Below are 144,179 nucleotides of genomic sequence, written 5' to 3' on the forward strand. Positions count from 1 at the left end.
AGCTCGTGCGATTGCTAAGAGTACAAGATTCAAGAAGAGGTGATAAAAATAATGGGGACATGACCAAGAATACAAATCACTATCTGGAATAAATGAACGCAGCGGAGGCTAATGGGATCTATGCAGATTAGTTGCAGCCAAACTACTAATAATGAAAACGAGTAATCATGATGGCCTCAGTCCATTAGCTGTACAGTCATCTGGATTTTTTGTCTCGTTATGGATCATTGAAAAAGGCAGGAACCCCACCCGTCATGCAGCACCCCACCTTACCATGTGTTCCTCCTTACGCGTCTCCATCTGTAATCTGACTCCAACCGCAACTCCCTCCTTAAATCTAGTATTCCCTGTGTTAACCTTTCTTAGCTTTGATACTCCCGTCTCCGTTCCGTACCTAATCCTTCTATGGTTGGCGATCTTAAAATAGTTTGGGTTATTTTTGTACAAAAATACCAGGGTTTTCAAGGCCCTCCTTCCCTCCTTCCTTCATCACCGGGACTCCGCCTGGCTCATTATTCGATTCCACATGGTCTTCTGTGGGGCCCTACTGAAGGCGACAATTTGTCCTGTTCCTCCATGTACGTACGTGGGCGTTGTACATTATGCATACTAAGCTTGGATGTTTGAACTTTGGTTTGCTTCCACCCCGCAGTTGACGTCAAACGCTCACGGTACGACCATCGGATTTAAGATCAACTCACTTCCAATTGCAAACTGATATCTCCGCATTTCCATTTCTACTCTACCTGATGATCTATACAGATTACTAGGGAGGACAAGTGGTGAAGTGAGAATATAGTTCGAATTGGATTGGTTTTTATAGATGCAAAAATAAATGAGCTCATATAAATTTCAATGGAGAAATCACAAAGATTTCTTTGAACATTAAGAAATAACATCACTACATGATAGAAAGAATTACATAATTTAAATATTCTGTAGATTCGATATTTGAACACAAATATCCTTAAATCTACATAATATACTCACACTAGCAAAATTGTATCTAACAAATTTAGTCGACTCAATCAAATTTGAGTATGTCAATAACCTAGTAAATCATTAAAGGTAGATCAACAAAATTTAGTAATCAATTGAGCATGGAATTTGGATTTCAATCACCAAGTATGTGAGTAGAGTTGAGTTGACGCCGCACTACATCGATCTAACTCCATCGACTCGACTACGCAATTAGGTGAATTCAGCCGAGGGGCTTTGTAGTTCCATTAGTTGTGATCTCTCTATCTCTGGGCAGTTTGACTCCGACAATATCCACTTTCCTTAATCTCCTCAAATTCAATTCTTTATCGCCTCAAATTGAAATACAAAAAAGCTGACCGACTTCTATATAACGAATGAGCATTTGGGCCGAAACCGGGGCAAAAATGAACGAAAAGTTGGATGTGGTGGGGGAGAATTTGATGCATGGCGGTACAAATGTCAATTCAAATCCAACCTCTCCTAGGAAAAAAAGATCAGAAGTGAACACCGAGAACACGGAACGCAATTCGCAATTTCGCCATGAGAATCTCTTAATTCATTTAGCCTAATTGAAGCGTGCCATAGAAAGATGCCATTCAGTTTAGCAGCCGGCCCTCCAAGCTTGACCCTTAATCTTCCCTGAAATCATAGTTTGGTTCCTCATTTCTTCCGGTTGAGTTTCGTCTTTTGCCTTTTTGTTTGCCTTTTTGTTTAGTACAACACAATACAATACATTAGATTAAGGAAGGTGATTCGATTGCCATAACTTTACTGCAACGATATCGGCGCATTGCGGCTTAAGCTAATCACACATGCGAGGATTAACATATTAATCTTTGTTTATTCCCAATTAACAAACATCGAGGGGATGGTCAAATGATGCAGCAACCGATACCAAAGATATTATCAGCTAATCATAAATCACTAAGGTCAGTCTTGTCATTTCATACGTTCTTAAAAAATAATAATAATTAATAGCATAATTTGGTCAGTTCGTAGGGACGTTGGCCTATATAACAATGGTCCACCCCCGACCACGTTCCGGCCCCCCAGCAGCAACGCATTGTTGGAGAAGACTCGAAGGAAGACGAAGACCCCACCCCAATAACCCATCTCCGATCAGCACGTTCGTTGAGAGAAAGGGAATTATGGGGGAACAGCCTGCGGTTGCTTGGCCTGCGTTCTTCCTGCGGGGCTCTGACTTGATCCGGATCGTCCACCTGAACGGCTACGTCGAGGAAATAACGCGCCACATCACGGCCGGGGAAGTCCTCAAGGCACACCCGAACCACGTCCTGAGCAAGCCGTGCGCGCAAGGCGTGGTTCGCCGCATCCTCATACTCTCTCCCGAGTCCGAGCTCAAGCGGCTCATCTACTTCCTCATCCCCGCTTCCTCTTCCCCAAAATAAAGCTGGTGCCCTCCAAGGCCAAAGCTCACAGCAAGAAATCGCACCCTCAGGGCGGAGACGTCCCTGACTGCGATCGCCACCTTGCCATCTCTAAGAAGAAATCCTCCTCCCGTAGAGATCGCCGGCACAGCCGCACCGACCCAGTACTTGGAGGCCCCACCTCGAGAGCATCTACGAGGACTCGTAACGTATTACACCTGTTATTTTCCCGGTGAGAGGAGTTTTTATTGGTTTTTGCGGATGCAAAGATTTTTCTGTCTTGTTGGTTCCGTCTGCGTGTAGTAATGGCAGATCGGGAGACGTTGGCTCCACGACGAGTTGAAGCATCACACAACGACACAAGTCCAATGACAGAGATTCAACTTTTGTACCGTTGCAACAACTTGTATATACATCCCAAAGTTGTAAGTACAGGTTTTTTTACTGTCTTGTCTTCTTCATGGCCGATGGAGGAAAAAAAAAAAACAAAGAATGGATTTGGGCAGTCTGTTTTATTTCTTTCCGAAATACAAAGGATCATCTCTCTGAGTGACCCTTTTGGTTTCTCTGTATTTGTCAACGCGAAATGTTACTGGATGGGATGTCTCTCAAGAACGAGCATGTGTTCAGCTCTTTTGTGTTCCACAGGTACTGAGTGCAATATACTAATAACTTCTTGAATGGGAAAATCTAGTCTATTGAGCGGTGAACGCGATGCCGCTGGTCAACCCTTCCTCATATATTGGTAGATTCTTTTAACTTGAAAAAGCATACACTAAACGAAAGCATGTCGCGGAAATATGAACCCGAAACTATCCACACGGACTGTGCAGAAACGTGGATTTCCCTCTTGCCCAAGACCTCGCAAATGATCAAAATCCCGTCTCCATCCCGTTAAGTTATTTTGCTTTTGCGAGCCTCTTTCCTTTTCCTATAAACTGAAGATACCACATAAAATTACGGAAACAACTTGTGGTTTGCTGGGTTTCTCCGGGGTAAGATGCAACTCGTTTTCTAGGTCAGATCCTGCTAATCATTGACGCAGACAGCATTAGGTGCAATAATAGCCTATAAGCTCTACTATGCATGTTCCTCCATTATAAATACCTTTGTTAATCGATCAATCCATGCCTCTGCGCCAGCTAATTAAAGAATGTAATATAAGAAAGCCCTTCCACCCGATACATTTAACTACTTTGTAGGGGCTACTATTATCATCACGAACCGTATTATAAGCGGCGGTTGCACCTGTCATGACTATGTGGGTTAACTGACATTACGTAGATCTATAATATAAACAAGGCATCACGCATAATGTAGGTGGCGATCAAGATGAATTCATTAATTTACTTCCACTGGGTAGTTTCGATCGTGTAAACTATATCCAGCTTCAAACAAAAGAATAACCAAAGGAAACAAGACTTAAAGAAATGAACAAACCACGCGCTGGTGTCTCCATTACTTTCTTGTATTGAAATGAAATTTTACAAGGATGGAGACAAGTGCAAGCAAACATAAGTAAATAAATAAGCAAATACAGCCTGGCACATCCTTTTGATACATATATTTCGGGTAACAGACTTCACATAGTTCCTTTCTTAAGCTCTCTCTCTCTCTCTCTCTCTCTCTTCTATATATATATTAAAAATGAGATTAGATTAGACAAACAATTCCACATCCCTCTCGCAATCTCCGCTGCCCATTTTCTTATTTCCAGGACCACATGTCACGTACACCTATATTCGCTGCTCTTTGGCTATTTTACTTTAGTCCAATGTTAAAAACGACGAGGATTTCACTTTAACATGATGATCGATCGAATCGTGATTCATTTACAGGCTTTTATCCGCCCGATGTGTTGTGAACATGTAAAAATGGACACATTTATCTAAGTAGTAAGCGCATCTGACGTAGCAGATCCCCATGCAACTTTTGGCATTGAGCCTTGTGCCCAACTCCTTCTTTATCAACGAAACCAAGCCTATAACAATCAGATCAAACAAAATAAGGAATCAAACAGATTGATCGATCTTCACGCCGGAGGGAGTTAATTTTTAACAGAATGATCGAGGGTTTCATCGAGATAAGGAGATTGAGTATAGTAATGTATGTATTATCTGAACCCAAATTTTAAATTCAAATTGATTTGAATATCATTATCACGTATGGAGATTAAGCTGTACATATAATGTAGAGATCAATCTTGTATATACAAATAAAATTCAGATCACATCCTAACAACTACTAAAGTAACTGGATCCTTAAAAAACGAAAAATCTTTCAACAGTTGTGCGAATACCTTGTTGACCAGGGACGAGAGCTTTAATTAACCTGCTCATCGCTTCGACCACAAACAAAGCTAATGGCACCAAAGCACACACGTGGCGACGGGCTGGGTAAGCTATGGTGCGTGCGCATTTCCGGCCCATCCGGTCGGCCCACAATGACCGGACCGAATCGACGAACCTGTCGACCTCACCAGCTTGGCTGTCTGCGGGCCGTCCTCCGCCATCTCCCTCCCTCTACCCTGCCCGCTACCCCTAACAAGTTATCCTTGAACTCCCCACCGCTTCCGTGTCCATTTGTCTTGTCCTCATTTTGTCATCATGTCGGGGAGTATATCTTCTACTTTTCCCTCCCAGTTCCTGCACGGTGTTGGGACATGGTTGCAGAGACGTAAGATGAAGGAATTCATGTGTCTGTAAGTAGTTTTCGGGCGAATAGCTCCAGCAGTTAACCATTCTAGATTGACCACTTAAAAGCTTCTCTGTTCGAATGCTGTTTTTCAATCCTAGCATAATTATCGGATTGGCATGTCCTTGTCTTCCCCCCACTAGTGACGTTTCACCTACAATTGGCCCTTTTATTTTCTTTGTTAACATGAAGATTTCGAGCTGCAGACGTGATGGAAGACTAATTACAAACCACGCCTGCAGTATGCGAGGGACATACTTAGCGATTGTTCCTAACAAGCATAGCTTATGTTTGCGCAATAATTCTCAACACCTTGTGCTTCTCGATGTTTTTTTGACCGAAATCATTTGGTTTATAATTTCTCTGTCCCACAACTTGTATCTCATAGACGAGTACTTACATATTAGCTATTAACTAAGGTGATGTTCCTGCTCTTTCAGGAAAATTGCTGTTCAAACTCCCATGCGCCACATGACTTATCAATCCTGATTCCATATCAAGCTCACTCAAAGACACCACGTGTAAAACTATTTTCCATCGTTATCGTTGTCTTTCAAACAGGTATCGTCTTTCGGTTCCTAATCTATTGACTATTAAGAATTCGAAACCCATGAGCCACAGGGTTTTTTGGCTCGATAGAATGAAGTTAAAGCAAACAAGGAGATGAGCTTAATAGGTAAAAGCTCCCACGTGATCAAGTCATGTGGCGCAATCTCCACGGTAATTTGAGTTGCCTATATTCGTTTTCCCAGTGATTTCACAATTTGCAAAAAGCATTCTATTAGTAAGGCTCTTTAACTCTTGTGTTCTTCATCTGAACTGGGATATAATGTCTCCAGGATGATCGTGTTCTTAGGCATAGGGAGATTTATTCTAACCTTACAAAAAAAGACAGAATATATTAATGTTATAAGGACTTTCCTTTTCTTTTATAATGTCTACAGTGTGTTTATCATGTTAAAATCTATACAACTTCATCTTAAAAGCAAACTCCTCAAACTGTCGTACAAACCTCACATTACTATATAGACGAAAACAGAGTGAAATGAAGAAACATCATTTTATTGCAGAGGTTTTTCCACAACTGTCACTGAGAATCGGAATCTGAAGTAGCTAGCATGTCTCCAACAATTCCAAGTACAAGACCTCATTACTCCATTCTGTCAAACCTGAGAGCATAGGAACATCTGATTCATGGTGCACTCCCACAAGGATGAATTATCTCTGTTGTTTGCAATCCGTCTTCCACTTTTCTCCTCTTTGTGGATTGCCCCTTCTCTGTCCACTGACCAATAAACTCGACCTGGAGATTCTCCACTCGCTTCCATCTTTGTCATGTCACCCCGGTATGAACTGGTCAACATTAAGACTATGCTTGATGTTGAGCCATGAGTCTGCTATAAGCCAGTTCCCTATGGTCATCAATACTGCCAAAGAAGAGCATGGCAATGCGATACGGAGAGTTAGGATTGAAAGCTGACTGTTTGCCGCTGATGTGGCTTTTCCCTTCAAAATCCTGACTGAGCAAGTTTTGAGTACATTTCTATTCACGATTCTAATGGAAGGAGCAGAGGTTCTTCCTCTTGTGGCCTATTGCTTATGGAAGGGGAGAAGCAATAATCATGCTCCCTTATCAAGCGCGCAAGAGACCATATGTCATTGTGCATAGTCTCGTGAGGTGCGTCGACCATGAAATATTGCAGCCCAAAGGCATTGATTATTGAGAGTCGGGTTTTGTGTTGACATGGCTTCCACGGATAAGGCACAGGCACTGAGTTCTCTATGTAAAATAGCTAAAAGAGAGGAAAGATGAGGCTGAAACTTCTTTCATTCAGAACCTCAAAGTCTTTTACAAAGACAAATACATAGCATAAAAAAAACACCGCTAAATAGGGACCATAACTACCCATGTTATGCATAAAACACTCCTGTCTAATTAACCCTAAAAACTAGGACAACTAATACACAAATTAGCCACACACTCCCCACTAACTCTTAAAGACTAGAATAATTGAATAAACAAATCAGCAAAAATGGGTAGGAAGAAACAACTATTATTTCAACACTCTAAGGTGAAGGACAAACAAAGACATAGGGCTGCTTTTCAAGGGGCTGGAGGCTTCAACAACATTGATAATTAGGTGTGTTATGATTGAAACTATCACCTAGAAGGGGGGATAAGTACACTAATGGTGCCATAAGTTGTGTAACGGCGCCACTTTGGTGCCAAAAGTTTCCGTCGGATCACTTAAGTGCCAAAAGTTAAAGGATATTATCGAACCAATTAACATACAGAATTTCATATAGTATTTTTTGGCTAGGCATGGCCTACAGTATAGTTACTAAAAGCAATTATGTACTTAGAGTCAAAAGTACAAACTTTGAAAGCTATTGGCAAATGATACTGCATATTCAATGTTAAAAACTTAGAGACTCATCCTTCCATGAGCCTAATCAAAATGACAAACGAGGTTGCTATTCTTGTGAGTACATCCTATATCGGCAGCAATCCTCTCTTCATTTTTTGCTTTCTCTCGTAACAAAGCCTCATTTTATGTTTTGCAAGGTAATGTCATGTGATCCCATTGAACCACTCTTGGCTGATGAAAGAACTAAACTCACTTTGACTCGGTGAGGACTGAAATATCTTCTTATGATCCTGGAAATTCCCATAAAGGGACCACCTTGCCTTGAGAAACCACCCGAGCTTGCCACGCTTCCAGACATTGGATGCTCATTGTGACTAACCTGCAAATCAAGGTGAAAAGATGGCTTTTAGCGGTAAAGATGACCTATCATTGGTCAAACTGAAGTATTTTGACAAAAAAAAAAATCAATCTCACCACCATACATCTTCCTTGGAACCAGACCAGACCTTGAATGAACAACTCAACATCATCCAAATCCTGCAGTTTGGGACAGTAAAAAATGCATAATCATACTCATCAATACTTAGACAAGAAACTAGCAATATACAAAGATAACACTTTAGTAGTCATAGGTCATTAAAGTAGATCTTAAAGTCCATATTTATAAACAAAGAAATTTCCACATTAATTATGTGGAAAACCCAATGCTGCCTATAGGATATTGGAACTACTTGGTATTATAGATTCTTGCAATACAAAAACACACGATCATGCTAGCATACATGTTTGATTCCCAATAATTTGCCGGTTGGGCAATTAGATTGGTTGTTCCATTATAAGTTAGATGTAAGATGGCGAGGCTCCCCTGTTGTGATCACTAATTGGTTCCATTGTATTTTCAATGTAAAGACCAGACTCCTATAAGTTCAATTAGTACAAGAGCAATATAACAAGCTAAATGAAAAAGTAAACAAAGTCACAAAATGGAGAAAATGAGTAAAACTTACCAGATTCAGATGGCTCACAAGCAAAAGTATGTGAGGTTTCTCGAAAAATGCAACACTGCTTTTCTAACCACCTATTTATATGGGCAAAGCACCATGTTATATGTGCAATAACATCCAAAAAGCCTCAGAGAAAGTACACAGTGAACTGCAATTTAGATTACAAATTAACTAACCTCTAATAGAGCTTCACAATCTCACACGAAAATTGCTTCAACCAAAAATTTACATATAAAACAGTAGCAGAGAGGGAGGAGATGTACCAGACAAGGTTTGCATTCATTGAAGTGCAAGATTTCCAGTTACACCAAACAAACACAAGTGAGCTCGAAACTTTTGTTCCGGAACTCCCTGCAGGAAGAATGCCACATAAGAAGGTATTTTCAGATAAAATAACATAATGTAAGACAAAATAATATTCCACAGTAAAGTAAACACACAGTGATACTTTAAAAGAACTAAATAGATTTGCCCCGGAGGTCACTTTGGTGACAACACAATCACGAAGTAGGTAGCATATCATTTCAATCTCAACCAAACAAGAATGAGTAAATTGGCTAAAATTTTTTGCAAGCTTTTTCAAGTAATATGTTCCTAACCAACCAGAGATCAAGACCCAAGAGGAAGGTGATTTATGGAATATCAATGCTGTCATGAATTGGTGTGGCATTGAAAGGTTGGAGCCATGAGGTGCCCCAGAAGTTTCTCGCAGATTGACTGGTTAATACTATGAAGGATTGTCACCAACAAAAAGAAGGTTCTTGATGATAAAGGAAACCATTGAAAAAAAAAGGAAGTGCATCCCTTTGCTTTGCAATCATATCACAGCATCCACATAACTAATCACTGTTTTTAGATTTTAGAAAAGATTATTCTTATTTAGATCGTATTCACTAGAAGAAAATTTAGAACATCTCAGTGCACCAAATAAAATTAAATGCTTCTTTTTTCTTTTATTAAATTGCAAAAAGTGACACTTAACATTGACAGCATTAGCCCCACGTAAATAGCATTCGCAAGTGATCCTTCCAAGAGATTTTGCCAATACAGATCACAGTGATATATGCAAAACAACCACAGTGAATGAGCCTAAGGGCACAAGAAAAAAGATGTTGGGAAGAGAACATACAACAAAGGCTGAAAATGCAAAGGAATATGATTGTGGAGAACTCTATGATTCTTGGTGATTCTCACACAAAGCATAGTGCATTTTAATTCACAATTTGTTTGGTGGGTCACTCAAGTGCAAAAATATGCACAGTTTTTGGGTATCAAGAAGAGTTCAAGATATGTCATCAATATAGCAAGATGCAGCTTTGTGAACATTTCGTTCTGCATATGTCAATCTTTCACCTTCAGCAGCTGGTTTTTGATAATTTATGTGAAAAATCTGAACGAGAAAAATCAGTTTGTATCAAGCATCGAATTGAGGAACTGGCTTCCCCTCATTTGGTGGGTGCTCATAACACCTCAAACCTCCAGAGCTGGTGAAGCAGCATCCTGAGTTGGAAAAGAAGGCAATGTTAAAAGGTGAACGATTTGGCGCTCGAAAACCATTGGAAGAGCAACATTGTAGGTGAAAATGCACAAATCAAAACATGCATACAGGTAAAGAGCACCATTTTAACCATAAATTATAAATTTAGGTTCAGAACCAATTTTTCCAATATGATGTTATCCAACAACATAACATTCTCCTCTGAACTCTGCTTAATATCAGCAGAGCTCATCCATCATTACTTTTCACATTGCAATGCATGGACCGAACTCCAGTGGAGCCGCATCAACAAACTGAAAAAATAATTACCTTTAGGGAATGGTGCGAAACATTTCCCAAAGCCCATCTTCACGACTTCCGCATCATCCGAGAGAACAAGATTACCTCCAGAATCACTTCCCCAGAAGAAAGCAACACTTCCATCAACATCCTGCATGATTCAGAGAACAGAAAGGATTAGATATAGATTGCAGGTGGAGGGAGAGATTGGGAGCGATATCCCAGAACAAAACCAATGAACATTATTATTACTCACGGAGGCCTGAAAAGTGGTTTGAGAAGAGCTGTCGAAGAGCACAAAACCAAACTTCCTGCTGATGTCTCTCACAACTTGATCAGCAAGGTAAGGCCTCCGATCCCTCAGAGTTCTATAAGCTTCTATAACGATGATGACCTCATTTTCGGTTTTGTTCGATCCATATTGTTGCTTAAGAAGAACTGCATTCTCTATGTGTGTCCTTGGAACAAGCAGGAGATATCATCGACAACGCAAACAATCTGCCACAGAGGGTAAGACATGTCAAATCTCGATGTGGGATGAGCTGATCGAGAAGAGAAGACAGCAGCGCAATTCCCGTCAATTAACAATCCAATAAATTTCATTTTCTGGCTTTCAAAAGTGAGCCAGGGGCTCGAGTTCCAATATCAGTTTGTATTACGCATCGATTTGAGGGAGTAGAATCAAAATTTATGCCTTGAAAACCAAAAAGTTACCCGAACCCAAGAAAACTTACTGTACATCAAAGAATAAAACCGGGCAGTTAACAAATGAAAGCGAAATATGAAAGAAGTTGGAAGCATTACCGAGGAACAAAAAGAAGTCAACGAAGACAAATCTATCATCATGCTTCGGCATGATCGATTTTATTTCATTGGATCCGAATGCTATCAATGCTGATGAAAGGGATCTCTTGAAGGGAGAGAGAGAGGGCCATCCTCTGGCAAGTACCCCAACTTTGCATCCATATATGAACAAAAATTGTTGGGATTGAGGCCAAGACAGAAACAGAGGAGGCTGAATTAATTGTTCAAAAGAGCATTGCGGTGGCTAAAGAGAAAAGCCGGCCCAAGGCAATAGTGGAGATGCTTTCAGCTGTGGCACACAAGAATATCATCATCATCATCAACAACAACAACTTTCGCAAGCCGGTGCAATCGGAGACTAAAGGAAGCTCTTGCTGGATATTCAAGCTGCTAATTATCAATTTTTCAGCTCTGAATTTCAGTCGTACTACACGAAAAGCAAACGTCTGCGCGCATTGGAAGAAATTACTTCGTAATTAAGCGTCGAACTAAAAAAACAGAAACACGAAATCGATGAATTCAAGACGAAAAGACTTACCCGAACCCGTAGAAATCTGACCGTAGATGGAAGGAATGAATCGCGGCAGTTAGCAAAGGACAGCGAAAGTGGATCAATTTCACTTCATCGGATATGAGAACCCAATCAATGCGGATGTCAGGGATTTCTTAGATTTCCGGAAATTCATGCGGAGCTTCTTCATGGGAAAGTATCGATTTGTATCGAGCATCGAGCTGAGAGAGCAAAATGGGAAATCGATGCCTTCAAAACCATAAACTTACCTGAACCCTAAGAAAACTGATTTGTAGATGGAAGAATCAAATTAATCCGAACCCCATCAATTGATGAAGGGATGTCTTGGATGAGGGGCCAATAGTCGCCGGTGTGTTTTGAGCATCGATCTTTCAGATTCTCGCAATAAGATATAAACAATTGTTGGAGGGAGGGAGGGAGGCCATCCTCTGGCAAGTCCCTCAACTTCGGGCAATCATCAATCCGTAAATCTTGGAGAGAGGAGAGATGGTGGCTAAGACCGCTTGATAGTCTTTCCACGTTCTTCATACTAACCAAGTGAAGAGAGGTAAGAGAGGAAGGAAAGAGAAGACTCCAGGAACCCTCGTCGTCTTCCTCCGAAGGAAAGCACTCCTTGTCTCCCTCCCCTCCCATGCTTCTTCCGTCCATCTCCAGTCTCTCGAGGGATGTGAGCATGGGCAAGCCCCATTTTCTCACTGGCTGCTTCATATTCTTGCACTCCCAAATATAAAACGACCGCAAATTTGGAGGCAAGCCTCCTTCGGGAAGCATTCGATATTTTCACAATCCCTAATTAGTAGCAACTGAAGGGACGTAAGACGATGCCACTCCAATGACTTTATCTTCGGACATTCACAAAGTATAAGATGCAATAGGGTGATTGGAAGGGGAGGAAAGTCCTCCATCTCCAATACTGGACACTCCCTTATTTCCAAAGAAGTGAGATTGTTACAACCATCAATGTTACAACTCGCAATAGACTTTATATTCGGACACCTAGAAAGTGAAAGACTCGACAAGGGGAGGGGAAGGGAAGGGAGGTCCTCCAGTGCTGGACAATGACTTATTTCCAAATAAGTAAGATGGATGAGCGTGCGAAGGCACTGTGGTAGGCTTCCCAAATTCATACAATTGCGAATATGTAGATATTCTAGCGATTCTATTGCGGTGATCTCTGCTGGCGACTCTACTTCTTTGCAATTATCAATAATAAGTCTCTTTAGAGCAATAAGTCTATCCTTAGCAAACGGAAAAGATATCCAAGAATCACAACCGCCAATCCAAGATATTCAAGCTGCGACATCATGTTATTGTTGCTGGGGTCATTTGGAGGAATGGTTAGTCCCATGATTTTTGGACAATTCCAAATAATCAAACGTCTAAGTGTGTGCAGCTTGCTTGGAAGCCTTTCTAAGCTCATGCAACCCTCAATTCCATCCTTTCAAGGTCGCGTAGTAGCTCAATCTCTCCTTCTCCCTCCATAAAAGATGTGAATCGAGGACATGATTCAATGACTAATTCTTGGAGGCAAGAAAGATTTTGCATTTCAATTCCACTTTGCCATAGGTATGTTAGCTTGTCACATCTAATTATATGAAGCTCCTTTAGCTTGACCAAGTAGCTCATAAATCCATTATCAAAGCAAACAAGCTCCACAAGATTCTCAATTTTGAGAATGGTTAAAGAAGTTAGGTTGTCCAACCACTTTAAGATCTCCTTGTTACAATCCTTAATGTATAACTCACAAAGAGATGGAAGATGAACCTCATTGGTTGAGTCATTCAAATGCAAGCATGAATGAATTTCTAGCTTAATGAGATGATCTAATCGATGAGGCAATGTCCCCATCAACTTTGGACATCTTTGGACAACAAGATGCTGAAGACAGGGGAATGGTACTTCTTCTTCTTGACCTCGAGCATAATAAGACCAATCTTTCCATGCCGACATCCCTTCAAACTTCAAAATTGTTAAGGATGGAAAAGGGCTTTTAGTTCCGTAAAATTCAGAGCCTATCATGTGTACTGCACTTAGACCTTCAAGAGATAATTCTTTGAGTGAAGGGAGCTGTCCAAGTGATGGTAGCAAACTAACATGAGGACAGCCAAGCAAGCGCAAATACACTATCTTAGAATAGGATGGACCATTTAACCATGACGGGAATATTCCACCACCATAGTATGAGATAGTGAGATTTTTAATATTAGTGTGAGGTCGCAGAGAGTGAAGAACCCGTGCTTCGCGCTCTATATTCCGGAAATCTCCAAAACCTTCATTCCAATGCAAGAATAAGTCGCTAAGGTCTTGCTTTCTAGACAAATTAGCATCAATTGCATCTTTAACTTCTTCCACATTTTGCAATTCAGATATGAGTAAATCTCCTTGAAGATGTGGCAAGTTCTTTAACTCCTTTAATTGTGACCCTTTCTCTAGTCCTACCACAAACTTGGGCAAGATAATAAGATTCCTCAAATTACTAATACCCAATGGCATCTTTTTGAGACTCCCTGTATCTCTAATGTCAAGAAATTGTAACCTGACCAATTTTGTGATGCTTGGAGGCAACATAGAAAGCATTTGACAACCTCTTAAGATCAAAGCTTGTAATTTGCACAAGGCACCAATTGACTCGGGTAGCCTTTTGATATTGGTGTATGAGAGATTGAGATATCGGAGATGTTTTAAATCACATACACAATTCGGTACCTCTATGATGTTACAATGGCATAATGATAACACCCGCAAGTACTTCAAGTTTGTTAGCAAGTCGTGCAGCACCTTTCCGGAAATAAAACTTCTTTGGTCCTCACGATTAAATCGAACATTCAACAGCATTAAACTTCTTAGTACCTTCATTCCAACATATACTCTCAAGCTTTTTGATGTAAAATATTTGAGACAAATGATGCATAACGAGCTTTCTCTTTAAAAGAGGCATCATCTTCATCACTCACTACTTGAGACTCCTCAAAGGTAAAGCATGTTACATCTGCAATTGACTTTGCTAGATCATTCAAAAGATCGTGCATCAAAAACTTCGATGTGTCAACACTAGATTGTTGAAGAAAGGATCTAGATACTAACTCATCGAAGTATTTCCGTCCTGATCTCAAGATATTCTCTTTTGCTTTTCGTCCATCTAAAAAGCCCTCCGCTATCCATAAGAGCACCAGCTTGTCCCTCTCAAATTCGTAGTCCTTTGGAAATATTGCGCAATAAGTAAAACATCTTTTCAAATAAGAAGGGAGATGGACATAACTCAATTTCAAAGCTGGAAGAACCTCATCATTTTTTTGCCGATGCTACATCCCATATTCTGTTATTTAAGATATCTTCCCATTCATCTAGATTCTCTTTATTACGTAGGAGACCGCCCAATATTTTTGCTGCCAAAGGTAAACCTCTACATTTTTCAGCTATTTTCTTGCCTACTATTTCAGATGTGGGTGCCTCTCGAAATTTCTTGCTTCCAAAGCGTGATAGGCTAATAAGTTGGTACAATTATCAACGGACAACTCCTTCAAAGAATATGGCGAAGCTCCTGTTATGGAAACCACAGAATGGTTGCGCGTCGTGATGATGATCTTGCTTCCCTTAGCCCCCGCTTCAAATGGCTTTAAGAGGGAAGTCCATTCTCCATACTTCTCATTCCAGACATCATCTAAGACCACAAGGAACTTCTTTTCGGATAGATCATCTTTCAACTTAACTTGCAGCCAGTTAAGATCTTTGCCCTCGCAAGACAACCCAGTGATCGATTGTAAAATAGTCTTCGTTATGTTGAGAACATCAAAAACATCTGAAACACAAACCCATGCTTTCCTCTCGAAATAGCTACTCATTTTGGGATCATTGTACAGCCGTTGAGCCATGGCCGTCTTTCCAACACCGCCCATCCCAACTATGGGGACTATGCTTAGCCTAGCATCGGAATTTTCGACCTCATTGATCAATAGTTCCAAGTATCTCTGCTTCTTCCTTCTCCCCTACCCGAAAAATCGAGTCTCCGGCAAAGAAGTGCTGTGGAGCCTTTTGTTGGTGCGGTTGGATATGTCCACGGCATTCTCTCTTAAGCTTAGATGAGCCTTCCTGGTGATAATCTTTTTCAACCTACCATTGATATCTTGTACCTTAGTTTCAAACAGGTTCAAGCACGGGTTCGAGTTTGATCCGGAGGATCCATCTTGGCCAAAGAAAGGGAACAACCTTTTCTTTTGACCTTTGCTTGTGCTGGATTCTGCCCCAGACTTAACCTGAGCGACTTCAATCATGAACTCATCAAGCAAGTCTTCCATGTCATAGGCCAAGTCCCTAACATCGTCCAACCACGACTTCACTAGACGGTTTTCACCTAACTGCTTGTCCTCTGCATCATCCAGCACTATATTGATTGTTTCCAGCATCCCCTTCCACTCATCGAGTGGGGTGATGCTGATTCCTTCTCGTTGGGCATAGTCCAATCCCAAAGAAGCAAACTTGCTGAAGAGGACCTCAAAGAGGGAACTCAAAAAGATCTCTCCAATGGCCGTGGGTGAATCAGTCTCTGAAGAGAAAAACAAGGGCAATGAAGAAGCTAAATGACAGTGAGCTAATGGAGAGAGAAAACTATGAAGTCCAAGAAGACCAAGATTGTTTGCCTACCTAAAAGATCGAACAAAGACAAAGACTTTTAAGGACGATTTCTGTCCACAAGTGCTCATTTCATCTCTTCCATTCGTATTTTGTTTTTTTAGTCAAGCCCAGATATTTGTAGTTTCCACAATCATATTTTCATTCATGTAATTTAACCATAAACTAAGGAATACCAAGGCTTTTGTGGACATCATGTTTTTTTTTTTATTTTTTGTCTAGAAAGTGAAGCAAAAGTCAAAACGAAAGGCAATAAAATTCAGGAAGGCAATAAAATTCAAAAGGAAAAATTTAACCATCTAAGGAATACCAAGGCTTTTGTGGACATCATGATTTTTTTTTTTTTTTTTTTTTTTGTCTAGAAAAAGCAAAAGTCAAAAGAAAGGCAATAAAAGACTTTTTAGGATGCAGATGGCTTTGTTGCTTCACTTTTCACATCCCTCATCTTCCATCCCTATGCAAATACCTTGTTTTCCATTAATTTCTAGGCGTTACTGGTAAAATTTACGATACTATAATTTTCGTCCAACCCTTTTCATGTTCATTCATATTGTGATTTTTCATCATTAATCTCTATTGTACTTGTCCATTAGAATTATGCCTAGATTTTCATATATCTTTTCAAATTTAAGTTCAATAAAAAAAAAAAAAAAAGCAAAGAGAAAAACTAAAAGAAAAGTACAGCAAGAAACTTAAAAAAAAAAAAAAAAAAAATGCAGGAATGGGGCGAGAGAGAGCACCACCAGTCTCGCGATCATTGCCCGGCCGCTGGGCCGTCCACTTCCATCGTACCACCTTATAGTCACATTTGTAAGCAATATTTTTGTTAAATGCTTTTCTTAGAGCGGTTTTGGAGTTAGGGATAATGACATAGTAAGCTCAGCTTTTGCTCAGCTTACAATCAAATACCTAAACTATTTTTAAGCGATATTTGTTCTACAAACTCATCCTTTCGATTCATTGCTTGGTCTCACTTCAATAGTTTTTTTTTTTTTTTATATTTTTCATGATTTGATGTAAAAGAGAATAGGAAATAGTTTCATTAATTTCACGCCATTGCAAAAAGATTTTAGCGGCTAAATGTCAAGCGCACTTGGAGACTATAAAGTGCTCAATGTTAAGTTCTTTAGATTTTCTTCTCATGCATAATTTTGATCATAAAGTTCAAAAAATAACGTAATATTCTTGCCCCCTTTTTTGGCCAATTCCATTGCTTTCCCTTTGATCTCCTCACCTAAATCAACAAGAGTATATGCTTAGATAGCTTGGTACACACGTGCATGTAATTGGAGATTTAAGTTCCATTTGTTTCGAGAAAAATGATGATTGGTAAACCATTTTCCTGAAAATGATTACTTGTATCTTTTATAAAAATGAACAAACCAAAAATATATTTATCGTTCATGAAAATATTTAGATATAGGTTGTTGTAAATAGTAAAAGCATTTTTAATCGACTAATTGTTTTGATCAAAACAAGCGATCATCTATAGGAAAATATTTTCTAAATCATTCATTTTTGTAGAACAAATGGAATCTTAATATATGTGTAAGTCTAAGAATCTTTCTTTTTCTCCCGGTCGAAATATTTTAGTGGATTATCAAACATTTGATTGAATATAGATTCTTTCTATGTATTTGATTTTCTGTCGAATGGACATTATGTTAATCAATAATATTATTATCACAGGTAATCCTTCGGGCACTCATAATTTAAAACTTTACCATGTTTTCTTTTATTCAATTGAAGAAATTGGCACATTTTTATGTTCTTTATTTATCTGTCTGTTCTACAAATTGAAACTAACTTGCCTAAATAGTCTTTTCTGTAGATAATAGTTTGTACATTTTTTTGAGCCAAAAAAATATTCCTTGATTTTCTTCATCATGGATTACTAAAAGTCGATCATTAATGATAGTTGTAAAGTATGGATAATTGTCCAAAAAATTCTAGATCTATTGTATAGCGGTCAATTCAACATTAATTTTTTTTTTTAATTTGGCCAATTTAGTTTTAATATGGCATGATTGCCGATTAAGTGATTTCGAGCCAAATCATCTAAAGGTTTAGAAAAGTTTATGGCTGAATGAATTGCAGTACAATAAATTTATAAATTTTTGGATTATTGTCGCGACCTAATCTCGGGTGCATCACATAGATTTGGCTAATGGACTACTAAGTCTAAACTTAACTCGGGCTCTTTCCAAGCCTATACCAATTCAAGACTTAGGGTCAACTTTTTTAGCATGAATTTTATCTAAGAGTCGCCACTAATCAATTTATGATAGGTCGATTAGACACCTAAATAAAATAATGGGAAAATTATTTTACTCCTATGAACTAGAGAAATAGGGTACATGGACTTGATTACACTAGATTTCTCTAATGCCCTTTCGTTACCATTCTTTTTTATTTTCAAGAATATCTTTGCAAGTAGTTTGGATTAATTTTAATCTAAATCACTATCATGCAATAAAGTGATCACACGGATGCTCAACAATCAAATAAATTGCACTGAAAAATTAAACACACAAAGCAAGCAATTATTTTTTGGGTTTTCTCTTATCTTGGAATTAGAACTTTACTATATAACGTGCATTTTAACTATATGACCTAACTCTATAGACAAGTAAAATCTAATTAAATGAACCTGACATGCAAACTATTTGACCTACACCTAATATTTTTTGTATTTTTTTTATTAAAATTCGTAATAAAAAAACTAATTAAATTATCTAAAATGAATAATTTTCTAATCTATTTTAGGGATTAATTTGACTTAAACCCTATCCTATCTCAGAAAACTTTTTTTTAAATGAGATTATTAAAATATGCAAACATTATCTAAGACCCTATCTATAAAAAAAAATGTAATTTAGATCCTATCCTAATCTATTCCAAAATTATCTAAACATGCAATCCTATTCAAACTAGATAATGTTATCATGAAATCCTATATATCCTGATGTGCAATCTAAAAAATGCAATCCCAATTTAGAAACCATCCTATTCCAATACAAGATTTGATTTTTTTAGTGTTTTCCAAAACAAGCAATTACCAATAGGCATTATATCCAAGATATTCATCAAATGAAGGATTAAAATAATTAAAAAAATAATCCGTTGTCTCACGAATTAAATTAACAATTATTTTAACTCTAAAAATCACAACAGTCAAGAAAAATCAAAATAATTAAAAAATTGATCCGAAGTCTCACGGATCAAATTAATAATTATAATGATTTCAAAGTCAAAATATCATCAAAATCAATATAATTAAAAAAATGATCAAAGTCTTACGGATCAAATTAATAATCATAGTGATTTTTACCGATAATATCCTATCAGGTAATGCCTAAAGCATCTACGGAATCAACATTGGCATCAAATATTCCGATTTAGGCAATGATATCAAAACTTGATTTAAGAAAATTACCTTGACTGGATTTTTATTTCCAAAACGGGACGGGCGCCAAGGATTCGCGAACGACGATTTGCGTCCGGGTCGGCTTAGTGGCAGCGGACTCGCGACCAAAGATCCTGCAAGAAAGCTTGTGGAACCGACTCGGTTCAGACACGAGTGGGAATAGCGGGCGGTAGGAACGCAACAGCAGCTCCTGGTCAAGCTCGTCGCGGCTTTGTGGAGGCAGCTCAGGCGCAGCAACTCGGGAGGGAGAGCTGGTGGACTCGGCGGAACAGCAAGCAGGCCGGTGTCGAGTCAGCGAGCTCAGGACAGCGGGGCTCGCAGCTGAGGGTGCTCGGCGCGGCTCGTCGTGGACCCGGGAGTGGCGATGGGTCGTCGGCGTCGGGTCGTGGCAGGAGGACCAGCAGCAGGTCGGACGGAGGCACGGCAGCAGTGGCGCTCGCGGCTTCGAGCTGGGCGACAGTAGCAGCGGTGGCGTGGAGGTGCGGCGACGGGTAGCTGCGGAGACGGGCGGAGGTGCGGCGACGGGCAGCTACGGAGACGGGCGGAGGTGCGGTGACGAGCGGAGGCGTGGCGATGGGTGGGCAGAGGCGCAGAGGCGCGGGTTGCAGGCGTTGGGCAGAGGCGCGCAGTGGTGCTCGCGGCTTTGAGCTGGGCGACGGCAGCAGCGGTGGCGCGGGTGTCGGCTTGGCTGAGGGCTGCAACGGAGACGGCGTTCGGAGCTCCGGCGATCGCGAAACAACAGCTGTGGTGGTGGAGTTGAAGGCGTCGCTCGAAGCCCCCACCCGAAGAAGACAACCCCTCTTTTATAATTTTTTTTTGTCTCTCACATTCTTTCCCTCTCTCTGTGTACTTTTCAGTGGACCTTATTCCTTCTTGCTGCCCTCTTCTTTCTTTTTCTCTCTGGCTTCTTGAATGGACGAGAGAGAGAGAGAGAGGTTCCTCCTTTTTTATTTTGTTTTCCTCATTTTATTTTGTTTAGGACTTAAAAATTTAACCTCTAAAATTAAAATTTAAGTATCAATAATTATTTTTGTGAAGTCACGTACATATGCCAAAAGTATTGAAGTAGTCTTTCTTGGGACAAGGCTACAGCACTCAATCATTCAATTTTGGGTGCCATTCACATGCGCATCAGTGATTAAAGAAATGAAAATGAAGTACTTTTTGTCCACAAGTGCTTCTTTTGTAATATTCAGAGAACATCCCCAGAGACTTTACTGGACCGTGTGCTTTTTTATCTGGAAAGTAAAACAAAAGTGAATAAGAGTTAACGGGAAAGAAACTTTAATAGATTCCATGAAGACCAAGACTTTCCAGGCGTTGTTCACTTTTCACATCCCTCCTTTATCTATCCCCCATGAGACACGTCTCTTTTTCCATTACTAGAAGAACTTCCATGTGCTATGTCTGAATTAAATTCTAATTTTTTTCTTTTTTCAAATTTGTCTCAATTCTTGGCGTCCATTAAAAAATTGCCATGTTATAATGATTTTATTGACGTGATTTGCTTACCCTACAAATTGGGTGATGTGGAGAGAGTTTTTGTTGGCTTAGACAATCTTAGCATCTCATGTCTCTACTAATGTGGCAACACCTCAAGATGCTATATTGGACACCAATAGGAACATTTAACAACTATTTAACAGCGTTAGCATCATGTTAATATTTTCCTTCCGTAATATGAATAAAGGCCTCACATTGATCCACATGAAAAATTTGAGATAATTGATTGAATGAAAAAAACTTTAGGTACCTATCGCAAAATGGGTAATAATTCAAGTACTTGCGATGTTATCATCCCAAAAAGTTTATTATACAATCATTGGTCTAGGCTCAAATCTCAAACATACTTTTGTTTACACAGTATTTGTTCCACAAACTCATTCTCTCCATTCATTGCTTGGTCCTTTAATAATTTTCTTTTGTGAGATTATTCATTCTTTCGTGTGAAAGAAAACGGGAGATAGTTTGTTAATTTCACACGCCAAAATATTTTAGTGGCTAAATGTCAAGCACATTGAGAGACTACAAAGTTCTCGATGTCAATTTCCTTTGGATTTTCTTCTTGAATCATCTGATCAGATCATCAAATATTTCATTGAAGGTTGATTTTCTTTCGGTTGGACATCATACTAATAAGATTATCATCACATGTTTGACCCGCAAGAGATAAAATTGATACAACAAAGAATATATAGGAGGCCAACGTAAACGGTCAACGGCTACTTAAGCGTTGGTGTCATGTAGACATTTTTTGTTTGCGATCAATGGAGGTCTCCTGTTGACCCACATTCAAAATGTCGAGGTGATTGATTGAATGAAAAAAAAAAAAACTTTAGATAGTTGATTGCCAGCACATGGGTAAGAAATTTTATGGACTTTTTGCTTCATCCACTCGCATGTAAAATTGAGTAAGTGCCTCTCTCTCTTTTCCCTATTCAGCCAGATCCCAAATGCTTGAAATAAGGCAAAATCAAATTATAGCCAAAAATATTCTTTATATATACAACGCAATTGTTAATGATTAGTTTAAACTTGCAAAGTTATACAAATATTTTAACAGTATTGAAATACTCTGTCATCCATTAAATTTTGATGCTCTTCACTGGCATTATGGTCAGTATTTTATATATTTTCTTCTCTTTTAATAGTCAATAACTTCACGAATTCAATAATTTTTTTTTATTTTGTGAAAAAATAAAAATGGAAAATCGATATTACTTTTAGTTGAGGCCTCCATGTACCAAATTAGTGCATTTGTCAATTTTTTTTTTTTTTATGTAGGCACTTATGTTTGGTTCAAGCATGCCAAGTTACGAGGTTTGAGTGACATTTGAAAACAATTAACCATAGAAACAGTTCATTTTATGCTAATTGCTTATTTTTAATTTCATGTGATCTAAAAATATGTGTGCAATACTCATATGTCTAGGTCTGTGCGTAGCACGGATAGGGACAGTAGTAATTTTCATAGTTTTTGAATTTCATAATTAAAGGACCTCACTAATTGGGGTCAAATTCAAATATATTTTAGATTTCATAAACAAGATGTTTTCTCACTTGCTAATAAAAATAATTAATAGGACTCGTTAATGAGTATGCACACATATATATGTATGCATTGATACCCATTTATGCATGGGCATATAATCATCGTGTGTTCACTTGTAAAATTAAATCTTTCATTTTAGGAATTCATGAGCAATAATTGAAATTTTCCAGAACTTAATGAATTTTTTTCTATTTTTCGCTTAGTTCCATCTCATTTAAAGCAAAAGTTAGCTTCATCAACGGCAGGCATTTCACAACGTTCGAGCTCGTCACTGGAAATTTCAGCGAGGGGCTCAACTTTAGCAGCACAAGTGCCGACCGCAAAGTTCAAGCCCTTCTTTTTCACCTTTGACTTCATAGACGCAGTTTTGTCGATCAACCCATCTTGCTTTAGTGTCGCTGGAACAACTTTAAATCATTTAGAAAAAGAAAGGGGCCTCTTGTCTGCCATTATTGGTAGAAGAAGATAAGAAGAAACAAGATAAAGGTGAAGCGTGCAAGCTTGATGGAGATGGTCAGGAAGGGGACCCAAAATTTGGAATAATTTCGCCCTTTTTGCATTAGAATTGCGAAAGGAGTCTTTCCATCTACACACCAAAGGCAACCCAACCAAATAAAAAGGCTAAAGTACCTCGGCGGTAGATGCTTCCGAGCCAGCATACATTACCTTTCCTTTGAGATGAAGCAAGAAACGATGCTGGACCTCTTGGCGAAACATATTTCCTGTACCTTACCTCGGTAGAAAGAAACAACGAATGTCGCATTAATAATGGTACGAGGAAGATAACAGATGCTGTCCTAATTCTGTGAGCTTTTGTTCCAATGGAGGATGATCTTCCTTATGGCGAAGCTATACCGAATATGTTAAGTAATGATGTTGCTTCTGCTTAATTGCTAGAGCAGTTCACGAAACAAATGTGATTTGCCATGACACGGCAACTTTAAGTAAACAATGATCAGTAGATCCCAAGTGCAGTTCATTCAATCTTCTGATGGCCGAATCCAAAGTCATTACCACTTTCTTCGAGTTCTCTCTCAAGAGGTTGGAACATGTCATAACAATGCTGAATATTAACAGATATGTTAGCTATATTTTCTTGAGAAAATAATGCAAATGGTCCTCAAAGTTTAGCCGAATTTGCAGTGTAGTTTCTAAATTTTAACTCGATGTGCAACGTCGTCTTTAAAATTTTAATTTATTCAATTTGGTCCCTAAACTTTTTGCACATGTTTAATTTAGTCATTGCATTGTTCCTAAACTAAAATTAATGGAAGAATGACATTGACCATTTTCATATAAATGGATTAGAAGATAGTTTTATTTAATAAAACTAGCAAAAGTACATACTAGTTGCGTGTAAAGATTAACATCCAAAGATTTTGCAAAATTCAGATTATTAATTCATGTAAAGTTATTTATACAATATGAGGAAATTGTATCAATGTACATTTACGTGGAAAGAGAAACATATCAAGATTTGAATTTTTTGGTAAAATTTTTTATAAGATGGAAAAAATTCAAATATTTAAGATCGAAATGCATGAGAGAATATAACAAAATTATTGATGAACATATTGAGCAAGGTGATGCTGATCCATCACTTTACACATAGTCCAATGCCAAAAAACTCGATTTTGTTGAACAAAAGAAGGAACCGAGAAAGATCTCTCCAATGGCCACGAGCGAATAGTCCATTGTAGAAGTTATGGCAAAGCAAAGTGATGATGAGCTAATGGAGAGAGAGGACCATAAAGTCCAAGAAGATTAGGACTTTCACTTACTAAAAATATCATTTTCAGACAAGACTTCGACCGACTAAAGAAATGATTTTTTTTTTCTTTTTTGGAAGGTGAAGCAAAAGTGAGTGATGGTGGAAAAGAAACTAATAAATTCCAGGACGACCAAGACTTTGTACGTCTATTGATGGTGCACGGCTTTGGATGGGAGGAAACAAATTATAATAGATTTTAAGAAGACCAAGACGTTTTGCACATCTTTTATGATACACGTCTTTTTGTTGGTGGGAAGAAAACTATGATAGACGTCGGGAAGACCAAGACTTTATGTCTTTCTTGCCATTGCTAGTACAATTTCCAAGCATTACAAGTCTTGCTTAAAATTCCTCCAACTCTTTTTGGGTTTAAACATTTTAGGATTTTTTCATTCACTAATCTTTATTGCATTTTTTTCAAATTTGAGTTCAACCAAAAAAAAAAAAAGCAAAGAAAAAGACTAAAAAGAAGAAACGGCAAAAAGTTAAAAAGGAAAATAAAAAAGGAAAGGGGGGAGACAGAGCACCACCGAAGCATGGCCACATCCGTGAGGTTGCCGTTAGCACTGCCACTACGGCGGCTATTTCCAACTTTTGACATTGAAATTATCAAAACATTTTGTTCAGTTTATGATCGAGTACCTAAAATTTTCTTTTTTAATCAAGTACCTCATTTTTTTCAAATTTGACTCAATTTGAGGCATTCATTAAATGAATTGTCATGTCATATAATTTTGCTGATAAGATTCGCTCACCTTATAGATTGGGTGACATAGAAAGAAAAAGTGTTGACTTAGATGATTGTAGTGTCTAATATACCTCAACCAAATATATTTAGAGGCTATATGTTAGAAGGATTGCAATGGCTATATGTTAGGCCCATTTGGAGACTATAAACTTCTCAATGTTGATTTCATTTAGACTTTCTGCATTCACTTGATCATGAAGCATTGCTCTTGCCCCATTTTCTTGGTCAATTCCATTATTTTTCCCTTTGATCTATTCACCCAAAGCTAGAAAAGTATGTGCGGGCAGTTTGGCAAAAATCAGATCGAACTAGTCTGAACACTAGTTCACTCGCGAAACCAGCGAAACATATTAATCTTCAAAATTGGATCCACCCAGGTTTAGAGTCTTGCGGGTACAGAACTGGGCTTTTGGCTGCTGTTGCAAATGGAGGAACTCGAGCACTCAACTCCGCGGATCACTGGCATTTCACCTGGGCCGAATGAATCATGGGTTCAATCAACAACATTACATACCCATAATCATTTGCTCATGACATCACCACAAGTTCACCCCTAGTCCAACCTCTTGGATACCAAACTGGCAACCTAACTAGTTCTCTGACCAGCCCAAGTTTGAAAACATTGATGCAAAGCTCCAATCCCTTCTTAAAACAAGTAGATATGACTATATGAAATGCACGCCATACTTTTTCCACGTGACGGAAGATGATAGCAAAGTGATTATAACCGATAAACATTGATGCTCCTCAATCTAATGAGATATGGAAAACCTTCATGGTGCTTCGAATGGGGTTGATGCTCAACCTCCACGGTACATCACTCTTGTCGGTGCTCTGGTTGAAGTTGACAAATGCTTGACCTTTCCCTTTAAATTTTCGTATTCAATGGTAAGTCTTAAGAAAAGCATGGCATGCTTTCAAGAGGTCTTCGGACTTTGTTAGGCTTAAGTAAGATCTGATCGCTGCAATCAAAACAAATGAAATATATCAACCATTGGATTTTGTTATAAAGCAAAAACCAGAAAATGATGCAGTGCAATATATTTAGCTACACAGTGGCAGTTTGATTTGTCACGTACAATTTTGGATATCATGGTTTTTATGAGCTTGAGAAAAAATCTAGTCGCAACATTTGGAAGCAAATTACTCGACATCATCTCCGTGAGTTTGCTTAGAATTTTCTTTTGATAAGCAAAAGAAATTTATTGCACAATGGCATCAAGCAGATGCTAGCCCACGTAACAAATCATAAATGCAATTCATGCTATGAGGTATAAGAAAGAATGCACATTAGCAATATCATTTTCACGCAACCAAAAGCTGTGGAGAGCCATCTATCATTCAAATTAAAAAAACCAGTCTTGCTATTTTCAAAGGCTATCCTATTTCTTTCTTCAAAATGAAATAGTAAGCTAATGAAATGAATCAACCAAAAAAAAACAAAAAAACAACATAAACAAACAGTAATAAAAACTACTTACTGTTTGATGTTGGGTTCTAAAATCCAACAAAAGGAAGTTCTCCAATTGAACCCAAAAACAGGAGTGTGCCATAGTTTCATGGAGATTTTGAACAGAAATTACAAGACCTATGGAAAGGCAATCAGATAGAAAGCAAATTAAAGTATTTTGCAAAAGGTAATCTTAGATATTGTGGCCCTGAATGTCCATGCACAGTGATGAACAAGGCATTATGCAGGGTGAGCTCGGAGGCTATGTTATCCATGATAGCTACTACCCAATCATCTCTTTGACCCAACAATTGAGATTCAAATGCAAGGTGGCAAGTTCATCTTCAGAGTAGAATATTGGTATGGCAGCACTCATTAAGTCGGAGCAATAACTCAAAATGAACTGGTCACCGTACATGGACTGCTTCTGATGTCCTTGCTGGCACCAAGGCGAGGAGTTGCCAAAAGCATTATCTGCACATTCTTTCTGAATCATTGATTTTAGGAGTTTATGTGGTAATGTTTAGGACTAGCGAGGAATGAGATGGATCAATCCGCTACTAGTTAACTTGGTTTATAGATGTATGTAGAGCTTGTCTAATTAAATCTGTACAAAAACTCGGAACTTTGAACTTGTGAAGAAGATTGGAAAGCAAGTTATCATGACAACTCAAGTAAGAAGGTATGACCTTCAAATGAATCATGAGGCTTGTATTCATTGTCAATGTCATGTATATCCATGAAGGAACTGTCTCGAACTGCAATTTCCTCCAATTCATTGATGGCTTCTATTTGGTCAAGCTGCATAGCGATGCCTTCATCCTCAAAGCTACCCTCTAGAAAATCATTATCTTCCATATCCCATAAGTCGTAAAAGTTTCTTTTTCTTACTCCCTCTATAACAAATAAGGCTTAGGACTTTTCCTTCCAAATAACCAGTGGACATTTCTGAATCAGCTCCGCACCTTCATAAGCTCCTGTCAAGAACACACTAAACCTCTTCCCCCACTCAAAGACATAGAGAATGCCAAAAGCTTCAACGGGAGTCTCATCAGCTTCTGAGGCATCACGAATTTTCATTAGAAGTGGGTGATGTGGTTGGTTACCAACCTCTTTTCCAATGTGAAGCTCAATAACTCATGCATCACCGCAATGGCCCTCTTATTGAATTCTTTTGATCCTACTTGGAGGCCACATGCATCAGCATAAGGAGATAAGTAAGACCTTTTCTGAAAGTGATCAATCTTTCCTCGATATCTATACACCTTGTAACTGGCAGGAAACTTCAAGGGGAAAGATAGGGAAAGCAACCCTGGAGTATGTAAGGCAGATTGTCATACCCCCAATATGGGTTTCTCCAACTCTGTGATAGCCCAAGTAGATACTTCCACTCTCCGAGCTCGAGATAATCAATTTCCTGTGGAGATTTAACCACTTTGAAGTGCTGCGGATACTCATGTACCGACTCCTAAAATCAGCTGGCAAACCAAACTCTCTCCTAAAATGAGCAATTTTATCCATAGGAAGCCATTTATCGACCGATATCATCAACATCCTAGGCATGTATTCAACAGCCGTGCTAAAGTGTCCCCTAATCAATCTCTCCTCTTCCTCAAACAAGTCTTCAACTTCTTCAGTCAATTCCAAACCATGATACCCCTTCTGATCCTTATACAACTCAAACACTTTTGGTGACTTCCGAACAAAATCCATTATACCATTTGGCTTGTTTTTCTTGATTATAGTATCCAGCGACCTCATTGATTGTTCAGATCTTGGATTATCATCTCGGTTTCCTTCTTCAACATTTCCATCAAAACCAACACCTTTGACACCACTATATGCTTCTCAGTGGCAATTTCCGGATCATGGACCCTCTTGTCCTTGCTCCTATCTTGCACTCTCTTGCTGGTGGTCATGAATCTATGCTGCGACCAGTTAAGTAAAATCTCACCAAAACTCCGGTTTCTTCTCAAGGTAGGCGAACACACTAGTGAGGTGACAAAGCAACCAAACCCTCTCACCGCGCTCCATTCATTCGAGGAAGCTACGGTTTTACCAATGATTTGAAGACGGATCATGTCAAGATGGAACACGCAATTTCTACGGTTTTACCAATGATTTGCCGTTTTGGTTTTTGCGTTTCTAGTTGTGAGAGAGATGATATTTTGATTTAAATAATTAAAAGAGCTTGAGGGTCTTATAAATGGCGATATTCTTGTGTTTTTAATTATAAAATTGAGGCGTTTGAGATTACATCAAAAATCCGATTTAAAATCATAATAAAGTTTAATTAAAAAAATGAACCATATCGAAACTAAACATTGTATCTCGTAATCGTGGACAGCTGAACGTCTTTTCTCATTATATATATGTTCAAAAACTTACGTAAAAGAACAATTTTTTAAGAAAAATATGAGGAAAAATATGTCAGATTACTAATGGTTCTATATTTTAAGTCTAATTTGCCTATTTTGTAAATTGGACTCGTAAGGGTTCGATATTAAATAAAAATCAAATTTTAGACATTAAATGTGCTCTGTGTCCAACAAAAGAAAACACATGCTCCATGTTCGTCACCTTTAATGAATCATCAAGTTACAAATTTTAGGATGTGTGTTAACCTAGGTGTAGTACAATCAAATTAGTCACAAACAAGTTCTTAGCAAGCCATTCCAAACAACTCAATTGTTTGTTGATATTTTCATGATTCTATGAGTGATAAGTGTGAAATTTGAACATAACGCAATTAAACCAAGTATTGACCACAATATAAATCGATTCTTTTCCTTTTTTAAGAAGAACTTAATTCAGTCCCATTTAAGAAAATTATAAGCCGAACAAGATTAAGATGAATATAAAACCGAGCTAAATATAAAAAAAAAAAATGAGTTATTTAATGCGAAAAAAAAAATCAAACCAATATTTTCTTTAAAAAGAAAAAAAGAAAAGAAAAATAAGCCGAGAGGCATTCTTCCCCGCTTCCCCTCTCTCTCTCTCTCTCTATATATAAGATTCCCTCCAATTTCCGATCGTTTCCAAAATCCGCAGAAAAATTCGAAAGTCTTTTCTCCTGCGCAGACGCAGCGAACTTCATCGCCGATCGTCAAACTCCGTCGCCGTCGGAGATGCTTTCGTCTCTCAACTGAGTTTCACGATCTCCGCTTGATTCCAGTTCATGTCCTTTCCCGCGGCACGATCACCGACGACGACGATTCTGAGTTTCGTCTCGTGTTCGCTCGTTGATGTTCAGAGCCGAAGAGCAGAAGATCGTGGAAAGAGAGGACGTCGACGACGAAGCAGAAGACCTGCTCGAAACGATCGACAAACGTGAGTTACGGCAAAACAGAGTGTAGGCAACTCCTCTCTGTTCATCTGATCGCTTTCGTAATGAGTTTCGGTGCGTCCTTTGATTCTGAGATTGATTATCGTGATTTTCTGATCCGTGTTCCGAAAGTTAAAATTAAGATGCAAATGGTTCGATGAAGCTATGGCCGTGATTATCATGATTTACATCTCGACCTTTCTCTCGACACCTGTCGTGATTTCCTGCACGTACAATAGTTTTTAGTTTTTGTCTTCTGATCATGCAAGAGCAATGTTACGTGACATTGGAATTGCACCATTGTATTGGTGACATAGCTGGATTAATAAGGTATATCCTAAGCTAAATTCATCAATAATCACTGTTGGAAAGCTAGATTGTCATTGATCATCTAGGAAATGCTTTTGTCCTGACATTCTACATTCACCAGGAAACATAAGAGTTTAACGCGATGCTGAGTTGAGGAACGTATTCTTATTTGGCCAAGTGAATTGCTTTTTCTTTGTTTATTTTTTGTAGCACTTAACTGGAATAAAAGGATTATCTGAGGCAAAAGTTGAAAAGATATGAGATGGTGGCTCCAATCAATTTGAACTTCTATAAGCATCTCGCATTGACTTCTCTTTGTTTTATCAGAATTTTGGCTATATTATTGGAAGTGATGCTCTGCTCAGAGTAAGTTCTTAATTCTGCAAACTTCAAGCTAAAATGGTTCAGAATACCCTTGAAATAAAGCTTGCAAATTAGCAGATCTGTTGCTCGAAGTACTTTCAATGTCTTCGTTTTTTCCAGAGAGAGTCGTCGGTTGTTTGCATCACAACTGGAAGCCCCCTCGATGAGCTTTTAGGCGGTAAAAAACTTTCTTTTGCAGATTCTGTGTCTTTTTTTTTGGTGAAGGTAAGAGGTATATAGAACTAAAACCAAAAGCTTTACAGCTATATGGCAAAGATCCGGCACCATAACTTGCCCTCGAGAAGACAACAAGTCAACTCGAGAGGAAGGGTGCTGAAAAGGAAAACACAGCCAACAAGGCAGAACTAGCCAAACAAGTGGCAAACAAAAGAAGGCCAAACAATAGCCACCCCCAAAGAAGAAGGGAACCACGAAAGGCCACAGCAGTGGCAGCCAAAAACTGACCGCAGAGGCAGCAGCTAGCCCAGGAAGAGAGCAAAAAAGAGAGAAGCCGCAACCATCAGCAAGCATGAACAACCTGCAGAAGACGTACAGCCTCCCGCGAAGGCCCACCGCCAAGCAGCAGCACCAGATCAGCGAAGTACAACACTGCCCCCCGCCAAGTCGCAGCAGCATCCGGGACCACCATACGCAGCAGCCAACGTCCAACACTGCATCCAAAAAGCTAGTCTACCAGCCACCAGCCACCACCCACACCCAATAACAGCAGGTCTGGCTCGGTCACAGCACCTACAGAAACTGACCTTACGAAGCAGGCGCAGGTGCAGGAGATAAAATGGAAGGGTCCAACCCCCAGCAACACTGAAATCTCCGATTTCTATAAGTGTCATCGACGTTGTTATACGTCAAGGCTTTATCCTTAATGGTTTTGATAAGATGATTCTTCAGGGCCGGGACCACCAACATCTCCTCCCTAAAGAGGATGCTGTTCCTCTTTCTCCAAATCAAATGGCATAAGCCTCCAGATTCTGTGTCTTATTCTTCATGCATTTCAACAAATACAAATTTCATTGGTTTGGCAATGTTAACAGGTGGTATTGAAACTCCGGCAATTACAGAAGCATTTGGCGAATCTGGGTGAAAATCACAGTCCAACAACGTTACCTTTGATGAACTTTTAATTGCTTTTGTTAATTAGCTTCCTCAGAAAATGCTGCCGACGTCACTTCAAGTCTGGGAAAACACAGCTGGCATATACCCTATGTGTTACTTCTCAGGTTGGTCTGAATTGGATATTAGGTTTCTGTCTTGAACTTCTGTTGCATTTTTTTTCTCAGATGAACAATGCCAAATAGTAACATAATGATTGAATTTCTATGAAGTATAAAGATGTGGGTGATCTTGGCATCATAATGTGTGTGTTAGGTGATTCTGGAAGTATGGCACTCATTTTCTGTAATCTGCAGTCAGTATACTGGAACGCATATACAGTGGCTCAAACCAAGCAGGAAAAAGGCCAGAAGAGTTCGTACAATGTCACAACCGAGTAAAAGCCTTAATCATAGTCGGACTCGGACTTGGGTTGATCATTAGTTGAATGTGATGCTTGAAGATACTCTACTTTATTTGCAAATCCTACAACAGTATTTACCCCTGTTTTCAATCATTCTTTATTAATGGTTTGTGGATTCCATGATCGTAAAATATTTTCAGCTGCCAACTCACATGAGAGGAGGAAATGGCAAGGTAGCTTATATCGACACGGTAGGAACTTTGTATCCTATTATAATCTGTCTGTATTTTTCTTGACCTCGATAAAGCTACTTGAGTTTCATAATCGTCATCTGTCCATGTAAGCGCATGTGCACTTTCTTAACTTAGTACACGCGCAGTCTTAGATAATGTAAGCAATGCTTTCTATACTGGTGGCAACTCTTACTTTTCTGGCTAGTGTACTTGCTGTAATCTAGTCTTTCCATGAATTCGAAGATCATTTATGCCCGTGCCTCTACTTCTGAGCATCAGTACAACTTGCTTCTTAGTTTGGCTGCCAAAATGTCTGAAGAACCATTCAAATAACTGGTAAGACACTGCCCGAGAATCAAACCCTACAGGTTTTCTGAGGTGTGGATGGTTGACCTACGGTGAGTGCCTTTTTCAGATTGTGGATTCGGTGATTGCTCTCTTCCGAGTGAATTTTACTGCAATAGAACTTGCAGAGCCCCAGGTTGATCCTGAAACCATCAAATCATGCAAGTTGTTATTCTGCAGCTTATCTGGTTTGACACTAATGAATTCTGAATTGCGGCAAAAATTGGCACAAATCTCTCACGTTTAATTAAGATAGCTGAGGAATCTAACGAGGCAGTGTATGTGGCCAATCAAGGTACTGCATCACATCTCATTTCTCCCACGTAGTCCTGCATCCATTCAAAGTTGTTATTCAATTTAGCCCTTTGATGGTTGCACACTGACAAATAGCATTTTAGGGACTGCACTAAGCTCATACTGATTCTTGTAAATCTCAAGAACCAGCTATTTGGTGTAAACTGGTGATGCATACAGTAGCTGCAGTCCATGACATAGGAAAAGGATTTTATTATTTTTAAGACTCTGTCTTTGATTTATTTGTTGCGGTCGTAGCTGATCCAGGCAGAGGTGTGTTATCAGACCCAATTAAACCTGCAGACGGGCATGTTCTGGCTCTTGCAGCCACAACTAGGTTAATGTTTTGGAAAGTCAGAGGGAATCAGCGTGTCTGCAAGGTGTTTTATGCCCCAAACCTACCCGAAGCTGAAGCTAAGTCGATAGTGAGGCTACATCTAGATAGGTGGAGACCTGATTTAAGCATGGTGATTACAGTATACTTGATGTTGTATGGAGATCCATGAACACGTTGAATAAGAATTTTGTGCGGAGTTATTAAACAAAAAGAAGTGGATATGGAGAATTTTTTTAAGCAGGACTAGTAGGTTAGTTGTGCAGCCTGTGCTATGTAGACGGCACATCTATCAAAACCATCACTTACTTATGTAAGAAATTTCAGCGTGAGCTCATATGTCAATAGGATGAGACAGATTTATATTATCGATGTTGAACTTGACAAACACACGTTTTTCAGATAACAACAGGGGCCATAACCGATGCGAAGGACTAAAGAGGTCTCTCTTACCAAGATGGCTAGGCAAAGTGCTTTTTTGTTTTTGGTTAATCTGCATTATGGATAGCTATCTCTATCTTCCTTCATGTTAAGTTTGTATCGACATGCGTCAAGGTCCTTTTGACTGCTTTTAAAATTGCTTCTCTAGTTTACTGCTTTAGCCTTTAATATCTAACATGCCATAAGGTATCGTGTAAACTCGATTTGCATATGAGGACCAGCATGCTCCAAGTTTTTATAGTTCACATTTGTCCTCATATAACAATGTTGTCCTGGCCTAATTTACAAATGGAGAGAACAATTTCACAATAGACATCTAAGTAAAAAAAAAAAAAAACATGACAGTGAATAGACTCTGCATGATGGCTAAATGAAATGCCAGAAAGATATTACTTCACAAAGCATGATCAGGTTCTGTAAAGGCTTGGTTTTATAAGCAACATATACAGCTGCATAATACAATGTCATCTCAAACTCTCAACATAGAGTAACCAACCATTAGAGCTGAAAAGTTTTCAATGTATGAGAAAGCGTGACTGGGTTATTGGCAACAGAAGGCCCTCCAATAGCTAAAGGCCTGTCCAAAAAAGGGCCATAAACCATACCACTCAGTAGAATGAGGACCGGTTCGCAGCATTCCCAACTCTAGGCATGCTGCAGTTCTTAGTCTCCGCATCCACTTTGAATGTGGCGCCGCACACATGGCCAGAGCTGTCCACCCTAGGAACCGGCTTCACCTCATGCGGTGGGTGCTCATAACTCCTCAAACCTCCAGAGCTGGTGAAGTAGCATCCTGAGTTGGAAAATAATGCAACGTTAAAAGGTGAACGATTTGGCACTCGAAAACCATCGGAAGAGCAACATTGTAGGTGACAATGCACAAATCAAAACATGCATACAGGTAAAGAACGTCATTTTAACCATAAATTATAAATTTAGGTTCGGAACCAATTTTTCCAATATGATGTCACCCAACAAGATAACGTTCTCCTCTGAACTATGCTTAATATCAGCAGAGCTCATTCATCCTTACTTTTCACATTGCAATGCATGGACCGAACTCCAGTGAAGCTGCATCAACAATCCGAAAAAATAATTACCTTTAGGGAATGGTGCGAAAGATTTCCCACAGCCCATCTTCACGACTTCTGCATCATCTAAGAGAACAAGATTGCCCCCAGAATCACTTCCCCAGAAGAAAGCAACACTTCCATCAACATCCTGCATGATTCAGAGAACAGAAAGGATTAGATATGGATTGCAGGTGGAAGGAACGATTGAGAGTGATATCCCAGAACGAAACCAATGAACATTATTGTTGCTCACAGAGGCCAGAAAAGCGGTTTTAGAAGAGCCATTGAAGAGCACAAAACCAAACTTCCTGCTGATATCTCTCACAACTTGATCAGCAGGGTAAGGCCTCCAATCCAATAAATTTCATTTTCTGGCTTTCAAAATGAGCTGGAGACTCAAGTTCCAATATCAGCATGTATAACGCATTGAATTGAGGGAGCAAAATCAAAATTGATGCCTTAAAAACCAAAAACTTACCTGAACCCAAGAAAACTTACATTACATCAAAGAATGAATCCCGGCAGTTAACAAATGAAAGTGAAATATGAAAGAAGTTGGAAGAGGAACAAAAAGAAGTCAACAAAGACAAATCTATCGTCATGGCTCGGGCATGATCTATTTTACTTCATTGGATCCGAATGCTATCAATGTTGATGAAAGGGATCTCTTGAAGGGCGAGAGAGAGGGCCATCCTCAGGCAAGTAACCCAACTTCGCATCCATATATGAACAGAAATTGTTGGGATTGAGGCCAAAACAGAAACAGAGGAGGCTGAATAAATTGTTGTTCGAAAGAGCATTGCAGTGGCTAAAGAGAAAAGCCGGCCCAAGACAGTAGTGGACATGGATGCAGCTGTGGCATACAAGAATGTCATCATCATCATCATCAACTTTCGCAAGCCAGTGCAATTGGAGACTAAACGAAGCTCTTGCTGGATATTCAAGCAGCTAATTATCAATTTTTCAGCTCTGAATTTCAGTCGTACTTCACGAAAAGCAATCGTCTGCGGGCATTGGAAGAAATTACTTCGTATTTCGCATCGAACTGAAGGGACAGAAACATGGAATCGATGCATTCAAGACGAAAGAACTTACCCGAACCCCAGGAATCGGACTTTAGATGGAAGGAACGAATCGCGGCAGCCAGCAAATGAAAGCGAAAGTGGATCGGTTTCACTTCATCGGATATGAGAACCCAACCAATGCGGATGTCAGGGATTTCTTGGATTTTTGGAAACCCATGCGGAGCTTCTCCATGGGAAAGTATCGATTTGTATTGAGCGTCGAGTTGAGGAAGCAAGATGGAGATTGATGCCTTCAATGGCAAAAACTTACCTGAACCCCAGAAAACTCACTGTACATGGACAAATCAATTCATTGGATCCGTTCGCTATTAATGATGACGTGAGGGATCTCTTGGATGAGGTGCCAATAGTCGCCGGTGAGTCGATCTTTCAGAATGCTGGATCCACTCATCATACACAATTTATGGAGGTAGGGAAGGTTGGATCCACTCATCATACACAATTTATGGAGGGAGGGAGGGAAGCCATCCTCTGGTAAGTCCCTCAACATCGGGCAAGAGTGAATATACAACCCTCGAAGAGAGGAGAGATGATGGCGAAGACCGTTCGATAGTCTTTCCACCTTCCTCATATCGTCAATGTAAAGATCGGTTAGAGAGGGAGGAAAGAGAAGACTCCAGGCATTTGCCTCCTCATCCTCCACCCAAGGAAACAACTCCTTGTCTCCCTCCCCTCCCATGCTTCTTCCCCCAATTGACACTCGCTCGAGGGATGTGAGAAAGGGTAAGCCCCACTCTCTCGTTGGCTGTTCCATATTATCGCACCCCCAAATATCAAACGATTGCAAATTGGGAGGCAAACCTCCTTCGGGGAAGCATTTGATACCTTCGCAACGCCTAATTTCTAGGCACTGGAGGGACCTAAGACGATGCCACTCATTTGGTAGAGACTTTAACTTCGGACAGCGATGAAGTTCAAGATGCGACAGGGTGATGGGAAGGGGAGGGAACTCCTCTATCTCTAATCCTTTTATTTTCAAAGAAGTGAGATTGTTACAGTTGACAATGTTACAGCTGGTAATAGACTTTATCTTTGGACAATACTCAAGTGTAAGACTCGACAAGGTGGGGGGAAGGGAAGGGAAGTCCTCTATCTCCAGTGCAAAACATCCACTTATACTCAAACAAGTGAGATGGGCAAGTGTGTGAAGACCTTGTGATAGCCTTCCCAGATTGTCACAGTCATAAATACTCAAAGATTCTAGCATTTCTACTACGGTGATATCTTCTAGCGACTCCATTCCTTTACAATCATAAATAATAAGTGTCTTCAAAGCAACAAGTCTATCCTTGGCAAACGGAGAGAATATCCAAGAATCACAACTAGTAATTTGCAGATATTCAAGTGGTGACGACGTGTTATTGCAGCCGGCGTCATTTGGAGGAATGATTAGCCCCATGATTTTTGGACAACATCGAATGTACAAATGTCTAAGTGTGTGCATCTTGCTCGGAAGCCTTTCTAAACTCCGGCAATTATTCAATTCCATCCTTTCAAGGTTGCACGGCAGCTCAATCTCTCCTCCTCCCACCGCGAAAGATGTGAGTTGATAACATGATCTGATGACTAATTCTTGGAGGCAAGTAAGATTCCGTGTTTCATCTCCATCTCGCCATAGGTATGTTAGCTTGTCACAACTTGTTATATGAAGCTCCTTTAGCTTGACCAAGTACCTCATAAATCCATTATCAAAGCAAACAAACTCTGCAAGATTCTCAATTTTAAGAATGGTTAAAGAAGTTAGGTTGCCCAACCACTTTAAGATCTCCTTGTTACAATCCCCAATATCTAACTCACAGAGAGATGGAAAATGAACCTTATTGATTGAGTCATTCAAACAAATATCTAGCTTTATTTGATGATCTAATCGACAAGGCAATGTCCTTGTCAACTCTGGACATCTTTGAACAACAAGATGCCGAAGACAAGAGAATGATACTTCTTCTTCTCGGTCATCGACATAAAGAGACCAATTTTTCCATGCCAACATCTCTTTAAACTTCAAAGTTGTTAAGGATGGAAAAGGCCTTCTAGTTTCGTAAAATTCAGAGCCTATCATGTTTACTGCACTTAGACCTTCAAGAGATAATTCTCTTAGTGAAGGGAGCTGTCCAAGTGATGGCAATGATGTAACTTTAGGACAGCCATGCAAGCACAAAGACACTATGTTAGAGTAGGATGGATCACCTAACCATGACGGGAATATTCCACCACAATAGTACGAGACAGTGAGATTTTCAAGATCAATGTGAGGTTGTAGAGAGTGAAGCACCTGTGCTTCGCGCTCATAGTTCCGGTGATTTCCAAAATCTTTATCCCAAAGCAAGATTAAGTTGCTAAGGCTCTGCTTTCTAATTGCACCAATTGCATCTCTAACTTCTTCCACCTTCTGCAATTTAGAAATGAGTAACTCTCCTTGAAGATGTGGCAAGTTCTTAAACTCATTTAATTGTGACCCTCTCTCTGGTCCTACCACAAATTTGGACAAGATAATAAGATTCCTTAAATTACCAATATTCAATGGCATCTCTTTCAGACTCTCTGTATCTCTAATGTCAAGAAATTGTAAGCTGACCAAATTTGCTATATCTAAAGGCAACATAGAAAGGTGCCGACAATTTCTTAAGATCAAAACTTGTAATTTGCACAAGGTGCCAATTGACTCGGGTAGCCTTTCGATATCGGTGTATGAGAGATTGAGATATCGGAGATATTTTAAATCACCGACACAATTTGGTACCTCTATGATGTGACAATGACATAATGATAACACCCACAAGTGCTTCAAGTTTGTTAGCAAGTTGTGTAGCACCTTTCCGGAAATAAAAATTTTTTTTTCAAAGAAATAAGATTGAGTAGTCAACAACATTAAACTTCTCAGTACCTTCATTCCAGCATATGCTCTCAAGCTTTCTGATGTAACATATTGTGAGACCAATGATGCATGCCGAGCTTTCTCTTTATCATTCACTACCTGAGACTCCCCAGAGATAAAGTATGTCGCATCTGCGATTGACTTTGCTAGGTCATTCAAAAGATCGTGCATAAAAAATTTTGATGTGTTAACGCTAGATTGCTGAAAAAAGGACCGAGATACTAACTCATCAAAGCATTCCTGTCCCAACATCAAGATATCTTTTGCTTTTTGTCCATCTAAAAAGCCATTTGCTATCCATAAGAGTGCCAGCTCATCCCTCTCAAATTCGTAGCCTTTTGGAAATATGGCGCAATAAGCAAAACATTTCTTCAAAATAAAAGGAAGATGCACATAGCTCAATTTCAAAGCTGGAAGAACCTCATCTTTTTCTCTTCTCACTACATCCCATACTTTGTTATTTAAGATAGCTTTCCATTCGTTGGGATTCTCTTTATTCTGTAGGAGACCACCCAATATCTTCACTGCCAAAGGTAAGCCTCCACATTTTTTAGCTATTTCCTTGCCTAATATTTCCAAATGTGGGTGCCTCTCAAAATTTTTTGCTCCGAGAGCATGATAGGCTAATAAGCTAGTACAATCACCATCAGACAACTCCTCCAAAAAATATCGCAAAGTTGCTTTTATGGAACAAACATTCCGATTGCGTGTCGTGATGATGAACTTGCTTCCCTTAGCCCCCTCTACAAATGGCTTTAAGAGGGAAGTCCAATGTTCGTACTTCTCAATCCATACATCATCTAAGACCACAAGAAACTTCTTTCTAGATAGACTGTCCTTCAACTTTATTTGAAGCCTGTCAAGATCTTTGTCCTCACAAGGCTTTTCGGTGATTGACTGCAAAACAGTCCTTGTTATGTCAAGAAGATCAAAAATATCTGAAACATAGACCCATGCTCTCCTCTCGAAACAATTACTCACTTTGGCATCACTATACAACCGTTGAGCCAATGCCGTCTTTCCAATACCGCCCATCCCAATTATGGAGATTGTGCTCAGCCCGCTATCGGCATTTTCGGCTTCATCTGTCAGTAGTTTGAGTATCTCTGCTTCTTCCTTCTCCCTACCCAAAAACTGAGGCTCCGGCAAAGAAGTGCTGGGGAGCCTTTTGTTGGTGTAGTGAGATCTGTCCACAACATTCTCTCTCAAGCTTAAGAGAGCCTTCCTGTTGACAATATCTTCAAACTTGCCTTTGATCTCTTGTAACTTGGTTTCACACACGAGTGACTGCGATCGGCTACAGTCAAAGAACTTCCTTTTCACCTGACCTATGCTTGTGCTAGATTCTGTGTTCGACTTAGCTTGAGTGACTTCGATCTCAAGCTCAACGAGCAAGTCTTCCATCTCATAGGCCAAGTCCTTAACATCGTCCAGCCACTGTTTCGCTAGAGGTTCACCGTTGAGTTGCTTGTCCTCTGCATCATCAAGCACTGCAGTGATTGTCCCTAGCATCCCCTTACACTGATGAAGCAAGGCGCCCGTTCCTTCTCGTTGTGCAAAGTTCAATCCCATGGAAAACAACTTGTCGAGCAGGACCTGAAAGAAGGAACCCAAAAAGATCTTTATGATGTCCATGGTGAATCGATCACTATAGTTTGTGGAGAACAACAAGGGTATGAGGAAGCAAAGTGATAGTGAGCTAATGGAGAGAGAAAACTTTGAAGTCTAGGAAGACCAAGACTTTTAAGGATGCACATAAGAGGTTGGACAAATCAAAGTAAAATGCTTTTTGTCCACAAGTGCTTGTTTCATAATATTTAGAGAATATCCTAGTGACTTTTCTTTGTGGACAGCATTTTTCTTGAGATGTTTTTCTTAGAGTGGTTTAGAAGTTGAGGATAATGACGTTGAAATTATCAAAACTTTTGCTTGTTTTACAATACAGTACCTAAACTTTTCTTTTTTCAATCAAGTATCTCACTTTTTCAAATTTGATATAATTTGAGGCATTCGCTAAATGAATCGTCATGTCATATGATTTTGGTTACATTATTCGCTCACTCGCATATTGAGTGATGTGGAAAGAAAAAATATTGACTTAGATAATCGTAGTGTGACATCCCGAAATTTGGCCCTATTTCGAAATATGTAAAATGGTTATTTCATTGACGCACTTATGGTTATTTTACTCTGAACTGATCACTCATGAGTTAACTAATCCATTGAGTGAGGCCATAAAGGGTTAAAACACGAAAAACTAGAGAATTCGATCAGAAATCAATCGCTCGACCATAAGGATTGACAAGGGTCAATACTACACTGTATAAATCAATTAGCAAACGGATACAAATCGATTCGACTAAAGTACGTAGTTGGTTCGCAGGTGATTCCGCACAATTACGATATTCGCATCAAATGACAATAAACCGATTTTCTATTGATATTGTATTCAAAGTATGTAACTGAACCCTCGCGATTACATGACAATCGAGGGTCGTTCACGATTTGAAGATGCACAAACATGGATCGAAAATTATCGACCACGGGTCAACCGCACGAGAACCCCTAAAAGCCACCCGATATATTATGTTGTACTAAAGTCGTGTTTGATCGATTTTAACCATGAAATTTAATTCGATTTCGAGTATCGAATTTTCAAGAGTTTCCATATTTAATTATTGGACGTTGTCTCATCGTCCGTCAAATTGTCAGCGAGCCCGAAATTTCGGAAAAAGAAATTATTGGATGAAAAATTGGAGGTTGGAAGAAAAAGAAAAATAATAACGATATTATTACTATTATTATTATTTTTCTTCTCTCTCTCTCTCCTCTTTCTCCTCTCGTTCACGCTTCCTCCTCCTTCGGACGAGATTCCTCTTCCTCCTTTTCTTTTCTCTTTCTTCTCTCTCTCACGTTTTCTTCCCCCCTCCTTTGCACGCAATTTCCTCCTCCTCTCTTTTCTTCTCTCTTTCTTCTTTTTCTCCCTCTCTCTCCCACTTTTCCACCCCCTCACTTACGCCAACCCTTATGCTGCAATTTCCCCCAACTTCCCCTCCATTACTTTATTTTTTTTTCTCTTTCCTCTTCCCCCTTTCTCCTCTCGACAACCCCCTTCCTTCTTCTTTTCTTTTTCTCTCCCTTCTCTCTTTCTCTTCTCCCCCTCACGCATTCTCCCTTCTACCATAGCACCCCCATCTTTTTCCCCTCCATTTATTTTCTTTCACTTTCTCTAACTTCATCATCTACTTGTCTCACCATTGTTCTCACCGTTGCACACCGTCCGCTCAAGCCGAGCGCCCTTGCCCTTGAGCTCAACTTCAACGAACCGTTGCCGTTCGAGTTGCGAGCCTCGTGATTTCGTCGCTATTGCGCTGCCGCTGCCAGGAGTTCTTCAATCCACAAATTATGTGAGTTAGTTTTCCCTAATTTTTTATTTGGGGCTAATTACATTCGCTTAGGAGGTTGATTAGGTTTAAGGATGGTTTAGACTAACTTAAGTATGGATTAGTTTTAAGTTAGAATGATTAGATTAGCATTAGAATGGATTAATGTTAGTCTAATTCGAGATATTAACATGTTTGAGGATGATTTAGTTGAAAACAGTGGCTGTTCTTCAGAACTGGTTCCTGGACGTTTGCTGTTTGCCATTTTTGTAGACTGATATTGGTTATGAATTTGAGGTTGATGTCTTTTGGAAAAATATTTTAGACATCCTCAGCTACAACATATATTTTTCTCAAGATTTTTGGGGATTCAAAAGAAGGAGATATCAGCTCCATCATTTTCAAACAGAACTGCAGTTTTTGCTGGAATTGGTGACCCTTCAGGATTTTAGGAGTTTTTATCAACTCTTGGGGTCCGAATTTCTAAATGTTTTCTTCAAAAAATTTGTTTCTCACCTCTTCTAGTTTAACATACTCAAATTTCAAATCAAACGGACATGTTTAAGACCTCAAACAAAACTGATTTCGGAAAACAGACTTTTTGGGAAGGAACCTAGCTTTGGTGCTGAATTGAACGATTTACTGGGCCGAATCTAGAAGGATCTGAGATTCAGTGTCTTCATGAAAAATGTTCTTTTATGAGTTCTTTATAATATATTCAAATTTGAGAATTTTCTGAATTTAGTTGATTAGGTTTCTGGAGTTAAAACCGAGATGTGTAAGTGAACAGTTTCTGCCTGTTAGAGCCGGTAATAGTTTGTGACTGTTTTTAATGTTTGCTTATTAGAAATGGCATATTTGATGACGTGATTGAATTATGCAATTGATTGATGAATTATGAAATTGGATGAATGCATAAATGACATGAGAATCCATCACGAGCCTTTGGGGCTGGACGATGCTCATTCGGGAATGCCCCAAGTCAACGAATGTCGATCGCAGTGAATGCTGGGCCAATGCTTCTAATCGGAACGCCGTCTAGATGTAGACGTTGCCGTACTCGATGGTGCAAGACGATGCCCAATTAGGTCGGAAGACCGCTAATTGTTGAGTTGGACGTGACCAGTTAGTCGAAGTCTATTAAGACTAATGAACGATGGAAATTGAGGAACCTAATTAGGAGACGGAATTGTGTGGTGCGGTATGGGATGTTTCATAACAATTTAGTCTGGTAATTGGGGGCCCGTATGATTGTGATGATATGTACACCCATGCATACATATACACATATTGAAATGTTTCTATGATATGTGATCTCGATATAGTTATGTACGTTTTGATTGATACTGACATGCAGGAAAGTTCTGGTGTTACTGGAATTATGGGAAATATGGTTAGGATGCATGTGGGTGTACTTTTCTCCTAATCGAGATTTAGGGGATGGATTTGCTGAGACGTTGTCTCACCCCGTTGTTGGCTAAATTTTTCAGGCCCTAGATGGAAGACTGTCAAGCCAGATGCAGAGGGTTGCAGGAGGTGGGGTATGAGTTTTTCTGTAGCCTTTTCCAGATGTTGATGGATCTTCCGTCTGATCTAGATAATGGGTGACAGCTCACCCAGGACTATCGAAAAGTCTAGCAAAGTCGTAGGGAGGGACTTGATCTCATGGATGAGGAGCTTGGAGCGTAGATAGCCTAGAAGCTCTTCTTTTTGATATAGATCCCTGTTATGTTAGACTTTTATGTACATAAATACTACTGTAAAAAAGTGTGTGTTTTATGAAAATATAATCATATGTTTGCTATCCCATTTTTGTGTTGTTTGGATGTTATTATTACGTTTCCGCTTGCGTAATAAAATGAACGGATCAGCAACAATTCCTGAGATATTGCAAATTTTTAATCGACCATTGAGGGATGGGCATGTGCTCGAGGTTCGGGTCGTGACACGTAGTGTCTTATATATCTCGGTTGATGTGGCAGCATATCAAGATATCGTAGCAAACACTAATGTGGGCAATTAATGACTATTTAGCAACATTAGTATAATATCAACATTTTTTGTTGGTGATTTTTTTTTTTTGATAACCAAGGGACCATTGAAGATCACCCTTAGGGGATCACACGACTCTCCGGTGCTCGGTAGCACCGGTGGGGCCTCACTGCGGGCCTCAACGCAAGCCACTATTAAGACGTAAACCCTCGAGGGACTGGCCCAATAAACAACCCCTGGGACCTCCAGTTAAGTGGCGACCATCCGTAGATTCGAACCCGTTCCCTCTGCGATGAGGTAGTAAAGCCCAACCATCATGGCTACCTCCGGGTGGGTTTTTTGTTATTTATTTAATAGATGACTTATCCTATATTCAGAAAATTGAGGTAATTGACTGAATGAAGTAAAATTTTGGTATGATTACAAAAAGGGTAATAATTTGGATACTTGTGCGTCATTATCCAATAATTTATCTTTTTTTTATGTGATATTCATGTGAAAGAGAATATTAAATAGTTTTGTCAATTTCAAGCCATTGCAAAAAGATTTTAGTGGCTATATGTCAAGCCCATTCGGAGATTATAACATTCTCAATGTTGATTTCCTTTATATTTTCTGCAATCATTCGATCATAAACCATTCCTACCCCTTTTTCCTGGCCAATTCCACTGCTTTCCCTTTCATCTATTAACCCAAAACTCAAAAAGTATGTGTAGGTGGTTTGACCTAAATCAGTTTGAACCAGTTTGAAAATGTATCGATTTTCAAAATTGGATTTGCCCAGTTTTAGAATTCCACAGGTATAGAATTGGGCTTTTGGCTACTGTTGCACATGAAGGGACTCAAGCGCTCAATTCCATGGATCACTGGCATTTTACTTTACCACCAAGGTTGAACGATTCATGTGTTCATGGGCAATTGACAACATTACATAACTATAATCATTTGCTCCGGACACAATCACCGATTCACCCCTAGTCCAATCGCTAGGACCGCAAACTAACAACCTAACTGGTTCTTCGACTGGCCTAAGTTTGAAAGCAATGGTGCCAAGTTTCTATCCCTTCTTAAAACAAGTAGATAATGACCATCTTATATGAATTGAGTTGTAATTGACGCAATACTTTTGCCACATAACAAAAGACGATAGCTAAGTGATTATAACTAATAATCATTGATGCTCCTCTTTCTCCTTGATTATTTTAGATCTGGAAATTCTTGGTATTGCTCCAAATGAGGTTGATGCTCAACTTCCATGGTACATTACTCCTGTCGTTGCTCTAGTTGGAGCTATGACTGATGCTTGACCTTTCCCTTAAAAATTTCGTATTCAACAGTAAGTCTTTGCTTTGGCATCGCATAGACTTCAATTTAAGATGCTAATAAATCTTAGTCAAGAGGGAAAAAAAGTTAACATCTACCACTCTTAGGAACCTTATATGCTATTAGGAACTTCGTCGAGCATGGCATGCTATCGAGAGGTCGTAGGACTTTGTTAGGCTTAAGAAGAGATCTAATCGCCCCAATCAAAAGAAATGAAATCTATCAATCATTGGATTTTGTTATAAAACAAAAAACCAGAAAATGATGCAGTGCAATATATTTAGCTACACAGTGGCAGTTTGATTTGTCACATGCAGTTTTTGGATATCATGGTTTTTGTGAGCACGAGAAGAAAACTAGTCACAACATTTGGAAGCAAATTACTCAGTATCATCTCTAGTGAGTTTGCTAAGAATTTTCTTTTGATAAGCAAAAGAAATTTACTGCACAGTGGCGTCAAGCAGATGCTAGCCCACGTAACAAATCATAAACGCAGTTCATGCTATGAGGTATAAGAGAGAATGCACATTAGTAAGCTCGTTGTCACACAACCAAAAGCCGTGGAAAGCCATCTATCATTCAAATAAATAAATAAAACCAGTCTTGCTATTTCAAAAGCTCACGTATTTCTTTCTTCAGGACAAAACAATAAGCTATTGAAGTGAATCAACCATGAACATAGCCCAACATAAACAAGGAGTAATAAAAACTACTTATTGTTTGATGTTGGGTTCTAAAATCCAACAAAAGGAAGTTCTCTAGTAGAACCCAAAAACAGGAGTGTGCCATAGATTCATGGAGAATTTAAACAGAAATTACAAGACCTATGAAACAAGCAATCGGATAGAAAGCAAATGAAGGTGTGTCGCAGAAGGCAGTCATAGACATTGTGGACCTGAATATCCATGCACAGTGATGAATGAGGCATTACTGCAGGGTGAGCTCGGCATTTAATTTGTAACAACAAGAGAGAGAATGTCAATCATCATAGCAGTTGAGGCTGTGTTCTCCATGATAGCTACTACCGAATCATCTCTTTGACCCAACAATTGAGATTCAAATGCAGGGTGGCAAGTTCATCTTCAAAATAGCAGATTAGTACAGCCACACTCATTAAGTCAGACCAATAACTGAGAATGAACCAGTCATTGTAAATAGACTGCTTCTGATGTCCTTGCTGGCATCAAGGCGAGCTAAGAGTTGCCAAAAGCAATATTTGCACATTCTTTCTGAATCATTGATTTCAGGAGTTCCAGTGGCAATTTTTAGGACTAACAAGGAATGAGATGGATCAGTCCACTATTAATTAACTTGGTTTATAGATGTAAGCAGAGTTTGTCTAATTTAATCTGTACAAAAACTCAAAACTTTGAACTCGTGAAGAAGAAGACTGGAAAGCAAATTATCTTGAAAACTCAAATAAGAAAATATGACCTTAAAATGAATCACGAGGCTTGTATTTATTGTCAATTTCATGTATATCCATTAAGGAGCTGTCTCCAACTGCAATATCCTCCAATTCACTGATGGCTTCTATTTGGTTAAGCTGCATAGCAATGCCTCCATCCTCAAAGCTACCCTCTAGAAAATCATTATCTTCCATATCTGATGAGTCCATAAAAGTTTCTATCTTTTTCTTCCTGCCCGTATAACCAATAAGGCTTAGGAATTTTTCCTTCCAAATAACGAGCGGACATTTCTAAATCAGCTTTGCACCTTCATAAGCTCCTTTGAAGAACACACTAAACCTCTTTCCCCTCTCAGAGACATAGAAAATGCCATAATGCTTCAACGGAAGTCTCATCAGCTTCTGAGGCATCACAAATTATTGTCGAAAGTGCACGAGGTGATTGGTTACCAACCTCTTTTCCATTGTGAAGCTAAGTAACTCGTGCATTGCTGCAATGGATCTCTTATTGAATTCTTTCAATCCAGCTTGAAGGCCACATGCATCAGCATAAGGAGTCAAGTAAGACCTTTTTTCTGAAAGTGCTCAACCTTCCCTCCATATCTACACACCTTCTTGTAACTGGCAGGAAACTTCAAGGGGAAAGATAGGGAAAGCAATCCTGGAGTATGAAAAGGCAAATTCTGATACCCCCATATGGGCTTGTCCAACTCTGTGATAGCCTAAGCGGGCTTCCACTCTATGAGCTCGAGGTAATCAACTTCATCTGGAGATTTAACCACTTTGAAGTGCTGCGGATACTTGTGTACCCACTTGCTCCTAAAATCAGCTGGCAAACCAAACTCTCTCCTGAAATGAGCAATTTTGTCCAGAGGAAGCCATTTATCGACCGACATCGTCAACATCCTAGTCACGTATTCAACAGCCGTGCCAGAATGTCCCCTAATCAATCTCTCCTCTTCCTCTAACAAGTCTTCAGCTTCTTTAGTTAATTCCAAACCACAATACCCCCTTCTGATCCTTATACAACTCAAAACAGTTTTGGTGACTTCCGAATAAAATCCACTATACCGTTTGCTTGGCTATAGATCCAGCGATCTCACAAGGATTATCATCTCGGGTTCCTTTTTCAACATTTCCATCAAAACCAACACCTTTGACACCACTTTTGCTTCTCAGTGGCAATTTCGAGATCATGGACCCTCTTGTCCTTGTTCCTATCTTGCACTCTCTTGCTGGTGGTCATGAATCTACGCCATGACCAGTTAAATAAAATCTCGCCAAAACTCAAGTTTCCTCTCAGGGTAGGCGAATGCACTGGTGAGGTGACAAAGCAACCAAAATCTCTTGCCGCACTTCATTCATTCGAGAAAGCCACTGTTTTACCAATGATTTGAAGACGGGTCATCTCAAGATGGTAATGCGTCGCTCCAAATTCAAGAAACAAGCCCAACAAAAGCAAATGCCTCTCACTCAGGGCAAACATCAAACAGCTTACGTGCAATGGAACAAGGAACAACAAGAGCCCAAGACAAAACATTCGAGAAGATCGCCGTAAATGCGCGATTACCAACTCTCTCGGATCACTCGATGAGCATCAGTCTCGACTTCGACGGAAGCTGGTTGGGATTTCAGGCGGGGTTTGTGCGGAGAACGAAGAAGAAGAAGAAGAAGAAGAAGAAGAAGAAGAAGAAGAAGAAGAAGAGGGAATGGGCGGTAGAAACGGAACGGATTGTCGTTTTGGTTTTTGCCTTTCTCATCGTGGGAGAGATGATATTTTGATTTAAATAATTAAAAGAGCTTGAGGGTCTTATAAATGGCGATATTCTTGTGCTTTTTTTTTAAAAAAAAAATCATAAAATTGAGGCATTTGAGATTACATCATAAATCCGATTTAAAAACATAATACATTTTAGTAAAAAAAATCGAACCATATCAAAACCAAACATTATATCTCGTATTTTTGTAGACAGTCGAACGTCTTCTCTCGTTATACATACATTCAAATACTTACGTAAAAGAACAAATTTTTTAGGAAAAATATAGGAAAAATATGTTGAAGATTAGTGATGTTCTATATTTTAAGTATGATTTGCCTATTTTGTAAGTTGGAGTCGAACCACAAATCAACTTGTAGACATTAAATGTGCTCCGTGTTCAACAAAAGAAAACACATGCTCCATGTTCATCACCTTTTATTGAATCACTGAGTTACAAATTTTAGGACGTGTGCTCAAACCAATCACGAGCAAGTTCTTAGCAAGTCATTCCGCATAACTCAATTGTTCATTGATATTTTCCTAATTCAGTGAGCAATAAGCGTGGAATTTAAACATAATGCCACTAAACCAAGTATTGACCACAATATGGATCGATTCTTTTCCTTTTCTAAGAAGAGCTTACTTTAGTCCAATTTAAGAAAATTATAAGCCGAACAGGATTAAGATAAATATAAAACCAAGCTAAATAAATAAAAAAAACTGAGTTATTTAATGCAAAAAAAAAAAAAAAAAAAAATCAAACCAATATTTTCCTCTCCCTCTTTAGGAGTGTATCTGATAAATTCTTAAAACAGATCCATTAAACCTCAGTCAAACCTCAGAATAACGAAACTCAGTCAAACCTCTTTTTCTTAAAAAAAAAAAAAAAAAGAAAGGAAAAATAAGCCGAGAGCCATTCCCCCGCTTCCCGCCTCTCTGTATATATAATAAGATTCCCTCCAATTTCCGATCGTTTCCAAAATCTGCAAAAGAAAATTCGAGAGTTTCTCCTCCTGCGCAGAGCGAAATTCCATCGTCGTCGAAGATGCTTTTGTCTCTCAACTGAGTTTCACGAAGCTCCGCTTGATTTCACCTCATGTCCTTTTCCGCGGCACGATCGCCGGCAATGATGATTCTGAGTTTCGTCTCGTGTTCGCTCGTTGATGTTCAGAGCCGAAGAGCAGAAGATCGTGGAAAGAGAGGACGTCGACGACGGAGCAGAAGACCTGCTCGAAACGATCGACAAACAAACGTGAGTTACGGCAGAACAGAGTGTAGGCAACTCCTCTCTGTTCATCTGATCGCTTTCGTCATGAGTTTCGGTGCGTCCTTTGATTCTGAGATGATTATCGTGATTTTCTGATCCGTGTTCTGAAAGTTAAAATTAAGATGCAAATGGTTTGATGAAGCTATGGCTGTGATTATCGTGATTTACATCTCGAGCTTTCTCTCGAACTTGCTGTGATTTCCTGCGCGTGCAGTAGTTTTCACTTTTCAGTTTTTGTCTTCTGATCATCCAAGAGCAATTCCAGCCTTCCTTATGTTACGTGACTTTGGAATTGCGCCATCGTACATCTTATTTTCCATGTATTCGTGACGTAGCTGGATTAATAACGAATGTCCCAAGCTAAATTCATCAATAAAGACTGTTGGAACGCTAGATTGTCATTGATCATTTAGGAAATGCTTTTGTCCTGACATTCTACATTCACCAGAAAACATAGAGTTTAACACGATGGTTGAGCTCGAGTCTTTGTTGAAGGACGATTCTGATTCGCTCAAATCCAGCAAAGTGAAGAATAATGTGGAGAGAATTGACTATTGGAAGCCAAGCCCTCGATGAGCTTTTAGGCGGTAAGAGACTTTCTTTTGCAGACTGCAAGTCTTATTCTTCATGCATTTCAACAAAAACAAATTTCACCGGTTTGGCAATGTTAACAGGTGGTATTGAAACTCTAGCAATTACGGAAGCCTTTGGCGAATCTGGGTGAAAATTACAGTCCAACAACGTTACCTTTGATGAACTTTTAGTTGCTTTTGTTAATTAGCTTTCTCAGAAAATGCTGCTGACGTCACTTCAGGTCTGGGAAAACACAGCTTGCATATACCCTATGTGTTACTTCTCAGGTTGGTCTGAATTGGATATTAGGTTTCTGTCTTGAACTTCTGTTGCATTTTTTCTTTTCAGATGAACAATGCCAAATAGTAACATAATGATTGAATTTCTATGGAAGTATAAAGATGTGGGTGATCTTGGCATCATAATGTGTGTATTAGGTGATTCTGGAAGTATGGCACTCATTTTCTGTAATCTGCAGTCAGTATACTGGAATGCATATACAGTGGCTCAAACCAAGCAGGAAAAAGGCCAGAAGAGTTTGTACTATGTCATAACCGAGTAAAAGCCTTAATCATAGTCGGACTCGGACTTGGGTTGATCATTAGTCGAATGTGATGCTTGAAGATACTTTGCTTTATTTGCAAATCCTACAACAGTATTTACCTTTGTTTTCAATCATTCTTTATTAATGGTTTGTGGATTCCATGGCCATAAAATATTTTAAGCTGCCAACTAACATGAGAGGAGGAAATGGCAAGGTAGTTTATATTGACGCGGTAGGAACTTTGTATCCTATTATGATCTGTCTGTATTTTTCTTGACCTCGACAAAGATACTTGTGTTTCATAATTGTCGTCTGTCCATGTAAGCGCATGTGCACTTTCTTAACTTAGTACACCTGCAGTCTTAGATAATGTAAGCAATGCTTCCTATACTGGTGGCAACTCTTACTTTTCTGGCTAGTGTACTTGCTGTAATCTAGTCTTTCCATGAATTTGAAGATCATTTATGCCCGTGCCTCTACTTCTGAGCATCAGTACAACTTGCTTCTTGGTTTGGCTGCCAAAATGTCTGAAGAACCATTCAAATTACTGGTAAGACACTGCTCGAGAATCAAACCCTACAGATTTTCTGAGGTGTGGATGGTTGACCTATGGTGAGTGCCTTTTTCAGATTGTGGATTCAGTGATTGCTCTCTTCCGAGTGGATTTTACTGCAAGAGAACTTGCAGAGCCCCAGGTTGATCCCGAAACCATCAAATCATACAAGTTGTTATTCTGCAGCTTATCTGGTTTGACACTAATGATTTCCGAATTGCGGCAAAAATTGGCACAAATGTCTCACGTTTAATTAAGATAGCTGAGGAATCTAACGTGGCAGTGTACGTGGCCAATCAAGGTACTGCATCACATCTCATTTCTCCCACGTAGTTCTGCATCCATTCAAAGTTGTTATTCAATTTAGCCCTTTAATGGTTGCACACTGACAAATAGCATTTTAGGGACTCCACTAAGCTCATACTGATTCTTGTAAATCTCAAGAACCAGCTATTTGGTGTAAACTGGTGATGCATACAGTAGCTGCAGTCCATGACATAGGAAAAGGATTTTATTATTTTTAAGACTCTGTCTTTGATTTATCTGTTTTAGTCGTAGCTGATCCAGGCGGAGGTGTGTTATCAGACCCAATGAAACCTGCAGGCGGGCATGTTCTGGCTCATGCAGCCACAACTAGGTTAATGTTTGGGAAAGTCAGAGGGAATCAGCGTGTCTGCAAGGTGTTTGATGCCCCAAACCTACCCGAAGCTGAAGCTAAGTCGATACTGAGGCTACATATAGATAGGTGGAGACCTGATTTAAGCATGGTGCTTACAGTATACTTGATGTTGTATGGAGATCCATGAACACGTTGAATACGAATTTTGTGCAGAGTTATTAAACAAAAAGAAGTGGATATGGAGAATTTTTTTAAACAGGACTAGTAGGTTAGTTGTGCAGCCTGTGCTATGTAGACAGCACATCTATCAAAACCATCACTTCCTTATGTAAGAAAGTTCAGCGAGAGCTCATATGTCAATATGATGAGACTGATATTTATTTTATCGATGTTGAACTTGACAAACACACGTTTTTCAGATAACAACAGGGGGCGTAACCGATGCGAAGGACTAAAGAGGTCTCTCCTACCGAGATGGCTAGGCGAAGTGTTTTTTTTTAGGTTAGTCTGCATTATGGATAGCTATCTCTATCTTCCTTCATGTTAAGTTTGTACCAACATGCATCAAGGTCCTTTTGACTGCTTTTAAAATTGCACGAGAGTTTACTTTTAGCCTTTAATATCTAACATGCCACAAGGTATCGTGTAAACTCGATTTCCATATGAGGACCAGCATGCTCCAAGTTTTTATAGTTCACATTTGTCCTCATATAACAATGTCGTCCCAGCCTAATTTACAAATGGAGAGAACAATTTCGCAAGACATCTAAAAAAAAAAAAAAAAAAAAAAAAAAGACAGTCAATAGACTCTGCATAATGGCTAAATGAAATGCCAGAAAGATATTACTTTACAAAGCATGAGCAGGTTCTGTAAAGGCTTGGTTTTATAAGCAACATATACAGCTGCATAATACAATGTCATCTCAAACTCTCGACATGGAGTAAACAACCATTAGAGCTGAAAAATTTGCAATGTATGAGAAAGCATGACTGGGTTATTGGCAACAGAAGGCCCTCCAATAGCTAAAGGCCTGTCCAAAAAAGGACCATAAACCATACGACTCAGTAGAATGAGGACCAGTTCACAGCACTCCCAACTCTAGGCATGCTGGAGTCCTTAGTCTCTGCATCCACTTTGAATGTGGCGCCGCACACATGGCCAGAGCTGTCCACCCTAGGAACCAGCTTCACCTCATTCGGTGGGTGCTCATAACTCCTCAAAACTCCGGAGCTGGTGAAGTCGTGAGTTGGAAAAGAAGGCAACACTAAAAGGTGAATGATTTGGCACTCGAAAACCATTGGAAGAACAACATTGTAGGTGAAAATGCACAAATCAAAACATGCATATAGGTAAAGAACACCATTTTAATCATAAATTATAAATTTAGGTTCGAAACCAATTTTTCCAATAAGATGTCACCCAACAACTTAACATTCTCCTCTGAACTCTGCTTAATATCAGCAGAGCTCGTCCATCCTCACTTTTCACATTGCAATGCATGGACGGAACTCCAGTGGAGCTGCATCAACAATCCGAAAAAATAATTACCTTTAGGGAATGGTGCGAAAGATTTTCCACAGCCTATCTTCACGACTTCTGCACCATCTGAGAGAACAAGATTGCCTCCAGAATCACTTCCCCAGAAGAAGGCAACACTTCATCAATATACTGCATGATTCAGAGAACATAAAGGATTAGATATAGATCGCAGGTGGAGGGAGAGATTGAGAGAGATATCCCAGAACGAAACCAATGAACATTATTATTACTCACTGAGGCCTGAAAAGCGGTTTTAGAAGAGCTGTCGAAGAGCACAAAAACAAACTTCCTGGTGATGTCTCTCACAACTTGATCAGCAGGGTAAGGCCTCCAATCCCTCAGAGTTCTATAAGCTTCTATGACGATGATGACCTCATTTTCGGTTTTGTTCCATCCATATTGCTGCTTAAGAAGAACTACATTCTCAATGTGTCCTTGGAACAAGCAGGAGATATCAACTGCAAACAATCTGCCACAGACGGTAAGACATGTCAAATCTGGATGTGGGATGAGCTGATCGAGAAGAGAAGACAGCAGCGCAATTCCCATCAATTAACAATCCAGTAAATTTCATTTTCTGGCTTTCAAAGTGAGCTAGAGACTCGAGTTCCAATATCAGTTTGTATTACAAATCGAATTGAGGGAGCAGAATCAAAATTTATGCCTTGAAAACCAAAAACTTACCCGAACCCAAGAAAACTTACTGTACATCAAAGAATGAATCCTGGCGGTTAACAAATGAAAGTGGAAAGAATGAAAGAAGTTGGAAGCATTACCTGAGGAACAAAAAGAAGTCAACGGAGACAAATCTATTATCATGGCCCGGGCATGATTGATTTTACTCCATTGGATCCGAATGCTATCAACGCTGATGAAAGGGATCTCCTGGAGGGAGAGAGGGAGGGCCATCCTCTGGCAAGTACCCCAACTTCGCATCCATCTATGAACATAAATTGTTGGGATTGAGGCCAAAACAGAAACAGAGGAGGCTGAAAGAGCATTGCAGTGGCTAAAGAGAAAAGCAAGCCCAAGGCAGTAGTTGACATGGATGCAGTTGTGGCATACAAGAATATCATCATCATCATCATCAACTTTCGCAAGCCAGTGCAATTGGAGACTAAACCAAGCTCTAAATTTCAGTCGTACTCCACGAAAAGCAAACGTCTGCGCGCAGTGGAAGAAATTACTTGGATGTCGAGGATTTCTTGGATTTCCGGAAATTCATGCGGAGCATCTACACGGGAAAGTATCGACTTGTATTGAGCATCGAGTTGAGGAAGCAGAATGGGAAATTGATACCTTCGAAACCATAAACTTACCCGAACCCTAGAAAACCTGACCGTACCAGGACGAATCAATTCATTGGATCTATTCACCATAAATGTAGATGAGAGGGATCTCTTGGATGAGGGGCCAATAGTCGCCGATGTGTTTTGAGCATCGATCTTTCAGAATCTCGCATCCAAGAATGTGCAATTGTTGGAGGGAGGGAGGGAGGCCATCCTCTGGCAAGTCCCTCAACTTTGGACAACACTCAATCGATAACTCTTGGAGAGAGGAGAGATGGTTGCGAAGGCCATTTGATAGTCTTTCCACGTTCCTCATATGGCCAATCTGAAGAGAGGTAAGAGAGGAAGGAAAGAGAAGACACCAGGAATCCTCCGAAGGAAAGCACTCCTTGTCTCCCTCCCCTCCCATGCTGCTTCCGTCCATTCCCAGTCTCTCGAGGGAAGTGAGCATGGGCAAGCCCCATTTTCTCACTGGCTGCTTCATATTCTTGCACCCCCTAATATAAAACGACCGCAAATTTGGAGGCAAACCTCCTTCGGGGAAGCATTGGATATTTTCACAACGAATAATTTCTAGCCATTGAAGGGACGTAAGACGATGCCACTCTAATGACTTTATCTTCGGACATAAGTAAAGTGCAAGATGCAATAGGGTGATTGGAAGGGGAGGGAAGTCTTCCATCTCCAGTGCTGGACACTCCCATATTTCCAAATAAGTGAGATTGTTACAACTATCAATGTTACCGCTGGCAATAGACTTTATCTTCATACACCTAAAAAGTGAAAGACTCGACAAGGTGAGGGGAAGGGGAGGGAGGTCCTCCATCTCCAGTGCTGCACAATCACTTATTTCCAAATGAGTGAGATGGACGAGCATGCGAAGGCACTGTGGTAGACTTCTCAAATTCATACAATTGCCAATATCTAGAGATTCTAGTGATTCTAGTGCGGTGATCTCTGCTAGCGACTCTACTCCCTTGCAACTCTTAATATCAAGTGTCTTCAAAGCAGCAAGTCTATCCTTAGCAAACGGAAAAGATACCCAAGAATCACAATGATCAATCTGTAGATATTCAAGCTGTGACATCTTGTTATTGCTGCTCGGGTCATTTGGAGGAATGGTTAGTCCCATGATTTTTGGACAATCCCAAATGCTCAAACGTCTAAGTGTGTGCATCTTGCTTGGAAGCCTTTCTAAACTCACGCAATGCTCCAATTGTATTGTTTCAAGGTTGTGCGGCAGCTCAATCTCTCCTTGTACCCTCATAAAAGATGTGAATTGAGGACAATATTCAATGACTACACTCTGGAGGCAAATAAGATTTCGCATTCCATCTCCATCTTGCCATAGGTATGTAAGCTTTTCACAACTTCTTATACGAAGCTCCTTAAGGTTGATCAAGTGGCTAATAAATCCATTATCAAAGCAAACAAGCTCAGCAAGATCCTCAATTTTGAGAATGGTTAAAGAAGTTAGGTGGTCCAACCTCTTTAAGATCTCTTTGTTACATTCCTCAATGTGTAACTCATAGAGAGATGGAAGACAAACCACATTGGTTGAGTCATTCAAATGCAAGCATGAACAAATTTCTAGCTTTATGAGATTATCTAATTGACGAGGTAATTCCCCTGTCAACTCTCGACATCTTCGAACAACAAGATGCTGAAGACAGGAGAATGGTACTTTTTCTTCTCGGCCTCCAGCATAATAAGACCAATCTTTCCATGCTGACAACCCTTCAAACTTCAAAATTGTTAAGGATGGAAAAGGGCTTTTAGTTCCGTAAAATTCAGAGCCTATCATGCGTACTGCACTTAGACCTTCAAGAGATAATTCTCTGAGTGAAGGGAGCTGTCCAAGTGATGGCAATGATGTGACTTTCAGACAAGCATGCAAGCACAAATACACTATGTTAGAATAGGATGGATCACCAAACCATGACGGGAATATTCCACCACCATAGTACGAAATAGTGAGATTTTCAAGATTAGTGTGAGGTCGCAGAGAGTTAAGAACCCGTGCTTCACATTTTGTATTCCGGAAATTTCCAAAACCTTCATTCCAACGCAAGAATAAGTTGCTAAGGTCTTGCTTTCCAAACAAATTAGCATTAGCTGCATCTCCAAATTCTTCCACCATCTGCAATTTAGATATGAGTAACTCTCCTTGAAGATGTGGCAAGTTCTGTAACTCATTTAATTGTGACCCTCTCTCTGGTCCTACCACAAACTTGGACAAGATAATAAGATTCCTCAAATTACCAATATTCAATGGCATCTCTTTCAGATTCTTTGTATCTCTAATGTCAAGAAACTGTAAGTTGACCAAATTTGCTATATGTGGAGGCAACATAAAAAGGTACCAACAACCTCTTAAGATCAAAACTTGTAATTTCCACAAGGCGCCAATTGACTCAGGTAGCCTTTTGATTCCGGTGTATGAGAGATTGAGATGTCGGAGATATTTTAAATCACAGACACAATTCGGTACCTCTGTGATGCCACAATGAGATAATGATAGCACCCGCAAGTACTTCAAGTTTGTTAGCAAGTCATGCAGCACCTTTCCGGAAATGAAAATTCGTTGACTAAATTGAACATTCAGCAGCATTAAACTTCTTAGTACCTTCGTTTTAGCATATGCTCTCGAGCTTTCTGATGTAACAAACCATGAGACAAATGATGCATAATGAGCTTTCTCTTTAGTACTCATTGCTTGAGAGTCCCCAGAGGTAAAGCATGTCGTATTCGCAATTGATTTTGCTAGATCATTCAAAAGATCATGCATCAAAAACTTTGATGTGTTAACATTGGATTGCTGAAAAAATGATCTAGATACTAACTCATCAAAGCAATCACGTCCTAATCTCAAGATAATCTCTTTTTCTTTTTCTTCACCTAAAAAGCCCTCTGCTATCCACAAGAGTGCCAGCTCGTCCCTCTCAAATTCGTAGTCCTTTGGAAATATAGCGCAATACGCAAAACATCTCTTCAAACAAGAAGGAAGATGCAAATAACTCAATTTCAAAGCTGGAAGAACCTCACCATCTTTTCCTATCGCTTTATCCCATGTTCTGTTATTTAAGATAGCTTCCCATTCTTTGGGATTCTCTCTATTATGTAGGAGACCGCCCAACATCTTTGCTGCCAAAGGTAAACCTTTGCATTTTTCAGCTATTCTCTTGCCTGCTTTTTCGAAATTTGGGTGCCCCTCAAAATTTCTTGCTCTCAGAGCATGATAGGCTAACATGCTGGTACAATTATCTTCAGACAACACATTCAAAGAATATGACGAAACTCTTTTTATGCAAACAATAGAATTGTTACGCGTTGTGATGATGATCTTGCTTCCCTTGGCCCCGACTTCAAATGGCTTTAGGAGGGAAGTCCATTCTTCGTACTTCACATTCCAAACATCATCTAAGACCACAAGAAACTTCTTTCTAGATAGATTGTCCTTCAACTTTGATTGAAGCCTATCAAGATCTTTGTCCTTGCAAGGCTCTTTGGTGATTGACCCCAAAATAGTCTTTGTTATGTCAAGAACATCAAAAACATCTGAAACACAGACCCATGCTCTCCTCTCAAAACAATTACTCACTTTGTCATTGTTATACAACCGTTGAGCCAAGGCCATCTTTCCAACACCGCCCATCCCAATTATGGAGACTATGCTTAGTGTGCTATCAACATTTTTGGCTTCGCCTATCAGTAATTTGAGTATATCCGCTTCTTCCTTCTCCCTACCGAAAAATTGAGGCTCTGGCAAAGAAGTGCTGGGGAGCCTTTTGTTGGTGTAGTGAGATCTGTCCACAACATTCTCTCTTAAGCTTAAAGGAGCCTTCTTGTTGACAATATCTTCAAACCTATCTTTGATATCTTGTAACTTGGTTTCAAACGTGGGTGAGTGCAATTGGCTAAAGGAAAGGAACTTCCTTTTCACCCCACCTTTGCTTGTGCTGGATTCTACCCCCAACTTGACTTGAGCAGCTTCGATCTCGAACTCATCGAGCAAGTCTTCCGCGTCATAGGCCAAGTCCCTAACGTTGTCCAGCCACTGCTTCACTCGATGGTCACCGTCGAGTTGCTTGTCCTCTGCATCATCAAGCACTGCATTGATTGTTTTTAGCATCTCCTCACACTTATGGAGCAAGGTGCTGGTTCCTTCCCGTTGCGCATAGTTCGATACCATAGAAGCCAACTTTTCGAGCAGGAACTGAAAGAAGGAACCTAAAAAGATCTCTCCAATGGCCATGGTGAATCAATCACTATAGTTTGTGGAGAACAACAAGGGTTATGAGGAAGCAAAGTGATAGTGAGCTAATGGAGAGAGAAAACTGTGAAGACCAGGAAGATCAAGACTTTTAAGGATGCACATTAGAGGTTAGAGAAATCAAAGTAAACTGTTTTTTGTCCACAAATGGTTGATTTGTAATATTTAGAGAATATCCCCGGTGACTGTATTGAGTATCATGCGCCTTCTTTGTCTAGAAAGTGAAGCAAAAGTAAAAAAGAGCAAATGGGAACAAAACTTTAATAGATTCCAAGAAGAATAAGACTTTGCAAGGCACAAATTGACTGTGTTGCTTCACTTTTCACATCCCTTGTCTTCCGTCCCAATGTGAATGTCTCTTTTATCTTTATTAGTAGAACTTCCTCGCTTGACATGTCTTGCTTAAAATTGACAATGCAATAATTTTTGTCCAACTCTTTTCCAGTTCATTCATATAGTGATTTTTCATTCATAAATCTAGAATTATCTCTAAACTTTCGTGTATCTTTTCAAATTTAATTTCAATAAAAAAAAAAAAAAAAAAAAAGCAAAGAGGAAAATTAAAGTTAAAGAAAAGCAAAAAACTATAAATAAAAGAAGAAGAAGAAGAAGAAGAAGAAGAAGAAGAAGAAGAAGAAGAAGAAGAAGAAGAAGAAGAAGAAGAAGAAGAAGAAAAGGATGGGCAAGAGAGAACCCCACCGTTCCACGGTCTCTGCAGCGCTGTTGCCGTAGGAACCCCCGCCAGGTTGACATTTCCAACGTCGCCACCTTATAGTCGCCTTCAGAGACAATATTTTTCTTGAGATGTTTTTCTTAGAGTGGTTTAAGAGTTAGGGTGTGATACTGTAGATACCTAAACTTCTGTTCATATTATAAACTTCTTTTTTTAAATGAAGCATCTCTTTTTTTTTTTTTTTTCAATTTTAGCTCACTTTAAGGCATCCATTAAATAAATTATTTTTTTATGTTATGTGATTTTGTTGACATGACTTGCTCACTCAGTAGAAATTAAGCATAACAATTAACGTGGCTCGTTTAACCTATGGATTGGGTGATGAAGAGATAATGGATGTGTGTTGGTTTAAATGATCTTAGCGTCCAATATGTCTATACTAATGTGCAACATCTCAAGATATCATATCGAATGTCAGTGTGGACAGTTAATGGCTATCCAATAGCATTATTGTCATATCTACGTTTTCAATTTGTGGTTTTAATTAAGGCCTTGACCCATTGAACAAGAAAACCTTTAGGCACTTGATTACAAAAACAGGGTAACAATTCGGAGTCTTGTGTGTCAATATCCAAGAATATATCATACTGATTATTGGTCTAGATTCAGATCTTAACCATACTTTTGTTTACGTGATATTTGTCCTACAAACTTAATCTCTTGATTCACTGCTTGGTCTCACTTTAATAATTTCTATATTGAGATTTGTCATTCTTTCATGTAAAAGAGAATAGGAAAAAGTTTAGTTAATTTCATGCCATTACAAAAAGATTTTAGTGGCTAAATGTCAAGCACACTTAGAGACTATAAAGGTCTCGATGTTGATTTCTTTCTCGAGTAATTTCAATCACAAAAAGTCAAAAAGTTAGGTATTGGTCTTGCGCCCCTTTTTGGCCAATTCCATTGCTTTCCCTTTGACCTCCTCACCCAAACCAACAAAAGTATATGCTCAAGCGTCGGCTTATAATTAGTGTGTACATATTTTTTAAAGTTGAATCTTTCAATTTAGGAACTCATGAGCAACAGTTGAAATTGTCCGCAACTTATTGAATTTTTCATATCTTTTTGCTTAGTTCTCTCTTATGTAAAGCAGAAGTAAGCTAATGGAGAGAAAAAAAAAACTATTTAGTTCTAGAAGACAAAGACATTCACCTACCAAAAACATTAAACAAAGACGAAGATCAAGGCATTTTTTTTTCTTAATTCATACATTCTCTGCAACCTTAAAATTTCAATGTCTTCATTTGATGTGTCATTGGTGAATATGCAATCAATGCAGGCTTTTATGTGGCACTCACAGTGCTAAAGATTCGCAGCAAAACGGGCAACGATGATCTATTGAAGGGTGCTGAGGTAGTAGTTGATGATCGAGAACCACTTGATAGGAGAATCGTGGTCCTTTGCATGATTTTCTTGTTGATAAGTGTGATGCCTAGAGTATATCTAGTACATTGTACATTGTTAGTTGGCGATGTTTGACCCTTTTTTTTGCCTAGCAGTGAATGAAGCAACCACAATTAATATGATTGACAAATAAATATCTTTGTGGAACTTGCACCGACTGAAATAAATGTTGACAATCCACCTAACATTGACATCTTCTTTCTATTATACATTTGCAAGTCATTAAAGACAACTAACTTTGACCGTTCAATAAGGGGAACCAAAACACGTGCTTTGGGAAGAGTCAAGTACACCAACAAATCCATGAAGCAAGTTGCTTAATTTTACTCTAGAAATATTAAACAATTCAAAAATCACCAACTCATCCATCAAGCAAGTTGCTTTTGGGCTATCTTTTTCAATTTCAAGGACCACAATTCTCCTATTAAGCGATTAACGGTCATCAGCAACTACTTCAGCACCCTTTAGTAGATCAATACTGCTTATTTTGTTGCAAATTTTTAGCACTATAGCTGCCATATAAGAACCTATACTTAATAGCATTGATACCACAAAGAATATATTGGAGGCCAATATAAGCAGTTAACGACTACTTAATAACGTTGATGTCATATAGACATTTTTCGTTCACGATTCAATGGAGGTCTCACATTGACCCACATCTGAAATGTCGAGGTAATTGATTGAATGAAAAAAACTCTAGATACTTGATTGCCAATTCATAAGTAAGAAATTTCATGCACCTCACAATCTGGTTTTATTTCAATCAATTCGAATATTGTTGGAAGCCATAGATATAGAATGAAATTGATGATGTTTCTTTTATGAAGGTTTTGCTTCAACCCACACGTATGTAAAATCGAATAAGCGCCTCCTCTGATTGTCTCTCTGTTTTCCTTATTCAGCCATATCCCAAATGCTTGAAACAAGGCACCATTATATATATATATATATATATATATATATATATATAAGAGATATTCTTATATATACAAGGCGATTGTTAATGATAGTCATAAAGTTGTACACATATTTCAACAATAGTGAAATACTTCCTCATCCATTTAATTTTGGTGCTCTTCACTGCTTTATGGTTAGTATCGTATATGTTTTTTTCTCTTTTAATAGTCAATAACTTCGCAGATTCATTAATTTTTTATTTTGTGAAAAAAGAAAAATGGAAAATCAATATTGCTTGCAGTTGAGGCCGCCATGTACCAAATTAGATTAGTGCATTTGTCAATTTTAATTTTAATTTAATTTAATTTAATTTAATTTATTTATTTTTTTTTTTTTTTGTGTAGGCACTCATATTTGGTTCAAGTATACCAACTTATGAGGTTGGAGTTGAAAACAATCAACCATGTTAGCTATATTTTCTTGGGAAAATGATGCAAATGGTCCCTGACGTTTAACTCAACGTATAATGTAGTCCCTAAACCTTAACTCAATGTGCAATGTCGTCCTTAAATTTTTAATTTGTTCAATTTGATCCCTAAACTTTTTGCATATGTTCAATTTAGTCCTTGGAGTCCCTAAACTTGAATTAATGGAAGAATGATATTGACCATTTTCATATAAATGGATTAGAAGATAGTTTTATTTTATAAAACTAGCAAAAGTGCATACTAGTTGCATTTAAAGATTAACATCCAAAAGATTTTGCAAAATTCAAATTATTAATTCATAAAAGTTATTTATACAATATCAGGAAATTGTACCCATGTACATTTACGTGGAAAGAGAGAAACATATCAAGATTTGAATTTTTTGGCAAAAATTTTTATAAGAAAGAAAAAATTCAAATATTTAAGATCAAATTACATGAGAGAATATATAAAAAAAAAAGTATTGATGTACATATTGAGCAAGGTGATGCTGATTCCATCACTTTACACATAGTCCAACACCAGAGAACTCAACTTTGTTGAACAGATTCTGAAAGAAGGAACCAAGAAAGATGTCTCCAATGGCCATGAGCAGATCAGTCCACTGTAGAAGTTATGGCGAAACAAAGTGATGAGGAGCAAATGAAAAGAAAACCATAAAGTCCAAGAAGATCACGACTGATATCATTTTCAGACGAGGACTTTCACCTACTAAAAATATCATTTTCAGACGAGGACTTTCACCTACTAAGGATGTCATTTTCGTTTTTTGTGGAAAGTGAAGCAAAAGTGAAACAATGATGGTGGGAAAGAAACAAATATATTTTAGGAAGATCAAGACTTTGCATGTCATTTGATTGTGCACGTCTTTTGACAATGGGAAAGAAACTTTAATAGATTGCACGAAGACCAAGACTTTTGCATGATTTTATGTTAGTGGGAAAGAAACCTCAATGGATGCCAAGAAGACAAAGGGTGCGTTTGGTTCGGGATTCTCAATGAGCTTTAAGCCTTTAAGCCCCCTGGGGAAATGCTGGACTGTTCGGCAACCATTTTGAACTAACTTTCAAGTGAAAATCAGCATTGGGAAGGCTGAAAGCCCAACACTAGTAGAAACTAGCTTTGAGCTTTCAATACTTGGCCAAATGCTGAAACTTTTTTTTTCCAAAACTATCATCACTTATTCTTCAAATTTCTAATTTTACCCTCGTTATTATTATTTTTAAATGCCAAATAATGCTAAAAAAATCAAAATTATATAAATACTAAAAAATAAATGTATTTTGGTCTTTTTAAAAAAATATTTATATATTTGATTTTTTTAGCATTATTGTCAAAAATTATATTTAAAAAGTTACATACATTATTTTTTTCAATTTTAACAAATAAAAATTAAAAAATTCCAATGAAGAGTTTGGTCTTTTTTTTTTTTTAAAAAAAAATTATATATATGTATTTGATTTTTTTGCATTATTTTCAAATTTATATTTAAAAAGTTGCATACATTATTTTTTCAATTTTAAACAAATAAAGATTAAAAAATTTTGATGAAGGATTTGGTCTTTTATATATATATGTTTTTTGATTTTTTTAGCATTATTTTCAAAATTTATACTTAAAAAGTTGCATACATTATTTTTTTTTTCAATTTTAAACAATTAAAAATTAAAAATTCCGATGAAGGGTTTGGTCTTTTTTTAAAAAAAAATTATATATGTATTTGATTTTTTTAGTATTATTGTCAAAATTTATATTTAAAAAGTTGTATAATTTTTTTTTTCAATTTTAAACAAATGAAATTAAAAAAAAAAAACTAATATTAATCATGCAAAGGGCTTTTCAAATGTTTTTTCTACCGAACAGCATTTCTCTTAAAGTTGCTTCTCAAAGCATAGTTTACCAAATGGCATTTGCATTTGCATAAAATTCTTTAGGCTAAACTGTTTTGCATTTTCCCCATGGGCTTTCAAAATGCCGAACCAAATGCACCCAAAGACTTCGTATGTCTTTCTTGCCATTACCAATATAATTTCCGGGCGGTACAAGTCTTGCTTAAAATTAACAATGCCATAATTTTCCTCCAATTCTTTTCGGGTTTAATCATTTTGGGATTTTTTCATTCATTAATCTCTATTGTATCTTTTCAAATTTGAGTTTAACAAATTTAAAGAAAAAAGCAAAGAGAAAAACGGACAAGAAGAAAGAGCAAAAAAGTTCAAAAAGGAAATAAAGAAGGAAAGGGCCAAGATAGAGCACCATTGAAGCATGGCCACGGCGTTGTTGTTGCCGTTAGCACCACCACTATGGTTACTATTTCCAACTTTGCCACCTTATAAATTACAATGACCTTTGTAGACAACATTTTTCTTGAGACATTTTTCTTAGAGCAGCTTAGAAGTTGAGGATAATGACATCGAAGTTATCAAAACTTTTGCTTGTTTTACAATAGAGTACCTAAACTTTTTTTTTTTTTTTTTCAATCAAGTATCTCACTTTTTCAAATTTGATTCAATTTGAGGTATTCGCTAAATGAATCGTCATGTCATGTGATTTTGATTACATGATTCGCTTACCTTGCATATTGAGTGATGTGGAAAGAAAAAATATTGACTTAGATAATCGTAGTGTCTTATATATCTCAGCCCATGTGGCAGCATATCAAGATATCATAGCAAACGCTAATGTGAGCAATTAATGACTATTTAACAACATTAGTATGATATCAACATTTTTTGTTAGTGATTTAATTGAGGACTTAACCTATATTCGAAAAATTGAGGTAATTGACTGAATGAAATAAAATTTTGGATACTTGTGCGTCATTATCCAATAATTTATCTTCTTCTTTTTTTTTACGCAATATTCATGTGAAAGAGAATATTAAATAGTTTTGTCAATTTCGGGCTGTTGCAAAAAGATTTTAGTGGCTATATGTTAAGCCCATCCGGAGACTATAACGTTGTCAATGTTGATTTCCTTTAGATTTTATGCAATCATTCGATCATAAATCATTCCTATCCCTTTTTCTTAGCCAATTCCACTGCTTTCTCCTTCATCTATTCACCCAAAACTAAAAAAGTATGTGTAGGTGATTTGGCCTAAATCAGTTTGAACTAGTTTGAAAATGTACCGATTTTCAAAATTGGATCTGCCTAGTTTTAGAATCCCACAGGTATAGATTGGGCTTTTGGCTATTGTTGCACATGAAGGGACTCGAGCACTCAATTCCACGGATCACCGGCATTTTACTTTACCATTAAGGCCCAATGATTCATGTGTTCATTGACAGCATTACATATCTATAATCGTTTGCTCTTGACACAATCACTGATTCACCCCTAGTCCAATCGCTAGGACCGAAAACTGGCAACCTAACTGGTTCTTTGACTAGCCTAAGTTTGAAAACATTGGTGCCAAGTTCCTATCCCTTCTTAAAACAAGTAGATAATGACCATCTTATATGAATTGAGTTGTAATTGACGCAATACTTTTGCCACGTAACGAAAGATGATAGCTAAGTGATTATAACTAATAAACATTGATGCTCCTCTTTCTCCTTGATTATATTAGATCTGGAAATTCTTCATATTGCTCCAAATGAGGTTGATGCTCAACTTCCATGGTACATTACTCCTGTCGTTGCTCTAGTTGGAGCTATGACCGATGCTTGACCTTTCCCTTAAAAATTTTGTATTCAACGGTAAGTCTTTGCTTTGGCATCGCACATACTTCAATTTAAGATGCTAATAAATCTTAGTCAAGAGGGAAAAAGAGTTAACATCAACCACTCTTAGGAACCTTATATGCTACTAGGAACTTGGTCGAGCATGGCATGCTATCGAGAGGTCGTAGGACTTGTTAAGGCTTAAGAAGAGATCTAATCGCCCCAATCAAAAGAAATGAAATCTATCAACCATTGGATTTTGTTATAAAGCAAAAAACCAGAAAATGATGCAGTGCAATATATTTATCTACACAGTAGTAGTTTGATTTGTCACATGTAGTTTTTGGATATCATGGTTTTTGGGAGCACGAGAAGAAAACTAGTCACAACATTTGGAAGCAAATCACTTAGTATCATCTCTAGTGAGTTTGCTAAGAATTTTCTTTTGATAAGCAAAAGAAATTTACTGCACAATGGCATCAAGCAGATGCTAGCCCATGTAACACAAATCATAAACGCAGTTCATGCAGATTAGTAATGTCGTTGTCACACAACCAAAAGCCGTGGAAAGCCATTTATCATTCAAATGAAAAAAAAAAAACCAGTCTTGCTATTTTCAAAAGCTCTCGTATTTCTTTCTTCACAACGAAACAGTAAGCTATTGAAGTGAATCAACCATGAACATAGCCCAACATAAAAGAGGAGTAATAAAAACTACTTACTGTTTGATGTTGGGTTCTAAAATCCAACAAAAGGAAGTTCTCTAGTAGAACCCAAAAACAGGAGTGTGCCATAGATTCATGGAGAATTTAAACAGAAATTACAAGATCTATGAAACAGGCAATCGGATAGAAAGCAAATGAAGGTATGTTGCATAAGGCAGTCATAGACATTGTGGACCTGAATATCCATGCACAGTGATGCACGAGGCATTACAGCAAGGTGAGCTCGGCATCTAATTTGTAACAACAAGAGAGAGAATGCTAATCATCATAGCAGCTGAGGCTGTGTTCTCCATGATAGCTACTAACCAATCATCTCTTTGACCCAACAATTGAGATTCAAATGCAGGGTGGCAAGTTCATCTTTAGAATAGCAGATTAGTATAGTCACACTCATTAAGTTAGACCAATATCTGAGAATGAACCAGTCATTGTAAATAGACTGCTTCCGTTGTCCTTGCTGGCATCAAGGCGAGCTGAGAGTTGCCAAAAGCATTATCTGCACATTCTTTCTGAATAATTGATTTCAGGAGTTCCAGTGGCAATTTTTTGGACTAACAAGGAATGAGATGGGTCAGTCCACTATTAATTAACTTGATTTATAGATGTAAGCAGAGTTTGTCTAATTAAATCAATACAAAAACTTGAAACTTTGAACTCGTGAAGAAGAAGACTGAAAAGCAAGTTATCTTGACAACTCGAATAAGAACATATGACCTTAAAATGAATCATGAGGCTTGTATTTATTGTGAATTTCATGTATATCCATTAAGGAGCTGTCTCCAACTGCAATATCCTCCAATTCACTGATGGCTTCTATTTGGTTAAGCTGCATAGCAATGCCTCCATCCTCAGAGCTACCCTCTAGAAAATCATTATCTTCCATATCTGATGAGTCCATAAAAGTTTCTATCTTTTTCTTCCTCCCCATATAACCAATAAGGCTTAGGACTTTTTCCTTCCAAATAACGAGCGGACATTTCTGAATTAGCTCTGCACCTTCATAAACTCCTCTGAAGAACACACTAAACCTCTTTCCCCTCTTAGAGACATAGAAAACGCCATAATGCTTCGACAGGAGTCTCATCAGCTTCTGAGGCATCACAAATTCTTGTCGAAAGTGTGCAAGGTGATTGGTTACCAACCTCTTTTTCATTGTGAAGCTAAGTAACGCGTGCATTGCTGCAATGGATCTCTTATTGAATTCTTTCAATCCAACTTGAAGGCCACATGCATCAGCATAAGGAGTCAAGTAAGACCCTTTCTAAAAGTGCTCAATTTCCCTCCATATCTACACACCTTCTTGTAACTGGCAGGAAACTTCAAGGGGAAAGATAGGGAAAGCAACCCTGGAGTATGCAAAGGCAAATTCTAATACCCCCAATATGGGCTTGTCCAACTCTGTGATAGCCCAAGCAGGTTTCCACTCTATGAGCTTGAGATAATCAACTTCATCTGGAGATTTAACCACTTTGAAGTGCTACGGATACTCGTGTATCCACTTGCTCCTAAAATTAGCTGGCAAACCAAACTCTTTCTTGAAATGAGCAATTTTGTCCAAAGGAAGCCATTTATCGACCGACATCGTCAACATCCTGGTCACGTATTCAACAGCCGTGCCAGAATGTCCCCTAATCAATCTCTCCTCTTCCTCTAACAAGTCTTCAGCTTCTTTAGTCAATTCCAAACCGCAATACCCCCTTCTGATTATACAACTCAAAACAGTTTTGTTGACTTCCGAATAAAATCCACTATACCGTTTGCTTGGCTATAGATCCAGCGATCTCACAAGGATTATCATCTCGGGTTCCTTTTTCAACATTTCCATCAAAACCAACACCTTTGACACCACTTTTGCTTCCCAGTGGCAATTTCAAGATCATGGACCCTCTTGTCCTTGTTCCTATCTTGCACTCTCTTGCTGGTGGTCATGAATCTACGCCGTGACGAGTTAAGTAAAATCTCGCCAAAACTCAAGTTTCCTCTCAGGGTAGGCGAATGCACTGGTGAGGCAACAAAGCAACCAAACTCTCTTGCCGTGCTCCATTCATTCGAGAAAGCCACTGTTTTACCAATGATTTGAAGACGGGTCATCTCAAGATGGTAATGCCTCGCTCCAAATTCAAGAAACAAGCCCAAGAAAAGCAAATGCCTCTCACTCAGGGCAAACATCAAACGGCTTACGTGCAATGGAACGAGGAACAACAAGAACCCAAGACAAAAACATTCGAGAAGATCGCCGTAAATGCGCGATTACCAACTCTCTCGGATCACTCAATCAGCATCAGTCTCGACTTCGACGGAAGCTGGTTGGGATTTCAGGTCAGGAAGAAGAAGAAGAAGAAGAAGAAGAAGAAGAAGAAGAAGAATGCAATGGACACTTTGTCGCCCTTGTCATAGCTTGTCCCTCTGTTTCATGTGCTTGACAACAAACCATTCATGAATAACATGAAAAACTTTCTCTAACTGTGATAGTGATGCAAATAATACAGCCTTATATGCTCTTAGGAGCTTGATCGAGCATGGCATGCTATTCAAAGATCATAGGACTTCATCAAGCTTGAGAAGAGACGCAACTAAAAGCAAGTTATTCAATATCATTTCAAATAACTTCAAATAAAATGAAATTTATCAACCATGGTAATTTGTCATAAAGTAAAAAACATAAAATTATTTAGTGCAATATGTTTTTAACTACACATAATAGTAGTTCGGTTTAAGGCTAACGGTTTGTGGATATCATGGTTTTATGAGCCCAATAAGAAATCTAGTCACAATATTTGAAAGCTAATTACCCAACATCATCTCCATTTAATTCGCAATAATTTTCTTTTGATAAGTAAAAGAACTTTCTAGCAAAATGGCGTCCAGCAAATGCTAGCCCATGTAACAAATCCTGAACACAATTTATATTATCAATGAGGTATAAGAAAGAACCGAAAAAACCTGTGGAAAGCCATCTATCATTCAAACTAAAGAACGAGTCTTCCTATTTTCAAAGGCGATATCAGGACAAATGAGGAATAAGCTGGATCAGCCTGCTATTGGTTTAGTGTTTACAGATGTAAATGCAAGTTTGTCTAATTAAATCTATACAACAGAAGCTCAAAACTTTGAACTTGTGAAGAAAAATACTGAAAAGCAAGTTATCTTGACAGCTTGAACAAGAACATTTGACCTTAAATTGAATCATGAGGCTTGTATGCATGGTCAATTTTACTAATATCCATGAAGGAGCTGTCTTCACCTGCGATATCCTCCAATTCACTGATGGCTTCATCTTGGTCAAGCTGCATTGGAATGCCTTCATCCTCAGGGCCACCCTCAAGCACATCATTTTCTGCCATATCCAATAAGTCCGTAAAAGTTTCTATCTTTTTCTTCCTTTCTCTATGACCAATAAGGCTTAGGACCTTTTCCTTCCAAATAACCAGCGGACATTTTTGAATCAGTTCTGCACCTTCATAAGCTTTTGTCAAGAACACAATAAACCTCTTCCCCCTCTCAAAGACATAGAAGATGCCAAAATGCTTCAACAGGAGTCTCATAAGCTTCTGAGGCATCACAAATTCTCATCAAAAGTGCGCGAGATGATTGGTTACCAACCTCTGTTCCATTGTGAAGCTGAGTAGCTCATGCATCACCACGATGGCCCTCTTATCGAATTCTTTCGATCCAGCTTGGAGGCCACGTGCATCAGCATAAGGAGATAACTAACACCTTTTTTGAAAGTGTTCAATCTTCTCTCCATATCTATACACCTTCTTGTAACTGGCAGGAAACTTCAAGGGGAAAGATAGGGAAAGCAACCCCGGAGTATGAGAGGCAGATTCTCATACAACCAATACGGCTTTTTCCAACTCTGTGGTAGCCCAAGCAGGACTCCACTCTTCGAGCTCGAGATAATCAACTTCATCCATAGATTTAACCACTTTGAAGTGCGCAACAGAAGGCCATTCAATAGCTAATGGCCTGGTCAAAAAAGGGCCATAAACTATAAGACTCAGTAATGCGAGGACCAGTTCGCAGCACTCCCAACTCTAGGCATGCTGGACTCCTTTGTCTCCGCATCCACTTTGTGAATGTAGCACCGCACACTTGGCCAGAGCTGTCCACCCTAGGAACCGACTTCACCTCATTAATTGGGTGGTCATAACTCCTCAAACCTCTGCAGCCAGTAAAGAAGCATCCTGAGTTGGAAAAGAAGGCAACGTTAAAAGGTGAACGATTTGGCACTAGAAAACCATTGGAAGAGCAACATTGTAGGTGAAAATGCACATCAAAACATGCATACAGATGAAGAAAACCATTTTAACACCTTCCAACTCTTGCCAAACCTTATACATCTTTACTTCCTATAAGTCTTCCCTATGTCGTTAACCAATAATATAACATTCTCCTATGGACGCTGCTTAATATCAGCAGAATTCATTCATCCTTATTTTCAAATTTCGATGCATGGAGGAAACTGCGGTGAAGCCACATCAGCAATCCGTAAAAATAACTACCTTTAGGGAATGGTGCAAAAGATTTCCCACAGTCCTTCTTCACTACATCTGCACCGTCCAAGAAAACAAGATTGCCTTCAGCATCACTTACCCAGAAGAAAGGAACACTTCCATCAACATCTTGCTGACTAAGAGATCAGAAGGATTAGATAGATCAGAGGGGAGGAAGAAATAGAGAGCAACACCCCAGATTGAAACGATGCAACGTACTTAGGGCAGCCAGAAAAGTGGTTTTCGAAGAGCTGTCAAAGAGCACAAATGCAAACTTCCCATTGGTGTCTCTCACAACTTGCTCGGAAGGGTGAGGCCCGATCTCTCAGAATTCTATGCATTTCATTGACAATGATCATCTCATTAGCCATCTTGTTCAATCCAAATTGCTGCTTAAGAAGAGTAACATTCTCTATGTGTCCTTGAAACAAGCAGAAGATGTCATCCACAACAGCAAACAATCTGCCACAGAGGGTAAGACAAGTCAAAATCTAAGTGCGAGGAGGCATTTGAGGAACAAAGACAGTAGCACAATTTCTGTGAATTGACACTCCAATAAATTTCTTTTTCTGGCTCTCAGAATGAACAGAAGACTCGAGTGTCTCTTTCTCCTTTAGGCTGAGACTTGGGAACTGCTCATTAACATCACAATGAAGTCCAACCAAAATCAGTTTTGATCTACCATTGGTATTAAAATACCCAACCCCCTCCAGAATCCTTTGATTAGGGAAACCAAATAGAAATTTATCAAGAAAAAGCATATAACTTCGAGTGAGGAAATGAGCCAGCATTTCTCCAGATTTTTTGATAATATGTTAATAAAAAGGTTGCTTTTTCGATGCACCAAATAAAATCGAAAGCTTGTTTTTTCGTGTTTTGTTAATTTGGGACAAATGACTCATATAATTGACTATGGTAGCCCTACCTCACCAGCGTTCGCTTATGATCCTCACAATGTATCTGCAAAACAACCACAGGATATGAGCCGAGGGCACAAAAAAAATGATGTTGGGAAGAGAACATACAACAAACGCTGAAAATGTAGAGGAGTAGATTGTGGAACACTATGATACTTGGAGATTCTCTTGCAAAGCATAGTGCATCATTCACAATTTGTTTGGTGGGTCACTCAAGTGCAAAAATAGGCACTCTTTTTGGGCAGCAAGCGGAGTTCAAGATAATTCATCAACATAGCAAGAGGCAGCACTGCAAACGTTTCGTCCTTCGGATGTCAATGGATGGTTTTCAGAAACTTATGCGAAAAAACTTCATGAGCTAAATCAGTTTGTGTTAAGCATCGAACTGTGGAATTAGAATAGAAATTGATGCCTCCAAAACCAAAAACTTACCCGAACGCTAGAAAACTCACTATAGATGGAGGAATGAATCAGGCAGCTACAAATGAAGCGAAAGCGGATCAATTTTACTTCATTGGACCCGAACGTTCTCAATGTAGATGATAGGGACTTCTTGGATGAGGGGCCAATAGTAGCCGCTTAGTTTCGAGCACCGGTCTTTCAGGATCTCGCATCTAACTATGTGCAATTCTTGCAGGGAGGGAGAGAGGCCATCCTCCGTCAAGTACCTCAACTTCGGGCAATCTACAATCCATAAATATTGGAGAGAGGAGAGATCGTTGCAAAGACCACTTGATAGTCTTTTCACATTCCTCATATGAAATATCTGAAGATTGGTTAGCGAGGAAGGAAAGAGAAGACTCCAAGCATCCTCGTCCTCCGAAGGAAACCACACATTCTCTCCCTTGTCTCCCATGCTTCTTCCATCAATTGACAGTTCCTCAAGGGATGTAAGCAGGTTCAAGCCCCATTCTCTCACTGGCTGCTTCAGATTCTCGCACCCTCTAATTATGAGCCACAACAAGTTGGGAGGCAAACCTCCTTGAGGGAAGCATTTGATATTTTGGCAACTCCCAATTCTTAGCGTACATAGGGATTTAAGATGGTGCCACTGATTTGGTAGTGACTTTATCTTCGGACAATTCCAAAGTGTAAGCCACGACAAGGTGATGGGAAGGGAAGGGAATTCCTCTATCTCCAATGTTGGACAATTCCAAATCTTTAAATGAGTTAGATTGGAGAGCCTTTGAAGGCACTGTGGTAGACTTCCAAGATTCTCACAGCCGCCAATAGTCAAAGATTCTAGCGGTTTTACAATGACCTCTTCCAACGACTCCACTCCCTCGCACCCCTCAATATGAAGCATCTTTAGAACAATAAGTCTACCTTTGGTAAACGGAAAGAATGTTAGAAAATAACAATGACTAAGCCGCAAAAATTCAAGTTGAGATATCGGGTTATTGTTGTTGGGGTCACCTCGAGGAACGGTTTGTCCAGTGATTTTTGGACAATTATCAATGCGCAAGTATCTGAGGGTATGCATATTGCTTGGAAGCTTTTCTAAACTTATGCAATTCCTCAATTCCATTCTTTCAAGGTTGCAAGGTAGCTCTGTCTCTTTATCTCCAGCCAAAAAGTTGTGAAATGAGAACAGCTTTCAATGATCACTCCCTTAAGGCAAGTAAGATTTCGCATATCATTTCCATCTTGCCACAAGTATGCTAGCTTGTCACACCGTCTTATATGAAGCTCCTTTAGCTTGACCAAACAGCTCATAAACCCATGATCAAAGCAAACAAGCTCTATAAGATTCACAATTTTGGGAATGGTTAAAGAAGTTAGCTTGACCAAGCTCTTTAAGATCTCTTTGTTACAATTCTCAAGATATAACTCATTGAGAGATAGAAGACAAACTACATTGGTTGAGTTTTTCATATGCGGGCATGAATGAATTTCAAGCTTTATGAGGTGATCAAGTTGACAAGGTAATGTCCCAACCAACGAAGGATTGTTTCGGACAACAAGATGTTGAAGATAGGAGAATGGGACTTCTTTTTCTTGGCCCTCGGCATAATGAGACCAATCCTTCCATGCCAACATCTCTTCAAACTTCAAAGTTGTTAAGGATGGAAAAGGCTTTTTAGCTGCGCAAAATTCAGAGCCTATCATGCTTACTGCATGTAGACCTTGAAGATATAATTCCTTGAGTAAAGGGAGCTGTCCAAGCGAGGGCAATGATGTAACATTAGGACAATCCCGCAAGCACAAAGACACTATCTTAGAATAAGATGGATTGCCTAACCATGATGGGAATATTCCACCACTATAGTACGAGATAGTGAGATTTTCAAGATTAGTGTGAGGTTGTAGAGAATGAAGCACCCGTGCTTCTTGCTCATCATTTCAAAGTTTTCCAAAATTTTCATTCCAATGCAAGAATAAGTTGCTAAGGCCTTCTTTTCTGAACAAATTAGCATCAATTGCATCTCTAACTTTTTCCACCTTCTGCAGTTCGGATATGAATAATTCTCCTTGAAGACGCGACAAGTTTTTTAACTCCTTTACTTGTGAGCCTTTCTTTGGACCTACCACAAACTTGGATAAGATAGTAAGATTCTTCAAAATACCTATACTCAACGGCATCTCTTTTAGACTCTTTGTATCTCTAATATCAAGAAATTGTAAGCTAACTAATTTTGTAATACCTGGAGGCAACATAGAAAGCTTTTGACAACTTCTTAAGATCAAAGATTGTAATTTGCATAAGGTGCCAATTGACTTAAGTAGCCTTTTGATATGAGTATAAGAGAAATTGAGATATCGAAGATGTTTTAAGGCACCAACACATTCCGGTACCTCTATGATGGAACAATGGCATAAGGAGAATGCCCTTAAGTACTTCAATTTTGATAGCAAGTCGTGTAGCACCTTGTTGAAAATAGAGAATTGTCTTAAGCTCCCACCAACACGCAATACCGTTAAACTTCTTAGCACCTTCATACCTTCATATGCTCTCAAGCATCTTGATGTAAGATGTAGTGATGACATGACTGATGCATAACGAGCTTTCTTGAAAGAGGCATCATCTTCATCATTCACTTCCCAAGACTCCCCAAAGGTAAAGCACGTTGCACCTGCAATTGACTTTGCTAGGTCATTCAAAAGATCGTGCATTAAAAACTTCGATGTGTGAACACTGGATTGTTGGAAAAATGATCTGGATACTAACTCATCAAAGTAATTCCGTCCTAATCTCAAGATATTCTCTTTTGCTTTTTGTCCATCTAAAAAGCCCTCTGCTATCCATAAGAGTGCTAGCTCATCCCTATCAATTTCATAGGCCTTTGGAAATACTGTGCAATAAACAAAACATCTCTTCAAATATGAAGGAAGATTGACATAGCTCAATTTCAAATCTGGAAGAACCTCATCATTTTTTTCCATCATTGCATCCCATATTTTGTTATTTAAGATGGCTTCCCATTCATCGGGATTCTCTTTATTACGTAGGAGACCACCCAACATCTTTGCTGCCAAAGGTAAACCCCTACATTTTTCAGCTATTTTATTGCCTATTATTTCAAGATTTGGGTGCCTCTCAAAATTTCTTGCTCCCAAAGCATGAAAGGTTAATAAGCCGATACAGTTATCGATTGATAACTCTTTCAATGGATATGGCAAAGCTCCTGTTATGGAAACAACAGGAAGGTTGCGTGTCGTAATGATGATCTTACTTCCCTTAACCCCCACTTCAAATGGCTTTAAGAGGGATGTCCATTCTCCATACTTCTCATTCCAGACGTCGTCTAAAACTACAAGAAACTTCTTTCTGGATAGACTGTCCTTCAACTTTACTTGAAGCCCATTAAGATCTTTGTCCTCAGAGGGTAGTTCGGTGACCGACCACAAAATAGTCTTTGTTATGTCGAGAATATCAAAAACATCTGAAACACAAACCCATGCTTTCCTCTCGAAATAGCTACTCACTCTTGCATCATTATATATTCGTTGAGCCAAGGCTGTCTTTCCAATACCAGCCATCCCAACTATGGGGATTATGCTCAGAGTGGCATCGGAATTTTGGACGTCACTGATTAATAATTCAAGTACTTGTGCTTCTTCCTTCTCCCTACCGAAAAATTGAAATTCCGGTAGAGAAGTACTGGGTAGCCTTTTGTTGGTGTAGTGGGATCTGTCCACAACATTCTTCATCAAGCTTAGGGGAGCCTTTGCGGTGACAATCTCTTCAAACCTGCCACTAATCTCTTGTAACTTGGTTTTAGACACAAGTAAGCGTGGTCGGCTAAAGAAAGAAAACTTTCTTTTCAACTGACCTCTACTTGTTGTAGATTCTGTCTCCAACTTGGCCTGAGCAGCCTTGATCTCAAAATCATCGAGCAAGTCTTCCATGTCATAGGCCAAGTCCCTAACATCGTCCAACCATAGCTTCACTAGATTGTCACCGCTCAATTGCTTATCCTCTGCATCACCCAACACAGCATAGATTGTTTCTAGCATCCCCTTCCACTTATGGAGGAGGGTGGTGCTACTTCCTTCCTGTTGAGCATAGTCCAATCCCAGAGAAGCCAACTTGTCAAGCAGAATTTGAAAGAAGGAACCCAAAAAGATATCTCCAATGGCCATGGGTGAATCAGCTGTTGTAGAAAATGACAAGCGATGGTGAAGGAAAGTGATAGTGAGCTAATGGAAAGAGAAAACTATGAAGTTTAGGAAGACCAAGACCATCACCTGCCAAAAAGATGCAAGACAGATCAAAACTTTCAAGGATACATATATGAGATCAAACAAATCAAAGTAAAATACTACTCATCCACAAGTACTTGTTTCATAATATTTAGAGAATATCCCTAGAAACTTCGCTAGATATCATGTACCTTCTTTGTTGAGAGAGTGAAGCAAACGTGAAAAAGAGCTAATGAGGAAGAAACTTCAATTAAATCAAAGAATATAAAGACACACTAGTACAGTACCCACTATATGCATCGGTTTATAATCAATGTGTATGTATTTTTTAAAATTGAATCTTTTGGAACTGATGAGCAAAAATTGAAATTGTCCAGAACTTATTGAATTCTTCTTGTCCTTTTGCTCAGTTCTATCTTATTTAAAGCAGAAGTGAGAACTTTTTAGTCCGAGAAAGACTTGCACCTGCGAAAAACATTAAACAAAGACCAAGACCTGGCAAGGGATGCACATCGAAGACATCAACATAAAATACTTTTTGTCCAAGTGCTTGTTTTGTAACATTTAGAGATTATATTCTTGGAATATGGGAAAAGCACATGGACACTCCTCGTGGGGTTAAATGATAAATGGCTCGGCCGCCTTATGTATTTGGGTTGGATTCGATTTTTTTTAAATGGAAAAGTTCAAAAAGAAGGACAAATAGAGTATTTTTGTAATTGTAGTATAGTCTGTACTAGTGAAATGAAATTTTACATTTTAATTGATAGCAGCATATTACTTACTTTTCCGTTTTTTTCTTGATAATCATCATTTAAACGCTAAAATGAGTGCCGTACTAAAAAGGATTTGCATAGATGACTAATTTAATGAGATATCTAATGCTTATTTTGCGCTTTTTAAGAAAAGCCAAGGGTTGCCTTGAAATGTTTATTGCTGGGAAGGGGTTCTCTTGTTATTGCACCTAAAACAAAATACCCCAGAAGGATAATACCTTCCTTTCTTACGTGTAATTATCCTCTTTAGAATTAACCTTAGCTATACAGATTGTATAACTTTCATTTGCATTTCTTACATCGCCCACCGTTGGTATGAATAGGTGCGCAATTTCCGGATGGATAAGGTATTACTCTACCCTGAAATCTACCATGGAGGCACCAATTCAAAGTTCTTGAACCAGTAACTTATCTTTTAGAGACTTGAAACCACTATAGAATCTGTCGGTTCCACACGTTCCACTATATTTTTTTTTCCCAATTTTTATTAAGTGAAAAAAAAGTCATTATTGGAATTATTAATGCATTCAACATAAGTACAAGTAAAGTTAAAATTTGATCTCAAATATATATAGGGGTGACAATATTCAACAAGATATGATAGCGTACCTCAAACACAATTATATGGGTTACGCAAGGTCTGTTCAAGTTGAGCTTTTATGACATGATAAGGAAAGGGTCGTACTCTGATTGACCTAATTATTAGTATAACCTTAAATTGACACGACTCATGAACATGTATTGACACCTATATATTTATTGAAATATTGTACACGATATCCTGCATCTTTCTATAGGTATGTTGTACAGGGCATGGGGTATCGAGTACAAGATGGGTACATGGTGGAAATGAACCCGAGCTCGGCATTACGCTGTACTCAACCTCCCGAACTTCTGGGACTTGGAACCTTGTTGCGACCTATAATAACTTTCCGCCGTGCTGGTTTACGGGTTCCGCAAGTCTACAGCTTTTTTTTTTTTTTTTTTGCACACATCTATATATGAAATGTTAGTTATTTGCAGCTACTCATATGTTATAGATATGGATAAGTAGAATTTTGGTCACATATTTTGTGTAACTAATCATTAATTATTATTTTTTACGTATATGTATTTATCAACTAATATGTCACTGCAGGAAATAGAACCTTACATATGTTCTTGGATGGTAAATTGGATTTTCAATTGAAATAAGAGTAGCCAAGACATCTAACAGAAAACAGAAAGTTATGTTTCAGTCTATATAATTCACCTCGGGAATTCAGCATCTGGAAAGAAGAGAAAGATTAAAATATAGGGTGAGGAAGCCTAGGGTATTCTTTTTAGATTAGCGGGCAAGTGAGACACATAATTAAAACTAGGATCAGTCAAAGATAAATTATACATTCTTTTTTATGCTTATGACTAGGCTTGCATGGATTATAGCATGAATCGTAGGAGTCCTAACCATGTGCTCCCATGAGAGTTTATTCTCTTGCCATTTGAGAGCCAATGCAAAGCTTAAACTAATTGATAACCATTACAACCCTTAATGACCTATTTGCTTTGTGCAACATGGGACGTATTTTGGCATTATTTGTAATCAGATTGCATAATTTCCTAATCATTTTTTTTTTTTACTTATAAGTGTTTTGTTGGATTTTTTGGCTTTGTACGCATCCGTAAATTCTCACTATCCTAATGATTTGGGAGGTGCGGACCCCTCAAGTGCCTTAACTTTGCCCAAAGGGACACTTAAGTGCCATAACTTACGAAAGGTACACTTAAGTGCCAAAATCGGAGTAAAGAGATCACTTGAGTGCCAATCCGGCCAAAATCGGCCAAACGCCAACGTGGCGTTTTCCGCGAAGCGCGCCCAAAACGACGCCGTTTTGTACGCCGACATGGCCAAACGGTGTCGTTTTTTGACGTGGCAAAAAGAAAATTAAAAAATTAATTAAATTAATTTTAAAATTAAATTTAGTTAAAATATTTAAAAATAATAATTTTAAAATTAAATTTATTTAAAATATTTTAAAAAATAATAATTTAAAAAACTTTAAAAACCTTTAAAAATATTTTTAAAAAATTTAAAAAAAAAAAAAAGGGAATGGGGAGGCGGGCGAGGATCGCCCTCGGCCGCCGCCGCCGCCCCCCGCCGCCACCGGGAAGGGCCGGCGACGGCGGGGGAGGGTCGGCCGGGTCGCCGGGCCCTGGCCGAGGGCCGGCGACCCGGCCGACCGGCGGCGAGGGCTCGCGAGCGCGGGCGAGGGCCGCCAACCCTCGCCGGACCGGGGGCGAGGGCCGCGCGCCCCCTAGATCGAGCGGCGAGGGCTCGCGGCCTCGCCCGCATCAGCGGCGAGGGCTCGCGGCCCTCGCCCAGATCCAGCGGCGAGGGCTCGCGAGCCCCGCCGCCGGTCGGCGGGGTCGCCGGCCCCGGCCGTGGCCCGCCGACCCTCCCCCCGCCGTCGCCGGCCCTTCCGGCGGCGGCGGGCGGCGGCGGCGGCGGCCGAGGGCGATCCCTCGGCCCGCCTCCCCCATTCCTTTTTTTTTTTTTTTTTTGAATTTTTTAAATATTTTTAAAGGTTTTTAAAGTTTTTTAAATTATTATTTTTAAAATATTTTAAATAAATTTAATTTTAAACTTATTATTTTAAAATATTTTAACTAAATTTAATTTTAAAATTAATTTAATTAATTTTTTAATTTTTTTTGCCACATCACTCAAACGACGCCGTTTTGGCCACGTCGCCGTGCAAAACGGCGTCGTTTTGGGCGCTGCCGGAAAAACGCCACGTTGGCGTTTTGGCCGGACTTTGGCCGGAGTGGCACTCAAGTGATCCGCTTTTTTTTTCGAATTTGGCACTTAAGTGTTCCTTTCGTAAGTTATGGCACTTAAGTGTCCCTTTGGCCAAAGTTATGGCACTTGAAGCGTTCTTTTGCCAATGATTTGGGCATATTGTTGAATATGCGATCCAAGTAGGCTTTTTTGTGGTAGTTACAATGCTAAAACTGCCCAAATGTTTAAGAAAATGAATACCTTGAGTATATTATGGATGCTTATAAAGGTGCTCGATTCTCCTCCAATGCGGACGAGCATGTGAAGTTCTTGCCAACAAATGATCTCATATTTTAGTGATGCATCATGCTGACCACTTCTGACCAAAAAAAGAAAGAAAGAAAAGAAAGAAAGTTGACCATAATTATTGGGACTGGCGAATAAGATAAACGTTTTGAAAGATACACCCAGCAATGACAGCTTAGTACTTGTTATACATCTACCATCGAGAACCACTAACTTTGTCTGTTCCACAGGGAAAACAGAAACAAGTGCTTCAGTCTAAACAACAAAAAGAGGGTCGCACACCGACTAATCTATTAAGCAACTTGCTTTATTTTACTCTGGAGATACAGGAAATTACACTCTATGCATCACACTAGTGAACAGCAAGATCATGTTTAGAGGATCACAATGCTCCGATCAAGTGATTCCCGATCATCATCTCCTACCTCATCACCCTTCAACAAATCATTACTGCCCATCTTGTTGCGGTATTTTTGTCTGCAAAGCTTGTTGAGTAATATTTAGAGCTTATCCCCATTCATTTGTATATTTGTGCAGTTATATTAACCCAGGAAGACCAAGACGTCACTGGAAGTGCAAGAGCTAATAGGAAAGAAACCTCAACTAATGCCTGGATTACTAGGGCGCGAAAGATAACCATTCTGGCCAGAAATTGATTTATGGAAAAGAAATAGATTTTTTTTTATTTCTATTTCCAGATGAGTTTCTAAGCAAAAATACTTGTTTAATAATGACACAAAATCTACTCCCAAAATAGAAATTCGTTTGATAACGACATAAAATTTTCTCTCTTTCGGATGGTAGTGACCGACGGTGGTCGTCGGCGATCGGCGCCCGTGGACGGCGATTGGCGGTCGACGATTAGGGTGGCGATGACCAGGCAGCGGTGACTAGCGGACGACGGCCGGCCACCAATGACTAGCAACCGGTAGTGGTCGGCAGCAATCGATAGCTGGCGGCGGAGGACCGGCGGATGGCAGCCGGCCATCGGCGATCAGCGAATGGTGGTCGGCAACCGAGGTGGCGGCAATCGGCAACCGGTGGCTGGCGACTAGTGACCGACGACGACCGTCGGTGGCCAACGTCCCCAGCGAGGCGGCGGCGAACGGCAAACGGTGGTCGACGACGACGGATGGACGACCGATTCGTAGCAATGACGAATAATGAGAATAATTTTTATTTCTCATTTTTGTTCCAGAAATAGAAAATTAAAAAAAAAAATTACTTCTGATTTCTGTTCCAAACCTATATCTGGAACAAAAATATATTTCAGAAATAGAAAAATGAAATAATTTTATCAAACAGATTGTTTCTAAAACAGAAATTTTGATTTGTCATGCACCCCCTCACTCAATAACTCATGCAATGTTTGGTCCACAATTCCTTAAGAAATAAGCTCTTAATCTCACGAATGAATTAACAAATCTTACCATAAGATTTAACAAACACTAGTCTTCCTTGAATATAATTTCGCAAACAATACCATGAAAATAACCCACGTCGTTCTGAGTGACCAACTCAGCAACGCACGGTTACGGGTACATATTTAATTGTACATGCACCCTGCGCTGAGAACCCTGACCAACTTCCACACGGAATAATTCCATATCTTTCTCTAACCGATTGTTGACCGAGTCAAACTCTTCAAGTCCTCGTTGGACTTTCAAATTTGCTGATTTCTTACCGACTTCCATACCGAAATCTATTTTCGTTTATATATTTGAACGAAGTCCACAATGACTTTTCTTTTCTGTTTTTTTCTGCTTGGCCGACAATCTGGAGCACCGGTCTTAATATCAAAGCAAACTAAGAAATATCTAATTCGGAATATTCAAGCATCCACGAATAACAATTAATCTCCGATCAGGTTCATCCATCGGACTCAAACTGGAGACATATTTCACCAGTTTTATTTATTTGGAATTACTTTCCAATAATCCACCCAAGTGAACAACATGAGTTTGATTTCTTTTCCAGAAAAAGCAGCAAAAATAAATAAATTAGTTCCGTGATCATTTGCGTAGAAATCAAATATTTTTAAAATAAAGACCAAGGCTTTCACCTACCAAAAAGATTAAACAAAGAGACTTTTGAGGATGCACATAAGAGGTTAGACAAATCATAATAAAATATTTTCTGTTCACAGGTGCTTGTTTCGTGGTTTGTTCTCCTTTTTCTTCATATGAAGACTTTTCCTTTGGGGCATCCAGAAACAGAGGAGTGTTTTGGTGGCATTTTGGCTTTGTGTGCATCCGTAAATTTCCAGTATTCTAATGATTTCTACATGTTGTTGAATATGCGATCAACGTATGCTTTTTCGTGGCAGTTACGGTACTAAAAGTTTCTAAATATTTAAGAAAATAAATATTAAAAATACTTAAGAAGATGCTGGATTCCTCATTCAATGTGGACAAACATGTAAAGTTCTTGCCAACAGATTAGCACATTTTTTTATTGATGAATGAAGCTGACCACCATTATTGGGACTGGGAAATAAGCATCTTTACGCGACTTCCGACTGAATTTTAAGATATTCGTCTTGAAAAATATGCCAGCAATGGCAGCTTAGTTTTTGTTATGCATCTACAAGTCATCAAGGATACCTTAGCTTCGTCAGTTTGACGAGGAAAACAAAAACAATTACTTAGGGCTAAACAACAAAAGGGATCAGGCACACGAACTAATCAATTAAACAACTTGCTTTATTTTACTCTGGCAATACTGAATGAGTCCAAATCACCAACTAACACTACATAAAGCACAAGAAATTACTCTCTATGCATCGAACTAATGAACAACTAAGTCGTTTTCAGAGGACCAAAATGCTCCTATCAAGCCTTTCAACAGATCATTGTCGTCCATCTTGCTGCAGAATTTTGTCTGCAAGTGATTGTTTCGTAATATTTAAAGATCATCCCTAGACATTTGTATATTTGCGCACGTAAATTAACCCAGGAAGACCAAGACTTCACTGGATGTCCAAGAGCTATCGGGAAACAAACATCAACTGATGCTAGGATGACCAAGACTTGTGAGGACGGAAACTGGCTTTGTTGCTTCACTTTTCACATATCTCCTCCTTCATCCCTATGCGAACGACTTCCTTATTTTTTTGCCCCATTACCAATAGGTTATGTCAAGATTTTCTTGTGTCTTTTCAAATTTAAGTTTAATAATATAAAAACAGAAAAGGAGAAAAACTAAAAAGGAAAATCACCAGAAAAACATGAAGAAGAGAAGAAATAAAGGAGGAATGGGGCGAGAGAGCACCATCGTACCACAGCCACCGCCGCTACTGGGACGACTATTGCCGACGTAGCCACCTTCTAGTCACCTTCATTTTTCTTGAGATGTTTTGCTTATTGCTGTTTTGGAAAGAATAATGACATATAAGTATCTAAACTTTTGTTCATTTTACAATTAAGTACATTTTTTTTTTTGGTTCAATCCTCAATTTTCCAAATTTGGCTCCATTTGAGTATTCCATTAAGTAAATTGCCACATGATGTGATTTTACTTACACAATTCACTTACTTAGTAAAAGTTAAGCATAATAACTAAAGTGGCTTACTTATTTTCCAAATTGGATGATGAGGAAAGAGCATATATGTTGACTTAGATGATCATAGCATCCAATATGTCTTTGCTATCATGGTAACATCTCAAGATATCACGTGGGATGTCAATGTTAACAGTTAACTGCTATGATTTGTATCATATCAACATATTACTATTGCCACGATATACCTAAGTAACCAATGTCTTACCTATTCCGTTAGATGTGCAGATGCCTTCTTAAAATTTCTTTGATAACGGATAAGTACAACGAGATTTAACAACCCAAAATCATTTCTATGTGGCAAACTTCCCTAGTGGAGTCATCAAGTTATCGCGACATTCACTTTTTCAACAAGGGAAAAAGCGATTACACGATAGAGGTAATGCTCAAAAGGTGGGCCTACAGCCAACGATTAGGTGTGGGCTTTTCCAAACCCTTACTTCATGTGACGTTTGATTCATTTTAAGTTCAGATTAATTCCTAAGGATTCTAAGTGAAATAGGAGTCACTACTAGTTTTTGGAGTTGGTTAAAAATTATGCGAGATATGAGAGTTTGTCTTGCTTCTTATGCAACCAAAAGTTAACTAGGTTCAATGACTTGATTACGTTAATAGTCTAATTAGTGATAAAGTATAACAACTAGGTGAACACCGATCTCTAAACTATTTTCTGAATTTTACATTTTTTTTCCGAAATTATTTTAATATATTTTTAAAAAATAATTTTTATTTCGAAAATGGGAACCCGAGCTGGGCCCTTAGGCCTGCTCCAAATAGTAACAAAAACAAAACCTTGAGGGCCTGGGCCTTAGGCTCTATTTCTCAACCCTTTTCAAAACAAGACCAAATGAAGCCCAATTTGTCAAAATGGGATTAAACCCAAAACTCATCTAAGTCAATGTCAGCCCAGATCCAAACAAGCCTAAATTCTCTAAAGCCGAAGCTAACCTATATTTACTAGAAAAAGACTCAGCCCAACCCTATTAGACCCATTTTGAACATATTAACACTCAGGCCCATTTTTCTCTTTAACCTCACTAATTAAGCACAATTTCCCTTGCCTAACTTTCTGGTTTTGTAACTATCCTCCTGCGCTTCCTTCAGTTATTATTATTTTTCTTTTTCTTTTTCCATGGACGCCTGCACTTCTCCTCTCTTTCCCATATCCCTCTTTCAACCAGACTCAAGAAATGAAAAACTAAAAAAAAATCGACAACACATCTGCATCTATATCAAAACATCCAAGACACGAACAAAGCCTCCCCGGGCATTTACCCAGCTACCGACGTTAACCATCATCAGAACACCACGGGCCACCGATCCGACCCTCACACCCATCGCTTCATAGAAGTGCCTAGAACATGGATATGGAGAAGGGAGCATAACAAGAACTCGACATCAACATCATCTGAGATCTGTGCACGCGTAAGAGATTCCAATCTATTTTCTCACCGATCACCATATCAACATCTCCGCTCATTAGCCTCCCAACGACAGAGCATCAACAATGCGGAATGCACACGGAGTGCAAAGCACTACCAAGGCAAATTTAGGCACTTTACATTACCTGAGATTTGATAATATGCATAATAATGACCGTCACTTGTTCTCCTTGCCAATATTCTCATATCTACATCAAAGAACAAAAAATTTCAAACTTTATTTACCGTGATATATTTATCCCAAGCTTTTTTTATGAAACAAAAAATCCAAAGTTATATCAATGTGACACATTTACCTCAAACTTACTTTTTATGACATCAAAAATCCCAATCTTCCTTTAGTAACACCAAAAAACCGCAAACTTGCATCAGTGTGACACATTTACCTCCAAATTTTGGTGTCACAGAAAAAAAGTTTGGGATAAATGTGCTATATAGATAAAAGTTTGAGATTTTGGCGTCACAGTAAAAAGAAAAAAGTTTGAGATAAATATATAACAGTAGGGAAAGTTTGGGATTTTTTTATGTCATAAAAATTAGTTTACGATAAATATCTCACTTTGGGGAAAGTTTAAGGTTTTTTCTTCTTCTTTCTCGTGGCTTTTTCCCTAATAATAAGCTACCAAAACATAGCAAACTCAATCCATTTCATATAATCATAGCCAGATTGACCTGAACTATATTAAATCCACTCTCAGAGGCATTCCTTCGGTGGAACATACGGTGAGCATCCTGGGTGAGGGTCCTATATACAAAACCAAAGCAGTGTTTCGATTCCATGGCATCACATCAGTAGAAATCCAGATGGAATCGTCAACAACTACTCTTACATTATTCAGTTGTCACACCAGCGTCCCTGCGAAACTAGTTTTTATTTTTAATCACAGATGAACCGAGGTGAACATTTTCGAATCCTACCTTAACGAGGAGGAAATTCAATCGTGATTACTGGCCAACCTTGCACGAGGAAGCTCTGATTAGCATCGCCCGTGAGCATGAACACCAGCGATGGAGTCTTGCAGCGAGAGATGAACCAATTCGCACTATCTCAGTCAAAAACAGGGGCAAACAGGTTTTTCAACTGGGCGGTGTAGCGATGAGGAACGGCCGCGGCACGAACCAAAACCAGGTCGTGTTTTTCGACTGAGCTCCCTTGTCGGTAATCAAAGGGAACTCTCGTGGCCGGATATGGGGAAGGACAGGTAGCGAATGGCGGACGGCCGGCGAGGGAGAGGCAACCAATTTCTAGAGGGATCTCCCTTGATCGTTCTCTCTCGTCTCTATTCCTTCTCTCCCCTCTCTGTTTCTCGAACGCTCTCTGCTCCTTTATGGCCGATTTTCCCTTTGTGCGCATTCTCTCAATTTACAGTTTCTCCTCTGTCTGTGAATGCCCTCACCCTCTTCTTTTCCCACGGGCCTCTGTCGATCTCTCCCTCAACGAACGGATCTTCTACTTTTGCAATCGCGCCCACGTCACCGAAAAAGACAAATTTGGTTACATTCCTTCCATGAATCAGCAATTTTGCATCTTTTAGAAAACTTTCTGCTACAAGAGATCGTCCTTTCATCGTCTGGAGTGGATTCATATACTTCCATTTCAGCCAAAGAATAGGCATAATCATCATTAGACAACTACTTCCCGTCTACATCCCAGGATATCCAAGAAGGTATTTGAAAACTGAGGAGCTTATTCATATTGCGCTTGAATAATAACAAAAATCTAGAGAAAATATCCATGTTTATTTCTCTAGCTGAACATTCATCTACAAAAGTATCAATGAGACCAACAAAAAGTACAGATGTCTATTATACCACAGCCTAGCGTTAAAAAAAAGGGTCTGGGTGCAATTCTAATATAGAAACAGAGCATCTTCGAACAGTTTCTCCATGAACATGCACAAAATAAATCATCAGAAGACTGGCTATGCATGGAGGCCAGTTCAAGAGGGCCTACTGATGTCAACCTGTTATTGGATCTTGAATCGGGTTCATAAATTTATTACATTATATGTTCGCCATGAGCTTCCTTGACTTGGCTCATTTTTACCCTCTTCCGTGTCATCTTCAACATGAAAGCGTTTGACTGTATTATCAAATTAAAATTGTTAAATTTTCTTCCTCTAAATAAATACAAAGGTCTAGTTTATTTCCTGCCTGTCAGTTATTGCACAAACAAAGTGTGTGTGTGTGTGAGTTTTTTTTTTCCCTAGTTTTAAACAGATTAAAATACTTCTAGCTAAAACAGTTGTTTTATATCAAATCTGTACTGAAATTTACAAGTAAATAAAAAATAATTATTTATGTGGGCCCGGGCCTAGTATATTAAAATACTAGGTCCGGACCTGAGCCTAGTCGATCTCCGGCGTTGATTTATGTGGGCCCCATATGAAACGCCCCATCTAATGCTTGAAATTCATCGCGATCTTGTGCAACCGATTCATGCAAGTGCAACTTGGATCCGCTCTAAAACCTCCGGGCCGAATGCCTGGTGACCAACAGGTAGAGCCATTAAATGGGTGGGTCGGGTCGGATTTGGGTCGGGTCATTAATGGGTCGACTCAAATTGACCCATTAACCCATTTATGACCAATTTAAGCTTAATGTAAATTTTTCGACCCATACCCGACCCGACCCGACCCATACCCAACCCATACCCGACCCGACCCAACTCATATTAATAAAATATTTTCATATTTAACAAATTTAGAAAAACTCATTCCTATGTTTTTTTTTAAAGATTATATTATTAAAATACTTCCAAGCTTTTATATATATATTATTTTTTTAAAATTGTATTGCTAAAATAGTTTTATACAATATAAATTTAATGGACAATTTTTATAAATTTTAAAATAATTATTTAAAAAATATCGAAATTTAATTATTTTTAAAATATAATTTTTCTTTTTCTTTTTCTCTTTTCTTTTTTCTTTTTTTCTTTTTTCTTCTCATTCTTCTTCTTCTTTGGCTGGCCGCCGGCTGATGATGACGGCCGGCGGCCGGCCACGGGCGAGCCTCGAGCTCCCGACGCCGGCGAGCTCGAGGCTCGCCAGATCGGCGAGGCTTGAGCCTCGCCGATGCCGGCGAGCTCAAGTCTCGCCGAGATCCGGCGAGCCTTGAGCTTGCCGACGCCGGCAAGCTCGAGTCTCCCGGATCTAGCGAGCCTTGAGCTCGCCAACGTCGGCGAGGCCTCCGCCTCGCCGGATCGGCGAGCTCGAGGCTCCTCGCCGGAACCGGCGAGGCTCCGGCGGGTTCGAGTCTCGCCAGATCGGCGAGGCTCGAGCTCGCCGGGCGTTGGCGAGGCCTTCGCCTCGCCCAGATCCGGCGAGCTCGATCTTGCCGACGTTGGCGAGCTCGAGGCTCGCCTGGCCGGTCGCCGGCCGTCGCCGTGCCGGCGACCGGAAGGAGGAAGGAGAAAGAAAAAAAAAAGAAAGAAAAAAAGAGAAGAAAGATAAAAAAGGAAGAAAAGAAAAGAGAAAATAAAAATAAAAAAATTATAATTTCGATTTTTATAAAGTTAAAGAGAGAAGGGAGGGATTATAATGTTTTTGTTAAAGATGAGTTTTCAACCCAACCCATTTAAAAACCCACTTAATACCCACCTATCTTAAACCTTTAATTGTGAAACCCATTTAATTATCTTTTGTTATAAACAAGGGACCCATTTATGACCCATTTAAGATTTAAATGGGTCATAAATGGGTTTATGACCCATTTTAACACCTCTACCAACAGGGGAGACTCAGTGCATGAAGACTTCAAGTAGTCTCGAAGTCTTTCGGATGACAAGACAACTTGCTAGAGAAAAAATTATACAAAAGAGATGAGACGTTGTGGGGTTCAATGTGATCTTTCTCAATGACGAAAAGCGTCTTATGCGAATTGAGGACGTCACCCGGGATATTCACAGCGACGAAAGGTGTATCACGCGAGTTGGTCGTCGCTCGGTCCATTGTCTATAGCCATGGAGGAGCAGCAGGAGTACCCCAGGGGTTCCCCAAAGCGTTTCTCGTTCTCGTTGCATATGAATTCGAAAAGGCAAGGAAACGCCACATTAAAAATAGAGAAAATGACAACAGTTCAATGCGCGTTTCATCAACCTGTTGAATCTCATTTGATCCAAAAATTGCACACATCAAAGATTGTACCATGATGAACAAAATTCAAGAAGACCTTGACCTCTAATTTTCAACACATGAATTTATAAAAATCAATGGACATACCATAGTCATTCAGCAACATCAAACTTGCAGACAGGACATTGCGCAATGCAAGTACGCTCATGTCTATCTAATGATATGAGTTTTTCATGAAATTTTTTTATGGCATACAGAACATGCAAACATCTACAGTTTTCATGAATTCTCCAACTTAATATTCCAAATGCATGACTTAATAATAGCCAAAGAACCGAGACACCCTTATCGCTAACACAAACTTTACAAAACAGGATGGGGATAGTTTAAGGACAATCGACCTAACCAAATCAATTGCAAAAATTTTGAAATTTTTACATGTTGCAGATCTGTATGTTATGCACAACTTTCAAGGAGAAATATACTCTGATTCTGATCCTGTGATTTTATAAAAAATGCAGAACAAGTGCAGGTCGGTCTGAAACATGATTTTACAGATCGGTGCATGAACGATTTATTGATAATTGACCTATCTAAATGAACTTCAATCCACGAAATTTTTATATGTCATATATCCATTTGTTCCAAGCATTTTTTTTATGAAGGTACCGACTTAAAACTATGCTAACAAAAAATTCTAAAAATTGACAAACAACAATCATCAGTCGGAACAGACTACTGAAGCAGAGCACACACCATTTCCTGATCTGACTTTGATTTTGCAAAAATTATTAGACATAGCAAACGGTGGCCAAATCGAACAAACAAAGTGTCTATGGAAATCTCATTGGGTTCTTTACAAATCATTAGAAGGCATTGAAGATAATCAAAGTCATCTATAAGCTCATTCGAAGACACGAAACAGATTAGTCAAAACAGTTATCCGTATTTCCAGGATCAAACGCTGATCTTATGACAATCATTTGGCAGGGCAAACGGCGACTAAATTAGGCACTAATATGTCGTTAGAAAGCTTGTGAGGTCTATTTCGAATCATATGAAGGCATCGAAGCTAAATAACGTCATCTACCAGCTCGTTTCAAGACATCTATCAGGTCAATCAGAACTGGACTATGATTTTACAAAACAAACATCAATGCATCATTAAGCTATAAACTCATTATTAACCATCACAATGTCACCAAAACTCAGCCTCAATCATCCATATCATTGATCTAAACATGAGATATCAACCTAAAGTTCGAATCCTAGCCCTAATCACTTATGGTGATCTCGCCTCATTGGATTCACGTTCAAGAGTGTTTACCTTGTTTATCTTCGAACTTGAGCTCAATCAAGCTAGCCGGCCACTTCTAAACTTCAAGAAATGGCTGATTATAGCTCCTCACAAAATCTAAATAAAGATTACAAGAAATATGAAGTAAGTAGTCGATCGATCGATCAAGCTCAATAGGGCGAAGGAACGATCAAGTAGAGTTTAGAGAATCAAGTGAAGTTCTGCTAAGGTATAACTGAACTTCGACAAAGACAGCTTGCGCATGAGTTGTAGATTGCCGTCGCAAGGCTCAAACAGTCGAGGAGCATCACTTGATCGCAGAATAGGCGACTGAAGCCGCCAAGGGATGACTGGCATTAAAGATGTCTTCTCAGCCTGAGGAAAAGAGACCGTCAATCGTCGTGCTCTCACGTGGGATAGGGGCGGTGGCTCTAACGATTGGATAGGAAGCACCGAGGGGAAGATTGGAGCATTGGTTGATCGCCGGAGGGGCACCGGCATGCGGCGGTAGGGCACTGAAGAAGTTGAGTTGAGAGAGAACTAGGGGGGAGAGAGAGATCTTAAAAATGGCAGTCCCCTTTGAAAAATGGAGGGAAAATCCTTACAGTCTACCCTAGATTGAATCGTAACCATTGATTTGATTGATGGTTGGGATTCAATCTTAAGGGATAAGATCGAAAATGCCTAGGGATTAAGTAAGTATGATTGGCTGAAATTTTAATCACATGGATTAGTGACATGGCACATCTAGTGGCCTAGATGAATCCTCAAATGAACGGCCGAGATTGAATCCTCTTTTAATTTTTTTTTTTTTTTTAAAACAAGGTCAATGGCATTTTGGTCATTTTACCTCGAAAAGGGCAATTTCATAATTTTAGTTAACCAAGGCCATGGGTAGGTCAACCGTGAGCTGGGCCAATTGGGGATGGCTGTTAATCGCCAGAAAGCCGCTGGAAAATGGCGGAATCTGCCAAGGCCGGTCGGATCAGTTAGACTAGTCTAAACTGATTTCAACCCTTTCAGTTGGCTTTGGCCGGTTTTGTCCGAAATTGGCTGAAATTTTATGCAATTAGGTCCCTAGAGGACCTAATTGTAAAGATTTCTGTCCAATTAAAGAGAAAAAAGGGCTAATTTGAAAGGAAACGGTCGAAATTTGCCCAAATTAAACCCTTTCAACAACATCTTGATGGATTAAATTAGTCCAATCATCTCACAACTACCAAAAATTATGCACAGATTTAACGGGTACACGAATTTGGACCTTCCAAATAATTAATACAATTTCCAAAATTCGAATGCTTAATTGTCAAATTGATTGAAATTGAATGTAATTAATATTACGTAATATCAATTGATTCAATTAATTACACTCAATGTGGCCTAACGCACTCAAATCGACATTGACATGAAGACACAAACTAGATGTCAAAATGAAATTGAAGTTGTTGACACCTAAATTTTGGCGACCCATTTAGACATTTATCATATTAAAAATTAGGGGTTAATTTTACCCCTAAACAAAAATATTAAATCGCAGCATATAGTTTTAAGGGTGTTTTTATTTATTTATTTTATCGCATTTGCATGGACCGGTGACAGATAAGCTATAATTTGACAAGTTGGGAGATGGGTACATTTCGGAAAAGATTTGTATCATTATTCCAATATTCAACGATATCACGGTGGACTGCGAGCTCATCTTTACAAGACTCAGAATTTGAGAGGATTCTATTACAATAGCCTAATGTTCGACCAATTTTGCGGGCAATTATTTGGTCGGAGAATATTCAATCTGCGTAAGGACAGAAAATAATATCTTCCAAGAAAAAAGATGAAAGCGTGCGGACAAAGATTTGGCCACAAGAGAGACCATCTTGAGCACCCATGAAATTGAGTCAATATTCTCAAAATCCTTAGACAATTCTGTTGACCGTAATGCAAGGAGGAGGATCAGCTTCGTACAAAGGAAATCAACAAAAAAGGGAAAGTGGGGTGTAGTCTTCACGTATCCATCGATGTGGGCAGAAAGAAAAGTTGCAAGAATAAGAAAGAAATCTTCACGGATGTTGATTTGAAAAGGAAATTGAAACCCTAATCCTTGGCCTATAAAAGCGTTGTTCGCGTAGGGTTTTTGAGGGAGGCCACATATATTGATACACACGGCCGTATGTAGGGGGAGGCTTCGCGCACACACTGAGAAAAAAGAGAAAGACGAGAAGTCACGGCCAAGTCCCTTCCGCGGCTGTGACCTTGTTATCTCTGCAATCCTCACGTAGCCTCACCACTACGCCTACCCTCACGTCGCTATTGTTGATCCATCAAGAGTCCTGCCACCAGCGACGCACCTCAGGTCGAGGTCCCAGGAGTGTCCAGCGGTCTCGGCAAGCTCCTCTCCAACACAACTCAGGATCGTCTCGAGTCACTTTCATCATATTTTAGAGCCACCGAGACTCCTGTGGAGTTCCATCTATGCCCGATGGATTCGCCGATGTCCAGCAAGGCCAATATCTCTCCACATACGTGAAAGTCACGCCAGATATTTGTGACCACCACTCGCGAGCCTGAAGTCCGAGCTGCATCTCTCGTTGCCCCGAAGTCCTTAGGCAAAACAAGTACCAAGATTTTGGTGAAATAAGCCTAAGTGGTGGATTTGTCTTCTTCGGGTGTTGTCCAGAGAAAATAAATAGTCAATGCTTCCCTGTCGAGAAGCCTTCACCACCGAGAATCCATGACGATTTGCTGTCCAGCCGAGGTGCGACCTTCGACGATGATCACACGCCAAGGAGCCTCCGATGACGAAGGTCGAAAGCTCACGACGTTCAGATTTTGGCGGCTCTAACAAAGCTCCACTTGGCGATGCTTGGAGATCAACATGGAATGAGAGAAAATTTTCCAAGCGTCCTCGACGTGCCCGAAACCTCCACCGATCCACTTATTTTGCTCGTTTGAATTTTTATTATTGCAGGTCTTCCTTGACTGAATCCAATCACCTCCCCTGCAGCACCATGACCCACGAACAGCACCAAGAAACCTAGCCAAGCATCGCTGTGTTCTGTTTCGCAGGTCCTCAGAAGCTTGTCCTCGATCACTAATCCAAGCTGAAGCCAACGTGGATTTGCGAGCCTCGCCGAGGGGCACCCAGGTCAAGCCAAATTCTTCCACCGCCCCACGTTTGGTTGTGACAATCGCGAAGGTCCGAGTTCGAGCCACCGCTGAACCTATTTCAACGCTCTAAGTCCCAACGATTCCAAGCGAGATCTCGGCCCAGCGTGTCTTCTGCAAGTCTTTCCAGCGAGTTTCCCACGATGAGTTACCTTGGTTGGGCCACATCAAGCTGCAGCAACATGTCTGGTTCCATACAATCGAGATCGATCCTGCAAAGTTCTATTCTTTATTTTTACTGCAGATTTTTTTTGGCACGGTTTCATACCCATTACACGTATAAGATGCCACTTTCTTATTTCTTTTAATGAGTATAAGTGGCCTGAGAGGGTTGCTCGGTCAAACTCTTCAGTGGAGGCATTCGGCAAGCATCCGAGTCACTAACATTTGCACAAGAGAAGGGCACAAGTCCTTTGAGTAAAGGAGGGCGTATGCATTGAAAGGAGAGAGGATTTCGTACACTTATTTTATAGAAATTTGGAGCATCTCCCAATTGTGGTTCTCTAGGTTTCTCGGGAGCTGCACGCAAAGCCCCTGGCGGGTATCCATCCCGCGAGCCTTGCTGAGCACCACCACGTTGCGTCGCGAGTAGCCGTTTGAGGATTGGAATTCGGAAGCCGATATTCGAATCAGGTGAAAATCTTATCTATTTTGATTTGCGAAAATTCTGTTTCCTTATTTGAAAATATTCGTCGATGCTCATGATTGGAATTCTCGATATGTTATCATGTCCGTAATCTTGAGTAGCCTTATAAATTGGGAAATTTTCATAATTTCGCAAAGTACATATGATTGACTGTCCGATTTTGCGCTCGAAATACGACCCGCAATCGTACAGAAAATCTCCAATCCGATTTCACGCTCGAGATATGATTCGTGATTTTATTTAAAAATTGGCCAATCCGATCTCATGCACGAGATACGATACGTCAATTTATTTCTCAAAATTAAATGGACATGGATGATATCTTGCTTGATTTGGTGCCGTGCTGTTTTTGATGCCTTTATTTGTTTGCTCCTGTAAAAGGAAAAAAATTTGAGTTAGATTAGGTTCATGTTAGAATTACTTATTTCAGGATTATTTCGCATGTTTAGAATAGGAAATTTATTTATTTCGAATTCCTTAAATAAAAATCCAAAAAGATGCATTCACTTAAGATGTTAGTTTTATATTATGATAGATTGCATGCTTATTAGGAAAATAAAAATCATGTGCGCGTCATATAGAATTAGTTTCATACAATGCACGTCATTTAGTGATTTTTGTTAGATGCATTTAATTAGAAATTGCCCGTCATTAGAATTATGTCATTAGATTAATTTAGATTGTATATTTAAGTGTTGTATTTCTTTAATTTCGAATCTCATGGAAAATACAAAAATTATTTTTTTGAATAAATCAATTTCATTCTTTAGGATAGATTGCATGCTTATATTTTATTTATGTCATATGGTTTAAGTCATATTCTCATGTCATATCATTTCATTAGTAGCATGCATTGCATAAAGCATGATTCACATTAAATAAAGTGAAAACCAAAAAAAGAAATTGCATGTTAATTAGAAATCATATCTAGGGTTGATGATGTGAATTCTGATCTAACAACGCAGATGCTTTCGTTGCTATGAGGTAAGTCCTGCAATTTATTCATTGCTTTTCTTGGGTGTTAAATTGGTGGTTTGTGCACGCATGATCACATCACATGTTAGGAAAATAGATTTAAAATCAATTCAAGCTGCTTGCCAAACATTTTTTTCAAAAATAAAAGAAAAGGTACCGAAAGGGCGTTAGAGAAATCTAGTGTAACCAAGTCCCCGAACTCATAAATCTCTGGTTCGTAGGAGTAAAGTAAATCTCCCGTTACTTTACTTGGGTTTCTAATCGACTCACCAAAAATAGATTAGTGGCGACTCCTAATTGAAAATCTATTGCATGTTAAGAACTTGAATCTAAGTTGCGAATTGGTATGGGCTTGGGAGAGCCCGAGTTAAGTCTAGGCTTAACAATCCATTAGCCAAACTCTAGGTGGTTCACACCGGAAAAAAATTGGTCGCGACAGCTTGGGACTCCATCGGGGACTTGAGTTAAAACTCTTAGTGGACTTAGGCCAATTTTTCTTTTCTTTTGAAAAATATTTTTGTTTGGCAAAAGCGAGGATTCCAGGTACGTCCCTAACATTTAAGGTGTTAAATGTTCTTGCAGGATGGGAGGTATAAGGGGAAGTGTTTGCTGACCTTTTTTTTGCAGGGAGGTGTAGGAATGTATGGTTTATTTTCATACACGAAGTGTTGCTTGATATAAACTGTTGTGCATGTCTTGCATTTGCACTACACTATTGCACACACAACCTGCCGCCGGACCTGGGCCGCATAGGATCATTTAGGATGGTATTGAGATGGACACCACTCCGACCGCATGCTCGCGGTACGAGTCGCCCATCTCAATCCCGAAATTTCTTTCATGGTGTCAAGAGTACCCACCTCGGTCCGCATGCTCGCGACCCAGTCGGCTCTTTGACTAAGCCGGAGTCATGAGGACCCGACATAGTCCACAAGCTCGTGGCTAGTCCGACCATCCTTGTGGCTCCACTTTGATAAGCATTATAGAGTAGAAATCAAGCCACTTACCATGCGCATGTCTATGTGATTGCCATTAATTTTCCTTGGCGAAGTAAGTCTTCTATCCTTATACTATGCAATTTACTTTTGGTCCATCCATGACAATCTAGGTTAGTCGTTTGATCTAATTCATTTGTCAATTAGAAATGAAATGAGGAAATTGCCATGCAATGAATCATTTGCAAAAAAGAAAAAAAAAGAAAAACACTTTGGAGAATTTGTTTTCAATTCATGTTTAGGAAATTTGGTCTTGTTAGGGTGTCTATCTTTATTTTCCTAGTCCATTTTTAGGAAATGCCCTTCTTGTAAGACTTTTCATGAATAAATGAAAAAAAAAATGGAAAAATCGATTAGATCATTGTCATGGATCGACTTTCTATTTACCCTCATGCTTACATGTTCCCGTTCATTTGAATTAGGTGATTATGGAACGATCCCGCTCACCCATCCGTTCACGATCGAGAGTTAAAATGACTGATAAAAAGAGCTTTCTCTTATCAAGCAAAAATGTTGCAATCTATCTTTAGTGAGAAATTGCGACTCCAAGAAGACCTTTGAATCTTCTCATTTTCCTGAGGTAGTCGAGTTTGATGCCATCATGAAGAGATAGCGACATATCTAGATGGAAGAATATCTGACTGAAGGGTTTGCCTCACAAGATCAAGGAGGGTGAAGAATTCAAGTACACATGATTCATGGTCCTAAGTTGTTCCATTTCCTCATTTAATTAGGGGCATGCACCTTCCCTTGCGTGGGAATTTTTATCTCTTTTTAGGGATTGATTTCAATTTCTTATGTGCTTGAACAATACATTCCAATAAATGTAATTTGATTGATGAATATCAATAGAATTACAAGTTTTGTTTTGAGGACATGATGGGGTACACCAAACTAGCCCGGTGACGATATCCAACAATGAAAAGAAAATATCATCCAAGGAGAATTCTGAGGACTAGGCTTCTTCATGCTTCCTCATCCAAAAAAAATTCCAAAAGAACAAAAAAAAAAAAAATCATTTTTGAAGCCATTTTCAAAAGCATGCATTAGGTTACCCTTGTTTGTTTTTCTAACTCATTTACTTCATGTCTCGAACATAACAGAGAGGCGTTTGAAAATAACACGTCAATTTCAAAGTGATAGTGGGCTGTTGATTTGGGAACATACATCTGAGGGAAAAATAGACATGGGTGCGAAGGATCATTTCCTAGCTGATTGTGATGACATCTCCCAAGAGTGAAGAGGACTTTAAACACTACTTATCATTTTACTTGTCCTGAGCAATTTCCTTGCACATAAATAAGAAACGAGGACAAATGAAGAATTGGGACACTATGGATTCTAGTAGTGACATGACTGAGACAAAATCTCGATCCAAGCCAAAATGGTTGTGCAATTTGAATTTACTTTGAGTTGCATAGTATCCTATTCATGCATGTTCTCTTGTGCAGGGGCAAAAGCAAGAACGGAGTATTCATCAAATCACAAAGCAAATTTTCACTTTTGATTGATAAAGACAATCCAAGGACATCCATTGTTGAGACAATCCCTTTGTGGAGCAATCCCCTGAATGAATGCTTAAAACCATGTTTTGAGTGCAATAAATTGTTTGTTTTGAAGTCACAAACACTTTTCATGCTTAAAGTTGCTGGACTCTTTTGAAAAGAGAATTTTCATATTGCTTTAGCTCACCAATTTCATGTGGAGATTTATCAAGATAGACAACTCAATGGAGTGACATCAATGTTTAAGAATGCTGAATGAGACGTATCGGGATGATGAAAGGCAAGCCCTATCCTATATACAGTCCCTTATTTATACACTTGATACACTTGTGAGATGAATGTAGAAAGTTCCATATCTGTGAGGTAAAGAGTTCTCTCGCAAAAGGTACGATGACCGAAATGATGAGAGGCAATTCATTTCTCTATCCCAAACACAACAGGTGATCCATTGCTTAACCACTTTGAGCCTTATACACTTGTGAAGATTTTTTTAAAGTTATCCCTGTCAAGAACCACCCCACATAGGGGCAAATTGGAGGGTAAGATAGCACCATAAAGTGAAGAAAATGGATTGAAATTTTCTTGCTTTCATTTGCATCAACTTTCAAGTCGTGCTATTACATTGAATTCATATGATAATTTAAGTGCCTTAGGATGACGAAGAGCATTTCTTTCTCTATCCTACATACTTATATCCTTTGCATAGCTCACTTGAGCCTGCAATTTCATTTCTTTTAAACCCAGTTGGTGATCATCCCCCACACTGGGGCAAGGCAAGAGACAGATGAAGACCTTTGAAAGTTTGAATGTCATTCAAAGTGTAATTGCTTGACACATGCATAGAAATCAAAATAGAACTAAAGGGCATGAAAAAGCAGTGTGCTGGTAAAAGCAAGGTCAATGCCCATGAAAAAAAGTGAAAAAAAAATGAATGAATAAGAATTAGGGCATGAAAAAGTGGTGTGCCTGGTAAAAGCAAGGCCAATGCCCATAGATGAAAAAAGAGAGTCAAGATAGGTGACTGTCAATTGCAAAAATTGAATCCTGATGGAGCAATACTCAAAGAACTCAAAAGTTGAGTTTTTACAATCAATGGGGCACTTCATGAAGACAATCCCTGATGGTGAAAAAGAAAACTGGTGGCAACGCCAAAATGATCACCAACTCTCACCATTTACACACATTTTGAGCCTACTAATCCTTTCGTTTCTCAACCCATGAACCTAACCTATGTTACGTCCCTTACAAAGTCTCTTCAGATTAGGGCACTTAAATTAACATAGGAGTTCATATGTTTATAAGCATCGCTCGAAGAAGTGCGAGCAAGCTCATTTCTTTCTCATTTTGCAGGGTTCTTGACTTGTAAACCCGAAGATGATTGCGAAGCTACTTTTTCAATAGCCTTGACTCAAAGAGTCGCTTTGTTAAGCCATTAACCAAGCCCACATTACGGTCCCTATTAAAGACCTCTCACATTGGTAAGGTCGTACCGCTTGAGAAAACCCGGACCCTTATTGGTATGATGATAGTGAGACGGAGTGATTCTTATAAAATAGCCTCTAAGAGAGTGAGTGAAAGTCCTTTCTAACCGAAGGTCCCTCATTCGGTATTCTTAGGAAGTCCATGTCATTAGTAAAGATTGTCTTGAATGATAATTCTCTCCAAAGTGGAAATTTGAGTAATGCAAAGGTCATTGTGCATGAACCCCAATTGAGTTGAAGAAAACCTCACTAAATTTTGAAATGTGCATTCTAGAGTAACTCAGATTGTCTATCTCTTCGATGAATGCGTATAAGTTTTGCTCTAAATCATGTCGACGGGTAATTCAAGTTGCTTTCAGAATGTTTCATGATATTAGGAGATGAGAAACCTCCACCATGAGGTGAAAGACCTCCACATGATATCTAAATTCCGAAGACATATCCCCAAGAATCGAGATATCGTCAGGTAAGTGTATCTCTAACTATACTCTAAATACTTGTCATTGTGCAGGTATTCTCTCTCGAGTGCATCAACGCTTGACTCGGTCAAGCAGTCCTCTTTATTGACCTGGCGTGCTTTCGTAGCCCAGAGTCCATTTTATCGAACCGGCGTGCTTCCGTAGCCCGGATTTCTTTTATCGACCTGGCGTGCTTTCGTAGCCCAGAGTCCTTTACACCGACACTCAATGGAGTTGTCCCCCAAAGATTTTTCCTCCAGATTCAATCGATTAAGGCGACCGAAGAATGGTTTGGGTCCTGGTCGGATGATTCTGTCGCAAGGCTGGGCGACCGAAGAATGGTTCGGGTCCTAGCTAAGCAAAACCTCAATCTAGGCGACCGTAGAATGGTACGGGTCCTAGATAACATTTATTGCTCTAACAAAGTGACCGTAGAATGGTACGGGTCTGGAAAAGCAATTTCCTTATTCAGCGACCGTAGAATGGTACGGGTCCTTGACAACACCTATTCCTTATTCGGGCGACCGTAGAATGGTACGGGTCCTGGAAAATGAATCCCCGTTTAGGCAACCGTAGAATGGTACGAGTCCTAGACAAAACCTTTATGCCATACTGGGCGACCGTAGAATGGTACGGGTCCTGGGAAAGCAGTTCCTTACAAAACATTTCTGCCGTATTGGGCGACCGTAGAATGGTACGGGTCCTGAGAAAGCAGCTCCTTTCTGCCATACTGGGCAACCATAGAATGGTACGGGTCCTGGGAAAGTAGTTCCTTCACAAAGTCATGTTACTATTCTAGGTGACCGTAAAATGGTACGGGTCCTGGGACAGTAACACCCACTACCTCGAATTACTCTGTCATCCTCGAAGGTAAGTTATTCCAGGTAGGTTCATCTATCATTTGCATTAGTATTTCCATGCATCATATAAATTGCATTAAAATTTGGAATTCATGTTCCAACAAAAAAATCATTCATTGCATGAGCATTACCAAAATTTAGGTCTCAATTTATCTTTGAAGGCAACCTCTCGCGAGCTCACCTTCAAAGAGGGGCAGCTGTTGACACCTAAATTTTGGCGACCCATTTAGACATTTATCATATTAAAAATTAGGGTTAATTTTACCCCTAAACAAAAATATTAAATCGCAGCATATAGTTTTAAGGGTGTTTTTATTTATTTATTTTATCGCATTTGCATGGACCGGTGACGAGATAAGCTATAATTTGACAAGTTGGGAGATGGGTACATTTCGGAAAAGATTTGTATCATTATTCCAATATTCAACGATATCACGGTGGACTGCGAGCTCATCTTTACAAGACTCAGAATTTGAGAGGATTCTATTACAATAGCCTAATGTTCGACCAATTTTGCGGGCAATTATTTGGTCGGAGAATATTCAATCTGCGTAAGGACAGAAAATAATATCTTCCAAGAAAAAAGATGAAAGCGTGCGGACAAAGATTTGGCCACAAGAGAGACCATCTTGAGCACCCATGAAATTGAGTCAACATTCTCAAAATCCTTAGACAATTCTGTTGACCGTAATGCAAGGAGGAGGATCAGCTTCGTACAAAGGAAATCAACAAAAAAGGGAAAGTGGGGTGTAGTCTTCACGTATCCATCGATGTGGGCAGAAAGAAAAGTTGCAAGAATAAGAAAGAAATCTTCACGGATGTTGATTTGAAAAGGAAATTGAAACCCTAATCCTTGGCCTATAAAAGCGTTGTTCGCGTAGGGTTTTGAGGGAGGCCACATATATTGATACACACGGCCGTATGTAGGGGAGGCTTCGCGCACACACTGAGAAAAAGAGAAAGACGAGAAGTCACGGCCAAGTCCCTTCCGCGGCTGTGACCTTGTTATCTCTGCAATCCTCACGTAGCCTCACCACTACGCCTACCCTCACGTCGCTATTGTTGATCCATCAAGAGTCCTGCCACCAGCGACGCACCTCGGGTCGAGGTCCCGGGAGTGTCCAGCGGTCTCGGCAAGCTCCTCTCCAACACAACTCGGGATCGTCCGAGTCACTTTCATCATATTTTAGAGCCACCGAGACTCCTGTGGAGTTCCATCTATGCCCGATGGATTCGCCGATGTCCAGCAAGGCCAATATCTCTCCACATACGTGAAAGTCACGCCAGATATTTGTGACCACCACTCGCGAGCCTGAAGTCCGAGCTGCATCTCTCGTTGCCCCGAAGTCCTTAGGCAAAACAAGTACCAAGATTTTGGTGAAATAAGCCTAAGTGGTGGATTTGTCTTCTTTCGGGTGTTGTCCAGAGAAAATAAATAGTCAATGCTTCCCCGTCGAGAAGCCTTCACCACCGAGAATCCATGACGATTTGCTGTCCAGCCGAGGTGCGACCTTCGACGATGATCACACGCCAAGGAGCCTCCGATGACGAAGGTCGAAAGCTCACGATGTTCAGATTTTGGCGGCTCTAACAAAGCTCCACTTGGCGATGCTTGGAGATCAACATGGAATGAGAGAAAATTTTCCAAGCGTCCTCGACGTGCCCGAAACCTCCACCGATCCACTTATTTTGCTCTCGTTTGAATTTTATTATTGCAGGTCTTCCTTGACTGAATCCAATCACCTCCCCGCAGCACCATGACCCACGAACAGCACCAAGAAACCTAGCCAAGCATCGCTGTGTTCTGTTTCGCAGGTCCTCAGAAGCTTGTCCTCGATCACTAATCCAAGCTGAAGCCAACGTGGATTTGCGAGCCTCGCCGAGGGGCACCCCAGGTCAAGCCAAATTCTTCCACCGCCCCACGTTTGGTTGTGACAATCGCGAAGGTCCGAGTTCGAGCCACCGCTGAACCTATTTCAACGCTCTAAGTCCCAACGATTCCAAGCGAGATCTCGGCCCAGCGTGTCTTCTGCAAGTCTTTCCAGCGAGTTTCCCACGATGAGTTACCTTGGTTGGGCCACATCAAGCTGCAGCAACATGTCTGGTTCCATACAATCGAGATCGATCCTGCAAAGTTCTATTCTTTATTTTTACTGCAGATTTTTTTTTTGGCACGGTTTCATACCCATTACACGTATAAGATGCCACTTTCTTATTTCTTTTAATGAGTATAAGTGGCCTGAGAGGGTTGCTCGGTCAAACTCTTCAGTGGAGGCATTCGGCAAGCATCCGAGTCACTAACATTTGCACAAGAGAAGGGCACAAGTCCTTTGAGTAAAGGAGGGCGTATGCATTGAAAGGAGAGAGGATTTCGTACACTTATTTTATAGAAATTTGGAGCATCTCCCAATTGTGGTTCTCTAGGTTTCTCGGGAGCTGCACGCAAAGCCCCCGGGGCGGGTATCCATCCCGCGAGCCTTGCTGAGCACCACCACGTTGCGTCGCGAGTAGCCGTTTGAGGATTGGAATTCGGAAGCCGATATTCGAATCAGGTGAAAATCTTATCTATTTTGATTTGCGAAAATTCTGTTTCCTTATTTGAAAATATTCGTCGATGCTCATGATTGGAATTCTCGATATGTTATCATGTCCGTAATCTTGAGTAGCCTTATAAATTGGGAAATTTTCATAATTTCGCAAAGTACATATGATTGACTGTCCGATTTTGCGCTCGAAATACGACCCGCAATCGTACAGAAAAATCTCCAATCCGATTTCACGCTCGAGATATGATTCGTGATTTTATTTAAAAATTGGCCAATCCGATCTCATGCACGAGATACGATACGTCAATTTATTTCTCAAAATTAAATGGACATGGATGATATCTTGCTTGATTTGGTGCCGTGCTGTTTTTGATGCCTTTATTTGTTTGCTCCTGTAAAAGGAAAAAAAAATTTGAGTTAGATTAGGTTCATGTTAGAATTACTTATTTCAGGATTATTTCGCATGTTTAGAATAGGAAATTTATTTATTTCGAATTCCTTAAATAAAAATCCAAAAAAGATGCATTCACTTAAGATGTTAGTTTTATATTATGATAGATTGCATGCCTATTAGGAAAATAAAAATCATGTGCGCGTCATATAGAATTAGTTTCATACAATGCACGTCATTTAGTGATTTTTGTTAGATGCATTTAATTAGAAATTGCCCGTCATTAGAATTATGTCATTAGATTAATTTAGATTGTATATTTAAGTGTTGTATTTCTTTAATTTCGAATCTCATGGAAAATACAAAAATTATTTTTTTGAATAAATCAATTTCATTCTTTAGGATAGATTGCATGCTTATATTTTATTTATGTCATATGGTTTAAGTCATATTCTCATGTCATATCATTTCATTAGTAGCATGCATTGCATAAAGCATGATTCACATTAAATAAAGTGAAAACCAAAAAAGAAATTGCATGTTAATTAGAAATCATATCTAGGGTTGATGATGTGAATTCTCGATCTAACAACGCAGATGCTTTCGTTGCTATGAGGTAAGTCCTGCAATTTATTCATTGCTTTTCTTGGGTGTTAAATTGGTGGTTTGTGCACGCATGATCACATCACATGTTAGGAAAATAGATTTAAAATCAATTCAAGCTGCTTGCCAAACATTTTTTTCAAAAATAAAAGAAAAGGTACCGAAAGGGCGTTAGAGAAATCTAGTGTAACCAAGTCCCCGAACTCATAAATCTCTGGTTCGTAGGAGTAAAGTAAATCTCCCGTTACTTTACTTGGGTTTCTAATCGACTCACCAAAAAATAGATTAGTGGCGACTCCTAATTGAAAATCTATTGCATGTTAAGAACTTGAATCTAAGTTGCGAATTGGTATGGGCTTGGGAGAGCCCGAGTTAAGTCTAGGCTTAACAATCCATTAGCCAAACTCTAGGTGGTTCACACCGGAAAAAAATTGGTCGCGACAGCTTGGGACTCCACTGGGGACTTGAGTTAAAACTCTTAGTGGACTTAGGCCAATTTTTCTTTTCTTTTGAAAAATATTTTTGTTTGGCAGCGAGGATTCCAGGTACGTCCCTAACATTTAAGGTGTTAAATGTTCTTGCAGGATGGGAGGTATAAGGGGAAGTGTTTGCTGACCTTTTTTTTGCAGGGAGGTGTAGGAATGTATGGTTTATTTTCATACACGAAGTGTTGCTTGATATAAACTGTTGTGCATGTCTTGCATTTGCACTACACTATTGCACACACAACCGCCGCCGGACTCCGGGCCGCATAGGATCATTTAGGATGGTATTGAGATGGACACCACTCCGACCGCATGCTCGCGGTACGAGTCGCCCATCTCAATCCCGAAATTTCTTTCATGGTGTCAAGAGTACCCACCTCGGTCCGCATGCTCGCGACCCAGGTCGGCTCTTTGACTAAGCTGGAGTCATGAGGACCCGACATAGTCCACAAGCTCGTGGCTAGTCTGACCATCCTTGTGGCTCCACTTTGATAAGCCTTATAGAGTAGAAATTGAGCCACTTACCATGCGCATGTCTATGTGATTGCCATTAATTTTCCTTGGCGAAGTAAGTCTTCTATCCTTATACTATGCAATTTACTTTTGGTCCATCCATGACAATCTAGGTTAGTCGTTTGATCTAATTCATTTGTCAATTAGAAATGAAATGAGGAAATTGCCATGCAATGAATCATTTGCAAAAAAGAAAAAAAGAAAAACACTTTGGAGAATTTGTTTTCAATTCATGTTTAGGAAATTTGGTCTTGTTAGGGTGTCTATCTTTATTTTCCTAGTCCATTTTTAGGAAATGCCCTTCTTGTAAGACTTTTCATGAATAAATGAAAAAAAAAATGGAAAAATCGATTAGATCATTGTCATGGATCGACTTTCTATTTACCCTCATGCTTACATGTTCCCGTTCATTTGAATTAGGTGATTATGGAACGATCCCGCTCACCCATCCGTTCACGATCGAGAGTTAAAATGACTGATAAAAAAGAGCTTTCTCTTATCAAGCAAAAATGTTGCAATCTATCTTTAGTGAGAAATTGCGACTCCAAGAAGACCTTTGAATCTTCTCATTTTCCTGAGGTAGTCGAGTTTGATGCCATCATGAAGAGATAGCGACATATCTAGATGGAAGAATATCTCGACCTGAAGGGTTTGCCTCACAAGATCAAGGAGGGTGAAGAATTCAAGTACACATGATTCATGGTCCTAAGTTGTTCCATTTCCTCATTTAATTAGGGGCATGCACCTTCCCTTGCGTGGGAATTTTTATCTCTTTTTAGGGATTGATTTCAATTTCTTATGTGCTTGAACAATACATTCCAATAAATGTAATTTGATTGATGAATATCAATAGAATTACAAGTTTTGTTTTGAGGACATGATGGGGTACACCAAACTAGCCCGGTGACGATATCCAACAATGAAAAGAAAATATCATCCAAGGAGAATTCTGAGGACTGGGCTTCTTCATGCTTCCTCATCCAAAAAAAAAATCCAAAAGAACAAAAAAAAAAAAAAATCATTTTTGAAGCCATTTTCAAAAGCATGCATTAGGTTACCCTTGTTTGTTTTTCTAACTCATTTACTTCATGTCTCGAACATAACAGAGAGGCGTTTGAAAATAACACGTCAATTTCCAGTGATAGTGGGCCTGTTGATTTGGGAACATACATCTGAGGGAAAAATAGACATGGGTGCGAAGGATCATTTCCTAGCTGATTGTGATGACATCTCCCAAGAGTGAAGAGGACTTTAAACACTACTTATCATTTTACTTGTCCCGAGCAATTTCCTTGCACATAAATAAGAAACCGAGGACAAATGAAGAATTGGGACACTATGGATTCTAGTAGTGACATGACTGAGACAAAATCTCGATCCAAGCCAAAATGGTTGTGCAATTTGAATTTACTTTGAGTTGCATAGTATCCTATTCATGCATGTTCTCTTGTGCAGGGGCAAAAGCAAGAACGGAGTATTCATCAAATCACAAAGCAAATTTTCACTTTTGATTGATAAAGACAATCCAAGGACATCCATTGTTGAGACAATCCCTTTGTGGAGCAATCCCCTGAATGAATGCTTAAAACCATGTTTTGAGTGCAATAAATTGTTTGTTTTGAAGTCACAAACACTTTTCATGCTTAAAGTTGCTGGACTCTTTTGAAAAGAGAATTTTCATATTGCTTTAGCTCACCAATTTCATGTGGAGATTTATCAAGATAGACAACTCAATGGAGTGACATCAATGTTTAAGAATGCTGAATGAGACGTATCAGGATGATGAAAGGCAAGCCCTATCCTATATACAGTCCCTTATTTATACACTTGATACACTTGTGAGATGAATGTAGAAAGTTCCATATCTGTGAGGTAAAGAGTTCTCTCGCAAAAGGTACGATGACCGAAATGATGAGAGGCAATTCATTTCTCTATCCCAAACACAACAGGTGATCCATTGCTTAACCACTTTGAGCCTTATACACTTGTGAAGATTTTTTAAAGTTATCCCTGTCAAGAACCACCCACATAGGGGCAAATTGGAGGGTAAGATAGCACCATAAAGTGAAGAAAATGGATTGAAATTTTCTTGCTTTCATTTGCATCAACTTTCAAGTCGTGCTATTACATTGAATTCATATGATAATTTAAGTGCCTTAGGATGACGAAGAGCATTTCTTTCTCTATCCTACATACTTATATCCTTTGCATAGCTCACTTGAGCCTGCAATTTCATTTCTTTTAAACCCAGTTGGTGATCATCCCCACACCGGGGCAAGGCAAGAGACAGATGAAGACCTTTGAAAGTTTGAATGTCATTCAAAGTGTAATTGCTTGACACATGCATAGAAATCAAAATAGAACTAAAGGGCATGAAAAAGCAGTGTCTGGTAAAAGCAAGGTCAATGCCCATGAAAAAAAAGTGAAAAAAAAAATGAATGAATAAGAATTAGGGGCATGAAAAAGTGGTGTGCCTGGTAAAAGCAAGGCCAATGCCCATAGATGAAAAAAGAGAGTCAAGATAGGTGACTGTCAATTGCAAAAATTGAATCTGATGGAGCAATACTCAAAGAACTCAAAAGTTGAGTTTTTACAATCAATGGGGCACTTCATGAAGACAATCCCGATGGTGAAAAAGAAAACTGGTGGCAACGCCAAAATGATCACCAACTCTCACCATTTACACACATTTTGAGCCTACTAATCCTTTCGTTTCTCAACCCATGAACCTAACCTATGTTACGTCCCTTACAAAGTCTCTTCAGATTAGGGCACTTAAATTAACATAGGAGTTCATATGTTTATAAGCATCGCTCGAAGAAGTGCGAGCAAGCTCATTTCTTTCTCATTTTGCAGGGTTCTTGACTTGTAAACCCGAAGATGATTGCGAAGCTACTTTTTCAATAGCCTTGACTCAAAGAGTCGCTTTGTTAAGCCATTAACCAAGCCCACATTACGGTCCCTATTAAAGACCTCTCACATTGGTAAGGTCGTACCGCTTGAGAAAACCCGGACCCTTATTGGTATGATGATAGTGAGACGGAGTGATTCTTATAAAATAGCCTCTAACTGAGAGTGAGTGAAAGTCCTTTCTAACTGAAGGTCCCTCATTCGGTATTCTTAGGAAGTCCATGTCATTAGTAAAGATTGTCTTGAATGATAATTCTCTCCAGTGGAAATTTGAGTAATGCAAAGGTCATTGTGCATGAACCCCAATTGAGTTGAAGAAAACCTCACTAAATTTTGAAATGTGCATTCTAGAGTAACTCAGATTGTCTATCTCTTCGATGAATGCGTATAAGTTTTTGCTCTAAATCATGTCTGACGGGTAATTCAAGTTGCTTTCAGAATGTTTCATGATATTAGGAGATGAGAAACCTCCACCATGAGGTGAAAGACCTCCACATGATATCTAAATTCCAGAAGACATATCCCCAAGAATCGAGATATCGGGTAAGTGTATCTCTAACTATACTCTAAATACTTGTCATTGTGCAGGTATTCTCTCTCGAGTGCATCAACGCTTGACTCGGTCAAGCAGTCCTCTTTATTGACCCGGGCGTGCTTTCGTAGCCCGCAGTCCATTTTATCGAACCGGCGTGCTTCCGTAGCCCGGATTTCTTTTATCGACCTGGCGTGCTTTCGTAGCCCGAGTCCTTTACACCGACACTCAATGGAGTTGTCCCCAAAGATTTTTCCTCCGATTCAATCGATTAAGGCGACCGAAGAATGGTTTGGGTCCTGGTCGGATGATTCCCGCCGCAAGGTGGGCGACCGAAGAATGGTTCGGGTCCTAGCTAAGCAAAACCTCAATCTAGGCGACCGTAGAATGGTACGGGTCCTAGATAACATTTATTGCTCTAACAGCGACCGTAGAATGGTACGGGTCCGGAAAAGCAATTTCCTTATTCAGCGACCGTAGAATGGTACGGGTCCTTGACAACACCTATTCCTTATTCAGGCGACCGTAGAATGGTACGGGTCCTGGAAAATGAATCCCCGTTTAGGCAACCGTAGAATGGTACGAGTCCTAGACAAAACCTTTATGCCATACTGGGCGACCGTAGAATGGTACGGGTCCGGGAAAGCAGTTCCTTACAAAACATTTCTGCCGTATTTGGGCGACCGTAGAATGGTACGGGTCCCGAGAAAGCAGCTCCTTTCGCCATACTTGGGCAACCATAGAATGGTACGGGTCCTGGGAAAGTAGTTCCTTCACAAAGTCATGTTACTATTCTAGGTGACCGTAAAATGGTACGGGTCCCGGGACAGGTAACACCCACTACCTCGAATTACTCGTCATCCTCGAAGGTAAGTTATTCCAGGTAGGTTCATCTATCATTTGCATTAGTATTTCCATGCATCATATAAATTGCATTAAAATTTGGAATTCATGTTCCAACAAAAAAATCATTCATTGCATGAGCATTACCAAAATTTAGGTCTCAATTTATCTTTGAAGGCAACCTCTGCGAGCTCACCTTCAAAGAGGGGCTGTTGACACCTAAATTTTGGCGACCCATTTAGACATTTATCATATTAAAAATTAGGGTTAATTTTACCCCTAAACAAAAATATTAAATCGCAGCATATAGTTTTAAGGGTGTTTTTATTTATTTATTTTATCGCATTTGCATGGACCGGTGACAGATAAGCTATAATTTGACAAGTTGGGAGATGGGTACATTTCGGAAAAGATTTGTATCATTATTCCAATATTCAACGATATCACGGTGGACTGCGAGCTCATCTTTACAAGACTCAGAATTTGAGAGGATTCTATTACAATAGCCTAATGTTCGACCAATTTTGCGGGCAATTATTTGGTCGGAGAATATTCAATCTGCGTAAGGACAGAAAATAATATCTTCCAAGAAAAAAAAAAGATGAAAGCGTGCGGACAAAGATTTGGCCACAAGAGAGACCATCTTGAGCACCCATGAAATTGAGTCAACATTCTCAAAATCCTTAGACAATTCTGTTGACCGTAATGCAAGGAGGAGGATCAGCTTCGTACAAAGGAAATCAACAAAAAAGGGAAAGTGGGGTGTAGTCTTCACGTATCCATCGATGTGGGCAGAAAGAAAAGTTGCAAGAATAAGAAAGAAATCTTCACGGATGTTGATTTGAAAAGGAAATTGAAACCCTAATCCTTGGCCTATAAAAGCGTTGTTCGCGTAGGGTTTTTGAGGGAGGCCACATATATTGATACACACGGCCGTATGTAGGGGAGGCTTCGCGCACACACCGAGAAAAAGAGAAAGACGAGAAGTCACGGCCAAGTCCCTTCCGCGGCTGTGACCTTGTTATCTCTGCAATCCTCACGTAGCCTCACCACTACGCCTACCCTCACGTCGCTATTGCTGATCCATCAAGAGTCCCGCCACCAGCGACGCACCTCGGGTCGAGGTCCTGTGAGTGTCCAGCGGTCTCGGCAAGCTCCTCTCCAACACAACTCAGGATCGTCTCGAGTCACTTTCATCATATTTTAGAGCCACCGAGACTCTGTGGAGTTCCATCTATGCCCGATGGATTCGCCGATGTCCAGCAAGGCCAATATCTCTCCACATACGTGAAAGTCACGCCAGATATTTGTGACCACCACTCGCGAGCCTGAAGTCCGAGCTGCATCTCTCGTTGCCCGAAGTCCTTAGGCAAAACAAGTACCAAGATTTTGGTGAAATAAGCCTAAGTGGTGGATTTGTCTTCTTCGGGTGTTGTCCAGAGAAAATAAATAGTCAATGCTTCCCCGTCGAGAAGCCTTCACCACCGAGAATCCATGACGATTTGCTGTCCAGCCGAGGTGCGACCTTCGACGATGATCACACGCCAAGGAGCCTCCGATGACGAAGGTCGAAAGCTCACGACGTTCAGATTTTGGCGGCTCTAACAAAGCTCCACTTGGCGATGCTTGGAGATCAACATGGAATGAGAGAAAATTTTCCAAGCGTCCTCGACGTGCCCGAAACCTCCACCGATCCACTTATTTTGCTCTCGTTTGAATTTTTATTATTGCAGGTCTTCCTTGACTGAATCCAATCACCTCCCCGCAGCACCATGACCCACGAACAGCACCAAGAAACCTAGCCAAGCATCGCTGTGTTCTGTTTCGCAGGTCCTCTAAGCTTGTCCTCGATCACTAATCCAAGCTGAAGCCAACGTGGATTTGCGAGCCTCGCCGAGGGGCACCCAGGTCAAGCCAAATTCTTCCACCGCCCCACGTTTGGTTGTGACAATCGCGAAGGTCCGAGTTCGAGCCACCGCTGAACCTATTTCAACGCTCTAAGTCCCAACGATTCCAAGCGAGATCTCGGCCCAGCGTGTCTTCTGCAAGTCTTTCCAGCGAGTTTCCCACGATGAGTAACCTTGGTTGGGCCACATCAAGCTGCAGCAACATGTCTGGTTCCATACAATCGAGATCGATCCTGCAAAGTTCTATTCTTTATTTTTACTGCAGATTTTTTTGGCACGGTTTCATACCCATTACACGTATAAGATGCCACTTTCTTATTTCTTTTAATGAGTATAAGTGGCCTGAGAGGGTTGCTCGGTCAAACTCTTCAGTGGAGGCATTCGGCAAGCATCCGAGTCACTAACATTTGCACAAGAGAAGGGCACAAGTCCTTTGAGTAAAGGAGGGCGTATGCATTGAAAGGAGAGAGGATTTCGTACACTTATTTTATAGAAATTTGGAGCATCTCCCAATTGTGGTTCTCTAGGTTTCTCGGGAGCTGCACGCAAAGCCCCCGCGGGTATCCATCCCGCGAGCCTTGCTGAGCACCACCACGTTGCGTCGCGAGTAGCCGTTTGAGGATTGGAATTCGGAAGCCGATATTCGAATCAGGTGAAAATCTTATCTATTTTGATTTGCGAAAATTCTATTTCCTTATTTGAAAATATTCGTCGATGCTCATGATTGGAATTCTCGATATGTTATCATGTCCGTAATCTTGAGTAGCCTTATAAATTGGGAAATTTTCATAATTTCGCAAAGTACATATGATTGACTGTCCGATTTTGCGCTCGAAATACGACCCGCAATCGTACGGAAAAATCTCCAATCCGATTTCACGCTCGAGATATGATTCGTGATTTTATTTAAAAATTGGCCAATCCGATCTCATGCACGAGATACGATACGTCAATTTATTTCTCAAAATTAAATGGACATGGATGATATCTTGCTTGATTTGGTGCCGTGCTGTTTTTGATGCCTTTATTTGTTTGCTCCTGTAAAAGGAAAAAAAATTTGAGTTAGATTAGGTTCATGTTAGAATTACTTATTTCAGGATTATTTCGCATGTTTAGAATAGGAAATTTATTTATTTCGAATTCCTTAAATAAAAATCCAAAAAAGATGCATTCACTTAAGATGTTAGTTTTATATTATGATAGATTGCATGCTTATTAGGAAAATAAAAATCATGTGCGCGTCATATAGAATTAGTTTCATACAATGCACGTCATTTAGTGATTTTTGTTAGATGCATTTAATTAGAAATTGCCCGTCATTAGAATTATGTCATTAGATTAATTTAGATTGTATATTTAAGTGTTGTATTTCTTTAATTTCGAATCTCATGGAAAATACAAAAAATTATTTTTTTGAATAAATCAATTTCATTCTTTAGGATAGATTGCATGCTTATATTTTATTTATGTCATATGGTTTAAGTCATATTCTCATGTCATATCATTTCATTAGTAGCATGCATTGCATAAAGCATGATTCACATTAAATAAAGTGAAAACCAAAAAAAGAAATTGCATGTTAATTAGAAATCATATCTAGGGTTGATGATGTGAATTCTGATCTAACAACGCAGATGCTTTCGTTGCTATGAGGTAAGTCCTGCAATTTATTCATTGCTTTTCTTGGGTGTTAAATTGGTGGTTTGTGCACGCATGATCACATCACATGTTAGGAAAATAGATTTAAAATCAATTCAAGCTGCTTGCCAAACATTTTTTCAAAAATAAAAGAAAAGGTACCGAAAGGGCGTTAGAGAAATCTAGTGTAACCAAGTCCCCGAACTCATAAATCTCTGGTTCGTAGGAGTAAAGTAAATCTCCCGTTACTTTACTTGGGTTTCTAATCGACTCACCAAAAAATAGATTAGTGGCGACTCCTAATTGAAAATCTATTGCATGTTAAGAACTTGAATCTAAGTTGCGAATTGGTATGGGCTTGGGAGAGCCCGAGTTAAGTCTAGGCTTAACAATCCATTAGCCAAACTCTAGGTGGTTCACACCGGAAAAAAATTGGTCGCGACAGCTTGGGACTCCACTGGGGACTTGAGTTAAAACTCTTAGTGGACTTAGGCCAAATTTTCTTTTCTTTTGAAGAATGTCTTTGTTTGGTAGCAAGGATTTTTGGTACATCCCTAACATTTAAGGTGTTAAATGTTCTTATAGGATGGGAGGTATAAGAGGAAGTGTTTGCTAACCTCTGTTTTGTAGGGAGGTGTAGGAATGTATGGTTTATTTTTATGTTGAAGTGTTGCTTGATATAAACTGTTGTGCATGTCTACATTTGTACTACACTCTTGTACACACAACCCGCCGTCGGACCTGGGCCGCATATGATGGTATCCATATGGATACCACTCCGACCGCATGCTCGCGGTACGAGTCGCCCATCTCAATCCTGAAATTTCTTTCATGGTGTCAAGAGTACCCACCTCGGTCTGCATGCTCGCGACCCGGGTTGGCTCTTTGACTAAGCTGGAGTCATGAGGACTCGACATAGTCCACAAGCTCGTGGCTAGTCCGACCATCCTTGTGGCTCCACTTTGATAAGCATTATAGAGTAGAAATTGAGCCACTTACCATGCGCATGTCTATGTGATTGCCATTAATTTTCCTTGGCGAAGTAAGTCTTCTATCCTTATACTATGCAATTTACTTTTGGTCCATTCATGACAATCTGGATTAGTCGTTTGATCTAATTCATTTGTCAATTAGAAATGAAATGAGGAAATTACCATGCAATGAATCATTTGCAAAAAAAAAAAAAAAAAGAAAAACACTTTGGAGAATTTGTTTTCAATTCATGTTTAGGAAATTTGGTCTTGTTAGGGTGTCTATCTTTATTTTCCTAGTCCATTTTTAGGAAATGCCCTTCTTGTAAGAACTTTTCATGAATAAATGAAAAAAAAAAATGGAAAAATCGATTAGATCATTGTCATGGATCGACTTTCTATTTACCCTCATGCTTACATGTTCCCGTTCATTTGAATTAGGTGATTATGGAACGATCCCGCTCACCCATCCGTTCACGATCGAGAGTTAAAATGACTGATAAAAAGAGCTTTCTCTTATCAAGCAAAAATGTTGCAATCTATCTTTAGTGAGAAATTGCGACTCCAAGAAGACCTTTGAATCTTCTCATTTTCCTGAGGTAGTCGAGTTTGATGCCATCATGAAGAGATAGCGACATATCTAGATGGAAGAATATCTGACCTGAAGGGTTTGCCTCACAAGATCAAGGAGGGTGAAGAATTCAAGTACACATGATTCATGGTCCTAAGTTGTTCCATTTCCTCATTTAATTAGGGGCATGCACCTTCCCTTGCGTGGGAATTTTTATCTCTTTTTAGGGATTGATTTCAATTTCTTATGTGCTTGAACAATACATTCCAATAAATGTAATTTGATTGATGAATATCAATAGAATTACAAGTTTTGTTTTGAGGACATGATGGGGTACACCAAACTAGCCCGGTGACGATATCCAACAATGAAAAGAAAATATCATCCAAGGAGAATTTGAGGACTAGGCTTCTTCATGCTTCCTCATCCAAAAAAATTCCAAAAGAACAAAAAAAAAAATCATTTTTGAAGCCATTTTCAAAAGCATGCATTAGGTTACCCTTGTTTGTTTTTCTAACTCATTTACTTCATGTCTCGAACATAACAGAGGCGTTTGAAAATAACACGTCAATTTCCAAAGTGATAGTGGGCCTGTTGATTTGGGAACATACATCCGAGGGAAAAATAGACATGGGTGCGAAGGATCATTTCCTAGCTGATTGTGATGACATCTCCCAAGAGTGAAGAGGACTTTAAACACTACTTATCATTTTACTTGTCCTGAGCAATTTCCTTGCACATAAATAAGAAACTGAGGACAAATGAAGAATTGGGACACTATGGATTCTAGTAGTGACATGACTGAGACAAAATCTCGATCCAAGCCAAAATGGTTGTGCAATTTGAATTTACTTTGAGTTGCATAGTATCCTATTCATGCATGTTCTCTTGTGCAGGGGCAAAAGCAAGAACGGAGTATTCATCAAATCACAAAGCAAATTTTCACTTTTGATTGATAAAGACAATCCAAGGACATCCATTGTTGAGACAATCCCTTTGTGGAGCAATCCCCTGAATGAATGCTTAAAACCATGTTTTGAGTGCAATAAATTGTTTGTTTTGAAGTCACAAACACTTTTCATGCTTAAAGTTGCTGGACTCTTTTGAAAAGAGAATTTTCATATTGCTTTAGCTCACCAATTTCATGTGGAGATTTATCAAGATAGACAACTCAATGGAGTGACATCAATGTTTAAGAATGCTGAATGAGACGTATCAGATGATGAAAGGCAAGCCCTATCCTATATACAGTCCCTTATTTATACACTTGATACACTTGTGAGATGAATGTAGAAAGTTCCATATCTGTGAGGTAAAGAGTTCTCTCGCAAAGGTACGATGACCGAAATGATGAGAGGCAATTCATTTCTCTATCCCAAACACAACAGTGATCCATTGCTTAACCACTTTGAGCCTTATACACTTGTGAAGATTTTTTAAAGTTATCCCTGTCAAGAACCACCCCACATAGGGGCAAATTGGAGGGTAAGATAGCACCATAAAGTGAAGAAAATGGATTGAAATTTTCTTGCTTTCATTTGCATCAACTTTCAAGTCGTGCTATTACATTGAATTCATATGATAATTTAAGTGCCTTAGGATGACGAAGAGCATTTCTTTCTCTATCCTACATACTTATATCCTTTGCATAGCTCACTTGAGCCTGCAATTTCATTTCTTTTAAACCCAGTTGGTGATCATCCCCCACACTGGGGCAAGGCAAGAGACAGATGAAGACCTTTGAAAGTTTGAATGTCATTCAAAGTGTAATTGCTTGACACATGCATAGAAATCAAAATAGAACTAAAGGGCATGAAAAAAAGCAGTGTGCCGGTAAAAGCAAGGTCAATGCCCATGAAAAAAAAAAAAGTGAAAAAAAAATGAATGAATAAGAATTAGGGGCATGAAAAAGTGGTGTGCCTGGTAAAAGCAAGGCCAATGCCCATAGATGAAAAAAGAGAGTCAAGATAGGTGACTTGTCAATTGCAAAAATTGAATCCCGATGGAGCAATACTCAAAGAACTCAAAAGTTGAGTTTTTACAATCAATGGGGCACTTCATGAAGACAATCCCTGATGGTGAAAAAGAAAACTGGTGGCAACGCCAAAATGATCACCAACTCTCACCATTTACACACATTTTGAGCCTACTAATCCTTTCGTTTCTCAACCCATGAACCTAACCTATGTTACGTCCCTTACAAAGTCTCTTCAGATTAGGGCACTTAAATTAACATAGGAGTTCATATGTTTATAAGCATCGCTCGAAGAAGTGCGAGCAAGCTCATTTCTTTCTCATTTTGCAGGGTTCTTGACTTGTAAACCCGAAGATGATTGCGAAGCTACTTTTTCAATAGCCTTGACTCAAAGAGTCGCTTTGTTAAGCCATTAACCAAGCCCACATTACGGTCCCTATTAAAGACCTCTCACATTGGTAAGGTCGTACCGCTTGCGAGAAAACCCGGACCCTTATTGGTATGATGATAGTGAGACGGAGTGATTCTTATAAAATAGCCTCTAACTGAGAGTGAGTGAAAGTCCTTTCTAACTGAAGGTCCCTCATTCGGTATTCTTAGGAAGTCCATGTCATTAGTAAAGATTGTCTTGAATGATAATTCTCTCCAGTGGAAATTTGAGTAATGCAAAGGTCATTGTGCATGAACCCCAATTGAGTTGAAGAAAACCTCACTAAATTTTGAAATGTGCATTCTAGAGTAACTCAGATTGTCTATCTCTTCGATGAATGCGTATAAGTTTTTGCTCTAAATCATGTCGACGGGTAATTCAAGTTGCTTTCAGAATGTTTCATGATATTAGGAGATGAGAAACCTCCACCATGAGGTGAAAGACCTCCACATGATATCTAAATTCCGAAGACATATCCCCAAGAATCGTAGATATCGTCAGTAAGTGTATCTCTAACTATACTCTAAATACTTGTCATTGTGCAGGTATTCTCTCTCGAGTGCATCAACGCTTGACTCGGTCAAGCAGTCCTCTTTATTGACCCGGGCGTGCTTTCGTAGCCCGGAGTCCATTTTATCGAACCGGCGTGCTTCCGTAGCCCGGATTTCTTTTATCGACTGGCGTGCTTTCGTAGCCAGAGTCCTTTACACCGACACTCAATGGAGTTGTCCCCCAAAGATTTTTCCTCCAGATTCAATCTGATTAAGGCGACCGAAGAATGGTTTGGGTCCTGGTCGGATGATTCCTGTCGCAAGGCTGGGCGACCGAAGAATGGTTCGGGTCCTAGCTAAGCAAAACCTCAATCTAGGCGACCGTAGAATGGTACGGGTCCTAGATAACATTTATTGCTCTAACAGGCGACCGTAGAATGGTACGGGTCCTGGAAAAGCAATTTCCTTATTCAGGCGACCGTAGAATGGTACGGGTCCTTGACAACACCTATTCCTTATTCAGGCGACCGTAGAATGGTACGGGTCCTGGAAAATGAATCCCCGTTTAGGCAACCGTAGAATGGTACGAGTCCTAGACAAAACCTTTATGCCATACTTTGGGCGACCGTAGAATGGTACGGGTCCCGGGAAAGCGAGTTCCTTACAAAACATTTCTGCCGTATTGGGCGACCGTAGAATGGTACGGGTCCCGAGAAAGCAGCTCCTTTCTGCCATACTGGGCAACCATAGAATGGTACGGGTCCTGGGAAAGTAGTTCCTTCACAAAGTCATGTTACTATTCTAGGTGACCGTAAAATGGTACGGGTCCTGGACAGGTAACACCCACTACCTCGAATTACTCTGTCATCCTCGAAGGTAAGTTATTCCAGGTAGGTTCATCTATCATTTGCATTAGTATTTCCATGCATCATATAAATTGCATTAAAATTTGGAATTCATGTTCCAACAAAAAAATCATTCATTGCATGAGCATTACCAAAATTTAGGTCTCAATTTATCTTTGAAGGCAACCTCTGCGAGCTCACCTTCAAAGAGGGGCAGCTGTTGACACCTAAATTTTGGCGACCCATTTAGACATTTATCATATTAAAAATTAGGGGTTAATTTTACCCCTAAACAAAAATATTAAATCGCAGCATATAGTTTTAAGGGTGTTTTTATTTATTTATTTTATCGCATTTGCATGGACCGGTGACAGATAAGCTATAATTTGACAAGTTGGGAGATGGGTACATTTCGGAAAAGATTTGTATCATTATTCCAATATTCAACGATATCACGGTGGACTGCGAGCTCATCTTTACAAGACTCAGAATTTGAGAGGATTCTATTACAATAGCCTAATGTTCGACCAATTTTGCGGGCAATTATTTGGTCGGAGAATATTCAATCTGCGTAAGGACAGAAAATAATATCTTCCAAGAAAAAAAGATGAAAGCGTGCGGACAAAGATTTGGCCACAAGAGAGACCATCTTGAGCACCCATGAAATTGAGTCAATATTCTCAAAATCCTTAGACAATTCTGTTGACCGTAATGCAAGGAGGAGGATCAGCTTCGTACAAAGGAAATCAACAAAAAGGGAAAGTGGGGTGTAGTCTTCACGTATCCATCGATGTGGGCAGAAAGAAAAGTTGCAAGAATAAGAAAGAAATCTTCACGGATGTTGATTTGAAAAGGAAATTGAAACCCTAATCCTTGGCCTATAAAAGCGTTGTTCGCGTAGGGTTTTGAGGAGGCCACATATATTGATACACACGGCCGTATGTAGGGAGGCTTCGCGCACACACTGAGAAAAAAGAGAAAGACGAGAAGTCACGGCCAAGTCCCTTCCGCGGCTGTGACCTTGTTATCTCTGCAATCCTCACGTAGCCTCACCACTACGCCTACCCTCACGTCGCTATTGCTGATCCATCAAGAGTCCCGCCACCAGCGACGCACCTCGGGTCGAGGTCCTGTGGAGTGTCCAGCGGTCTCGGCAAGCTCCTCTCCAACACAACTCAGGATCGTCTCCGAGTCACTTTCATCATATTTTAGAGCCACCGAGACTCTGTGGAGTTCCATCTATGCCCGATGGATTCGCCGATGTCCAGCAAGGCCAATATCTCTCCACATACGTGAAAGTCACGCCAGATATTTGTGACCACCACTCGCGAGCCTGAAGTCCGAGCTGCATCTCTCGTTGCCCCGAAGTCCTTAGGCAAAACAAGTACCAAGATTTTGGTGAAATAAGCCTAAGTGGTGGATTTGTCTTCTTCGGGTGTTGTCCAGAGAAAATAAATAGTCAATGCTTCCCCGTCGAGAAGCCTTCACCACCGAGAATCCATGACGATTTGCTGTCCAGCCGAGGTGCGACCTTCGACGATGATCACACGCCAAGGAGCCTCCGATGACGAAGGTCGAAAGCTCACGACGTTCAGATTTTGGCGGCTCTAACAAAGCTCCACTTGGCGATGCTTGGAGATCAACATGGAATGAGAGAAAATTTTCCAAGCGTCCTCGACGTGCCCGAAACCTCCACCGATCCACTTATTTTGCTCTCGTTTGAATTTTTATTATTGCAGGTCTTCCTTGACTGAATCCAATCACCTCCCCGCAGCACCATGACCCACGAACAGCACCAAGAAACCTAGCCAAGCATCGCTGTGTTCTGTTTCGCAGGTCCTCGAAGCTTGTCCTCGATCACTAATCCAAGCTGAAGCCAACGTGGATTTGCGAGCCTCGCCGAGGGGCACCCTGTGTCAAGCCAAATTCTTCCACCGCCCCACGTTTGGTTGTGACATCGCGAAGGTCCGAGTTCGAGCCACCGCTGAACCTATTTCAACGCTCTAAGTCCCAACGATTCCAAGCGAGATCTCGGCCGGCGTGTCTTCTGCAAGTCTTTCCAGCGAGTTTCCCACGATGAGTAACCTTGGTTGGGCCACATCAAGCTGCAGCAACATGTCTGGTTCCATACAATCGAGATCGATCCCGCAAAGTTCTATTCTTTATTTTTACTGCAGATTTTTTTGGCACGGTTTCATACCCATTACACGTATAAGATGCCACTTTCTTATTTCTTTTAATGAGTATAAGTGGCCTGAGAGGGTTGCTCGGTCAAACTCTTCAGTGGAGGCATTCGGCAAGCATCCGAGTCACTAACATTTGCACAAGAGAAGGGCACAAGTCCTTTGAGTAAAGGAGGGCGTATGCATTGAAAGGAGAGAGGATTTCGTACACTTATTTTATAGAAATTTGGAGCATCTCCCAATTGTGGTTCTCTAGGTTTCTCGGGAGCTGCACGCAAAGCCCCGGCGGGTATCCATCCCGCGAGCCTTGCTGAGCACCACCACGTTGCGTCGCAGTAGCCGTTTGAGGATTGGAATTCGGAAGCCGATATTCGAATCAGGTGAAAATCTTATCTATTTTGATTTGCGAAAATTCTATTTCCTTATTTGAAAATATTCGTCGATGCTCATGATTGGAATTCTCGATATGTTATCATGTCCGTAATCTTGAGTAGCCTTATAAATTGGGAAATTTTCATAATTTCGCAAAGTACATATGATTGACTGTCCGATTTTGCGCTCGAAATACGACCCGCAATCGTACGGAAAATCTCCAATCCGATTTCACGCTCGAGATATGATTCGTGATTTTATTTAAAAATTGGCCAATCCGATCTCATGCACGAGATACGATACGTCAATTTATTTCTCAAAATTAAATGGACATGGATGATATCTTGCTTGATTTGGTGCCGTGCTGTTTTTGATGCCTTTATTTGTTTGCTCCTGTAAAAGGAAAAAAAATTTGAGTTAGATTAGGTTCATGTTAGAATTACTTATTTCAGGATTATTTCGCATGTTTAGAATAGGAAATTTATTTATTTCGAATTCCTTAAATAAAAATCCAAAAAAAGATGCATTCACTTAAGATGTTAGTTTTATATTATGATAGATTGCATGCTTATTAGGAAAATAAAAATCATGTGCGCGTCATATAGAATTAGTTTCATACAATGCACGTCATTTAGTGATTTTTGTTAGATGCATTTAATTAGAAATTGCCCGTCATTAGAATTATGTCATTAGATTAATTTAGATTGTATATTTAAGTGTTGTATTTCTTTAATTTCGAATCTCATGGAAAATACAAAAATTATTTTTTTGAATAAATCAATTTCATTCTTTAGGATAGATTGCATGCTTATATTTTATTTATGTCATATGGTTTAAGTCATATTCTCATGTCATATCATTTCATTAGTAGCATGCATTGCATAAAGCATGATTCACATTAAATAAAGTGAAAACCAAAAAAAGAAATTGCATGTTAATTAGAAATCATATCTAGGGTTGATGATGTGAATTTCGATCTAACAACGCAGATGCTTTCGTTGCTATGAGGTAAGTCCTGCAATTTATTCATTGCTTTTCTTGGGTGTTAAATTGGTGGTTTGTGCACGCATGATCACATCACATGTTAGGAAAATAGATTTAAAATCAATTCAAGCTGCTTGCCAAACATTTTTTTCAAAAATAAAAGAAAAGGTACCGAAAGGGCGTTAGAGAAATCTAGTGTAACCAAGTCCCCGAACTCATAAATCTCTGGTTCGTAGGAGTAAAGTAAATCTCCCGTTACTTTACTTGGGTTTCTAATCGACCCACCAAAAATAGATTAGTGGCGACTCCTAATTGAAAATCAATTGCATGTTAAGAACTTGAATCTAAGTTGCGAATTGGTATGGGCTTGGGAGAGCCCGAGTTAAGTCTAGGCTTAGCAATCCATTAGCCAAACTCTAGGTGGTTCATCACCCGAAAAATTGGTCGCGACAGCTTGGCGACTCCACTGGACTTAGTGGACTTAGGCCAATTTTTCTTTTCTTTTGAAAAATATTTTTGTTTGGCAGCGAGGATTCCAGGTACGTCCCTAACATTTAAGGTGTTAAATGTTCTTGCAGGATGGGAGGTATAAGGGGAAGTGTTTGCTGACCTTTTTTGCAGGGAGGTGTAGGAATGTATGGTTTATTTTCATACACGAAGTGTTGCTTGATATAAACTGTTGTGCATGTCTTGCATTTGCACTACACTATTGCACACACAACCCGCCGCCGGACTCCGGGCCGCATAGGATCATTTAGGATGGTATTGAGATGGACACCACTCCGACCGCATGCTCGCGGTGAGTCGCCCATCTCAATCCCGAAATTTCTTTCATGGTGTCAAGAGTACCCACCTCGGTCCGCATGCTCGCGACCCAGGTCGGCTCTTTGACTAAGCCGGAGTCATGAGGACCCGACATAGTCCACAAGCTCGTGGCTAGTCGACCATCCTTGTGGCTCCACTTTGATAAGCCTTATAGAGTAGAAATTGAGCCACTTACCATGCGCATGTCTATGTGATTGCCATTAATTTTCCTTGGCGAAGTAAGTCTTCTATCCTTATACTATGCAATTTACTTTTGGTCCATCCATGACAATCTAGGTTAGTCGTTTGATCTAATTCATTTGTCAATTAGAAATGAAATGAGGAAATTGCCATGCAATGAATCATTTGCAAAAAAGAAAAAAAAGAAAAACACTTTGGAGAATTTGTTTTCAATTCATGTTTAGGAAATTTGGTCTTGTTAGGTGTCTATCTTTATTTTCCTAGTCCATTTTTAGGAAATGCCCTTCTTGTAAGAACTTTTCATGAATAAATGAAAAAAAAAAAATGGAAAAATCGATTAGATCATTGTCATGGATCGACTTTCTATTTATCCTCATGCTTACATGTTCCCGTTCATTTGAATTAGGTGATTATGGAGCGATCTCGCTCACCCATCCGTTCACGATCGAGAGTTAAAATGACTGATAAAAAAGAGCTTTCTCTTATCAAGCAAAAATGTTGCAATCTATCTTTAGTGAGAAATTGCGACTCCAAGAAGACCTTTGAATCTTCTCATTTTCCTGAGGTAGTCGAGTTTGATGCCATCATGAAGAGATAGCGACATATCTAGATGGAAGAATATCGACTGAAGGGTTTGCCTCACAAGATCAAGGAGGGTGAAGAATTCAAGTACACATGATTCATGGTCCTAAGTTGTTCCATTTCCTCATTTAATTAGGGGCATGCACCTTCCCTTGCGTGGGAATTTTTATCTCTTTTTAGGGATTGATTTCAATTTCTTATGTGCTTGAACAATACATTCCAATAAATGTAATTTGATTGATGAATATCAATAGAATTACAAGTTTTGTTTTGAGGACATGATGGGGTACACCAAACTAGCCCGGTGACGATATCCAACAATGAAAAGAAAATATCATCCAAGGAGAATTCGAGGACTAGGCTTCTTCATGCTTCCTCATCCAAAAAAATTCCAAAAGAACAAAAAAAAAAAAAAATCATTTTTGAAGCCATTTTCAAAAGCATGCATTAGGTTACCCTTGTTTGTTTTTCTAACTCATTTACTTCATGTCTCAGAACATAACAGAGAGGCGTTTGAAAATAACACGTCAATTTCCAGTGATAGTGGGCCTGTTGATTTGGGAACATACATCTGAGGGAAAAATAGACATGGGTGCGAAGGATCATTTCCTAGCTGATTGTGATGACATCTCCCAAGAGTGAAGAGGACTTTAAACACTACTTATCATTTTACTTGTCCTGAGCAATTTCCTTGCACATAAATAAGAAACTGAGGACAAATGAAGAATTGGGACACTATGGATTCTAGTAGTGACATGACTGAGACAAAATCTCGATCCAAGCCAAAATGGTTGTGCAATTTGAATTTACTTTGAGTTGCATAGTATCCTATTCATGCATGTTCTCTTGTGCAGGGGCAAAAGCAAGAACGGAGTATTCATCAAATCACAAAGCAAATTTTCACTTTTGATTGATAAAGACAATCCAAGGACATCCATTGTTGAGACAATCCCTTTGTGGAGCAATCCCCTGAATGAATGCTTAAAACCATGTTTTGAGTGCAATAAATTGTTTGTTTTGAAGTCACAAACACTTTTCATGCTTAAAGTTGCTGGACTCTTTTGAAAAGAGAATTTTCATATTGCTTTAGCTCACCAATTTCATGTGGAGATTTATCAAGATAGACAACTCAATGGAGTGACATCAATGTTTAAGAATGCTGAATGAGACGTATCGGGATGATGAAAGGCAAGCCCTATCCTATATACAGTCCCTTATTTATACACTTGATACACTTGTGAGATGAATGTAGAAAGTTCCATATCTCGTGAGGTAAAGAGTTCTCTCGCAAAAGGTACGATGACCGAAATGATGAGAGGCAATTCATTTCTCTATCCCAAACACAACAGGTGATCCATTGCTTAACCACTTTGAGCCTTATACACTTGTGAAGATTTTTTTAAAGTTATCCCTGTCAAGAACCACCCCACATAGGGGCAAATTGGAGGGTAAGATAGCACCATAAAGTGAAGAAAATGGATTGAAATTTTCTTGCTTTCATTTGCATCAACTTTCAAGTCGTGCTATTACATTGAATTCATATGATAATTTAAGTGCCTTAGGATGACGAAGAGCATTTCTTTCTCTATCCTACATACTTATATCCTTTGCATAGCTCACTTGAGCCTGCAATTTCATTTCTTTTAAACCCAGTTGGTGATCATCCCCCACACTGGGGCAAGGCAAGAGACAGATGAAGACCTTTGAAAGTTTGAATGTCATTCAAAGTGTAATTGCTTGACACATGCATAGAAATCAAAATAGAACTAAAGGGCATGAAAAAGCAGTGTGCCTGGTAAAAGCAAGGTCAATGCCCATGAAAAAAAAGTGAAAAAAAAATGAATGAATAAGAATTAGGGGCATGAAAAAGTGGTGTGCCTGGTAAAAGCAAGGCCAATGCCCATAGATGAAAAAGAAAGTCAATATAGGTGACTGTCAATTGCAAAAATTGAATCCCGATGGAGCAATACTCAAATAATTCAAATGCCGAGTTTTTACAATCAATGGGGCACTTCATGAAGACAATCCCGATGGTGAAAAAGAAAACTGGTGGCAACGCCAAAATGATCACCAACTCTCACCATTTACACACATTTTGAGCCTACTAATCCTTTCGTTTCTCAACCCATGAACCTAACCTATGTTACGTCCCTTACAAAGTCTCTTCAGATTAGGGCACTTAAATTAACATAGGAGTTCATATGTTTATAAGCATCGCTCGAAGAAGTGCGAGCAAGCTCATTTCTTTCTCATTTGCAGGGTTCTTGACTTGTAAACCCGAAGATGATTGCGAAGCTACTTTTTCAATAGCCTTGACTCAAAGAGTCGCTTTGTTAAGCCATTAACCAAGCCCACATTACGGTCCCTATTAAAGACCTCTCACATTGGTAAGGTCGTACCGCTTGAGAAAACCCGGACCCTTATTGGTATGATGATAGTGAGACGGAGTGATTCTTATAAAATAGCCTCTAACTGAGAGTGAGTGAAAGTCCTTTCTAACTGAAGGTCCCTCATTCGGTATTCTTAGGAAGTCCATGTCATTAGTAAAGATTGTCTTGAATGATAATTCTCTCCAGTGGAAATTTGAGTAATGCAAAGGTCATTGTGCATGAACCCCAATTGAGTTGAAGAAAACCTCACTAAATTTTGAAATGTGCATTCTAGAGTAACTCAGATTGTCTATCTCTTCGATGAATGCGTATAAGTTTTTGCTCTAAATCATGTCTGACGGGTAATTCAAGTTGCTTTCAGAATGTTTCATGATATTAGGAGATGAGAAACCTCCACCATGAGGTGAAAGACCTCCACATGATATCTAAATTCCAGAAGACATATCCCCAAGAATCAGAGATATCGTCAGGTAAGTGTATCTCTAACTATACTCTAAATACTTGTCATTGTGCAGGTATTCTCTCTCGAGTGCATCAACGCTTGACTCGGTCAAGCAGTCCTCTTTATTGACTCCGGGCGTGCTTTCGTAGCCCGAGTCCATTTTATCGAACCGGCGTGCTTCCGTAGCCCGGATTTCTTTTATCGACCTGGCGTGCTTTCGTAGCCCAGAGTCCTTTACACCGACACTCAATGGAGTTGTCCCCCAAAGATTTTTCCTCCAGATTCAATCTGATTAAGGCGACCGAAGAATGGTTTGGGTCCTGGTCGGATGATTCTGTCGCAAAGGCTGGGCGACCGAAGAATGGTTCGGGTCCTAGCTAAGCAAAACCTCAATCTAGGCGACCGTAGAATAATGGTACGGGTCCTAGATAACATTTATTGCTCTAACAGGCGACCGTAGAATGGTACGGGTCCTGGAAAAGCAATTTCCTCATTCAGGCGACCGTAGAATGGTACGGGTCCTTGACAACACCTATTCCTTATTCAGGCGACCGTAGAATGGTACGGGTCCTGAAAATGAATCCCAGTTTAGGCGACCGTAGAATGGTACGGGTCCTAGACAAAACCTTTATGCCATACTGGGCGACCGTAGAATGGTACGGGTCCTGGGAAAGCAGTTCCTTACAAAACATTTCTGCCGTATTGGGCGACCGTAGAATGGTACGGGTCCGAGAAAGCAGCTCCTTTCTCGCCATACTTGGGCAACCATAGAATGGTACGGGTCTGGGAAAGTAGTTCCTTCACAAAGTCATGTTACTATTCTAGGTGACCGTAAAATGGTACGGGTCCTAGACAGATAACACCCACTACCTCGAATTACTCTGTCATCCTCGAAGGTAAGTTATTCCAGGTAGGTTCATCTATCATTTGCATTAGTATTTCCATGCATCATATAAATTGCATTAAAATTTGGAATTCATGTTCCAACAAAAAAATCATTCATTGCATGAGCATTACCAAAATTTAGGTCTCAATTTATCTTTGAAGGCAACCTCTGCGAGCTCACCTTCAAAGAGGGGCAGTGTTGACACCTAAATTTTGGCGACCCATTTAGACATTTATCATATTAAAAATTAGGGGTTAATTTTACCCTAAACAAAAATATTAAATCGCAGCATATAGTTTTAAGGGTGTTTTTATTTATTTATTTTATCGCATTTGCATGGACCGGTGACAGATAAGCTATAATTTGACAAGTTGGGAGATGGGTACATTTCGGAAAAGATTTGTATCATTATTCCAATATTCAACGATATCACGGTGGACTGCGAGCTCATCTTTACAAGACTCAGAATTTGAGAGGATTCTATTACAATAGCCTAATGTTCGACCAATTTTGCGGGCAATTATTTGGTCGGAGAATATTCAATCTGCGTAAGGACAGAAAATAATATCTTCCAAGAAAAAAAGATGAAAGCGTGCGGACAAAGATTTGGCCACAAGAGAGACCATCTTGAGCACCCATGAAATTGAGTCAATATTCTCAAAATCCTTAGACAATTCTGTTGACCGTAATGCAAGGAGGAGGATCAGCTTCGTACAAAGGAAATCAACAAAAAAGGGAAAGTGGGGTGTAGTCTTCACGTATCCATCGATGTGGGCAGAAAGAAAGTTGCAAGAATAAGAAAGAAATCTTCACGGATGTTGATTTGAAAAGGAAATTGAAACCCTAATCCTTGGCCTATAAAAGCGTTGTTCGCTTAGGGTTTTGAGGGAGGCCACATATATTGATACACACGGCCGTATGTAGGGGGAGGCTTCGCGCACACACGAGAAAAAGAAAAGACGAGAAGTCACGGCCAAGTCCCTTCCGCGGCTGTGACCTTGTTATCTCTGCAATCCTCACGTAGCCTCACCACTACGCCTACCCTCACGTCGCTATTGCTGATCCATCAAGAGTCCCGCCACCAGCGACGCACCTCGGGTCGAGGTCCCGGGAGTGTCCAGCGGTCTCGGCAAGCTCCTCTCCAACACAACTCAGGATCGTCTTCGAGTCACTTTCATCATATTTTAGAGCCACCGAGACTCTGTGGAGTTCCATCTATGCCCGATGGATTCGCCGATGTCCAGCAAGGCCAATATCTCTCCACATACGTGAAAGTCACGCCAGATATTTGTGACCACCACTCGCGAGCCTGAAGTCCGAGCTGCATCTCTCGTTGCCCCGAAGTCCTTAGGCAAAACAAGTACCAAGATTTTGGTGAAATAAGCCTAAGTGGTGGATTTGTCTTCTTAAGGTGTTGTCAGAGAAAATAAATAGTCAATGCTTCCCTGTCGAGAAGCCTTCACCACCGAGAATCCATGACGATTTGCTGTCCAGCCGAGGTGCGACCTTCGACGATGATCACACGCCAAGGAGCCTCCGATGACGAAGGTCGAAAGCTCACGACGTTCAGATTTTGGCGGCTCTAACAAAGCTCCACTTAGCGATGCTTGGAGATCAACATGGAATGAGAGAAAATTTTCCAAGCGTCCTCGACGTGCCCGAAACCTCCACCGATCCACTTATTTTGCTCTCGTTTGAATTTTTATTATTGCAGGTCTTCCTTGACTGAATCCAATCACCTCCCCTGCAGCACCATGACCCACGAACAGCACCAAGAAACCTAGCCAAGCATCGCTGTGTTGTTTCGCAGGTCCTCGAAGCTTGTCCTCGATCACTAATCCAAGCTGAAGCCAACGTGGATTTGCGAGCCTCGCCGAGGGCACCCCAGGTCAAGCCAAATTCTTCCACCGCCCCACGTTTGGTTGTGACAATCGCGAAGGTCCGAGTTCGAGCCACCGCTGAACCTATTTCAACGCTCTAAGTCCCAACGATTCCAAGCGAGATCTCGGCCCGGCGTGTCTTCTGCAAGTCTTTCCAGCGAGTTTCCCACGATGAGTAACCTTGGTTGGGCCACATCAAGCTGCAGCAACATGTCTGGTTCCATACAATCGAGATCGATCCTGCAAAGTTCTATTCTTTATTTTTACTGCAGATTTTTTTGGCACGGTTTCATACCCATTACACGTATAAGATGCCACTTTCTTATTTCTTTTAATGAGTATAAGTGGCCTGAGAGGGTTGCTCGGTCAAACTCTTCAGTGGAGGCATTCGGCAAGCATCCGAGTCACTAACATTTGCACAAGAGAAGGGCACAAGTCCTTTGAGTAAAGGAGGGCGTATGCATTGAAAGGAGAGAGGATTTCGTACACTTATTTTATAGAAATTTGGAGCATCTCCCAATTGTGGTTCTCTAGGTTTCTCGGGAGCTGCACGCAAAGCCCCTGGCGGGTATCCATCCCGCGAGCCTTGCTGAGCACCACCACGTTGCGTCGCGAGTAGCCGTTTGAGGATTGGAATTCGGAAGCCGATATTCGAATCAGGTGAAAATCTTATCTATTTTGATTTGCGAAAATTCTGTTTCCTTATTTGAAAATATTCGTCGATGCTCATGATTGGAATTCTCGATATGTTATCATGTCCGTAATCTTGAGTAGCCTTATAAATTGGGAAATTTTCATAATTTCGCAAAGTACATATGATTGACTGTCCGATTTTGCGCTCAAATACGACCCGCAATCGTACGGAAAAATCTCAATCCGATCTCACGCTCGAGATATGATTCGTGATTTTATTTAAAATTGGCCAATCCGATCTCATGCACGAGATACGATACGTCAATTTATTTCTCAAAATTAAATGGACATGGATGATATCTTGCTTGATTTGGTGCCGTGCTGTTTTTGATGCCTTTATTTGTTTGCTCCTGTAAAAGGAAAAAAAAAAATTGAGTTAGATTAGGTTCATGTTAGAATTACTTATTTCAGGATTATTTCGCATGTTTAGAATAGGAAATTTATTTATTTCGAATTCCTTAAATAAAAATCCAAAAAGATGCATTCACTTAAGATGTTAGTTTTATATTATGATAGATTGCATGCTTATTAGGAAAATAAAAATCATGTGCGCGTCATATAGAATTAGTTTCATACAATGCACGTCATTTAGTGATTTTTGTTAGATGCATTTAATTAGAAATTGCCCGTCATTAGAATTATGTCATTAGATTAATTTAGATTGTATATTTAAGTGTTGTATTTCTTTAATTTCGAATCTCATGGAAAATACAAAAAATTATTTTTTTGAATAAATCAATTTCATTCTTTAGGATAGATTGCATGCTTATATTTTATTTATGTCATATGGTTTTTGTCATATTGCCATGTCATATCATTTCATTAGTAGCATGCATTGCATAAAGCATGATTCACATTAAATAAAGTGAAAACCAAAAAAGAAATTGCATGTTAATTAGAAATCATATCTAGGGTTGATGATGTGAATTCTGATCTAACAACGCAGATGCTTTCGTTGCTATGAGGTAAGTCCTGCAATTTATTCATTGCTTTTCTTGGGTGTTAAATTGGTGGTTTGTGCACGCATGATCACATCACATGTTAGGAAAATAGATTTAAAATCAATTCAAGCTGCTTGCCAAACATTTTTTTCAAAAATAAAAGAAAAGGTACCGAAAGGGCGTTAGAGAAATCTAGTGTAACCAAGTCCCCGAACTCATAAATCTCTGGTTCGTAGGAGTAAAGTAAATCTCCCGTTACTTTACTTGGGTTTCTAATCGACCCACCAAAAATAGATTAGTGGCGACTCCTAATTGAAAATCTATTGCATGTTAAGAACTTGAATCTAAGTTGCGAATTGGTATGGGCTTGGGAGAGCCCGAGTTAAATCTAGGCTTAACAATCCATTAGCCAAACTCTAGGTGGTTCACACCGGAAAAAAATTGAGTCGCGACAGAAGTTCAATGTTTGAACTTCAATTCATCAAATTAAAAGTTAGTCTAGAATGGGTCAAGTTAAATTGGCTCAATGGGAACACATTAACCCTATTTGCAACATTTGGATATGCCAAATTTGCTAAATTGAGAAGTTCTAATGTGAATTTGCCAAAATAAACCTAGGATTTGGATTGACATTAAGAAAACAAGTTGATTAGAGGTATGATCTTGTCAATCATGAAGAATTGACCAGAACCCTAATTAGAGCTAAAAATGGAAATTTTCATCTCGACATGACAAATCACCGAAATGCTTGCATAAGTAATCTTAAAATGACCTCTAGATCAAATACGATTAGAGAGGAAGTAATTCTATTTTCGATCAATTCCAAATCTAAATTCAAAAATTCAAAAAAATAGATTCTTAATCAAGTTTTTTGAGAAATTTTTATGGCCAAAGTCAAATTGAACTTAAAATAAAGTGATTTGTGAGTTTTGAAAATTTTAATTTTTCGATTAAGGTTAATCGTTGAAAATGTCGATTTATGGTCAAAACTTCGATTTTTTTGAAATCTTTTTCGGCCAAAATTAAATTGAGACTATTTGGGAACTTTTTGTGCAAAAAACCAAATTTTGACTAGAGGTAAACTTTTTGGTCAAAAGATTGACAAAAAATGTCAACTCAAAGTTAATTTTTGAACTTTTGATGAAAATGACTAGGAAGTCACCCCTAAATGAAGGGCTAGTGAAAAGAAATGAAAAATGATACTTTTGCTTGAGAAAATGGTTCTATCATGAATGGAAACCCTAATCCTGACATTTTACCTTTGAAGATGCGTCAACTAAAAATCAAGTGTCAATAGCTACTCCTCTTTAAGAGGGAATTCAAAGAAGTTTTGCTCAAAGACTAAATGATACCTAAGGGGCAATTTTTAGTTGACTCCATTGGGGAGGTAACCAAATGAAAGACAACATTTGATGAGAGGTTTGCCTTAAGAATTTACTATCAAATCTTTGCATTGTTTGATCACACACTCCTTCCTCTTCTCTCATGGAATGGAATGAAGGAAATTGAATTAAAAAAGTAAAGAGATAGTCTCATCATGTAAGAATGGGTTTTAACTCATTGGGGAAAGAAAAGTCTCATTGTGTAAAAATAGATTTCGACTCTAAGGGAAAAATGAAGTTTTACTATGTGAAAATGGACTTCAATTCCATAGAGAAATGAGTCTCACGTGTAAAAACATGTTTTGACTATAAGGAGGTCTCTATGTAAAATCGATCGTAAAGGAATAATGTTTCTATGTGTAAAAAGGGGTTCAACCAAAAGGAGTATGGTTTCTCCATGTAAAAATAGGTCCAACCAATGGAGAGGTCTCTCCGTGTAAAAATGGGTCCAACTGAAAGGGAAGTCTCATTGTGTAAACACAAGTTTTGGCTCCATTGAGGAAAACGAGTCTTATTGTGTAAAAATGGGCTTCGACTGTAAAAAACATGGTTTAAGAATGAACAAAAAAAACTTATAAAAATCATGATTTGTGGATGACCAAAAACCTTTGAGAAATCATTCCACTGGGAAAGATTAATTTTTGAGATAAATGCAATAGACGTCCTAAAACTTGTCACGAAAATACAATTGAGTCTTAAAACTTACAAAAAGTGCAATCAAGTCTTAAAACTTATCAAATTGTTTCAATTGAGTCCTAAAGTTAACACCGTCAACTTTTTTAATGAAAAATGCTAGGGGTGTGCAACGTAAACCGCCCGAACCGGGAACCGGCCGGACCGGACCGGACCGGTCGGTTTCGGGCGGTTCTAGAGGGTCTCGGTCTGGTCTTAGGTTCCTATTTTTGGAACCGGTGACCGGTTGGTCCGGTTCCCGGTTTGGGGGTCGGAACCGGACCGACCGGACCGGACCGACCATATATATATATATATATATATTAATTTTAAACTAATTTACAATACCCATTACCAGATTTATTTTTTCCTCAAAGCTAAATCCTTTCTTGCGTTTCTTTACCCTCTACAGGAAGACCCCTCTCTTTATTTTTTTAAGTTTCTGCTCTCATATACAGTAACCATCACATCAACCTCCCTTTCCCCAAATTTTACAACCTAATTCGGCGGCAATTCTCACTGTCTTTCCCTCTCAAAACCGTAACCCTTCCCCTTGCTCGCTCGACGCCTTGCCCGACGCCCCCAACGCCTCACCTCACGCCCCACTCACACCAACGCTCGGCTCTCTTCCTCCGAGTGCCTCGGACGCTCAGCTCTCTTCCTCCTCGGAGTGCCTTGCCGCAACATCTCGCCTCACACCGTCCGATTCCAGCCGGAGGAGAAGGAAGGAGTCGATCGACTTCTGGAAGCTGTTGAAGGCCTCGACATCGACCAGGACGCTGCCGTTCTGGTACATGGCTATGAACCCGCTTGGGTCGAGCCAAGTGTAGACCGCACCGGCCCCGTCGACCACCTGCACCTTCGCCTCCAGCGCCTTGTGCTCCCAATACATTTGGTCCAAATCACCGCCGAACTTCGAGTAGAGGGCGAAGAAGTCAGTCCCCATGCGCATCGAGTAGAGCTCGTTCGACGACGTCAGCGACATGGCGGCCGTGAAGTTTTGGTTCTCCACGAGGGTGTCCGCTGGAAAGTCGAAGCTCTGCCACATAACGACAGGGGTCTCGCTGCCACCGTCACTTTGCTTCTAGACTTGAAGTCGCTCCCCCGTAGTCGTAGCCTCGCCCCATGCCTAGCTTCGATCAAGGTTCTTAAGCCTTGACGTCAACCCCGTGCCGTGGTTTCTCTGTCGTTTTTCGAGAAGCCCCACTTCAATTCCTTGCTCTGTTCGTCCAGCGAGTGCCATGTCCGAAGGAGCCTGAGGAGCTTAGGAGGAGCCTGAGGAGCTTCGTGACGTCTGCCATCGCCACGCCGAACTCAATGCTGAGCGAGGAGGCTTTCAAGAAGTTGGGGACCGGTGGGTTCTCGGAGAGCGAGGTTGACGCGAGTGAGGATGAGGGCGGCTTCGTGTCTCGAGGGCAGCGAGGCGAGAGTGTGAGCGAGGACGAGCTTGCTCTCTCCAAGCTGGGTTTGCCTCGAGGCTCATGGAATCTCTTGAGAAACGTGGCATTACCCATCTCTTTCCCATTCAAGTATGCTTTATCCTTTGTTTCCTTCCCCTGTGTTATCCAATATTCTCCTTCTCCACAAGTTGTGAAAATTTTAATTGCCAATTGATTGATTGATTCAAGGGCAATCCTATGATGGTCAAGAATGAGTTTGGTTAAGAGGCAGTAAGGTTTATGTTATCATGTATGATCTCTCTGATTTGTTGATGCGAATTGCGGATGGTATTTTGATTCAAGGATTTTGATTAGGAAATCGAATATACATCATTTAATTAAACTATGCATATGCATCTCTTTGCTCACTAAGTAAAACCCTAGTTGTTCTTCAATACAAGTTATCATCGCTATCCATTGGTTCATACGATACGTGTCTCTTTGCTCACAAGTATTGACAATGTCAATAATTTATTTATTTTTGGACGGTTTCAAGTGCAGTAAGGCATTGGAGATGGATTTCACTTCTTTATTGTCCCATTCAATAATTCAAATGGTCTTAGAGCACTTTGTATGAAGTACAATCGCGATTAAAATAAAAGATCAATTTATACCTACATTTACAACAGTTTGTGCGAATGTTTTACGCTCTGGTGTTAGTTAAAGTATGTTAGTAATTGGAATATTAGTAGATATACAAAAGTAAAGCTGAGTGCACAAATCAGAACGGGAAGGTAAGGATGAAGCAGAACCTAGAGAAGTTATGGAGAATGATAAAATGGTCAATTAGAAGAGAGACCACTCCCCAAATCTCTGCCTTCGTCCAGCTTGGTGTGCTTCATGTGGTATTAAATGTCGCAATCTTTAAGGTCTTTTGCAAATATTCGCAAACTAATCAAAGAAATAATTATGGGGGATAGTGTACTCCATGGTCGACAACTATAGCTTATATGCTTCATAACTGGTGGAAGTCTTCAATGTTCCTTTTTCAAGTGAGTTTGCGTTGGAGGAGTTGTAGTTTTGGAGTGTTCATTCAGCACTTTTTCATTAGCATTCTCTATTTGACTGGTTTAAGTATATGAAATTCTGTTTTTAGTTTGTCTATGGTCCATTTTGGAGGAAAAAGTATCACTTTGGCTGCTGGAAATCTGCTCTTGCTCGAAATGCAACTTAATATCTGCTTAATTTTTTAGTATCTATTTTGGTAGGTATAGCTATATGGTAAATATGGACATGACATTAAGAAGTAAGGCTACAATTATATCTTTAGTATCCCTATTGCTGTAAATGCATATGATGGTTTGATGGCTCATTATAATGTTTTGTTTGATTCAGGCGATCTATTTATATGTCAATGGAAGTGGATCAATCAAATGATGATATGAATCCTATGATGGACTCACTAGAACATAAAGATGAAGAAATTGAAAACCTTGAAGTGGCATCCAACACAAACAAGGTATCTAATGCTTGTCTTCCTAGTTGGTAAACGAACATCAGTCGGCTTCATTTTCGTAAGGGCAAAACCGAGAAGGAGAAAACTATGGTGATTTGCAATTATTGTGGGGCCAAGTATACGTACTCCGTTGATAATGGTACTTCCGCTATGTTGAAGCACTTGAAAAAGTGCAATAAGTATCCTCGCAACATAGATAAGAAGCAAAAAATTTTCACCCCACGTAGAGCACAAGGGATAACAATGGGGCATACTAGCACTGATAGTAGTGCAATTGTCTTATCAGCATGGGAATTTGATCAAAATCGTTGTAGACAAATGCTTGTTCGAATGATCATAACGGATGAACTACTTTTTTCGATGGTTGAGCGTGTTGGATTCCGAGATTTTATTGATCAGTTACAACCTCTCTTTCATCACATCTCACGATTTACAGTGGCTAGAGATTCCATGAAGTTATATCTCTATGAGAAAAAAAGTTTGAAGACTTACTTTGGCAAACTTAAGTCTAGGATTGCACTCACGACCGATACATGGACTTCCATCCAGAATTTGAATTATTTATGTCTCACCGCACATTTTATTGATGACGACTGGAAATTGCACAAACGAATAATTAATTTTGTGGTGATGCCTAGTCATAAGGGCAAGGATATCGGGAAAATGATTGAGAAATGCATCTATGAGTGGGGAATAGAGAAAAAAGTGTCCACAATCACCGTGGATAATGCTAGTTCTAATGATGTTGCCATTAGTTTTTTAAAAGAAAAATTATCAAGAGATAGGCTATTGATCTTGGAAGGTGATGTTTTACACATGAGGTGCACGGCTCATATTTTAAACTTGATTGTGAAGGATGGATTGACCGAGGTACGTGATTCTATTATACGTATTCGAAACGTGGTTAAGTATGTGAGAAGTTCCCCCATGAGAGCTAAAACATTTCAAGGTTGCATTGAAAGTGCGAGGATCACTTATAAGGGTTCGGTTTGTCTTGATGTCACAACTAGGTAGAACTCTACTTATCTCATGTTGGATACTGCTTTAAAATTCAGAAAAGCTTTTGAAATGATGGAAGAAGATGATCCTTCTTTCTTAAGTGAGCTTGACTATGACACTCCTACACATGAAGATTGGGAATATGCTAGAATTCTTTCAGTATTTTTAAAGAAGTTTTATGATGCCACCACAAGATGTCCGGGACTCTATATATCACTGCGAATGATTATTTCAATGAGATAGCAACTTTATATAAAACTTTGAAACAAGCGGAGAAGGCTTCGGATCTTAGTTTGAAAGTTATGGGTGCAAAGATGAAGGAAAAGTTTGACAAATACTATGGGAGTTTTGAAAAAGTGAATATGATGGTATTGATCGCGGTGATATTGGATCCAAGAAGAAAGATGAGCTATGTACGGTATTGTTATAGATTAATCTATGATGATAGTGTGAAAGTTGATGAAATGTATGATAAGGTGAGAATTGCCCTGGAAAGATTGTTTCATTTTTATGAAAAATCTCATCTTAATTCTTGTGATAAAAATTTGGGTATTAATATTGATAGTAGTTGGGATCCTGATAACCATGAGGAGGGTAAGAAGAATGATCTTGATTTGGTTGAGGATTTCAATTCATACAAGGCATTTGATATCTTTCTTCACGAGGAGAAAAAAGTGTCGGCAGGTAAGCTATCTGAGCTTGATAAGTATCTTAAAGCCGAACGTGAAGAAAGTCGTGATCTTGACCTATTGATGTGGTGGAAAACTACTGGCCAAAAGTTTGAAATCCTTTCTTTAATGGCTCAAGATATTTTATCTATTCCTGTAACAACCGTTGCTTCGGAGTCGACTTTCAGTACATCCGGTCGTGTGCTTGATGGCTTTCGAAGTTCTTTAACTCCTACAGTGGTGGAAGCTTTGATTTGTACTCAAGATTGGTTAAGAAAGGCTACCATGCCGATTAATGTTGAAGAGTGCATTGAGAATGCGGAAAGATTTGAATGGGGTAAGTCATCAATGTATCTTTTTATCTTGTAATTCTTTTGTATATCTAATCAGTGAATGATCTATTTAATATTTTTTTTGTTAGATATAAATGATGTTCATTCGGAGCTTACCGGTAAATAGAGTTCGCAAGTTCAAGTGGAAGAAATATATGTGGTGAGATTTTTCATTAATTATTTGAGTTCAATTAAAAGTAATTCTACTTTAAAACTAATGTTGAGTTATCATATATACCTTTTGCAGGACTATTAGCAAGTTTTGGGCTCTCGGATTTGATCATATTTTGCTTGCTTGAACAAAAAATATATTCCCCTCGAGCCATGCAACATTGAGTGATTCGGCGAGATGTATGGAGTTTGGTATTTTAATGTTGAATGTCTTTCTCTTGTGCTAATTTTGGAATTTGATTTTGTTTTTTATTCCATGGAGGGTTTGTTCTAGATTAGTTATGACTACTAATGGATGGTATTGAACAATGGCCAAACTACGTGTTGAATTTTGTTGGGTTCGGATTCTGTTTTTCTTTTGTTTTTTGCCTCTCTAATAACATTTATGTTCATGAGAATGAAGGTGAGTGTGTGAAATATGTTTGGAAAGAAAAACTTCTTTGATATTTCAAATTTGTGTGGATCTTTAGCTTATTTTTTTGTTTCATAATAGTGCAAGGACATAGGGTATGATGTAGAATTTTAATTTTTGTTTCCACAAAGTGGACGTTTATAATTTAATAGGGCGTCACTTTGTTGGTCACAAAGTGAATAAGAAAACTTGACCGGATCATAATCTCGTGCATTACTTTACTAGTAATTGCTATTTATTTTTTTTGTTAAATGAAATGAAAATAAGTGACGGTTCATTGGAACTGGACCGGACCGGACTGGACCGGTTGGTCGGTCCGGTTCTCGGTTCCAAGATAGCTGGTCCGGTCCACGGTCAAGAAAAGTGGGAACCGGTCCTCCGGTCCGGTTCCTGGTTCTTGGGTGGAAACGGACCGAACCGGAACCGATCACCCCTAAAAAAATGCTGACGTAGCACGGACGTAGCATTTTAAATAATTTTCATTTTCCACATGGCTTTTTTTTTTTTTTAATTATTTTTATTATATTTTAAAAAAAAAATAGATTTAAAAACTAAAAAAGAAAAGCTAAAATTTATTTTTAAAAATTGTTAAAAAAAAGGCAACTCCTCCCTTGCCGGCCCCTCCGGTGATGGGCGGCGGCGAAGGAAGCACCAGCCTTTTTTTTTTTTTTTTGAACTGTTTTGTTTTTTAAATAAAATTTAACTTTTCTTTTCTAATTTTTAAATTTAATTTAAATAAAAAATTTAAAAAAGCCACATGGAAAATAAAAAATTAATTTTAAATGCCACGTCAGCATTTTCCATTAAAAAAGTTAACGGTGTTAACTTTAGGACTCGATTGAAACAATTTAACAAGTTTTATGACTTGATTATACTTTTAGCAAGTTTTAGGACTTAATTGCATTTTCGTGATAAGTTTTAGGACTTCTATTACACTTTTCCTTAACTTTTTAGGAAGAAATTCCAAGAATGCCAAAGCATATCAAATGGAATTGAAATTTTGAATGAAGACTTTGAATTTCATTCAAATATTTTTGGTAAAAGACATCAATTATCAAGTTCCCTAAGCAGGAACTTTGATAAAATGATTTTGTCAAAACTATAAAGAGTTTGTTAAAGATGCCAAATTAAAGTACCCTAATTAAAAATGTCTTCTCATTATGGCTCTCAAAAAGGTTTTCATTCCCATCCATTTGTGACATCCTGATTTTCAAGTCCGATTTCGATGAGATGAAATAGGCTTTTCATCGACATTGTTATAGCCTTATTCTCTGAGTTGGCCACTCACGAGATAATTAGTATATTAGGTGAAGCCGTTAAGGAATCTAAACGCAATAGACTTGAGAATTCGACTAGGAATCGATTGCTCGACCGTACTAATCTGCAAGGGTCATTACGGCACCGTCAAAAGTCGATCAGAGACCAAAGATAGGTCAGTTCAATAGAGATATATGATTAGTGTGTGGGTGATTCCACCTAGTTGCAAAATTTCTGTTGAAGGGCACTAGATCGATTTTTCTGTTATTTCTGTACCCTATATTCGTATTTGAAATCTTGAGATTTTCACGACAACCGAGAGTCGCCAATGAGTTAAAGATGTACATTGTGGCTTGAAAATACTCGACCATAGCTCAATTGCACTAAAATTCCTAAAAGTTACCCGGTAGATTAAGTCACACTAAAATCGCGTCAGATTAAAATTAATTGTGAAATTGAACCCAATTTCAGAAATTGAAAATTCTGTCAGGTCACGAGTCATTTTAGGACCGTTGACTTATCTTCCGAAGATTTTTCTACAAATCGAGATTTTCGGCAAATTTTCAAAGTAAGGGTATTTTGGATCGGAAAAATCTTATGACCATTTTTTGTTGCGTTTTTTGGATGCAAGTTGGTTCTATTGGCGAGGAAAAATGTCAATTTAAGTGTGAACAACTTAAAATGAATTTTTGGGCTTCAATTTGGGTTGATTTGATGAGGATTTGAGTGGATTTAAATGCCAAATGTGCAAAAATTCGTAGGCCTAGGGGTGTGCAACATTTTAGCGATGGTAGGAGGCTTCTTAGGGAAGCTTGAGGAGAGAGAAGTAGCTGAGGACAAGGGCTGACATGGTGGGAGCTTGTGATGAGAGTTTGGAGATGAGATTGTGGACTTTGAAGGCAAATGGTGGTCCCCCTTCAGCAACCATCTTCTTCTTCCTCTTCAACCTTGGTTTCTCCATTGTTGTGCTTGTTAAAGAGCTTGAGAGAACCAGAGATCAGCCAGCAACTTCCCCCTTTAGCCAAGATAGCCACTAGAGAGCAAACCGAGCAGTTGAGCGCCACTCGAGCTCCCGCGCACCAGCTAGCATGCCCGCGTGTCCCTATCTGCTCGTGTTGCTGTTTTGGAGCCTTCAGGCCACCGTTCACCGTCGTCCAAGCCACGTCGATCGCCTCTAGCCGCCCGTGCGCACCCGCCAAGCTATCATGCCCGTCACTCACCCGTCTCATCAGTCGCTCGTGTTGCCCGTCCACCACTTACGTTGTCCTCCTGTTTCGCTTATTTTGCACCCAGATGTTGCCCCCCGAGCCTCCTGGTCATCGTCAGAGCCTCTACCACTGCCGTACGTCGCCGTCTAGCTGCCATAGCTCGCCGAAAGTTCCGCCGCTGCAGCGCTACCCATTCCTTGCTATTTCGGCTCCAACTAGCCGTTTTGACCGGTTCTTCCAACAAGCAGCAGAAACTGAACTCACAGCCTAGCTATGAACTTCGGGAGGTTTTTCCGAGGCTTTCCTGGCCCCGCTTGGCCTTGCTGCTTTAGAGTTTGTTGCCCATCTTTGCGTCGTCGTCACCGTGGACTCACCGGCTCACAAATTCGGTGAGTTTACTTACTAAACCTTACTTAGGAGGTTAATTATGCTTAGGGGTGATTAGTTTAAGTTAATTAAGGATTAGGTGATTAGTTAGATTAGTTTAGTGATTTAATTATCCAATTTTGCATGTTAGGTGGTTAAAGTAGTGTAATTAGAGACTTGATAAGTCGCAGTATTTATCTAGATAGGTTCGGAAATTTTCCGAGGCTTGTTTCGGTATTTAATTAGGCTTTTTCCGGCCTAGGTTTGCATTTTTGCCATTTATTGGTATTTATTTAATTAATTTTGGTAATTATTTAATTCTTTGTTATTTTTCCAGAAATTAGACCGGGATAGCCGGTAACTGGAATTTTGTGTTGATTGCAGTGGTGTGTTCAGTTTATACAATTGGATGTTAATTTGTGCAAATTGAGTGCTGATTGGATTTTTGGTCATTTATTCTAAAATTTGGGATTAATTATCCAGAAAATTCTAGGTGTTGGGTTTTAAAATAGTGGAATTTTGAATAGAAGGGTATCAAATTTTCGGATTCGATTTGACCGTGTACCCACATGCACGACTATTTTCACCGGGTATTCTTAATATGAAGAAAATATGCCAAAATCACTATTTTAATTGAGGTAGTTGAGTGCAATGCACGGTGTCCTAAGCCGAATTTGAATGGTCGTGTGTTGGTTAAGAGAACTCGTCTCAAGCGTTTACGCCGAATGTTACCCCTATATGAGTTACCCACTAAATGGGATTTGGGTCGCAGTAGATTCTAGACCTATGCTCCTTCGGGAAAGCCGTTTTTGAGAGACGAAGCCATGCTCAATGGTGGTGAGACGATGCTTGGCTACGCTAGTAGACCGCCGAACTTGGGAGTAGGCCATACCCTTGAGGGGCGAAATTAATAATTAAAATGCATGATTGTTTGAGTTAGCCGAGCGTGATTATGAGACAAAACTGTATGGCACAGTATGGAGGGAACTAAGGCGAGGTAAGTTCTCTGCATTGTGTGGCTAGGTCACTCTTGGGTGTATTTTCTTCCTAATAGGGGTTTAGGGGGTGAACTTACTGAGACAATGTCTCACCCCGTCGTGGGTTTAACTTTTCAGGTCCTTAGATGGTGTTGGTGGAGGACCCGAAGCCCGAAGTCTGTGGAGGTGGAGTCTGAAGGATTGACCAATGACTATTCCACCATAATGAATCAAGGACTTATGGTGACCAATGGAAAGGAGAAAAATGAACCTTCAAATGATTACACTAAGCCATTAAATTTCTACCTCATAAGCCCAGATGTGCCACCTTGCAAATTAGGCTTGGTACCTCAATGTTATAGTCATGCCACTTCAAGAAATATGAATGGATTTTGGATAAGTAACGATGAAGTTGGTACTTGAAAGTGCTAGTATGAACACCTAGAGGGAGGTGAATAGGTGTTTAAAAGAAGTCTTGACAAATAAATGTAGAATAAAATAAGTTGTGAGCAAAGTTTGAATAAGGATCAAAGTTTGATAAACGAGCCACCAGACTTCTGGTAGATGTTCGAATCTGTTATGCAACAATCAGACTTCTGAAATAACCTGTAAGTATGTAACAGACTTAAATATGAAGAGTTAAGGAAAGAGAATATTGCACACGAAATTTATAGTGGTTCGACTTAGATCAAGTCTACATTCACTCTCCCACGCTAACAGCCTTCTGGCTGGATTCTACTATGTATCAACAAGAAATTACAACTTTGAGTGCAAATATTCAGTAGTAGATCACACTATCTCACTAAGTCATTATTTTGGTATTTCTCTCATGGTCACAAACGTTTAAGCTCACGAAAGACAAGTGTATGATCGAAATTTGCTCAGACTTGGGAATTATGAATTCTACGCTCAATCTCTTGCTTGCTCATCGGTCATTGATTTCCTTAAATACTCATCCACTTCTAAACTAGCCGTTGGACAGTATCTAGAGGATGGCCTTCCAATCTACCCATTGGACAGATTTGTATCTAGAAGATATAGTAGCTGTTGAGTGATAGAAGTAAGATCTCAAATTGATTCCAATCGCCCATACATACAGAATCTTGGTTTCCATAAGTAGAGCTTCTTCGTTTAAAAAATTCTCGTCTTCAATATCCAATTGTCAATTAATTATATTGAGCCAACCAAATCTACATTGATGTAGAATCCAGACCAGACCACTAGTTGTTATACATTTTAGACTTGTGTTACATTATGTCAAGT

At 39.4% G+C, this 144,179-nt stretch overlaps 4 protein-coding genes, 4 long non-coding RNA genes and 5 pseudogenes across 12 annotated transcripts; 3 read left to right on the plus strand and 10 right to left on the minus strand.

Moving 5' to 3' along the window:
- Positions 1 to 9,366: 9,366 nt before the first annotated feature.
- Positions 9,367 to 11,010, minus strand: LOC120290323 (annotated as a pseudogene).
- Positions 11,011 to 14,980: 3,970 nt separating this feature from the next.
- On the minus strand, positions 14,981 to 27,484 carry LOC120290811 (putative disease resistance RPP13-like protein 1). The gene is made up of 3 exons (XM_039307244.1): positions 27,316 to 27,484; positions 15,680 to 16,092; positions 14,981 to 15,535 (listed from the first exon to the last, which is right to left on the minus strand). The coding sequence occupies exons 1-3, from the start codon at positions 27,482 to 27,484 to the stop codon at positions 14,981 to 14,983; spliced, it is 1,137 nt and encodes a 378-aa protein (XP_039163178.1).
- Positions 27,485 to 27,538: 54 nt separating this feature from the next.
- Positions 27,539 to 28,707, minus strand: LOC108957593 (annotated as a pseudogene).
- Positions 28,708 to 29,643: 936 nt separating this feature from the next.
- LOC120290324 lies at positions 29,644 to 33,552 on the plus strand. 3 transcript variants are annotated; one of them, XR_005548230.1, is made up of 5 exons: positions 29,644 to 30,026; positions 30,471 to 30,626; positions 30,744 to 30,801; positions 31,676 to 32,666; positions 32,746 to 33,552. It is a non-coding gene; the product is annotated as an uncharacterized LOC120290324 (long non-coding RNA). The 3 variants fall into 3 exon arrangements; XR_005548231.1 differs by having other exon boundaries at positions 29,644 to 30,626; positions 30,887 to 32,666; XR_005548229.1 differs by having other exon boundaries at positions 29,644 to 30,626.
- Positions 33,553 to 34,096: 544 nt separating this feature from the next.
- LOC104434170 lies at positions 34,097 to 40,412 on the minus strand (annotated as a pseudogene). Its single transcript, XR_005548451.1, has 5 exons — positions 38,787 to 40,412; positions 38,175 to 38,291; positions 35,071 to 35,205; positions 34,845 to 34,965; positions 34,097 to 34,537 (listed from the first exon to the last, which is right to left on the minus strand). The product of XR_005548451.1 is annotated as a putative disease resistance RPP13-like protein 1 (transcript).
- A 1,379-nt stretch (positions 40,413 to 41,791) lies between these two features.
- Positions 41,792 to 43,969, plus strand: LOC108957597. The gene is made up of 2 exons (XR_001984490.2): positions 41,792 to 42,184; positions 43,651 to 43,969. It is a non-coding gene; the product is annotated as an uncharacterized LOC108957597 (long non-coding RNA).
- Positions 43,970 to 46,899: 2,930 nt separating this feature from the next.
- On the minus strand, positions 46,900 to 48,369 carry LOC120290812 (annotated as a pseudogene).
- A 1,278-nt stretch (positions 48,370 to 49,647) lies between these two features.
- Positions 49,648 to 52,896, plus strand: LOC104432252. 2 transcript variants are annotated; one of them, XR_005548233.1, is made up of 5 exons: positions 49,648 to 49,895; positions 50,359 to 50,497; positions 50,585 to 51,577; positions 51,657 to 51,881; positions 52,133 to 52,896. It is a non-coding gene; the product is annotated as an uncharacterized LOC104432252 (long non-coding RNA). The 2 variants fall into 2 exon arrangements; XR_005548232.1 differs by having other exon boundaries at positions 50,359 to 51,577.
- A 172-nt stretch (positions 52,897 to 53,068) lies between these two features.
- Positions 53,069 to 54,724, minus strand: LOC108957601. The gene is made up of 4 exons (XR_005547248.1): positions 54,516 to 54,724; positions 53,974 to 54,208; positions 53,749 to 53,868; positions 53,069 to 53,430 (listed from the first exon to the last, which is right to left on the minus strand). It is a non-coding gene; the product is annotated as an uncharacterized LOC108957601 (long non-coding RNA).
- A 383-nt stretch (positions 54,725 to 55,107) lies between these two features.
- LOC120286146 (putative disease resistance RPP13-like protein 1) lies at positions 55,108 to 59,283 on the minus strand. The gene has a single exon (XM_039307245.1). The coding sequence runs from the start codon at positions 59,281 to 59,283 to the stop codon at positions 55,108 to 55,110; it is 4,176 nt and encodes a 1,391-aa protein (XP_039163179.1).
- Positions 59,284 to 67,829: 8,546 nt separating this feature from the next.
- Positions 67,830 to 69,528, minus strand: LOC120289358 (annotated as a pseudogene).
- A 1,687-nt stretch (positions 69,529 to 71,215) lies between these two features.
- Positions 71,216 to 72,814, minus strand: LOC104423618. Its single transcript, XM_039307246.1, is given in 6 exon segments — positions 71,216 to 71,290; positions 71,293 to 71,402; positions 71,721 to 71,844; positions 71,938 to 72,031; positions 72,033 to 72,202; positions 72,785 to 72,814. Coding segments are annotated over 6 exon segments (603 nt in total).
- Positions 72,815 to 73,139: 325 nt separating this feature from the next.
- On the minus strand, positions 73,140 to 77,212 carry LOC120290813 (putative disease resistance RPP13-like protein 1). The gene is made up of 2 exons (XM_039307247.1): positions 75,571 to 77,212; positions 73,140 to 73,954 (listed from the first exon to the last, which is right to left on the minus strand). Exons 1-2 carry the CDS (start codon positions 77,210 to 77,212, stop codon positions 73,140 to 73,142), a joined length of 2,457 nt encoding a protein of 818 aa, XP_039163181.1.
- Positions 77,213 to 144,179: the final 66,967 nt, after the last annotated feature.

This window comes from Eucalyptus grandis, chromosome 2 (genome assembly GCF_016545825.1).
Source record: "Eucalyptus grandis isolate ANBG69807.140 chromosome 2, ASM1654582v1, whole genome shotgun sequence".
In the NCBI taxonomy this organism is placed as follows: Eukaryota; Viridiplantae; Streptophyta; class Magnoliopsida; order Myrtales; family Myrtaceae; genus Eucalyptus; species Eucalyptus grandis.

Excerpts from the sequence above, each read along its gene's own strand:
- LOC120286146 (XM_039307245.1), bottom strand. The coding sequence starts at position 59,283 with ATGGCCATTGGAGAGATCTTTTTAGGTTCCTTCTTTCAGTTCCTGCTC.
- LOC120290811 (XM_039307244.1), bottom strand. The coding sequence starts at position 27,484 with ATGGAAGATAATGATTTTCTAGAGGGTAGCTTTGAGGATGAAGGCATC. Across the intron at positions 16,093-27,315 it reads GCCTCATGATTCATTTGAAG|AGACTGATTCACCCACGGCC; the intron begins GTCATACCTTCT and ends TTTTCTCTTCAG. Across the intron at positions 15,536-15,679 it reads TGAACCTGTTTGAAACTAAG|GGGAGAAGGAAGAAGCAGAG; the intron begins GTACAAGATATC and ends TTTTTCGGGTAG.
- LOC120290813 (XM_039307247.1), bottom strand. The coding sequence starts at position 77,212 with ATGGCCATTGGAGATATCTTTTTGGGTTCCTTCTTTCAAATTCTGCTT. Across the intron at positions 73,955-75,570 it reads ATGCTTGAGAGCATATGAAG|GTAGACTTATTGTTCTAAAG; the intron begins GTATGAAGGTGC and ends CGTTTACCAAAG.